Consider the following 144,179-nt stretch of genomic DNA (forward strand, 5'->3'; position numbering starts at 1 on the left):
ATTGTTGCACGTTAGGTTCATCTTTGTTTAAGTCTGTCAATGGTAGTTTGAGCTAATAGGAGTTTGGTTCTTAATAATACAGATTTCAGTGAAGTTTTACCAACATTTTTAGTGTAGGCTTAACTTCTAAATTGGGATTTCCTCATCGATAGAGTAATTTCTTTTTTTTTTTTTAGGGGTTGGCACATTCAGATTCTTTATGCTATTTATAAAAATTAAAAGGTCGTTCTTTGTTTGTCCCCAGTGTCTATATCAAATTGAGAGTCCGGGGAATGTTTATTTGTGGTAACAATAAAGCATCTTCAGAAGGGTGAGTATTACTTGCACATAGTGTACTATAACTACTCTCACTTTAGATGATTAAAATGTAAATATTTAAGATCTACCGAGGCTTTCAGGGAGCATGCTTCCAGTCTTTTAGGAGATACAATGCAAAAGTTTTATTCAGCATGTTGAGGATTCTTAACTTTAAGAGCTAGTGTTTTATTAGGTACTGTCTTTAAAGGTATTACGTAAAAAATGTTGCATTTCATGTTATAGAGTTTCTTTTGCTCTGTCCTACATGAGGAAAGAAACAATTGAAGTTAAACAACCTGTGGGGAAATCTAGGACAGTAGCATGTTCCATGAGATGCTAACAGATATTTTTGTCTGGAGCTTCGGAAGAATTCAAGATACTAATTTAGAACAAATTTGGGGATTTTTTTTTTTTAAAGAGTTTTTAAAAATATGTAATTTCACCCTGAAAAGTGATGTTGAAAATCTGCACTTTCAAAAGTTCATAAATTGTCTTTGCTCAGTTTAAAATAAAGTAAAGCATTACTGTGAAAATGTAGGCCAGAGAATTGAAATTCAAGCCAAATTTTCTTTTTCTTGTTGTTTTTTTTCCTTTCTTGCTAGAAAGAATGTTGAAGTGTGGTGGGTTTACTAAAGATATGCATTCAGATTTTTGTTTGTTCTGTATCATTTCAACAGTCATAGGTGGAATATCCTGCACTTCTGCTTGTCTACAAATAAACTTTTGCTTAGGGAGAAGGGAATTGTGCATTACTGAATGCATAACTGTGAGTGCAAGCTAACAGCCACTTTAAAGCAGCTCATGTCAGAACAGTCTGCATCTAGTGCACTCTCACCAATGTTCCCAGAAAAGTTGGTGCACTCTAAAATTCCTCTCAAGTCATATGTTCACAAGAAGATTCAGCTTTTTCAGCTCTAAATATCCTGAATACATTTCAGTAAGTTTGTAGCTATAATGTTAAAATCAAACAACAATTTTCGATGACAGGACTATATTCATGTTACTTAGCAAGGCAAGTTATTTTCAAAAATGGTTGCGAAACTGAAAGGAGGTTATGCTTGTTTAATGTTTGCTTTACATTGGTATTGGAGCAAAAGGGTATGGGAAAACTCTGGTGTTGACTGTAATGTGAAAGCTCTGTAAGCCTACAGTTAGTGCTTATAAATGTCTTTTAGCAGACTTGAGAAGTATCTGTGAACTTAAGTGGGAATAAAGTTTTCCCTAGCACTGATGCTGAAAATCTTGGGAAGAGGACCTGACCCTTGCTAAGCAAGTTAAGTTTGCTGAGTCAAATAGGTCACCTACCAGAACTACCTATCCAAAGAAAATGTTATAGTCAGAATATGTATTCTAAATAGAAATATAAAGTATTGCTAGTAAACTTAGAGGCAACTCTTAAGAAGACCGAAAAGTATAATTTGCATGTAATATTGACAAATTAAGTTTCTTTTAATTAAAAACAAAACAAAACAAAACGGAAGTCTTAAATATATAGCTAGATATTTAACCACAGGCTTGTAGATTGTTTGTCAAAAAAACCAAAATTGGCAGAGAAGATGTCTGTTACATTCCTGATTTGTTCAGAAAAAATTATAAACAAACAAAATCCCTCCAGATTTATGTGGGTCACACCCTTATTTTAGGAAACTTGTCTCCCTGGCTGATGCCTGCATATGGGTATTTTCAGTAATTTTGCCTGTGCTCAGTTTGTGAAAAAGACTCTTATCTTGTGTTGATATATAATGTATCCTATGCTTACTTTCTAATACTAAAATCAGTGCTGTTTTCAAGGTGAGAAGGCCGTTTGGACATCTAGATAGGTACTGTGCATACTCTGAATGCTTTGGGTAAAAATAACAATGTAACAATGTGAGTGGTTCAGCACAGTAATGTCATTTGCTTTAAAATGTGTTGTAGTACTTCCAAAGCTTGCTGATTTTGATATTTACAATTTCATTAATAAACGAGGTAAAACTGATGCCTTAATGTGTGCAAATAATGGCTTTCTTGGTATACAGTTGCAGAACTTCTTCAGAATTCCCTGGTAGTTTGTTTGTTGTTTTTTTTAATATATATATGTATATGGTGCCTGCTTAAGTGATATTGCATGTGCAATTTGCAAGCAAAGAAATACAGATTGCAGCCCACATCCTGGGCTTTCTAAAACGTGAACCAAGAAGAAATATTTGCAAGAGAGTATTATTTCTTTATGCTTTTAATTTATTTTTTTGGTCGAAAACTAGGCCTATTTCTCTTATCAGTTTGTGTTGTATTTGGCTGCAGCAAAAGTGGTATGGAATAGCTATTGAACTGTGTAATTGTTGTGTGGCAGTGTTTTTCCAGTATGGAGTATGGGTTGCTTTTGTGTGTGTGGATTTAGCTGAAGAACCTGTGGGTATTTTATAATTTTAAGAGTAAAAAAAAAAGGTGTGTCCACAAAACAAGTTTGGGTGGAATAGTCAGTGCACTTCAAATTCACACCCTAAATTATTTTGCCTGTAGAGGCAAGTCTTAAATGTTCCAGGAAAGTGTTACTTTTTCTGCCAGATTTATCCAGGATAACAAAAAGCTAACTTTTAAGAGGTGGAGCTATTAGGCAGCAGTGGCTATTTGAAATGTGTGTCAGAGTCATGTAACTCATTAAGTGTCTGTGAATGAGTGCAAAGGGAGAAATTTGGAGGTATGAATTTAAACAACTCAAAGGTGAAGTTCAAGTTTTATGCATAAAACTTTCTTCAGACAAATAACTGGGCTTCATCATATGTAAGAAATGTGGAATGTGACTTATTAGAAACATGGTCAAAATCAGGCTTGAAACCTCGTTACTGTTCTGCTGTTTGGATTTTTAAAATGTTTTATTTGTTTTTTTGATCCAAATAATCTCACTCATGCATGCATATATAGTTTAAAAGTATTTATACTTGCAGATAGCTAAGTAAAAAGTAAATAGTCGCATTACTCTGTGCAGTGTTTTGCTGATGTTGCCCAGACTGAACTGTTGATCTGATTTCAGTCAGTGCCAATTTTGATTTGATCTTTAATATAAAATACTTGGTTGTGATCTGCCTGTTCTCTATATCCCCCTTTCTCCACCCAAGTGGATGAATACTTGCACTTATTTTCATTTCTAAACCAGTATTTTCCTAGAAGTATCAAATGTTGAAGTTCTGGAAGAAAGTAGTAGTACAGGGACTAAAGGTAATCATTCTTTGAAATGGTCACTTTTACTTCTTACACAGTATGCACATCACAAAGATGTAGGGATACAGAGGAAGAACTTAATTTTTGAAGGGAAGAATTCCTTTGAAAGTTGTAGGCTGGCATATATAGACTGAACACTCCAGTAAGGATTTATATATTTCTTTTAAGGGCTTTTGGGAAACATATTACACTATTTTTTTTTGTTTTGTTCCACTCTTATATTTGTTTAAGAAAATTTATTTGCAGTCTGATTAATTTTATTGAAATCTTATTTTGTTACTAGCAGACATTAAGTGTTTAGTTTTCTTTACTGAAGAGAATGAAACTGATAAGTACCCATATAGTTGTTTCTTGATGACTGAGTGTTCTAAATGAAGGACTCCCACAAAATGAGAATGTCAAAACAAAGTCAGTGAACCATTGGGAAAAAAATCATCAAAGTGATGCCCTCTCTTCTTTATGGTTGGTAGGAAATATGAAATATGAGCATTTTGTCTAGAACAGGTTTGTTGAATCTTACTCAGGTTCTTCATGTGTGATCAACCTATAGCTAGTGAATTTTTTAAAATGGTTGGGGCATTCCATCAAGATCAGATGAGTGCTCTTTTTTTTTCTTTTTTCTTTACATTTTTAAATCAGATTGAGTAAAATTATTTTAGATATTAAGAGCCACAGGTAATTTCTACTGCAATTTCTGATGTCCTTCTGGGAGGTCTGAGTTACTTACAAACTCTTGAGTTGTAAAGTTTTTAGTGTGCTGGCAGATAGGGTAAGGGATGTTGAGTATCTCATAGCTTGGAACAACAAAAATTCTAACATAAAACCAACAAGAAGAATTAAGATTCCTTGTGTTTTTCCAGGAACAAAAAGGGAGTGAAGGAACGTTTTCTTCTCTAAGCTGCTTGACTCTTCATTCCTCCCTCTCTTTGCTCCTTGTACTTGGTAAAGAGTTGGAATTTCTAGTGTCTGCTTCATCAGCTTTCTTTGGTAGCAGACACTCCTGAAAAGACTGTTCAAGCAACAGTGTTTATCTATGTGAATGAACTGTCAGGGGAGAAAGGAAGAAATAATGCTGTGCAAGGAAAATTATTTTTATTTATTTAAGAAATCAAATGGGGAGCATAATTGAAGGAAATGTGAGTTCTCTGAGCCCCAGAGTTGACTTGTTTCCCACCTGTCTTGTGTGTCAGTAACTGAACTGCTTTAGTTTACTGTGTGGTGTGAGCATTTCAAAGAATTGGTGGTAAGAGTTTGAGCACATCCAGAACTTGACCTGTAGGCTTAGACATTTAGAACTCCTATAAGAAGTGAATGTTTTAAGACTGTATTTTACAGTGTTTTTAGGTGGTAACAATGTGGCTGGGTTCTCACTTTTCTTCAGTTAAAAGCTGCAATATATTTTCATCCAGAGGACTTCCTCCCTTCTGCCAGTACAGAAATGCTCATGCTGTCAGGAGGGAAGTGACCGCACAGGTGCAGGAACAGATGACAAGTTACAGTGCTTCTTTTTGTAGCAATGCGAGTGTAAAGTAGGAATGATGTCTGAAAGTCAAAGCTTGCTATTCCTCCATACAGTTTTTGTCTGATATGTTTGGGCAATAATGGGAAACTGTTTTTGAGAGATTCATTTAGCTGTTGAAAATGGACTAGAAACATCTAACTGATGAAGGAAGGTAGATGTGATCAAGGCAAGCAGAAGTCAGGTGTGAGGAGACAGGGACTTGTACCAAATCTGGAAATTAAACTGAAGATTAAAGTTCCTAATATTTAAGACAGCATGCTCTTGAAATCTCTAGGGGTACAATGCAGGATTGTGAGCAGTGAGTCTTCTGAATTGTGATTAGCTGCAAGGGCAGTGCTTGGGTAGGGATCAGCTTCTATCTGTTGGTACATCAGTGTCTGCAGTCCTGAGGGCTATTTCTCCCTAGCAATTGTTTTTAGTTTTCATTACTTCCTTATTTCATTTGTTATAAAAGCCAGGGCACTTGCAATACTTGATGAATCCACATATAACTTGGTTATCTGTAAGCCATGTCATATTTTATTTATGCTTACCATTTGCATTGGAAGTTACTGCAGAGGAAGTAACTCTGCAAAACATACTGCAAAAGGATGCATTAGTCTTGTTATCCCAGGAAAGCTAAAAATTCAGCCATTTGGAGGAAATTCTGATTACAGTGGTTAGCTTAGATACAAGGTATTACCTATGTTATAATAATTTAGTGAATACCCCAACTAGTTTTAGTTTGGGGAATAATACTGCAAATAAAAATGTAGTCAGTAGAGTTAATAATTTAATTTGGTATTAGTGCTACTACATTTAAGTAGCTTGGTTGAATTAATTATGTTATGAAACTGTACTCATAGGTTGCTGGTAGCCATTACTACAGCTGTAAGATAAAATGGTGTGTGCAAATATTTTGTTAAATATGGACATCCTGATCAAGGTTGCATGTGATGACCAAGTGTGAATTTGCCAGAAAAAAACATGATTTCATTATTTTAATTGGTTTTTTAGCCACTTCTGTAAGAAGCTGACATTCTGACTCAAAAGATAGAGAGAGACATCTTGGGTGATATCCACAAGTATCAAGTGGGAGCTATTGGCTTAAGGAGCTGATAGCATAGTAGTGGGAAGGAGCGTGTGAGCTAATTAGATGATGGATTTGTTAAAGGAGGCTAACATAAATGTTTCTACTGATCAGATCAGTGAATACACACCAAACTTAAGAGTTCAGTCTGACTAAGCTCTTAAACATTTTAGTTCTCAAGTTGTTACTCCTTTAATAAGTGTTTTCCTGCAGCTGATTGAAATACCAATAATTTTAGAATGCAGTGGTGATGTTTTCATTGTCTGAACTATTAAACTAAGTTTTAAAAGACAAGCAAATACCATAGCAGAATTTTTTAAGATGTCATTGTCCTTGGTTTTGAGATGGTGGGCCCAGATCAGAATTGTGTTGACTCATAGAATAGTTTAAATTGGTAGGTACATCTAGAGTTGTCTGATGCAGTCTCACCCTCTGGCAAGGCCAGCACTAAAATTGTCTTCTACAGGCCACTTTTTAAATGTTCAAAATAGTGGAAATTCTAGTACCTATAATGCACAACTATGCTAGACTGCGCTCACTGTGAAGAATTTTCTCCCTATATTGAAATGAAGTCCCTTGCTGAGTCCTGTCTGGTGTCTCTTTTACTTCCATTTAGCAAAGATTAGCTTGTCTCAGCAAAAGGACTAGAATAGTACTCAACTTCTATGATTGGCTGGGTTTAGCTCTGATTTGTGTAAGAAAGCATGTTGTTCAGGGAATTAATTCTTTTCTGTATTGGTTGAAATTCTTGAAGTGACTCATTCTGTTTTGATAAGGCCTGAAACAGGCAAAAAAATGAGGTATGTTTTAGAGAGTCTATGGGAGTTTGGGAGCCTGCATGTATATTCTTGAATAATTTTGTTAAGAATAAATAGCATATACCTTGAAGCCTTATACTTGTACTAATAATAAGAAATGGAAATAACCATTGATATGAGTATATACAGTTGTGAATAGCAGTAGTGGGATGTATGAGGCACAACTGAATTTAACAAACTCGTGCTATCTTTTTGGCAACTGATGTAGACAAGTTATAAATGGTTGCTACTGGTTTTTTTGCTACTCTGTACATCTTTGCAGAGCAATCTTTAGTTTCTCTAGAAATAGCAGGAAACATGCTTTTCAAAAGTTACTTGTGCAGGATTGTCACATTAAATGGTAGTGCGAAGCCTTGTAAGGAAAAAAATTGCACAATGCAAATATGTTTTACGTGGTGTGGAAGGTAAGTGGTCTAGTCTAAGGCCAGCAGATGATATATTGTAAGTTTGCTGACCCTGACAGAGAGGGAGGGGCTTTGATCCTTTCTCTTGATCCTCATTGCACAATTCCTCTTCTTTCCTGACAGTTTGTGTGGTTATCAGGCCAACATTAGTGATTTTGGCTTTTTGTTCCAATTAGGAAAGTACTTCTTTTGAGTGCAGAAGAGTGATTTGGTGTAACTTATCACCTTAATCAAATTTATCATATTTGGCATGTAAATTCTGTCTGCAGCACTGAAGTAAGCAGACAATAAAGAGAGGGAAATATATGCCATTTTAAGATCTTAATTCCTTTCTCAGTCCTGTTTGAGGAGTACATTAGGATGGTCCTCAGCTTCTAAAAGCAGTTAAGTGAATGTGCTGCTCAGTTTTGGTTAAACTGAAATGTTGTTTTTCAGAGTTAAATTCTGCTAGGTGACTGTTACTCCTACACTGGTAACCACTGATTAAATCAAGGAGAAGAGTGCACTGGCCTTGAATTTGGCAACTCTGTTCCAACGGAGGCAAAAGTTTTAAGTTGTTGGAACATTAAAAAAACCCCACAACCTTTTGAAGGGATTCTACTAACTGAAATGTATTCTAGTGTTGCAAATCGTAATTGCAAGTAACTATCACAATAATAGCAGCTCAATTGTGATGAGACTCCTCATAATAAAAGCATGCGCATTTATAGCAGAAGACCTGCTCCCATATTACCTGGAAATCCTGCAGCTGTCATCAGTTTTTATTGGTGCAAAGGGTGAAGGTAACATTTCTTGAATGTCGTTATCTGCACTGCAATTGAAACACAGGCCTTTAGTTCTACTCGCAAGCCATGTTTTTTCTGTCAACTTGAGGGGGACAAAGAGAAAGTATTCTGAGATTGGGGCATTTGCTTTCACGCAGTTTTTTCCAAACGCCTCACTGTGATGTTATGACACTGGTATACTTGAAACAGCTGATGCTTCTCCTCCTTATATCAAGCTTTTAAAAATGAATAGTTTCCTCTTTGACATTCATTAAAAATGAATAGCTTGTGTAACAGCTTCCATCACTTCAGGAAACAAGAACTTTCTTGCAGAAGAAGATCATTGGAGTTATCATGAGTGCTTCATTAAGCTGTCAGCATTTTTCTGCCTGAAGACTGCCCCAGCTGGCATGGATTGCTTAGTAAATTTTTCCTGTTTCTGGTTGTTATCTACATTTATTTTATTAGCATTGTTATTACTATTTTTCTGTGTTGGTAAAACTGTCGGAGAGGCTACCTGGCTTGACAGACACTTCTGTTGAAGCCTAAACTGTTGCCATCTCCAATTTCAGTTCTTTGCCTCGTGTTCATTGGCCAGCCTTGCCTTCTCTTCACTTGTGTTGATTCAAGAAATGATGTGGCTGCTGAACAAACCAGCTTGTGGAGCTGATTTTGTTGGGAAATTGTATTTAAAACCTAAGCGTGTTTATATTCTGGGCTTTTCAGACAGATTAGTTTTTTTCCAGACCTAGTTTGATTAACAGTCATAAGCACTTAAGCTGTCGCAGTTGAGAGGGCTGAGTAGAGGTGGAAGTGTCCAGGAGCCACTGATACAGCAGACCAATGGTGTCTTTTCCAAGGAAAACTGACACCAAATAGCATTTGAGGAAGGTAGTTGAACTGTTGGTAGCATTTGATGCAAGTTCTCTGTAAAGTTAAACATCCTTCAATGATATAGAGCTTCAACATATGGAATAACAACATGATGTGAATTTTAAAGCACAGATAAATATTTTTCGGTATTTCTTTATTACAAAAAGGTTAAAATGTAAATTTAAAATAGCAAATTTCAACAATAGTGGCAAAAAACACACTACAGTTTACTCCCATCTATTTCTCTATGACTAATATTTCAAAAGAGTAAATTTGCTGTAGTTGGTTTTTGTGTTAAAATATTATTAATGCATTATGCTAATCTTTTTTATGTTGTATTTCAGAGCTATAGATTTTTGTTAGGCTGTCAGGTGCCTAACAATCTGACAGTGGCCTTGGGAATGTTTTTTTCCCATGGAAATAAGCACGTGTTATTTTATATAGATAAGTCTGAAGGAAAACCATGTTTTGTTTTGCTTTAGAAAATACAGAGAGTAGAGTAGCAAGCAACTACAGAATTTCTGAGCTTGTTTGTTGTGTTTTTTTTTCTTTTCAATTATTCTTACTTAGCCCAAGAGTAATATTGCTTCTTGACCATAATTTTTTCATTAATCCCTCTGCTATTAACAAGAGTATAAATGAAGAGAACAGATCTGGCAGATTATAGTATTAATTCATAATTAACTTTCAAGTCAGTTATTTTGAAACCTGGCAATATGTATATATGTTCTACTCATAGCTTATTTTCAAGTGCCTGGTAATTGCAATGAGTCTTTCTGGAAACTGCTTACCTGGAAAGGTTTAGGATACCTTCATAGACAGTACTGTCTTATTTTGCATTTAGGGTGCATGAAGTAAAATACTGAAAGTAAATTTTCTAAAGTAATAAACAATTTCCTAAGTAATAACATTTAGTTTAACATAGCTGAAAATACTTGTAACATTAAATATCACTTGAAGTTTTTTTATTTTGAGGTGGTTTTGGAAAGGTAACAAATATAGGCCTAAACTTCCAATGCATTGATTTTTAATACTTGAAATATATTATCTTTTTGGGGTTTTTCTCTAGTAAGTATTGAGGGTTTTGCAGGCTTGTGGAAAATTCTTCTTAATCCCTTCCCTTGCTAGAATTCTTGGTTTTCAGTTGAACATGAAAGTTCTCCTAAGGTCTGCTGCCCAAGTAAAAATTTTTTTTAGTTTGTGGAAAAGCATAGAAAGGTGTGGTGGTTGCTTTTTGGTTGTTTTTTGTTTTGTTTTGTTTTTTTAAACTAAACCCCAGGGTTTGTAGATGCTTGGGGAATGATTAAATGATTGTTGCAGATTGAGTTTAATAATTTCTCCATTAGTTAGATTGCATGTGCTCTGGCTGATACATTTATGCTGTCTGAATCAGGTAACAGCTTACATTTAAAGAGCACGCCAGCCACTCCAGAGAGCTGATGGATAAAATCAGGGCCTGTTTGTAGTGTGATTTGCATGTACTAATTTTTTTCTTCACTGTTGGTCTGAATTTGTAACAATTCCTTCCTGCTTTATAGTTGTGCACAGGAAGCCAGAGTTGTTGATGAGATCATCAGACTGATCGGTGTTTCAGCAAGCAAACAAACACAGAAGTGAGCTTTCATTTATAGTCAGTCAGTTTAATCCCTTTTATCATGCATCCCTTTGAGAAGAGTGGCTGCAGCCCAGTGGGCAGTGTTGGGGTGAGTCAGGAAGGGTAGCATGATTTTGAGGTGTCATAACTACCCAAGAAATTACTTGGGTGAGGACTTTCATGGTGCAGTACTGAATCTAAGTAAATTCCTGGTATCTGAAGTGATAGTTTGCAAAGCCAGCTCAGGGGTGTGCTTTGAGCTTACCAGTGCATCCAATCTAGAGAACCTCGTTTAAGTATCTCACTGTTGACAGGGCTGTGGGTTTGTTAATGTAAGGTGGAAGGCATTGAGAAGCAGTCTGCTGTAGTTCAGTTGAGCAGGCCTGTCTAGCTAAATTCTTTCCTTTAGAGCTTGAGATTCTGAGAAGCTAATGTGGAAGTATTCACATTTGGCTTTATGAAGGGTAGAACAAGTACTTCCCCCTACCCTGCCCCTGCCCGATCTGATTTATTTTATTCCTTCTTTCCTCTTTCATAAAGCTAAGCAACAAACATGATTTTTTTGGTTGTTGTTCAGTTTTCATCAGGTTGCATTTGAAGTTTCTCTGTTGGGGTTTACATTATCCCTTATTTTAACCACCCCTCCGACCACACTTAAACTATTGTTTAAGAGTGCTCTTCAGTGCAGTATTTTATCAGTGTATGCATATATGTAAATTACATTAATAACCTTTTGAATATAGATTAAGTCACAAAAAAGAACTGAGAAACTATACTGTACACAGTATGTTTTAATAAATCCAAACAAATCCTGAGTAGAGGGAAGATAATGTAATATTGTTACAGTTTAAAATACTGTATAATGTTAAGCACAATTACAAACTAATAGTATTCTTTTCAAAGGGCAGACCCTCTCATTTTCCTCATGTTTTCCAATTTGAAAATTTGCATTACTTTTTTTTTTCTCCTGAAATTTCATAGGGTAGCCAGAGAAGCTTAAATATAGTCCTTTGACAGCAGTGTGACTGTTTAAATAGATTGTCTAATTTAGGTAATTATCTATATGCTTGTCTGTCACTGATGGACACTGACAAAATGATTGGAGGAAAATAGGATCTTGGATTTAAATAAGGCTATTTCTATGTTCTATAGGCAAAACAGGAGGAGCAATTTGTGCTGAAATTTTTCTACTCTTCTTTGTATTTCATTGTGAATTCTAGATGTTTTATACATGCTTTGGTTGCTGAAATTACTGGCTGATATAAGCATATAGGCACGAAGTGTCTTTAAAACATTGTAAAGAATGCAGATCTTTTATTTAGCTTCAATATGAAATGCTTGGCAGAGTTTATTCAAAATGCAAATATACGTGCTCTTGGAAGCTACCATTTTTATGGTTTATATTTGCAACTATGCAAACATGAGTAGAAATTGAAAATAATAGCTTTGTGCTTGTTTCTATTGTGAGATTGCTTTAAAATCAGTGTTTAGGTGGGTTCAGTATGTGTCATTTCTTAATAAGATAATTCAAATTTCTTATTGGTCAAAACCTTTCCTGTATTTGATGGTGGTTTCTTTAGAATTATATTGATCCTCTCATTTGTATGTAATGTCTAGTCCAGTACGTATACTGTGGAATCTCTATAGTTCAGAGAATTAGGTAGCAGTAAATTGAAAGTACTGGAAAAAATATGGCTTGTGAGAGAGTTGGAGAGCAGAGTGTAGAAATGCTCAGAGTGGGGTCAATTCAGTTCTGCATCGCTGTGGTCCAGCAGGGCTGGCTGGGTTAGGTGCAGCTTTAGACTCAAGGTATTAAGCCCTTTTTGTTTGCCGCATCACAGAATCCTCTGGGTTGGAAAGGACCTCTGAGATCATAAAGTCCAACCCTTAATCCACTACTACTGTGGTTACCAGACCATGGCACTGAGTGCCATGTCAGTCTCTTCTTAAAAACCTCCAGGAACAGAGAATCCACCAGCTCCCTGGGCAGCCCATTCCAATATGATCACCCTCTCTGTAAAGAATTTCTTCCTAATATCTAAACTAAACCTCCCCTGGCAGAGCTTGAGACCATGAGTGTGTGGTCTCCATGTTTAAGTGTGGCACATGCAGCTCCTTGCTTGCTGTGGCATCTGATCTCTGTACAGTCTGCAATGAGATGTTCTGTCTGGCTATGGCTGTCACAGGTTGACAGTATGGGATATCTTGCAGCATTTCCCAGTGTTCCCTTTTTGCAAAGAAGGTGCAGGCAGTTACTGCAAGGTTTATCTCCTTGGTGTGATGGCAGGTAAGATTCTGCATGGGACTCAATCTGCACATTGGTGGACTAGCTTTCTTGAGAAACAGTGTAGCTGCTTTAGAGTCATGCTTTTCATATCATATGTTTTGGATGTGAGATAATATGCTAATGAATAACAGAGTTCACTGCCGCATAGTTTCTTTCCTTTGGATAAAAGTTCTCTCTGTAAAGAGAGAACTCTGTAAAGTTCTCTCTGTAAAACAGAGAGAAAAGGATTCTAAAACAACAGAAACAACTAGCAAGATTCATAAGGGGGGGGGGAAATGGGAACAGAGAAGAGGAACATAGCCTGAGGGCTTTCAGAGTCGTTGCACTAAGATAGTCCAGTGTCATGTTTAAATTCATTAAATGGAAACTCCTTAACATTATGCTGTCTTCTTCAGGCCCATCTGTCTAAGTTTATCTTAGCTTGTGCCACCAGTGCTGCACAAAGGAGTATTCTGAAATTTTGTATGTAAAGTTGACCAGTTCTTCAAACTGATCTTAAAATTCACCTAGCTGCAAATTCCATGCAACATAATTTAATGAAAATTTAGAGGCTTTTTTCTTGTTCAACAGAGTGAAAGCTGTAGTTAGTGACAGCTCAGAGTACTTCTGGATGTGAACAACAGAAATGGTAGAAGAAAGTGATTTGGGAAAGGTTTTTCTTGCACATAGGTACTAGTGCAAGTGGAGAAATAGTAGGCTTGAGACAGTATCCACAGTCCTGAGTTTGCCCTGTAAATGGAGCTTATATCGATGATTCCCTGAAGTCTTCTAATTCCTTAAATTACTTTTCCTCTCAAGGATGAAAGTGGTGTCCAGTCTAGGAGTTCATCTTTGTTTAATTTTTTGCTACCCCAGCCCTTACACAGGATGGGATTGTCTTTGTGAATCTTCTTAACCCAGTTTCTCAGATTTAGTTTCTAAAATGTATAGTTGGTGAGGCAACAGTAGACATTCTAACTGTCATAAGAAATTGTCAGTGGCATTTGACTGTAGTTGTACTATGAACATGATAGATCAATTTTACTGTATGAATTAACTCTCTTCACTATGAATATACTCTGCCCTGCCACCCACTTCGTTTTGCTTTGTTTTTTTCCCCTCAATATTTTTCTCCCGAGATTAGGGGCAGGAAATTAATTATTTCTTACCATATTACATGTGTTAACAATGCTGTAATTCTACTTCAGTGATGTTCAACTGTCCAGAAACATACAAATATAGCTCACTTGGTCTGAAAAACTGCTGATCAAAATCAGAATTGATTAATAATTTTTCAGGGATTTTCAAAATTTTACAAACCTGCATTTGGGACACTTTTCTATAACCTATACACACATATGCTTCCTCAGTGCTTTTTCTCTTTATATGCACTTTCCACTTAAGAGGCTATTTCTAATTTGTTTATATGTTTGATTTAATCGACTATGTTTCTTGCTGCACATGAACCTTATTACTTTGTCTAGAAGAACTTTTTCTAGCTATAGCTTGTCATGAACAACAGTGCATTGTTTGCTTTGAACATAAAATTGTTGCAATTCAAGCTGCCCCAGGTAGCAGCTTAAAACTACTGAAAGAGTAGTGTATTCTTGTAAATCCCATATTTTTCACATGAATTGACCTGAGTGTGAGGAAGTTAGACTTTTTAGAAACACACCTTCTTGTGAAGTGTTTTTTCTCACCATTTTAATCCAACATATAAAAAATATGTTAATTAGTGAAAAACTGAAAAGAATGGCTTTATTTATTCAAAGGTTATGTATTTCAGGTCTTAAAAAAAGTTCTTGTTTGTGGTATATTCAGGTGTCTGTATTTCAGTTGTATGAAAGAAATATGGGAATTAATTTTTTTGTTGTTTTGAATCTAATTATATTATTTCCATATAGATCTGTTTCTGAGCAGGGCTTGTCTGGCAATGTAATTTTAAATATGTAAAAATTTTTTTAAGCCAGAGCAATTTGTTATTCTCCAAGAAACTATCATAAGAAGAGCTGTGTTTAATGCAGTATTAGCCTAAGTAAACACAATCTGTTTTGGTTTTATGGGATATGCTGTATCACTATTATCAGCTGAGCTTTCATTTATCTTTTCAGTTCTTGACTGAAAAGACATTGACTTCTTCAATGTCTGTTGGTTGAACCTTAACTGATGTAAGGCAGGTGGATTCCACTTGCTGCCTTTAGGTATGGAAGGAGAGCAAATATGTGTGACTCTTTCTTCAAGATTTACATTCCCCTGATGGTTCTCCATTCTCTTTCTCTGTCCAGTCAGGTATTTCAGGCATTATACGAAACTTTTTTATGTGCTTTACATCTTTTTCTTCGGAGGAAACTTGATAGAATGGTTTCGGTTAGAAGGGACCTTAAAGATCTAGTTCTATCCCCCTGCATGGGCAAGGACACCTCCAGGTTGCTCCAGTAGCCTTCATATGTGGCCTTTAACACTTCCAGAGATGGAGCATCCACAACCTCCCTGGGTAACCTGTTACAGTATCTCACCACCTTCACACTAAGTGTCTAATGTAAATATACCCTCCTCCAGCTTAAAACCACTCTCCCTTGTCCTGTCACCACACAGTCTTATAAAAAGTCTGTCCCCATCTTTCCTGTAGGCCCCATTCAGGTACTGGAAGGCTGCTCTAAGGTGTTCCCAGAGCCTTCTCTTCTGCAGTCTGGACAACCCAAACTGTCTCAGCCTGTCCTTATAGGAAAGGAGCTCCAACCCTATGATCATCTTTGTGGCCTTCTTCTGGACTTGCTCCAGTGTTCCATCTCCTTCCTATGTAGATGTCTCCAGAACTGGGCACTGGGCACTCCAGGTGGGATCACATGAGAGCGGAGTGGAGGGGAAGAATCATTTCCCTTGACCTGCTGCTACACTACTTGGATGCAGCCCAGGGTATGGTTGGCTTTCTGGGCTGGGAGCACACCTTGCTGGCTCAGGTGGAGCTTCTCATTAACCAATACTCCGGAGTTCTTTTCCTTAGAACCATTCTCAGTCCATTAACAACCCAGCCTATAATTGTGCTTTGGATTGCTCTTACCATTGTGCAGGACCTTGACCTTGGCCTGTTGAACTTAATACAGTTTGCACAGGCCCATGTCTCAAGCCTGTCAGGGTCACATTTTCCATGTGCCTTAGCAGAGCCTTCAGAAAGATCTGCTCCATAATCTTGCCAGGCACAGTGGTGAGACTGACTGGCCTCTAGTTCCCCAGGTCTTTCTTTTTTCCATTTCTGAAAATGGGAGTTATGTTTCCCCTTTTTCCAGTCAGTGGGAACTTCACCACACTGCCAAGACTTTTCAAATAAGATGGAAAATGTCATTGCAATTTCATCTGCCAGTGTCCTCGGGAGCTTTAGATAGATCTTCTCCCGTCCCACAGATTTGTGAACTTTGAGGTTCTTTAGATTGTCTCAAACCTGCTCGTCTTATACAGTGGATGGATCTTCCTTCTCCCAGTCCCTGCTTTTGCCTTCTGCAGCTTGGGTGGTGTGGTGAGAGCCCTTGTCAGTGAAGACTGAGGTAAAAAAGTCATTAAGTACCTCAAGCCTTCTCCATTTCCTTCTCCTTCTTCCTGATGCATCTGTAGAAGCTTTTCTTATTACCTTCGATGTTCCTGTAGAGATTTAATTCGATCAGGGCTTTAGCTTTCCTAACCTGATCCCTAGCTGCTTGGACAACTTCTTTGCAGTTCTCCCAGGCTACCCATTCCTTCTCCCACCCTCTGAAGGCATTATTTTTACATCTAAGAGTGTCCACAAGAGTGGACAAGTGTCCTTTTTCATGTTTGTAGGTCTTCTGTCATTCTTCCCTGCCTTTTCATGATTTGAGTTGAAAATTCTGCCTTTTGTTTATCGATTCATTTTCATTCTAAATCGAAAAAAACCCAGCAATTTTTCTTGCAAAGTATGATTTAATGTCATGCATAAAAATGGATGTCAGGCTCTCATAGACTGTTATCTTTTGTTCAGTGTAAACGGAGGTGTAGTAGTAAGAATAAATGACTTGGATAAATCTGCACTTTTGACTGCAAAGGAAGCTATGGTGAGGACTGGGGAGGTACCACTGTGCATGCAAAGATACTTCTGTTCATGTTTGCCTACCTTGATAGGAAGGCATTGTTTCTGTTCAAATATGTTATGCTTGTTTGAGAAGTATTAACCTTGGGTAACTAGACTTTTCAGCCTTTCAGTCTACAGTTGTTATTGAGAATGTTGTTTTGAGCTATTCAGTGAAATATTGTAGGTAGTTCTAGCACAACTGTTGAGAGGAAGCCAGTCTTCAGTGTAGTGGTTTTGTTTCAGGTGCTGTAAAAATTGTCACTGACAGCATAATGACAGCAAATGTCCTTGATTTTGGAAAATCCTGAGCAGATTGTCATATTCTAGCTACCCATCTACATTATAATGTAAAAATACAGCTTCTCTGCTAATGGTCCTGTAACATAAAAATGAATGGTACTAGGATAGTGATCAGTAAAATGAAATCAGCGTCCACTGATTCCCAAGCTGGATGAGAGCCCTTGACAGTGACGACTGAGGTTAAAAAGTCATTAGGTACCTCAGCCTTCTCCAGCTGGACAGTTTGTTTTTTTTCTTGAATACTAAAGAAAAGAGCAAGGTCTCTTATTCTGGCTGTTTCAAAACTACTTGTGTCTGAATTTCTAGAAGTTTCTGACACTTGAGCTAGCTGTGTAGTAGAACCGTCCTTGGGCAACATCTCTGCGCTTGGAATCAACTCCAGAAGCCTATTCTAGGAGTTGGTACCTTCTCAATAGAAGAGGACTGCCATTGAAAGAAGGGACAAGTCTGTCTGCCATGAACTGTCCAGAAGTTAATTTACTGGACTGCTCGCAAGGATTTCAATGTGTATCTTTTTAGTAGGAATCTTAATTTGTTCTGCTTCACCCCTTTAAATTGGCTAGTCATCACTTGGTATAGAGGCATTAGAAGTGCCTAAAGCAAATGTGAACAGTCCCACTGATTTGTAATTAAAGTTACCTTTTTTCTGGTGTCTACCCCCTATGTATGTTTTAATTTTTTTGGTCATTGGCTCAGGATGGTATTGCAGGTCCCTGATTGAAAGAAATTAAAGGAATTAGATATGAAAGGCATGAACGGAGTATCTCTATCATATCTGACTTCCTTTATAAGCAGTGGTATCAGATTTGGTACTATTAATATGACATTATCTCTTGTAGGATAATCATGGGTCAAACCGGAAAAAAATCTGAGAAGGGACCAATTTGTTGGCGAAAACGTGTGAAATCAGAATATATGAGACTGAGGCAGCTTAAGAGGTTCCGACGTGCAGATGAAGTAAAGGTATGTTGACTTTTGGTTCTGTTGTTTAAAACATGATGCAAAAACTGATTTTCTTCTGAAGTATCAGTTGTTTTACAGTTAACACTTGCAATAAATTTCATTAAATACCTAAATAACATACTGAAAACTTGTCTAAACTCTATAACAAATGTATCATACCTGTTTAAGATACAAAATTGAATTGGGCATGCTGTGTATTAGAAGAGCAAGTATGGCAACTTCTTTAGTCACATGCGCATTCTAATTCCATTTGGAAATTAATAGCATGCCAAAACTTGGAGTCTGTAAACATGAGAAAATGATTTGAGTCAAATAAATGGAAAAGTGAACTACGCTGACCCTCACTAACTACAAAATTTGTGTGTTTGAGGGTTTTTTTTCAATCCTGTCTGGCTTTGTTTACTTATTTATTTAAGTGTTATAATGCCTTAATGTGCTAGTAGGTGAACTTGAAGTCTTTGATTTATTTGTAATCTTTACACTTTTTATTAATTTCTAGAGTATGTTTAATTCCAATCGTCAGAAGATACTGGAAAGAACTGAAATCTTAAATCAAGAATGGAAGCAGCGTAGGATACAGCCTGTTCACATCATGACTTCTGTGAGCTCATTGCGCGGGACCAGGGAGGTTGGTTAACATGAGTTGTGGTAATTCCACTTACAAGGTCATTAGCATGTTTTTGTTTTATTACTGGGAAGTTGGCTGTTTCTGTTTTGGTTTTGTTTTGTTTTGACATGACTTGGCAGCTAAGTATTTTTTGTACTGGTCTCTTAAAGAATTTATCTATCATGTAATTTAGTCATGTATATGACTTTTGGAAAGCAATAAACTGTAGCAGGCTACCTACCTTTGAGCAGCACATAAAAATGAAACTTTTTTATTTCTGGTAATACTTGGATCATACCTCAGCATCCTTTAATGAAACGGGTTTGGCTCACTGATACTGGGAGTTCAGTTTTGCTCCTGTTGGAACTGACACCCAGTGGAACAAATTAATAGTTACTTTGGTTCTTACCAAGTTAAACCACAAGTTGTGAAGATACCCACTTGATAAAGTTGTCTTTTCATTAATTGGAGTAATATAACCACAGAAGCTCTTAAATGAGTTAGTTCAGTTGATGCTCAAGCAGACTAGACACTAAATTTGTGAAAAAAAGATGCCATGATCATGATGCAATTTGAGCAACTAAACAGGCTTTCATTATGCTAGCTTGAACAGTGCTTAAGCCTCCTCCAACTTTCTCTATTCAGCCCAGGTTAATTTATTTTCTTTCTCAATTGCTCTTTAGGCACTTCTCTAAACTAGGCCCATTTGATGATGTGTAACAACTTTTCAGTAGGATGAGAATGACAAGACTTCACCATGAATAGATGAAAACAGCCAAAGCAAAAACCTTTCCCTTAAAGGAAATCTGTCAGATCTTCCTTTTCCTAAAATTTTAGTGTGTTTTAGAGGTGCATTTGTGTGCATTCAGGTTCAAATGCAAACATACAAGAAACTTTGCCCAAGTAGTTTCTTTTGTGCATGTGTGAATATGCAGTTAGTTGTGTACAGCTCTATGCCTATTATATGACACTGTAGGGTCAGAACTTGTGATAATAATTTACACATGTACATATCCAATTTTAACTTTTTTTTTTGGTTAGTACAAGTTCATTCCTCACCATAACTCTGTTTTTTCTAATTTATATTAGCTTGATGCAGTATTCTTATGTTGATTTCCTGCCTTAATTGATTTCCTGCCTGAATTGATAAAGCACACTAATTACTGCATTCAAATCTAGTCTCTGTCCTATGAATCAGAACCACAATGATTAATTTAAGATTGCCATAATTTATAATGACAGGAGTGAGAAAAATAAGTAATGTGGGGTTTAAAAGATGACCTTAAGATCTTTTTTTTTTTTTTTTTTTTTCTTCTTAATACACTGGATTTCTTTAGAGTTACACAGGGTTACACAGGGTTAGAAGCTTAATGACCTGAGGGGAAAGGTTTTGTGAGACCTTTTGTGTGTTTGGTGAAGACTGCAGGGTGTTGCTGGTGGCAGAGGTTTTCTTCAACAGCTACTCCTGTCAACGTCAACCAGAGACTGTAATGTGTCTGATGCAAGCCTAATAAATGTTAAACTGAGTTCCATACCAGAATAGCAGGGCAACATATCTGAGACTTAGCACCGAACACTTTGAGTCACTTTGACATAGCTCATTTGTCAGCCTGAGACTTCTAGTTCCAGAGATAAAAATTACTTTTTTATTTTTATATTTTTCTTTAAAAATACACAAAAAATGCTAGATAGCTACTAGCTAGAAAATTAAACAATAAATGGGAATAAAGCACTAAAATTAGACAGTGTCTTGAGTATTTATATACACAGCAGAAATCTAATTTAATTTGCTACAAATAAAAAAGAAAATAAATAAATCTGGCTTGTGTCGTTCTGCTGGGGTACTGTCTCTGTATGCTGTTTGTTACATTACTTTGTGTATTTCTTTAGAAATGTGAAGCTCTGTTCATCTTTCCCTTCTGGAAAGGAGAAAGATCTTTTGTCTCCACTTCCTTTTTTCCTTTCAGGTAGCTATGATAGCTGTTCTAAACTTTGTTTTAACTACCTTCCTTAGCTTTGTATGTTCCTGTCTGCTTTTGTTTATAACTTTTTTTCAGAATTCCTCATACTGCTGTCCAAGTATTTGAGAAAAGAGAAAAGTTCATTTGTGTCTGTTAACTGTTGAATAGATGGAAGAATACTCTAGAAGCTGTCTGTGTTTTTATGGCATGTTCATCCTTTGGAGGCTACAGAAACATCTGAATCTAAAAAAGAAAAAAAAATAAAATTACGTAGCTGAAAAACTCATTAACTCATTGATATATCCAGAGCTGGATATTAATAGTTAATTTTCATTTTTCTGTTGTAAGCATAATCAAAGGCTTGAGGATAGGATAAACAGACAATGATGGGGAAACTTGGCAGGAATTTGCAAGACACATAGAGAATTTATTTCCAGAAGATGTCTTACTGGCATTACAGTAAAAAATTATTTTCTTAACATAAAAACTACATGATTTCTGCAGTGTATTGCTCTGGAGCCAGGGGAATTCTGTTGCTTCTCTGGTGGTTTCAGTAAATACTCTAACATCAGTGTAGCAGCAAGAGTATAAAATCTGCTTTGAGATACCAAACGTGATTTGTAATGAAGGTTAAACACTATTAGTAAATACTATCACAACCATTTGTTAAATGGAAAAAACATCATGATCTATTAGTAAAGGTATTGACTTAGAAGTCATTCTTTTGTGTTTTTTCCTACTAAAAATTTTTACTATTATGCCCTAAAAATCCTCAAAGGCTGATACGGCCAATTCACTTTGAATTTTGTACATTGTAAAAAGTGTTCTTCTGTGACTTTTTTTAAAATTTTTGTTTCTGATGTTGCTCTGTTAAGTGTAACTTGAACTTCTTATTTCAGTGCTCTGTTACCAGTGACATAGATTTTCCAAAACAAGTTATCCCACTGAAGACTCTCAATGCTGTTGCTTCTGTGCCTATAATGTATTCTTGGTCTCCTCTTCAACAGAATTTTATGGTAAGTTTAAGCAAATGCTGGAAGTAGAAATGTATGAAGAAAAGGAAGGTGTTAATTTTAGGAACAAACCAGAAAAAACCTGCTGCCAGTAACCTCCTTACCTTTTTGATATTGGTTATAATCAGTTATAATCAGAAGTTATAATCAGAAGTAGGCTCCCCCAAATAAAATACAAAAAATAACTTCGATTGCAAACTAAACCTCTGTCTTCAATGAACTCAAGTATCCTAAAACCTTGTAGTAAAGAGAATCTAAGTTTGTTTATTTCAGGTGACCAATTGTCACACATGCCATTTAACAAATGGGGATTTATTTGAAAGCATATAATTACTGTAATGGCAAATGTTTTCTGAGGGAAATGACAGTTGACCAACATACCTGTAGCAGAGTATTAATTCTTATGGCATAAAGAGAACTTAATCCTGAAATAGTCTCCCCATGTAATGGTCATTCTTCTATTGGAAATTGGAATAGCCTTTTCTTCTTATTAATTTCACTTTATGCAGAAGCCATAATGTCAGACTTTTCTTGTAGATTAGGTATTTGACTTATTTGAACAGCTTAGCTTGCTACAAGCCTTTGTCACATCATTTGGTACCCGATTGCATTTGCAATCTGGCTATTATGGTAATAATCATAGCCAAATGATGTAAGTAACCAGTTTGTGTAAGTAATCAGTATGAGTGCAGAGTTCTTCCACACATTTTTTTACTTGCTTTTAATTCACCAGTGTGGAATCGTGATCAGCAGGATTTCCTTAACATGTATTTCCTTAACAATAGAAGGTCCTTCTGTTGTATTGGAAGACACAGCTTAGTATCAAGGTCCATAAATTGTAGTGAGAAAATGTGGGAGTATTAATACTATTAGTCTATATGCAGACACCAAAAAATTGTGGAGCTTACAGTAAGTTGTGAGGCATGTTTCTGTGCTTACTGTTTAGACAACTTGAGTCCTTTTGTTTAATATTTCTGACCTCTGGCAAAACAATGAAGAGGTGTTTTCCATTGCACATTACTGTGGAAAAGAACAAAGGGAGAATAGATTTATGAAATGCAAGCATCCCAAAGCTTGGTAGCATACTGTGTTTCAGTAGTAGAAGCTTTTGTGGAAACTCAGTGTTGAGTTTAGTTTTAAGAGTTAGTGTCAGTATTGTGAGCAAATCACTGTTGAGCAAAGACGAGGGTTTTGTTTTATGTATCTAGTTAATTAGTGAAATCAGTTAGTTAGTTGTGATAGCGAGACACTTGTTGATAGTGAAAATAGCAAAGCAGAAATGGTGCAAATTGTGCAAACACAATTTAAAATTGTTTGATTGTAAATGTTGTTACTAGGTAGAGGATGAAACAGTTTTACATAACATTCCTTATATGGGAGATGAAGTACTTGACCAGGATGGTACCTTTATTGAAGAACTGATCAAGAACTATGATGGAAAAGTGCATGGAGACAGAGGTGAGCCCGAACACTCAGGTATACTAATCACTTATTTCTGCATACATAATTGTTTTCAGTGTTGCTTGTTAAGGCTTAAGGCTTGATTCAGTAGTATCTTTAGATGCTAGCAGTATCTGGTAGTATCTCTAGATGATTGATGTCACTTGTATCTCTAGAATCTCTACACTGTATAAACATTGGTTGTGACAGACTTCCTTATTTTAAATATATTGTTTTGCGTCTTTATAAGGCTGAAAAATGTTAAAGTGGTACTATGGAGATATTAAACACATTAACTTTTTCTCTAGACCATACAGCGATTCATCATAATGCCTAGGTGCAACCTGAAGTTCTTGGTATTCAATTTTATGCTCACAGCTTTGGAATATAAATGTCCCTGTGTGTGTCTCACTTAGCAGAAAGTGGCAGGAATATGCAAAACTGGTAACAACAACACTTGCAAGTGTAATTTGGTAGAATAACTTCTGGCGGGCTTTTTCTTTTTAATAAGGAAATATTAGCTATTTAAAAATCTCTGTTCTATGAGTCAACTTAAAGAATAAAGTTGTATCCTACTGTTGGTATGCTATATATGTAAGTAATCTTAGTCGCAGTTCATCTCCTATTCTGTGTTGGAGCTGGACTACATGCAATGTCATCAGTCTTTTAGTTTGCTGAAGTCTCAGTGAAGTAGCAACCTTTCACTTGCTGTATGTGCTCACTCAGAGCTGACTTATGCAAGCCTGAACTTCACAGTCATCAAGGTTTCTCTGATTACTCTTGTTTGCCCCTTCACAGAAACATTATCCACCCACACTCCCCACCCCACAAATTAACCCTGAGAAAAAGAACTACATTTTTGAGTTCATTGTATGACACTCATGAAGGTTAAGCCTGTGATTCAATAACAAAGCTATTCAATCCTATGTCAGTCTTATTAGTGTCCTGAAGATAGCTGGTGCCTTTATATTTCATGAAAAACATGAAATGTTTCATGAGGTTTTGACTTTGGATATTTTCACAGATTTACTGATTGCTGACATCTGTCTGAGAGAACTGATTATGTCATAATAGCAACATTACTAGTAAATGTCTTTGATTATTGATTTAATTTATTATTAGATGAGTCTAGCTTTAACATTAATCTTGTTTCACTTTCCTGAATTACGAGTTTATGTTGGCAGTTAGTGTTATTATGGACCTTCAAAAGGATGTCTCAAAAGCAGAAAGATGGGTCTTTAGTTTCCCAGTAACTATAATTCTTTTGTGACTCTAATTAAATGTAAATGCTATGGGGAATCTGTAACCCAGGGGCATGCCCATGTAATTCTGTAATTGCAGTTTGGTGAGAGAATTTTCCACTAAAAATTGTGCTAAGAATTCAGTTTAAAACTTTCAAATGAAGTACCTGCCTGTATTTATTGTCTAGATAGGAATAAAACTATTAGTTTCCTTCAAATTAGAGTTTGAAACCCAGCCCCTGTCCAGGTTAAAAAGGATGGTGATAAACACTAGAGTTCCCACACAGTTCATGGTTATTTTAAAAAAAATTATAGCAGTATTTGTCAACAGTAACAATAGTTTTCCTCTCTGCAGAAACACCTTACCTGAATTTCACAGTGGAATATAAGATAACAAGGAGATGCATGCAGCATCCTTCTGTTTGGAATTATTTGTATATAACTATTCATTTTTTATCAGCTTGCTAGTGGGGTCTGTAGTGAGGAACTGGGTGCTACAGAACTACCAATCAGAAATCTCTCAGGAGATTCCCTAGCATAGCTAGGAATAGCTTTATAGACATTAATTTCTAGGCTGGCTTAACTCAGCCGTGTTTGAATAAGGATTCTGGCATAAAATCTCTTAAATAGTTTAGTGATTGAGTAATTTTTAAAAATTTTATTTTATTCAAAGGAAGGGAAATTTATTTATATCGACTTGTATGAAGGAAGTCAGGAAAATAAATTTTTCAACAAGTTTCCTTCCCAGTTGTCAGTCTAAGAAATAAATACTGAATATTTTTCTCTCTTCTCAGTTCATACATTGAAACTAAGAGGGAAAATACAAATTTTTTTTCATAAATTACTGCATTTGCTATAATTTAATTGAAATTCAGGGAGGACTGAAAATATATATAGAAAATATTTCGTAAACACCTTGTGCTTTTCTGTTCACTTCCAATTTTGCTGAATTTCAGAATGTGGATTTATCAATGATGAAATATTTGTTGAGCTGGTCAATGCACTTGGTCAGTATAGTGATGATGAAGATGATGATGATGGAGATGACAATCCTGATGAAAGAGATGACAAGCAAAAAGATCGGGAAGGTAACAGGATAGGTATGTCTGTTAGCAGACTTAAAAAATAAACAAAAATTATTTTTATTTAATCACTAAATAAATTTGTTCAAACTCTTCTACCTGATAGTTTTTAGCTCCATAGTAGCATCATTTTCCTCATTCCCTTTGCCATTTAGTTCAGGAGTTGTACAGAGAACACTACACAAGGTACTTTTGCCAGTTTTTGTTCATGGGCATAAATGAGACAGTCAAATGAAGCAACAGTAATCTGGATATCTGTCTATTAAATGTTTTTATGCTCCTCAGAAAATGAAATATTGTCCTATTGTAGGCAGAGTTCTGAATTGCCATCTCCATCTGCTGGTGAAATAGTGGTTTATCCAAATTTTACTAATAGACTTAGAAGGAAAGATGACAATGAAGTTTAAGTTGTCTGTGAATTAGAAAGAATACTTTTTTTTTTCTAAAAATTTAGATTTTCATGAAGTCTCCCTTTCTTTCAATACCTCCTTGAAAGTAGCAAATGAGCGGAAATATTTTTTCTGTTTTTCCAAAGTTTTTGCTTATTTGACAGACAAAGAAAGCCACCCACCCCGGAGATTTCCTGCTGACAAGATATTTGAAGCCATTTCCTCAATGTTTCCAGACAAGGGTACAGCAGAAGAATTAAAAGAGAAGTAAGAAAGTATTTCTTGGGATACATTGCTATGTTGCTTCATGAAATTAAGATTTCTTGGCTTCATTAAATATATGTTGATTAGGAATGGTCTTTACAGATGGGCTCTGTGGCAGTTGTATAACTTCTGCAAGTGATGCTTGAAGGGAATTGGCTGTTCCCACCAAGTCAAAGGAAACAGAAGTGTTTATTAGCCTGCCTTTCAAACTGTTAAAGTGGATGCTTGCATGTGTTTAATAATCTTTGTTATTTTTTTGAAGTGGTAAAATAAAAGTTGCTGTTTAAAAAAAAACTTTCCTTTTTGGAGTTAGTGAGTGATACTGAGTAATTTATAAAAGGAGATTATAGTCCAGAAAAAAAAATGCATTATTTCCTAGCCAATTTATTATTTGTATTAATGAGTATGAAATTAATAACATGTTGTGTCACTGATAGATTGACCTTTCCAGCTGGCATATACTTCTTTAATTTTTAATTCTTTTTGTCCCTTGAAATGCAAAGTGTTGCTGCAGGAAAAATAAAAAAACTGGGTTTGTTTTTTTTTCCCTTTAATTTATTATAATGAATAAATAACTTCTATTTCTTTATTTTAAGATACAAAGAACTCACTGAGCAGCAGCTTCCTGGAGCTCTTCCTCCTGAATGCACACCAAACATAGATGGACCAAATGCTAAGTCTGTTCAGAGGGAGCAAAGCCTGCACTCTTTTCACACACTCTTCTGTAGACGCTGTTTTAAATATGATTGCTTCTTGCATCGTAAGTACAATTATGATTGTTGTATACCTCTTGTATACCTCTTATTTTTTTGCATGTCAGAATACTTAAAAGTACCTTAAAATGCAGTACCAAAGGAAGGAAAGAGAAGAAAAAACCAAAAGCAGCAATGGCTAAGGTTGACAAAAACAGCTTGACCATGTTGATGGCATCATTTTGCAGTGAGAACTGTAGTTAAAAAACCCGAGTGCTCCTGTTTGGGGTAGTTTGTTATTCCTTCACATAGAATTTCTAATTGGATTGGCCTTTGACATTACTTCTCTTACAGTCCTTAAGAAAACTACATTGGTTTTTACTACTGTTTCTGTGGTAGACAGTTTGTATATGGAGAATGGAACATATTTCTCCATTAAAATATCTTACTATTCATCAGACTCGCTTCACTTTCCAGCTAGGAGAATGAACATCCTTTAACAGTTCTTGAGTCTTTTATTCTCTCAGGTTACTTTCTAGCCAGTTTACTTGTACCTGGTGATTTGATGAAGAATTGTTTCCGACAGTTGAATTTTAGAAATTGCGACATTCTTCCCACTGAATCGCTTTTCATGTTGTCCCTTTCTTTTGAGGGAAGGATTTAATAAGAGCATTACCAATGATGTTTCCATTTGCAAAGTGTGAAGAATAAGAGAAATTCTGAAGTGCTATTTGAGACAATTCTGTCTCTGAGAACAGAGTCAAATGTAAAGGGTCGTATATGAAGTGGTTTCAACTTTTAGTACAAGTTGAAACTTGTATTACAATGTCCTCTCTTTCAAATTTATTTTCTCTTTTAACTGTTTATTTGCATGTTCCACTGTGAGTATGCATGCATGTTAATTTGGAAATCCTTGTGCTTTGTCAGTAGTTTCTGATTGTACTTAAAACTTAATGCTTTGCATAGTGCTGCTGCTTTTTTAGTATGCTTTGGTTGCCTTTCAGTTTGAGGAAGAACTGAAGTTGTTCTCAGATGGGCGTAGAGAGGGAAGCTTTTCTTTTTTCCTAGTTTCCTTAATATTTGTGGCTTTTGAACTTAGGTCTGTTGGTTACTCTCTCCTTGTGTTCTACTGGCAGACCTTGCTTGAAAATAGAAAAAGAACCTCTTCTGAATGATAAAGAAAAATGAGTTTCTGGACATGTAGATGCTGCCTTGTTCAGCCAGCTTCAGTAGTGTTTTGTGGAGCTGTAGTTTTTTTTTACAAATATCTTAGTTGCCTGGATGAATCGTTCCAAGAAGATGTATGTGCAGCCTTAGTCTGTAAGACAGGGAAGAGTGAAGCTGTATGCTGCCTCTTGGCAAATCCATTTGTCTGGCAGTGGTTTTAGTTTTTGACACTCTCAGTGGTCTAGCAGGAAGACTGAGTAGTTTTGCTTCTTCAGAAGAATTTTGTTTTTTAAGTCAACAAGAAAGCATTGTCCAGACAAACTTTTTTTAGTAGCACCCCAGAAAATTTTGGGTATGTCTGCAGCAGTGGTTCTAGCCTGCTTTTCTCACATATATTTGATTACTTATGTAGCTTGTATGGATTTAACTTTTGTAGTAATTTTTTGCAGATTGTCAGAAGTAGAATTGAGAGGATTCACAGACCATGTTTTGGTAACTGCTAATCTGGGGAGCCTGGTATTACCAGTCCACAGTTTTGAGGCACCAGCTCTGTGAGTCTTTTCTTTTTAGAGCTGTGAAGGATAGGTTCATAGTGTTCATTTTGATGTATTCTTTAGTGCCATATTCAGCCAATTACAAAGTCCAGAGTCATGTCACTGATCAGCTGAAAGAACTTGGTTCTCTCATTAGCAACATCCTTTAAACCAAAAGCATTGTGCCTCTGTGCCCTCTCTCTCTGTGTTAATAACCTTCAGATGAGAAACAAGATATTTATGCTAAAAGATTACCTAAGGTCTTTTTGCTGATTTTTTTAAGTTCCTTAAGCCAGTATTCTTTCCAAAGTGGTGTATGTCCACGGCTTTATTATAAACCAGGCCTTGTACTTTAAAAGGCCCAAACTTTAAATCGTCTCTTCTGGTTTTCAAGGGCATAGCAGAATGAAGGAAGAGTAGCATTTAACACTGTGGAGGCATTCAGGAGGTACCTTGTGTCTATATGGAGCATGAAATTACTGGTTATTGATAATCTGTTCCATGGCAGTTTATGCATTACCCATTGACTATGTAGCCTCCAGACTGGACACTCAATGTAATAAACCAGTCCTTCTGTCACTATTCCTTGGAGACATATCCAAATCCCACTTCTGTGCTGCTTTGTGTCCATTGTTTTCTTCTGCTTTTGTCTGTCCTAACACCAAAGGATAAGGATTGTTTTCTATCTGTCTATGTGTCTGTCTAGAGATAGGAATTTATCAGTTTCAAAACTGAGTTGGTTGTATGAACTCTTTGATTTCTCTGGAATTTTAACTGTTGGTCAAACTCCACCAGATGCATTGCTGAGAACGAATTAGAAAGATTACTCTGGTTATTGGAATGCTGCAGCAGAAATTTTCAGTGTCTCTACAATTTAACTTTTAAAATAAAAGTCAGTGACATTTCTAGCAACCCTAATCAGGTGCCCTTATATTCTATCTCATGCACTTGCCAAGCACTGGAGGATTATGCGCTGGCTTCTGCAGATGACATTTTTGATTGATTACTTGGGTAACAAGGTGGGCTACAGTGATCAGATTTGTACTTCAAAAGGCAGAAATCTCTAGAAAGGCATAGAAAATTTTAAAAATACAGGAATTCTGTTATGTCTGGTTTTGATTTTGTAATTCCCCCTCTAAGATTCAATTTTTGTTAAGATTAGCCTTATTTTATGGAATTTCAAATCTTTGTTCTAGAACATTTGAGTCAAATACTGGGAAAGCTATTCAATTTTTAACATGTCAAGTCCCCTTGACGAGCTGGCAATCCCTTTATGTGCAGGTGATGACATTACTGAAAAAAGTTGTATACCGACTTCATTTGCTGACAGCAAGGAGTTATGCCTAAATATCTGGACTAACAAAGAATTTAGAAGAAGGAAAAACGTCAGGTAGGGAGAATTTCCCAAATAGCTTTACTGTAAAGCAAACGTACGTTTCAGGCTAAACTGTTGCCTGTGTACTTTCACAATATGAAAACATGAGAATTGAGTCTGTGAGGAATGAGACAGGTCATAAATCTCATAAGATGAAAAACATTCTTGGTGAATCAGTTTTAGAATGACTTTTGTCAAGAAATTATGGAAAAAGTATGGAGCTGAGGTATTTAGGAAATTCTGCAAAGTTTTTTTTTTTTAATTTACTTTTTGTATTGGCAAGATTGATAATACAGCTATACAAATAGTTTTATTGTTGTCTTCAGTCTTTTATTGGTAACAAGCCTCCCAAAAAACCTCACAGCCACAGTGGTAGATTCTGGTTATAGTTGTCAATACTATATTATTTCAGGTGTTTTTGAAAGAGTGGAATACAAGATACAATTCTAATATTACACATATAGTGTATTTCTGAGGTTTTCTTGGTTTAAAAAGTCACAACTTTATTTTTATTTTTTCCCACTGTATTACCAACTAAACATTTTTTCATTGTCTAAAGAAAAATACTTTTTTTAAAAAATAAACACTCCTCCTAGGACCTTGCACAAATAACTTTTGAGAGAAAAGTTTGCATCTGCAAATAACATGTAGAAAGAATAGTTTTCATTTCTGCACATAGCTGCAGTCTGATATGGATCATAGCTTGCAAATGTTTTACTATTCTTTTGCATTGTTTCAAGTTTATTTTCCTTGTGGTATGAAGAGAGGGTATAAATTATGTGGAAAAAAAAAATCTGAAGGAATGTAATGGTATATAGTATGCAAATTTGAAGATGCGTTGTTGAAAAATATTTAGGTTTCCCCCCCCCCACTTTTGGGTGGGGAGCTCCTACCATTTTTTGTTAGAAGCTGGGAAAAGGTGAAATAATTTTATATTAGATTGCAAGGTTTCTTTGTTATTTAACATATTTTACAGAATGTACGAACACTTGAAGGGTATGTGAAACATATAAGAAGTGTTATTCCATGTAAAGGCTTTTAACTGGAATGTGGGGGATGAAAGAATGCCAGTAGCAACCGTATGCATAAATGACATTCCTATACCTGCTTGCAAATAATTTTTACCTATCTATATATCCATATGTGAAAAAGCGACACTTTTCTGTTTCTAGATCTATAAAATCTAATGTATTTTTCTGGAGAAAGTCATGCAATACTTAGTGATATTTTAGTATTGTTTATAACTTTTTAAGAAAGCCTTGGAAGAAAACATTGCTCCCCTGAGGTTCCCATGTGTTCCTCTCATTAATACAGGAATAACATTATAGAATTTATTACTCAGTTTCCAGTGTCCCATCCCTTATGAGAAGGGAGCATGAAGTGGTGGTTCCAAGATGTATTTTTTTCACCAAAGAAGCTGTCTAACATGCTCTTCAGCACTGATCACCCTTCCTGCCTGGGCCATATAAGTGCTTATGGAGCTACTCTGCAAATCATTGACATGAGGTCTGCTTTTAAAAACTTGGTGAAGACAGATGTGAGCTCTGCCCACATTCCTTAAGAGGGAAGAAACTAAATTTTTAAAGCTTAGTCTTGAAAGCATAGTGGACTCTCATAAAGGAAGCCTTGTGCACAATCTAGAAATATGTATAGAAAATCCTATGGTGGTGGCTTATTGAAGGATAAGGATACGTGTGTAGTGTTGGTACAGAACAACCCTTATGTAAAAGAGGAAAGGAATTCATCTTTCATTTGGAACATTAGCACTTTGTATTCACTGGGTATAAAAATCTAACTAAGTTACAGTTGCCTGATGCAGCTGTGGTAAAACTGCAGCATAAGTGCTTTTACAGTTCTTGGGAATAATGCATTTTCAGACAGGCATCTTCTGTAGGCCTAATCATGGAGGATTAGGAAGCAGAGAGCACTGAGTAGTGTGTGGTGGAATTTTTGGTTGCTTTTTTTTTTTTTTTTTTTTTTTTAACTTGATTACTTTCTCCATTTTTGTTTCTTGCAGTTGTGTATGCTGCTGTTAGCACATTTAGGGGAAAAAATGTATTTATTGATACCTATCATTTATACATAAAAACAAACAAACAAAAATATTCCTTGAGCACGGACAATTTTTTAAAAAAAGACAATTGCAAAAAACTTAGTGGTAGTTCAGAAAGCTCCTAATATAGTTTAGAAACATTTGTATATGAGTTCTGGTCAGTCTAGCTACTGGTTTTCCAGGCTACAGTGAAGTAAGGGATATGGTAGAGTTCCTAAGACTTCTAGCAAAAATCAGTTTCTGTGAAAACGTCCTGCTGGGAGGCAGGGGTTGCATGGGGAGAAAACTGGTAGAGATGAGCTCTAGCAAAGGGAATAAATAGGTAGGAAACGTGGCCATCGTGTTATAAAAGTGCTTCTGTTGCATCTGTAAATGTAGCCAATTCTGTTTCATGACTGAGTTCTGCAACTTATACAGCGTCCATCAGCTTTGCATGAGCAGACACTTCTCTGCAAGTTGCATACAACTGGCTGTTCTGAATCCATAGAGACTGTGAGATGCTAACTTGTTTTCACCCTTCAGCTTGTCAGCTTACTTCCTGTCAGCTTAGTTGGAGTGCTGATAACAAATAGAGCAATAGTGCTTATTATGTGTCCTCAGTAATAAATGTGTGTGTGTTCATTACCTTCTCAAAAGTGTGTGGGGTTAGATTTTTTGACAAGATAGAAACTGAACTCTTGAATCTTATGGATTAGAGGTGATAATGTATTACTAGGAGAAGTCCTGAATAATACTGTTTAACATAGTAATGGACGTAAAATCTGTTCTCTTTGTTGGGAAGGGAGACATAGCAAGTCTTCCTCAATACATGAAACAAATGTGATGATTTTCTTCACTGATGTAAATGGGCATATACAAAACTTAGCCATGTACTTTGTGTATTTAAGTGGTAAGTCAATGTCACTTGTTGGGTGTTACTTTGTTGTGGTTTTTTCCACTTGCTATAATTTTTATTCTGGTATAAGTAAAGACTTGGTAAACTTTGTGTTTTGGATACTATTTGGTGTTAGATCTTTAAACATGTTTCTTATATTAAAACTTACAAATATTCATTTTATTCAACAGCATTCCATGCAACTCCTAATACTTATAAACGAAAGAATACAGAAACAGCATTAGATAATAAACCCTGTGGACCACACTGTTATCAACATCTGGTAAGATAATTTCATATGCTAGAATTCACTAAGTGCTAGTGCTAGCTAGCTAAATTTAGTGCCAAGGACATGTGGGATCTGTGAGGGGCACTTCCAGTCATGTATGTTATCTTCAGTTTCTGCCAAGGAGTTAATTTCCAATCTGCAAATGAAAGTCTAAAAAGGAATAATTTTTAGCTCTATTAGATGTAGCCTGAGATATATATAGGGAAGAAAGACTATTACCTCCTAATAATGTGTTGCTGCTGTCCTGTCTGGTTGAAGAACTGAGTTTTACAGACTTAGCTCTCTCATAAGCTATATCACAACTAAAAGCTGTTTTAGTTTGCCAAAGGTAGATTCCATCTAGAATTCATGCTCTTAACAAACACCAGGAAGATTAAATATTTATTAATATAATTTTAAATCTCTCATAATCTCTTAAATTTTTTTCTATGGCATGTATCCAGTCTAAAAACTTTCTACACAATTAGATATCCCTTTTTAATAGAAAAAGAATTACTGGTGATTGTATTTTAAAGTGTAGAACACATGCTGTTTAAGCTCTGTATATGAGAAGAGTTCTTATATTTTGAAGGGTATTTTCTGTGGGAAATTCTAATTTTTTTCTATTATCTAGGAAAATAGAAATTTACTACTGAATTATTTTTCACTTGGCAGCCAAAATGAACTGGAACTGAAATACTGACATAAGCACTTTGTAAATGAAGGTTATTTGTTTTTCATGATGGCATCAAAAGTATTTATTTTCATGGTTAGAGTACATTTAACAGAAAATTGTGTTCATGATAGTTTGTAGACGGATGCAAAGTTACACAGTATGCAAGTAGAATGCATTTTGCCCTGATCCCTGCCCGGAGATGAAAACTCTTTAATTTTTCCCCTTAAAATTACAACATTTTGTGTTCAGGAAGGTGCAAAGGAGTTTGCAGCTGCATTGACTGCAGAGCGTATAAAGACACCGCCAAAGCGCCCGGGTGGCCGCCGAAGGGGAAGGCTTCCAAATAACACCAGCAGACCTAGCACACCAACAATAAATGTGTTGGAATCTAAAGACACAGACAGTGATAGAGAAGCTGGAACTGAAACTGGAGGAGAAAACAATGATAAAGAAGAAGAAGAAAAGAAAGATGAAACATCCAGTTCCTCTGGTGAGACTAGAGAGTGCTTCTTTATTCAATAACCTGCAGTGCTTGAGAGGATTGAAAAAACCCAAGTCCAGCCATGAGATCCTAGAAACCTGTGTATTTGCTATATATGAAACTGAGTGAAAATAGAGAATAACAATGAGTTTAATCAAATAGTTCTATATAAGAAAATTTCCTTCTTTGGAAATTGTCTCTATTTACGTATAGTGGTGAGATTGTGTGGTGAGATTATTTTCAATAGCTATTGCTACCTAATTTTTAACTTCTTTAAGAGGTATGTGAAAAGTGCGGTTTTGTTGTGGCACTTAAATTAAGAAACAACAAAATCCTGGAGTATTTTTAACTACAGCTAATAATTTAACAGTTTTAAGGGCTGTGTAGAATTTTTTAAAAGTAAGCCTTACGTTGACCCTTACTCTCAATTATGTGTTGCAGAAGCAAATTCTAGGTGTCAAACACCAATAAAGATGAAGCCAAATATTGAACCTCCGGAGAATGTGGAATGGAGTGGTGCAGAAGCCTCAATGTTTAGAGTTCTTATTGGCACCTACTATGACAACTTCTGTGCAATTGCCAGACTGATTGGGACCAAGACATGCAGGCAGGTAAGAAAGGAAGCTACTTAGGAAGGATCATAAGAGTTTTACTTTTAAAACTGAAGTATAGAAATACTAGTATTAATTACTAAAAGAGAAAATTAATTCATTTTCTTAGTTTCCCCAAGAATGCTATGATCCAGAATTCATGCCACAAGTATGTAAAAGTTAGTTTTAAAACTGTTTTTAAATTAAATTTACAGGAGATTTAAATTAGGCTATCTGTTCTTAAATGACAAAAATAACCCACTTTAAATATATTGAAAAGACACTATGACTGGATATAACCTCTAAGTTGTTGGTTGGAGGAAATCATACTAACTTAGAAAATGAGCAACTTTCTACTAGTGAGAGATTTATCGTGGATGTATTATGGTATCTCTTGTTAGGTGTATGAGTTTAGAGTAAAGGAATCTAGTATTATTGCTCCAGTCCCTGCTGAAGATGTTGATACTCCTCCCAGAAAGAAGAAAAGGAAACACAGGTAAATCTGTTACTAAATAACCTTAGCATAACAATAAATTTGAGATACAGGGGATTAGAACAGAAAGTATTTTGGAGGAAAAATCATGCATATCTTTTGCTTCCGACTACAAAATTTGCAGCAATTAAAAAAAAAAGATGTTTTGGTTTCAGACAAAAGTCTTAGTGCATTAGCAAGAATAACCTTCCACTTCCCCTTTCCCTTCTTTTTATTCTCTGTAACAGTCAGATTCTTATTCTTGCAGATGTATTGCTGAAAGTAGTCAAGCTAAGTTTAGATTGTAAATACTCTACTTAGGACATTCAAGATAACTGAGTTATAATTGTGTTTGCAGCAATTAATATTAAATTTACATGTATTATAGTATTCAATAGTGGTTATATGTTATTTTGTAAATTAAAAATCATGGGGTTTTTACAGTGTATCCAACATAAGATTCAAATGATCAGTAAGCAAAATAGCAAACTAGTACAATTGCTTTTTTTGCAAGAGAGACTGTTACTTCGTATCATCCCAATACCAAGTTCATTATCAACTGGAACTAAAGAACCAGGTTAACAAGTTACTAATTGAATTGAAGCTGCAATGAAGAACTGAATCAAGGTTTTTGCTGGAGTGACAAGGGCCATCTGAAACAATTTCTGTTGAAATTGTCAAGTGGTGACTATTGTCTGCCACTGAAATGTGTTTTTCTTTGAGAATCCTGAAGTTTGAAAAGTACGACTCCATGATTATTTTTATTCCCAGGAATAAGAATATAGGAGATAAAAAGCTGACTGAAAATTGGTAGGCATTAAGTGCATTTTTTTCCACAAAGTTTCCTGTTACTCCCTGTACTCATTTTCTTCCAGGTTTATTCTTTCAGTTCTTCTCCCATAAATTCTTGCTTCTGTTTTATATTGTTAAAGTGTATTATTTCTGGGCTTAGTGAAATTCCTGGTACTGGCTTGAAGACAGTATTGACGTGAAGTAGAATGTTTCTACTCTGAATCAGACTTTATAGAATGGTTTGGATTGGAAGGGACCTTAAAGATAATCTAAGTGCCTAATCCCCTCTGCACGGCAGAGACCCCTCCCACTAGATCAGGTTGCTTAATGCCCCATCCAACCTGGCCTTGAACTCTTCTAAGGGGAGGGCACCCACAACCTTCCTAGGCAGAAGGAAGCTACAGGTGAGTAAGAAGAGATCTGGCACAAGGTAGGGTCAGAGCAGTGGAAGTGGAAAGAATACCTCAGCACTACTAACTCTAACTAGGATACTTACCAGGCTGCTGACTATATATATTTTTGGAGTAAAGAAACTGAGCCATAATTTGGCAGACTAGGCAGATTACATGTTTCACATTCCTGCATTTAAGTCCCAAATCCTGTTCTTGTTCTAGTACAAAATAACATAATGGGTTTTGTCTCACTCGCAGTACTTAGTCATTTCAAGAAATGAGCTTCTCAGATTATCAAGGGAGACTTCAGAAAAGCTCTGACCAAGAAACAACCAAGCATAAAGGCAGCTGATGTGGCCTAGAGAAGGATTCAGTGAACATTGGAAGAGATTCTATTCTCAACAAAAACAATTAATTGGTTGCATGCTCTTGGCACAGTTTAAGTTTTGAGGAATTTGGTGTGCTTGGCTGTTAAGATTTGGAATTATTATCCATAGTGCAAGTTTGGAATGTGCAGCTGGGAAGTAGCTTGTTTTCAGATTAATGCAAATTGCTGTAAAAATGGTGCCACTACACCTGTTTCAAAAAGTAACTAAAAGACTCAAATGTATTTTGAAGCTGAAATGGATTGTATGGTTAGCAGGGTGGCATTGTCATGGAGGTGTAAGCCTCCCTTTGTTTTCTTTTTTTTTTCTCAAATAAATAAGAGCATGTACCATTACATGGGGTTCTTTTATGTGCAGTAGTCTTAAAAAGGAAAACATTTTAGCTTCCCTACGTATTTGGGCACAACTAGCAATTGGAAAACCATCAAAGTCTGTTCCTCTGTTTCTTACAACTCTTTAGAGTTTACTCATTTGTAAAGTAACTCCAGTCCTAGAGCCAGGGAAGGCCCTTCTGCCCTATTTGCACTTTTTTATTGCAAGGCACTAACTTGTTTGCAGGCTTTCTGAATGTACATGTGGTAGACAGCTGTGGAGCAAAAGCAGCATTCACCAAAGAGAAAAGCAGCAGCAGCAGAAGGCTGCTTTTAATGTCCTCTTGTAGCTGTTTTGATAGATCTTCTTGCAGGACTTTACCTGTTTCCCATGCAATATTGGTGCCCATATCAGCATACTGAGCAAACAGTTCGCAAGAGTACGCCTCCCTTAGATAGTAAGAGAAATTATCTCCATACTTTGAGTTTCATTTTTGTTAGATAATCATAATAAGACTGATCAATTGGAGGAGAAGACATTTATTTAGTTGTTTTTTTGGCAAGCCAATGTCATAGCTTGTCCTCTGTATCAGAGATTAATCTGGCAGTTTGTGAAAAATGCTATGCTGAAGAGTAAGTACTTTGCATGCAAAGCAACAGAAAAATCTGAGTCAGGAAAGAATTCATAAAAGTGTGAGCATATGTTGAAGGCTGAGTACTTCAGAACTGTTCATTCTCCTACATGTATTTTTGTCTTCCATTAACGGGAGTTGACCTGTATTTGTTTTAACCAATCAGCACTCCTTGCTCTGAATTTGTAAGGATTTTTTAATTGATTATGTGTATATAATGTATATATATATGTACTGCTGCTGCTTGATTATTTTTGCCTTTCTTCCCTCTCATCCCCTATTTGGATGTGAGTTTACTGAGTAAACTTTATTTGAAAGTATTTTTGTTTTCTTCTGTACTTTCTCATTTTCCTCTTCCTGTCCTACCTTTTGCTGGAGTGCTGTTCACTAGTTATGTTTGAATAGCTTATGTGGTTCTGCATAGAGTTCAGGGTACCTTCCTATAGAGATGTAAAGTCTCACTGTTACCAGGCAAAAGGTGCAGCTGAGGCACCTTATGTGTTAAGGTGTTCTTATGTGCCACCTGGTCGGAAGACTGAGTCTTTGAGGGGTGGGAAGGTTGCGGATAAGCTATGATTTGGGAGACTGAGAAGAAGTCTGAGTGGTGCTGGAAAATTGAGCACTGCAAAGACTTAACTACAAATATGGATATAATTGGCATGCACTTTAAATTTTCAGTGCTATTTCTGGTCGCAGGGTATCCCTGCATGGAGTAAGAAATGCTAGTGCAGCTTCTTCCAAAGAATGCATGCCAACTGTGCCTGATTAGCTGGTATTGGTGCCTCCTAAAAACACTGGCAAAATCTAGTAGGTTGTTAGCAGAGAAGAAAAAAAAATTGACAGCTTCTGTCATAATACTTCTGGAAAAACTTATTTTCTAAGCTGGCTGTCTGGCAGATGTCAGCAACAAATCTACCTGCTTGTATGGAAATGTGCCACTGAGTTGCCAATTTGCCTTTTTTAATGAATAGTTGACTCCCAAGTGCCTTCTCAACTTTTTGTCTTTTCCTTTCCTTTGTGTATTGGTGCATGGGACCAGATCTTGCCTTTTGTTTCTGGTTGACATAGCAGATTACAGGGCCAAGAAATAAATGAATCCACTTTTAGAATGGTAATAATTCAGGCTTCAGCTTTGTGCCATAAGCAATGGAACTTGCAGTACTTCCTGGTAATTTTTGAAATTTACAAGCTAAAAAGTGTACTGTTTGATTGCTCTAATCAACCCTCCAGCCAAATTGTTCATTGTTGGCAGCTTAATTCATGTTGTCTTAGGTGATTGCCCATAATTTTTTCTTGCACTATACGTATCCAGCTCTCTTCTTGCTAAATTCCTACCCTCCTGTGGCACCAATCTTTGTTACAAGAAGATGCCTTTGCAGTTATGACTGCCATATTTATTTTTCTGTCCATTTTGTGTTGTTAGTGTTAATGCTCAGTTTATGGTGGCAGTCTTTGTCATGTTCTGGTGAACTTATCCATACAGTGTATACTTGACTTTGTCACAGAAACCAAAAACTCTCAGGTGGTAACTCATCAGTAAGTAGCATTTTGCTTTTAAGGTATTAGTATAGTGCTTACCTAAAAAACCCGAACAAACCAACAACCCCATGAAATGGTGTTACAAGAAGTCTGTCCACAGGAAGCTTTTAATGATTTAGTATGCTAGTAGATCCCTATTGTCTTGGGCTGAGAGACAAGCTTTTTTGAAAGAATTGTTCAAAAGTACAGTGTACGTTACATTGCCATATACCAGCCAGACAAAACAAGCAGTTTGTGCATTAGAATAATTTAAGTCAAAATTGTACTACTTTCAATTATATGGGAACTGTTTTCTTATAAAGAGTCAATGTCTCATAATTCATAAATACATTCTGATAGTCTTTTTTTCTAAAGATACTCTTAAAAGGAATGTCATCTGTTTATTACAGTGCTTGGTAATGCTGATAGTCTTCAGGTTTGTTACCTCCCCTCGACTTCAGTTACTTGGACAAGTCTGTATCTGTGAATTTCTAGCTTGTCTGGGTTCCTTCAAATGCTTGTAAGAAGGTTGGCTGTCAGGCATTTAATATTAAGTCAAATGGTAAAATATTGCTTTGAAATAGCAAAAAGTTACTTTGAAATAGCAATTGCATCAAAAGTCTTGTTTACTTAAAGCTGTTGTGTGTTGGGGGATGAGGGGAGTAGCACACCATGCAGTTAAAGTAGAAAAAAAGTAGTAGCTAAAAAGTCCTATTCAAGAAGTTACTGGAGGAGATACTTCAGAGTACAAACATCTGAGTGTTGCATTCACTGAAAGGCAGAATAGCTTTTTAAGTGTTCTGTGCTGCAGCTTTTTGAGTTTGTAAGTATTTGGGACTGGTAAGTAAGAGGTTGCTACATGCAGCTAGCAGTGACTAAATGTTTCTCCAGTATTCTGAAATTGGATTGAAAATTATCTGAATTTTTTATGTTCATTCACTGAAATTCATGAGCCAACTAAAATGCGTGGAATTTTAGAAGAACTGCATTTTTTTCAATCATTAAAATTTTTTTCTCCTTTAATTTTAAGGTTACTGAAATTGAAGTCTGATTTTCCTTTTGGTACCTAAGGTCCAGACAGATATTTTTGCTCTTTAATGTCTGTCACAGCTATTAATGGAATAGAAGACATTTCCTGTCCAAAGAATAGCCAGTCTAAAATGGATGCAAAATAGAAGGGGCAATTGTAACTTGCAAGAACTTCGAAGTATAGTGAGTTATCTTATGATAACCAAGATCATGTTATTCTTAAAAAAAAACCCAACCAAATCAACACACAAATCATTACATAACCACTTCTTGCAAAGGGGGTGCTTAGGCTAATAGAGAAAGAGAACCCTGAAACAAAAGCTTAAAGACATAAGAGAAAGGCAAATAGAGTTTGAATCAGAAGGTAAAAGGCTTATCACAGTACCACCAGTCAAAACAACTGGAGAAAGTCCAACCAGAAATACTGAAGTTGTATCAGTGTGGCTTTGCCACACTGAGATGTCATAGGATGTTGTCATCATGTCATCTCCTGTTGTCATAGACTTGGAGCAGCAGATGAAGAGTCTTACCTGGCTGTGATCTGTAGGACACTGCCAGTGTGGTGCTGGGGCTGAGCAGAGCGAAGCACACAGCTGGCTGAACTTCACTCCCCTAGTTACCCCTGTCTTCCCCGTATCTGCAGATCTCTGTCTTTCATTCTGCTGCTGCTTCTGCCTGCTAGAAGCAGCTCCAGCAGCCTCCTTTTTACAAGTTTTCCTTCAAGGCCACCCAAATAAGCATCTCTCTATCCTGGGCTGGGTGGGGGCTGCTCATGTGTACAATCTTGGGACTGAAGGAATGGTGTGGGGAGGGGGAGGGAGCAACCTGCAGAGCATTGATCTTGTCAGCTCGAAGAGGCTGGATAGGGTTGTACTGCTGCAACCACTTCTGACTTGTGCTCATGTCAGAAAATGATGTTCATGTTACCAGAAAATTTCCCATTTTAAGTCCAGTGTGAATGCAAGGTGCAGCTACCTTTCCCAGCCCACTGCAGGAGGAGTTCCTGTCAACCTTCTTGTGTTTGTTTTGTGTTTTTGCAGGTTGTGGGCTGCTCATTGCAGAAAGATACAGCTGAAAAAGGGTTAGCATCTTTCCATTCAATTTATGTCCTGAACTTTTAAGATCCTATTATTGCTTTTTTAGCCTTTGGGTTTTTTTTGTGTGTGTGTGGGGGGTGTTGTTTTTTGTTTTGTTTTGTTTTGTTTGATGTTAGGACATTATATACATTCCATGGGTATTATGGAGGAATAATTTTATTATTTTTTAAAAAAAAAAAGCTCTTACTACCAGTATTGTAGGGACAAAAGGTGTATTGTTTGGTTTAGGTAACTAGAAGAGCTCTGTATAATTTGATAAAAAGGGAGGGAGACCGAATTTACAATTTTTTTCCTTATGTCTTCATTGAAACACCGATAAAAATTGTATTAGCAATAGGAACTGCATTAAAAAGTGGCATTTGTGGTTTTTTTTTTTTTTTTAATTATTTTAGAAATAGTTATCTGAAAGTTTTGTTGAGAGTGGCTGGGACTTCTAGCAACATAAAAACCAGATCAGTTCGTGACTGTCTTCTGTTGCTGATCGCTAACTTGAGCATTTTGACAAATGCATGTGAACCCAAAACAAGCTCAGGTGTATTAACACCAAATATAATTTAAATAATACAAAATTCTCCTTGCTGTTCTGTAGGTAAAACTTAAGCCTTGTATCCAATAGTCCCTCCTTGCTAGTGTTGTCTGTATTGGAAAACTGACTTGGGAAAGCACAGTGGTATAATGACCAGTGTCACGGTTTAACACTGGCCCGGCAATTAAACCGAATAACAGACGCTCTCTATTAATCTCTCTCTCCTTGATAGAGAAAGGAGAGAGAATAAGGGAGAGAGACTTATGGGTTGGAAACTAAACTACACAACTTTAATGAACAGTAATGATAAATAGGTAAAATTACTAAATATATACAAATATACAGGAAAATGGATACCACATTCCTCCCCCCTCTCCCCCAATAACTCTCACGTCACCACCGAGGCTGTAGGGCAGCCCTGGGAAAGTCCAGGCTGGACTCCTGGAGTCGGCAGCAGTCGGGAACCGGAGGCAGGAACACACAGATATGGGCTGGCACGGATCAGGACCACAGGCAGATGAATGGACAGGATCCTTCCAGGATGCCGGGTGAAGGAAGGGAAGCAGGAAATCAGGAAAAGATCTGGCTCGGCCCTCATGATGCCTCAAATTTATACTGAGTGTGACGTATATGGGATGGAATACTCTGTTTGGTCAATTCTGGCATCTATCTTGTCTGTTCCTCCCCAAAGGAGGGCTCAAGTGGGGCCTCTGTATCCTCCTGGACGGTAAAATGTTTTCCTCAGAGCTGAGCAGTGTCCTTGGCTCTGCATACCAGTCTCTAGCAGTAACTATAAACATCAAGTGTTATCAATCCTAGAAGCACACACTGTCTGAGAAACTTGCTGTTAATTTCAGCAAATGCAACTACTTACAAGAGACTTAGCTAAAAGTAAAAGTACAAAACAGAAAAATCACCTTTATCCTGGCCCAATCCAGGACAACCAGGTATTAGTTTGGCTGTGTGTCCCTGTGGAAGTTGACTGTTGCTACAGAGTAAAATTTACTTTGGGTATTTGAGCAAATTTACTTCGCTGAATAGTACCAGTGTTACTTTAGAACATGTTCACACAGGGAATTATACCACTGTAGCTTTGTTTTTCAGTTTTCCAAAGTAAAGTTTTCAGCTCTGAATAGTCAAGGAAGCTGAGTACTGGGAAGAAAGAACTGCATTAAGAACCAGGCAACTAATGGTGCCAAACACCTAACTAATGTTACGGTTCTGGTTTGCTGTCTTTTGTAGGTTTGAGGCTTTTTTGTTAATTTTGGGGGATTTCTTAATTAAAAAAGGGACTACAAGGGAATTTCTACTTTAAAGAGTGAATTGAACTGTATATTATTTCTTTGCACCTTTCAACTTTACATGATGTTGCTATTTTTATTCAGATGGGTCATCGAATCATGTTTACAACTATCAGCCGTGTGATCATCCACGTCAGCCTTGTGATAGCTCATGCCCGTGTGTAATTGCTCAAAACTTCTGTGAGAAGTTTTGTCAGTGCAGCTCAGAATGTAAGTGAAACATTTAAAAGCTACCTATACATTTCTTTGACTGTCCCAGCATCTAACTCTGCTGTATGGACAGACAATGGTGTTTGGAAGAATAGCAAATTGTGTTAAAAGATGTGAAAAGGGAGCACATGTTCAGTTTTGTGGGGTTTTTTTTTTTTTTGGCCCTCCTAATTAGTCATTAAGTCAGAATCAGACTTAAGAATTCAAATTGAGGAAGATTAAAAGTAAAATCAGGGAGGGAAAGAATTTTGAGTAGTTTGGAATGTTCTATATAGATTATCAATGGCTATGTTTTTTTTTTTTTAATACTTTGATATGCTGTATCATGCACTGTCTCAATGTGATAATGTACTTTTTTCATACTTGTCCTTTTTATTTTCCATATATTTCTTTGTAGGCCAAAACAGGTTTCCTGGATGTCGTTGTAAAGCACAATGCAACACTAAGCAGTGCCCATGTTACCTTGCTGTACGTGAATGTGATCCTGACCTCTGTTTAACATGTGGAGCAGCTGACCACTGGGACAGCAAAAATGTTTCTTGCAAGAACTGCAGCATTCAGAGAGGATCAAAAAAAGTATGTAAAGCAACATGCCATTGCCTTGGCTTTGAGATGATATTTATATTTTCATGCTAGACAATGGAATTTCTTTGCCTTCATGCTGTCAGAGAGGAATAGAAAAGGGGGGGGAAGGGGGAAGGTAGGTGTTGCTTATGTTACCTTCCTTATGTGCTGCTGTTAAACTCCCTGTACATTTCATGGAATCAAAGAATGCTTTTGGTTGGAAAGGATATTTAAGATCATCTAGTTCCAACCCCCTGCATGGACAGGGACACCTCCCACTAGACCAGGTTTCTCCAAGACCCATCCAATGTGGTCTTGAACACTTTCAGGGATGAGGCATTCACAGATTCTCTGGTCAACCTGTTCCAGTATCTCACCACAAAGTAAGGAATTTATTCCTAATGTGTGACCTAGATCTACCCTTTTCCAGTTGAAAGCCATTCCCCCTCATCAAGACCACTACACACCCATGTAAAAAGTCCCTCCCCAGCATTCCTGTAGCCCCCCAGAACCTCCTCCTATCTGGCCTGAACAATCCCAACTCTCTCAGCCTGTCTTCATAGGAGAGGTGCTCCAACCCTCTGATCATCTTTGTGCATCTTCTTTGGACTTGTGCCAAGAGCTCCATGTTCTTCCTGTGCTGGGGGCTCCAGAACTGGATACAGTACTTCAGGAGGGGGTCTCACAAGAGGGGGGTAGAGGGGAAGAATCATCTCCCTTGACCTCTGGCTTCACTTTTTTTGTTGCAGCACAGGACACGGTTGGCTTTCTGGGCTGATGGTGCTGGCTCACGTGGAGCTTCTCATTAACCAATACCCCCAAATTCTTTTCCTCAGAACCATTCTCAATCCATTATCCACCCAGCCTATAATTGTGCTTGAGATTGCTTTTACCCTTGTGCAGGACCTTGACCTGTTGAACTCCATGCAGTTTGCCCAAGCCCACCTCTCAAGCATGTCAAGTCTGGATGGCATCTCTTCCCTCCAGCATGTGAACCACGCCACACAGCTTAATGTCATCAGCAAACTGTCTGAGGGTGCACTCAATCCCACTGTCCATAACTCTCACAGAGATGTTAAACAGCACCAGTCCCAGTTCCCTTGGGAACACGACTTCTCTCTGGTCTACATTTGAAGACAGTTGGTACTTTTGGGCACGTACCATCTAGTTAGTGTTTTCTGTGGTAGAGTCTCTTTTTTTCCCCATTCATGTTTCCCTTTTAATTTGCAAATAGGCTGCTGTTTTAAAGCAATACCTCATCAACCCTGCCCTAGATCAGCAAAAGGAAATTTGGATCAGATGTAGACACTAGCTATTTCTATTTATATTGGAGTGGTTTGTGAAGGATTCTCTTCCATGAGATGGACCCTGCATTGGAGCAGGGGAAGCATGTGAGAAGTCCTTCCCCTGAGGAGGAAAGAGTGGCATAAAAAACATTTGGATTTTCTCCTTGCCAATATATCTGTCACGGTTTTAACCAGTAAGTAAGTGACAGATACTCTGTTATTCCCCACTACCCTCTCAAGGGAAGATGGAGGCAATAATGGAGAAAGACCTTAATGAAGTAGTAATAGCAAATTAAAAATGTATATACAAATATGGAAATATGGAACTTACCATTCTCTGTTGGTAATTGCTTCCCAACTGGAAATGCCCCACACTGGACTAGGCAGCATATGGGGGTGCCCAAGTCCAGGGTCTCACCAACAGTTCACAACCAAGCTGGTCCTACTTGGGAAGGCAGGGGAGCTGTCTTGGTGAATGATGTCCTCATCTGGTGAGGAAATGAGGAGAAGCAGCAGAGAGGCCTCAAGCCAACCAACACAACAGCCAGAGCCATTTGGAGCCATTTTATACTGAGCACCACAGGAACAAATACTGATTGGTCCATTTGGGTCCCCTGACCCATCCTCTCCTCCCCATAAGCTCAGCTGCTCCTCATTATACCTGCCCCATCAACAGGCTGGCAGGTGCTGTGGTGGCCCTGGCAGGGTTTTTCTGTCCTCGTCGTCTCAAACCAAGACAACAGTCTATGGAAGTTATCTTGAAATCTGACTCTGCTCTTCCAAATCAGTCAGTCAAGGTTTATTTCTCCTCCCCAGCACCTTCTCACAAACTAGTTCAGTCAAATGCTAGTACTGGGCCTCCTTCTGCATACCTTTCTAGTTTGAAGTCCTTGGTGTATATGTCTTTATCTAATAACCTCATTTCAAGGTTGAACTTAAATTTTTATTGGTTTTCAAGTATTTTGTGTGGGGTTTGGTTTGGTTTTGGTTTTTCCCCCCATGTACAACTTTCGATCAAAAACTGAAAATTTACTGTGCTTTTTATAATTGAAAGAATCCACTTTTTGTCTTCTCTCCTGGAGTCCCAGCATACATTTCATTATCTGATATAGTTAAAAACAAAACAAAAGCCTCAAAACAAAAAGGAAATCCAAGCTAGACATGTCTTAAGTCTTCTGCTTTTTCTCTCCCACAGCACTTGCTATTGGCACCTTCAGATGTGGCAGGTTGGGGCATTTTCATCAAAGATCCTGTACAGAAGAATGAATTCATCTCTGAATACTGTGGTGAGGTAAGGATGGAGAACACTGGTTATGAGCTTAATTGGTGAAGTTGTGTGATGGCTAGGGAGCAAGAGATTGTCTCTGACTTGGTATAATGTGTGTATAATATACAGCTACTGCTGTCAGAGGCTCTGAACCTAAGAGGAGGTAGATGGGGTTGAAATGTCAAAAAAAAAAAATAGTCATAGGTTCTCATGAGAATGAGAGACTGAAATGTCATCTTTATCTTAGATGTAATCTCAATTCCAGTGTCTGGAATTTTGTGCAAAATCATCTTATGTACTACTAAAATTCAGTAAGTGCTTACACTAAATTATATTCTGAATAAAACCCTGAAGCAAGTATGCAGTCTTGATTTTGAGATGAGAAGCAATCTTGCTTTCCTTCTGTTCTGAAAAAATTTACTTACGATAAATGTAAAACATAGTTGATAAATGCAGTTACTTCATGTTCGGGAGTATTTTCAGTCCGAGAGAATAAAAACCTTCTTTTCTTTCATAATGTCTGGATTTGTTTGACCTTAAGCTGCTATGGTTACAAAAGAAAGAAGGAAGAGGTGTTCTCTTTTACAAGTACTATTCCTTTCAGATTATTTCTCAAGATGAGGCAGACAGAAGAGGAAAAGTATATGACAAATACATGTGCAGCTTTCTGTTTAACTTGAATAATGGTATGTAAGTACTAATCACAACCCTTGCAGTGTAAATAACACACGTATGCTTGTAATTTTGTTCAGCCCTTTCTTTTGCAGGCAGGGGGTAACTTTGAGAATTTTTTTTCTTCTGCACATCTTTTCTTAGCAATGTTTGGATTCCTAATATTGAGAACTAGTGCTTTTTTTTATTTTCCCCTAGATGTTAGTCAACTAAATATTAGCAATGGAGCCTATTGCACAAGCCCAACTATACAAGATGAGCTGAGTAGGATTTCCTGGAGTTGAAGTTATGTGCAAGCATAATGTAAACTAGCCTAAAGAATTTAAAAGGCTTGCTATGAAATATGTGAAATAATTTTCCTGTTACTTAAATTAGCATTAAATTATGTTGGTAGTTTTGTGCCAGGGAAAGAAAAAGCCACACAAGTATGTGGCATGTGGCTACTGCCACCTGAAGAGGAAAATGTAGACTGCACTGTGTCAAGTTTGAAATACTAGGATATATTTGAAAGGAGAAAAAAGTTACTATATGTTTATGTTGACTCAGCATGTTAACGGAGCTCGTCCTTGTGGGATAAAGGTAGAGAAGCTTCAAATAGCGTGAGGCTGCACGGGTGGGAAGCTGAGCAGTTATCTTCTACCTGCTAAAATCCAAGCACATGTGGTACTAAATAAAAAAAAAAATTGTAGATGACCTATCCATCATTTCTGGGTTTTTCCCCACCCCCTTCTAGATTTTGTGGTTGATGCAACACGCAAGGGCAACAAAATTAGATTTGCAAACCATTCAGTAAACCCCAACTGCTATGCAAAAGGTAAGTTTTACATTTCCTTGCTTTTATTTGTGAAATGTTGTGGGATACTTATTTAGAATATACAGTTTATCAGTATTTGTGTTCACATAAGTTTTAAAATTTCTTTTGAACAGTTATGATGGTTAATGGTGATCACAGAATAGGAATATTTGCTAAAAGAGCCATTCAGACTGGTGAAGAACTGTTCTTTGACTACAGGTTGGTAGATGGATTTTTGTAATTTCTTCCTACCATAAACTGGATTAGCTTTTCACTATTTATGTCCAGCTCATAATTAATTACTCTGCCTCCCTTCTTACAACCTCCAGTGTCAAGCAGCTGAGCAGTCCCCTTGCATTTTTTTAATTTTTATTTTTAAACCAGACACCATAGTAAGACTGACATAAGCAAAGCAGCTTGTGAAAAGCCTCGGAGACTTGGAACAGCAAAGTGTACAGAGAAGAAAGTTTAGTGAGAAATGGGGACAGACCTACACAACTCTGCCAGGCAGGGCTGCTTATTAAACTTTACCTGGTAGGGGTGTCTGGGTGCCAGTATGAGTTGTCTCTCCCATCATTCAGAAAGAGGCAAGAAGCATTCTTCTGTTATTACAGAGAAGTGCTTGCCATACTCTGGAATTATCTCACTTGTAGAAAACTAAGTTGTCTTGTGATGATACTAAGTCAACTTTAAGAAATGCATTTCCTTTCTACTAGGTAAAAATGACCTTTAGCATTGTGAATTAAGGTGAGAAAGTGCAGAATGTTATTAGCATTTTGTTTCCTATCGGTGAAACTTCTCTAAAAGCAGATTCTTGAGTGGCCAGTGTTGCTCTGCAGCTGCAAATTCACACAAGGAAAAAAGGCCCCAAATGATGAAGCAAGGGAAACCATGCAGGCTGTGGGGCTGTGCTGTTATGTTATGGTTGTGTTGTTTGTTTTTTTATTTCAGATATAGCCAAGCTGATGCCCTTAAGTATGTGGGTATTGAAAGAGAAATGGAAATCCCTTAACACCAGCTACCTCTGCTTTTAAAAAAAAAAAAACAAAAAAACAGCTGCCTTATCTTCAGGAATTACTAGTACTGTGGGCAATTTTAGCAAAAATGAAAACGATGCAATTTGAAATTCTGTAATTGCAAAGTACTGTAACAGTAATTTATAGTAACAAATAAAAAAAACAAAAACCAAACCAACAAAAAAAAACCACCCAACATAAATCCCCCAACTTTTTATTGCCTTCTCACCAGCTGCAAAGTGTTTTGTACCTATGAACTTTTGCAATAATGTGGTATGGTACATTTTTCAACCTTTTTGAATAAAGGATACTTGAACTTCTTCAGTTTTACTGGAAATGTGTTGAAATGTTTTACCAGGCAGTTAAGGAAGCAATGTGCATGCTTGCTTCCAGCTCCATACTTGTCTGCTTCTGTTACTTCATCTCTCACATAAAATTAACGTGAAGACGTGAACAGGGTCAGAGGCATCAGTCAGGCTGACTGAGGAACAGCAGCAGCCACAACCTAAGTACAACAGTCCTGGTCCAGCAGTTTTCATGCACTCTTAGCATGAACATTGACGTTCTCTAGAAAGTGATGGCTGCAATTTAGAAACTCCTTTAGTTATTCCTACAGCAAACCTCTTGTTCACAACAGCAGCTGCACTTCATTTTTTTTTCCAAGTTTTTCCTCTACTTTTGCTAAGTCTCATCAGTCCTTGTGACTTAATAACCACTCTGTCCATTAGCAGAAGATGCATTTAATGGGAAGGTAAAAGGCTACCTCTCCCAAAGAAAAAATAAACAAACCCAAACCAAAAAAGCCAAAACACCCCCCCAATCCCTCCCCCACCCACCCAACACACAAAAATCCACACATAAAACCAAACCAAGAAAGCCAACAACAGAACAGCTGGGAGCTCTGGGGAAAAATTGGGGGGAAAGAGTTGCTTTTATCTGCCTGTTGGCTGCTCCAGGGTTGCCATTAAGCTATGAATCTCCTCACCTCTGTTCACTCAGTATGGAAGTAACACTGATGAGGACACATTTGTATCACTTGATAAGGGAATAAGCTGGAATGCTGAACTGCAGCTTCTCTGAAGCAGCAGACTGAATAATGAACGCAACATTAATGACACATACATCTGCTGCATCTCCTGGTTAGCTGCAAGCAACCATTATTTTACTTACCTGTACAGTTACTATCTCTTACAATTAATTTTTTACAACTTTTTATCTAACATTGTTAATTGCAGCTAGCTTCTTGTAGGGGCTACTATATGTTTATGTGTGAGCACTGGAGATTCACTGCTAGATTCAACACCCTGCTCTAGTCAAAACAGCTGCTGGGGGGAAGACAGGCACAAGGAGACATTAACTGCAAACCTGATTTCAAAAACCTGTGTCATGAGTGACTCTGTTCCTCCTCCAGGAGTGGCTCCAACTCACTGGCCCTGCTGAGCAAGAGCTAAAGCAGCACTAAAGCTTCCTCAGGTAAATGTTGCATTTGGCTGCCAGATGCCATATGCTGTGCTGCATACCTCTCATTTTACTCAGGAGACAAAAAGTTTAAAAAGTCAAAAAGTGGTTTCTTTCTGTTTGGGTAAAACATAGCTCTTTTTAAAGCTAGAGCAACAGAAGCTGGGTTTTATGAAAGAGCTCTGAAAGAGGGTATACAGAACAATCCTGCTTAAACCAGCACCTAGCTTATGGCTCAGGTTTGAGAGGCAGCTGAGGGAAGGTTATGTGCAGAAGATCAGAAATAAAACAGAATTCAGGGTGCTGGTTCATCACCATCCCACTCTTCTGTCCTGCTACAAAACTCTGGTAGCACAGAACTTTCTGAAAAAGGTTTACAAAAAACCAGCATCATCATAAAAAACAAAAACCAAACCAAAACCAAACAAAAAAAGCAAACAGAAAAACAAACCAAAGAAAACATCCCAAGCACTGTTCTTCTTCTTCTATTTTCAAATAATTCTTTTTGAAATCTGTAAGATGCTTCTACTACCCATGCCGGCAGTCTTCAGTGCAATAAAAGTTATTTCAGAATAGGAACAGCAAACATACAAAATCCCAAGGTGGGATGAGACTTTTCCCCTGTTTTCCAAACTGGTATGGATCACATCTAATCTCCATAACTTTTTTTCTTTTTTAACCCAGACATTTTTGTAGGTCGCAGCTCAATTGTAACCATGAAAAATTAGTTTCCCACAGAGAAAAACAGTATCAACACAAAACCCCCTTTTCTTTATACCATTAAATCCACTCAACAAATCAAATTATAAGTGGGAAAACAGACTTGGCTGCAGAATTTAGTTTTTTTTCACTATCAAGAACAGAAACTATGTATTAGCAAAACTAAGATCTGCAAGTATGGTCCTGAGACAAGCATTTTGCTTATAACATGTGGAAAGCTGGTATTATTTCACATGTATATAAAGAACACAAAACATTGTAAGAAGAATGGAATATAGCCTGGTCAATCAATATATGTGTAGTAACACTAAAACATTTTAATTCCCATCATGGGTTGCATTTAATGGGAATTAATCTTTGGGAACACACTCAAGTTTCTGTTCTAGTCAAAGAAATGGGCATCCTAAACCTTATTTATTCATGACAGCAAGTGCGATGCATTTTATAGCATATTGAACAATATTATAACCAGCTACAACTTCAGATGACCAAGTACTGCCACATATATCCTAAGTATTTTCTATTCTGCATAACTTGTGACATCACATTTTTCTTTCCAAAGCACTGACATTTCTTCTTAAGAGAGAAATAACATGCACACTCGATAGATGACAATTTCCTCAGAGAACAAGATGTGCTTAAGTCACTAGAAATCAGGGAAGAGGAGGAAAAGCAAAAAAAAAATATTCTGTAGCTTTCATTACCATTATACCTTTTATTTACATTTAGAAAGATAAGTCATGAAACTTAAAACAATAAAACCAAATGCAACTTGTACAGAAATCTTTTAATTTTTTGTTCGTTTGTTGTTTTTTATCACACATTAAAAAATGAAACACACTATACAAATGGTTTTTCATAGCAGATTACACATTCAGACTCCATTCAGACTCGCTCTCAAAGTGCTGCCAACATTTATAAGTGCTGCCTGTGATGGCAGCTGTTTATCATATAGCCAATGTATTGATTTAAATGCAGTAGCATGCAACCCTTAAAGGAGAAGGGTTTGATTCCTTTCTGTTCTTAAATTAGGTTAAATGGCATTGGTGTCCATATTTACATACTTGAAATGTATCAATCCTGAGCAGTTCTGATGTAAATCTGAGACTGGCTGATGGGAGTCCTGGTCTCAGTTATTAAAAAGGGAGGTCCAAATGGCAGCAGGGTGGCTGCTATGAAGTTCTGTTGCTTTCATTCTTTCCATCACATACCTATTTTGTCGAGTGTCACACAGTCAAGTAATTGCTAATAAAAATGTTAAGCCAAGTAACTGTAGGTGTCCTTCTCACCATCTACACGTTCCAAATACTCCTTCTCTATCAGAATGTCGATGCATTTCTGTGGGAGAAACGAATGTCAGTGGTGGAACACTGGCAGGAAAGCTCTTTGGGGCTGATACAAACTGAACTATTTTGGCCACTGGGCCATGCCAAGTAGATGCTAATCCTCTAAGCTGAATTGTGCTTCTTTGATGTCATTCCATGGGAGAGATACCAACCATCAGTATGCTGAGCAACTTCATAGTAAGACGACAGAGTTAATCGAAGATGCAGAGTGCTTACTATAGTGTTACTAAAGGTAGCAGCTGCAGTAAGTAACTGCCTGCTTTGTGACTTGACAGAGTGCATCTTCCAGCACTGCTGTCACTTTACAACTGCCCTTCACTGCCTGTTTTTTGCTCCACCTACCCCTTAGCTGTAGACATAAAAACCATTGGTGGGACCACTAAACAAACTGATGGGGAAGCTTATAAAATACAATGCCCCAACATTTTTATTCTGGAAGAGATGAGCAAACTGTTCTACTGAGCTGGCCCACAGGCAAGTGGTACTGCCACCACCTGGAAGAGCAGAAACAGGAGGTAAGCCTGGAGCAGAGGTTGCTGTAAAGCTGTCACTGGTGTGAAAAGATGCAATGAAGCTGCTATTGTACCACTGCTAACAATACAAAACATGCATACTACCATATGAGAAATACAATATTTACTTTAAAAATATTTCCTACCTATTTACAACTCAAAAAACCCATCCTTAGCCCTTCCATCCTCTTCCTTCCCCCTTTTAATTCAGAAGCATGTATTTTTAATCAATATATATCCTCACCACCTCCCGGAATACAGTGCAGAAATGAGGTTCTTGCATACCTTAATTACTGGAACTCGTGGCTTGAACCTTGAAGACAGCTGTGTTAGTACTTCTCCAAGCAGTTGCTGGTGTTTTAAAACTTTCCTCATTTTCATGATTCTCACAATAGCAGCCTGAACAGCAAAGTCAGAAAGACATGCTTAAAAGCAAATTACTTTAGTTTCTGCATAAAGGCATTTTACTTCCTACCTGATCTGTGCTAGCACACATGCACCATCACAGCAAACCTGAGCACCAGAGGGGAAGAAGCATGCCTACAAGTATCAACTACACACAGAGACTTTAAGAACTCAGATTCTCCATAGCATACAGACATCCTAAATCTTTTTTGATACGTGATTTGCAAGAACTGTTCTGCTTCTGGTCAGTCCTAACTATAGCACCAACTGATAGGTAGAGCAAGGTGAAAACCGGTGGATGGATGGCTGAACATGAGCCAACAGTGTGCCCAGGGCTAACAGCATCCTGGTCTGTATCAAAAAGTGTGTCCAGCAGGAGTAGGGAAGTGATTGTGCCCCTGTACTAAAGCCCTGGTGAGGCCACAGCTTTGAGTATTGTGTTCAGTTCTGGGCACCACAACATAAGAAAGATGTTAAGGTCCTCAAGTGTGTCCAGAGAAGAGCTATGAGGCTGGTGAGGGGTTTGGAGGACATGTCATATGAGAAACGACTGAGGGAACTGGGGTTATTTAGTCTGAAGAAGACAAGTCTCAGAGTGAGATCTTACTGCTCTCTATAACTACCTGAAGGGAAGTTGTAGAGAGGCTGGTGTTGGTCTCTTCTCCCCAGTAACTAGTGATAGGATGAGAGGAAATGGGTTTAAGTTGTGTCAGGGGAGGTTTAAGTTGGATATTTGGTAAAATTTCTTTACTGAAAGACTGGCAAGGCACTGGAATTGGCTGCCCAGGGAGGTGATGGAGTTTCCATCCCTGGAGATGTCCAAGAACTGTTTAGATGTGGCACTTCAGGATACGGTTTGGTGGTTGTGGTAGCTGTATTACAGTTGGATTTGTTAATCTTGAACATCTTTTCCAACCTTAATGATTCTACGCATACTTAAATAACAGAAAGCCTTCTTTGTATGTTTTAACTTTACTGTGACACTCTAAGTAGTATATTTGTATTTCCTTCACCTTTGCTTTTCAAGTGGATTCCAAATGAACTGAAAAAAACACATGGTTAAGTTTATACTAGATAGGTTTTACTATCAGAGGTCTGGTGAATGTGTGCATCCATAGAACCCAAGCACTCATCAACAGGATGTTCATGTGCAGAACAATGTCCTTTCATACCTTTCTACATTTTCTATTGCATACTCCAATCACCTTTAACATTACTGTAAAAACGTCTGTTCTAACACAGTGCACTACAACAGCATTGTGTCTTTTAATAAAAATTAAGAATATCCCACAGTAAGTTTCATTAAAGGCTAACAAAGCTGTAATTCTAAATTTATAGCATGGTAGCATTCTGCAATACAAGTCACCTGAATCAGTAGTTTCCTATCTTCCTCTATATTTTTGTGTGTAGTTTCTTGCTCCTGCTTCTGTTCAGTCTTCATTGGCACATTGATGTTTACCCTTAATTTTTTACTGTAAAGAAAAAAACATAAGTTAATAAAGCAATTAGCCTGTTTAAAAAACAAACAGCAAAAAGAAAAATCAAGACAGAACTGCAAAACAGAAACCATGCTACTACAATTACTTTACAAAAAGAGACTTTGTCTAAATCAGCCAAGAATCAAGGAACAAAAAGGATATTTTAAAAATAAAACCAGGCCTTGACAGACTTCATGACAAAAAGTCAAATAGCTGAAATCTTACCCATTCTCCCTACTAGCCAACCCCTCCTTTAGAAGTGATACATGCTGGATCTTTATTTGAGTTGGAACTTGAACCCTGGAGCTTTCAACCCAGGTATATTAGGTTTTATTCATATTCTGAAAGCAGAGCAGGAGAAGGCTAACGTTGATGTATGCTGCTTAAGTTTTTACTTACTTTTTATAACCAAGATACAGTTTTATTAAGGTATCTGGTTTTAACTCCACTTCATCAACATTAGCATTTTCATCTTCCAAAACCTACAAAAAATAAATTAAATAAAATGAATATTCATTAAATACTTTTGCTGAATGTTAGGCAGGTCAGAAAAAAAGCAAGAGTACTTACAAGCAATTTTGATTTCAACAGTATCTGTAGAACTTGTGCCAAGATATCCTACAAAATTACAGAAAAAATTAGTGTAGGCATCACCTATCTCTGACCAAAAACACTTCAACAAGAATACACAAATGTACAGTAAGAACTGGTGCAGAACAATCCAAAATGAGTGTTAAAAAAAAGGCAGTAAAAATGCAGTTCACATAAATAAAATGTAATAAAATGTAAACTAAATGTAGTAATTTCTTTATTTGCAATTTATTGTGGGCAAGTAACACAAAATTCTTGAGGAATATTAATTCCAAACTACAAAACTTTCCAGTTGCTGTTTTAGAAGCTATTCTGCGAGCCAGTTTGCAAGTGCTAGAAATCATTTTTCTGCAAACCATGCAAATGTAGATACCATGGCAAGCTTAAACCTCAGAAACAAGTCCCTTCTGCTTTCTGATTAGCAAGTTTTTCTTTTCTTGCTTACACAGGAATTGGTTTTGGTTACTGCTGCTGGTCAGTCTCCCAGATGGCTATGCTATTGTTAGTGTTCTGTGCAGGACAGCAAAGCTGCTATTTTATCACAGGGGAAATATTCTGGGTTTCATGCAGTTAGTTTCCAGCTGTATAGAGTTTTATTCTGGTCTAACCATAATTTATTTAATCCAACTAAATATTTATTTCATATATATAGGCAAATAAGTGTACCTAAAAAAGGCAAATCCATAAAACTTCTGGGTTTGCTGTAAACTATCATCATCAGTAACTTTCTAGATAAGCTTTTCTCAAAGTGAAGATCTTACTGACTACGAATTGCCTAACTTCCCAGTATTCCTATCAGCCTTGATTCAGACCTACTAGTAAAAGATACAGATGCCAAATAAACTGTAGGCCATAAAGTCTACTTGGGAAAAAAAAAAAAAAAAGAAAAAAACCTTTTCCACAAGAAAGAGACAAAAAAGAGACAGATTTCACTGTGTTCATGTATATAACCCTTGAGATGTAAAGAACTGATGCGCAGATCAGTCATTTAGGGAAAAATACTGTTTTTCCTAGAATGTTGTCTTTTAATATTAAAATGTACATAATGAAATACTGAAAAATCAGCAGGAAGCTAGACATAAACACACCAGATCCATCAGAAGACTAGGCAGTTATGACTACAGGAGAACAAACCAGAAAAGTAAGTTGACCAAGAATGGAGCACATCTGTCTCCTTCAGGATAAGACCAACCCTGGCTTCAAGCATGTCTAATTTCAGTTTCTTATGATAGCAGGAAGAGCCCTGAAGACCAAAAGACTTGTTCACTGGAGTGTGATAAAATGTACAAAGTGTCTACCATTTTTATTTGGGTACTGTCAGTCAGCTGCTGCACAGTATAGGCATCTTCTGTGTTGTACTGCAGTAAAATCGCCATCTGGAATGTGGATGCCTAACAGATTGAAAAAAAGAGAATGAAGGGGGGGAGGGGGAAAACCAGAAAATGAGAATGAACAAGCATACTTTCTGAATTGGAACAGCTCAGAATTCACCAGTTAAACACATACAGTAGAATATTTGGACAACAGAGAATAGCCCAGCTAGTGCTAATTGTTTCACAGTACAAAAAAACCTGATGTTACTTAGACAATCAGAACTCTACCCTCCAGCATTATCTAAACATAAGCCCTAAGATTATGGCCATTTAACTAGCTGCAGACACTTAATCAAATCTTCTATTATAGTGTCAAAGCCACACCTTTCTACTTGCTAATGTAATTCCAAATTATTTTCCTACATCATTCTCTGATTCTTAATCTTCATTAAAACCTACACCGACTACTGAATTCATCCTCACAACCCTCCCAACTCCAGCAGAACAATGAAATCAAGTTTATAAACAGGTCAGCTATCAGTGGTGTATTCACATCTATTACTAAAGGGTTAACATACGTTTATTTTCAGAGTCTGCAATTACATTTTTATTTCTCACTGTTGTGAACGCTCCTGCTCTACTTTTTAAGAGAAGGCAGACAAGAAAGTGAAAGACACACCAGAACTTAGGCAAAGAGGTTGAAATTGCCTCACACAATGCAGTTCAACACCTGTTTAAACCACAAGTAATGTATTTCCTTTTCAAGTCAGTTTTCTTTCAAACACAGAACTTCAGTATCAGTACAGTAAATAAACATATTATAAAGGTTCTCTTAAACATATTAGCATATTCTATTAAACACCAACAACCACCTGGGTAAGGCTAACATTTATCTTCACTTCAGTAATACACAGATCTGCAGCTATTAGGTCTTGCATCTGTGCTTTGCTTAAAAAAAAGCAGCACTATTCACAGGAATAAGGCTAACGAATGCATGTGAACATCACAAATAATAGCTAAAGCAGTATACATGGTTAAGTAGTAGCACTGTGTGTATACACGAGTGTGCACACAAGTCCCCCAGTTAAGGAACTAAATGATTTTAAATATTTGTGATTCATCATTACACACATAAAAATTCTGGCATACAAATAAAATACCATTCGAGTCATAAAATACCATTTGTGCAAGCATAGGTATTCACATGAATTCCTCTACTTCAACAGCTACCCCCTTCATCATTTTAAACATGCTTATCTGCACAATGGTCCTTTAAAGTCAGGAAAAGCAATTATCTCCAAATGAAAAGTAAAAGAGACCAATCAGCCCATCCGGAAAACAAGAGCAGAGAGAACAGTGGAGCAGAGAAAGAGATGTCTTTTAAGTGATCAGCTGCATCCAGTCTTATGAATGCAAACATCACCAAATGTTTCTGTAGGATGATGCTATTCTTACCTGTAACGTGTATCTATTTTTGAAGCAGTTGGTAACCAGTTCTCCTTTGGACAGCTGATACAACCACGTTAATTTTCTTCCACTATGTCGACTGGCATAAAATGCAGTAAATCTCTGATAGCTCCGTTCTAGCTGTATAAAAACAGCAACACTAAGTAAGAAAATTTATTCTTGGGGTAAATGCCCTTCCTTGATCACGCTGTGGCACCAATAAAGGAGAATCAAATCAGATCACTGGTGGAAAATTTTCCTCTGTTACAAGCTGCTCCTTTGAAATGTCATTAACAATACCAACCTAAACAAAAATTTAAGTTTCTGCTTCCTGTCATGATACAATTAAGCAATGGGTTGGACTTGATGATCTCTGAGGTCCCTTCCAACCCAGCCAATTCTATGATTTCTTTTAGCCACCTTCATCCTCCAGGTAACAGCAGTTACACTTCTTTCTCATATTAAGTATCCATGTCTTGTCTGTTCTGGATAAGCACTCAAAAACTAAATTTAAAATATTACTTAATTAACTAAATAACAAATTAACTAAAAACTTAACCTGAAAACTAACAACTAGAAAACTAATTATTATCTAAATACTTGAACTGGACAGAGTCCAAGCAAGGGCATAAATGTATACATGGAAAAATAGACTATCAAAGATTTGCTTCAGTTACTTGTTGAACATTCTGACAAAAGATTCACTAACCCGTGTCTCTTCATGGGAGAAAACAGTTCTGTATTTCACCAAGTCCCCTCCTACCACCTCACTCACTTATTTTGCTCCAAATACCCTCCAGCCAAATAGATAAACACAAGAGACACTTCCACTCCTCACAAAAAAAACAAACGAACAAACAGGAGGAGACACCAGACTTGCAAGCCAATTTTTCACATGATCATTCCAACACTGGGATGAACCAAGTGCCAGCGCCTCACCTCAGATGGCAGAGCAAACGTGCACGACTGCTGGAATGGCCACGATCCAGAACTCAGCACTTGGATGCTGAAATCCACTGGAAGAGAGATGAAGAGTCTGAGTTGCATTATGCTGCTTGTTTGCAGTATTGCTTCAAACACACAGTCCCAGTTCTAACACAAACAAGAAATGGTCCTGCCTTTTGCTCAAACTAACACAATCTAAAATTATTAAGCAGTACTTTTTATTCAGATCATAAAGCAAAGCAATTCATCTAAGATGCTGCTGTATCTGGAGAGCTCTAGATTTACTGTGACAGTCAATTTTCTTTCATTTGTACAAGTTATTATCTTGTTTCTACCCCTAAAACAAATTTCTCTTAACATGCAAGTGTAAAAGTTGTAAGCCTTTATGTGTAACTAAAATTCCACAGTACACAACAGTAAGAAGAGACATTTGGCATTTATACTTGCAAGGCATTTGGGGCAAGTCAGTATAAAAAAAAAAGTAAAATGTAAGCACAACAATAGACAACTGTAAATGTAACTGAAAAATAATTATCAATTCTTTCATTTTAATGTGCTTCAATGAAAAGAATGTAACTTTATAAAAAAGTGGCTAACAATCTAAACCACATCCTCTTTTTCTTTATACTTTTAAACGAGTATGAACTTAAGCCATGTTGTGCTCAAAATAAGAGCTGTTGGAAGAAAAACATCTTTCCAACAAAAAAATAAAAACCACCCCAAAACCAAAAAGCCAACAGAATTTTCCTTTATTTAATTACATACCTAAACATGAGCTGCAAAATCAGGAGGAAGCTACCCATAACAGAAAATACAAATTGCTATTAGAAGATGAATTACAGACCTAAAGGACTAATTTAAAATCCTACTTATCTTGGATAAAATAGTACTGACTCTAACTGCTGGGAGTATGATGTCTAAATCAAGTATTTTCCTCATAGTTAGAAGAGGAAGCTGAAGTACTCAACAGTAACTTAGGTAAACATATTACTTACAATCTAAGGGTTCTGAATTGGTCAGGTGCTTTTTGAATTGCTCATTCAAGTCCTTGCTGACACCAATATCTTGGAACATCCGCTGCAGCTTGGAGGTATACTCAAAACCACAAGCTTGCTGTATTTCAGAAGCACAGATATGTCAGCAAGACACATTTTCAACATTGGAAAATGAGAATAACAAAGTATTAGAGCTTGTTTTTTTAAAAAGAAGATGTAGAAACTTCAGCATTTTCCTTACTCAAGATACTGATCCCAACTAGTTGTGTTAACTGTAATAAATGTTTGAAGAAAATTTTGCTTAAAACTGAAGCAACACAGACAATGAAACAGACTACTAAAAGTGTATCAGATCATATTTTGCCTGACCCTGAATAAACAACAATTAATGAAATTAAGCTACTTCTCAGCAGTCATTCCCTTGGATAATTATATCCATGTCAATCATTTGGGTAAGAATAATTAAGCTTAACTACCTGAAATACTCTGGACAGACATGCACAAGCTGATGTTGAAAAAAAAACCCAAAACAAAAAAGACCTAGTTTGTGTATTTTTCTATTCTATATAAAAGAATGAAATGAAAGGACATGCATCAATGCTTTCCAAGGCACACCTGAACTATGGTAGGACATGGGACAGCCAAATACTCACTTTTAGTTTAGAGATCATGCTTGCCTCAGCATCATCACTAGCGCTGTTCTGATGTACAAGCCTTTTTGCCAGCATTTTAGCATAAAATTTTTGGAATACATCTTTATCCTCAATGTACTTGAAGACAACCATCTGGAAAAAAAAGGAGAATTTGTAAAAAAATTGAAAAAAAAAATTAAAAAAAAAATAAATCAAGCATTTGTCTCAAAAAAGCTGTAGCAGTAGCTATTTCATTTGCACTAAAATTTTAAGGACAGGATTTTTTGTTTTTTGGAGAGTGGGAGTGATGGTGTTTATTTGCCTTAAATGTGGACAGTATTTTAAAGACAAACTGTATATTCTATATCTACCGACTATGTAGAGTGCTTATATGCAATTATATATAAATATACTGTAGAATTTATATATTTGTGTATATAAAAATGAAGTAAAAGTATACACTCAATTTAGCCATTCCTAAATCTGCTGTAAAGGGCTTTTTTTAAATTTTAATTAAAAAAAAAATAGATACAACCAACAAGCTACACAGAGATTAAGTTTATTAACAAAAAGATGAAATATTAAGGTTCAGTATTTCAAAGTTTACACAGAAAGGAATGTATTTGTATATATCTTACCACTTGATTGAGTGTATCTTCCAATTCTGCTTCTTCTGGATTCTTTGAGCTGCAATTAAAGAAGTGTATTTTTAGTGAGGTCCAAAACTGCTGAATTAATACAACATATGGATGTATATGGAAATTCCATAAACAAAGGAACACAGATCAAAGACTCTTTAGAGAGAAAACAGTGTAATGAAATGAACACTATTCCACATGTAAGCAATTCTGAAGTATGGGATTTTTAAGCAACAGGCTGATTCCTGGATCATGAATTGTTAGGGGTTTCCTGAGAGCCTGTTACTTCTCAGGACTTAGGGGCTTAAACATTTATCTCTCTTTTCTGTCCTTTTTTTCTGCTGCTAAATGCTATCTTCATTTCTTATCTTACTGCAGTGAAAAGAAAAAAGCTCAAAAAGCTGGGTCCTGACTGGGTGAGAGCTCAGGTGGCATCACATTGTTTTCCTCCACATCATGCTTGTCCATCAGACACACCACTAAGTCTAACGTGCAGAAGGCTCCTATTTATAAAGGACAAAATAAAAGCTTTGCTAAAGGAAGGAGGGGATGGGGAAGGGAAAAGTATTCCATTTAAAAACGAACAGAAACAACACACAAAAAACCAAAAAAACCCCTCAAAACAAAAAACCAACAACCACCACCACAAAAAAAAAAACCCAAAAAACAAACAACAAAAAACCAAACCCAAACAAACTAACTTAGTTTCCTATAAGGAAAGAAAGTGTTTAGATCTTGTATTACTTCCCTCTTCATCTAATCATTCATATTATCTTTAGGAATGGTCCTATAGGTATTTTTTAATTTAAAGTTGTGTATAATTATTTTTTCTTTAAACATTAATTTCTGTTTCTGAAGATGCAATACAAAACTTCATATACTAAAACCTTTCAAATAAATGTAGACCTGAAATAATCATCTCTCTCTGATGACATACCTTTTCTTCAGTAAAGAGTCACAGTATCGTGCCAGTAGCTCTGGAGATTTACTGGATGATTGAGCCATTTTTGTCACTGCATTATTATTTATAAATCGACCACAAGCCTATAAATCACAAAAGATAGTGAAATTTTGGGACACAACACACTTGAAGGAGTAAAAAAAAAAAAAAAAGTTCACTGTTTGCCACTACCTATACTCACTTTGTCTAATGCAGCCACAAAGCCAGCATCATTGTTGAATGCAGACATGACTAAAGCATTGTATTTCTTATGGACATCCAACACTGTCTGTACATACATTTTTGGATCCTGCAATGAGGAGAGATTATTTTTACAACCTGTTGACTTTCTGCTTTCTACTTCCTCCAAAACAGAACCACTCAGAAAATCTACAAAGTATTAGAAATATTTTAAAGGTATCTAGACTAGTTTAGGTCCAACACTTACTTACATTAGCATAAGCTTTCACTTACAGTAACCACAGTGCAGAATGTACTACAGTGTATGAGTACAAAAGAGGACAAAACCACTTTACTCAGCTGTTTCAAACATTTTCAAGGACATTTTCAAAGACACAAGCTGAATTCAAGTAAGACCCCAGAGAGCTGGACAATCATAAAATGCCAGTTGCTATAGAAGAAACCCTTGAAAATCCTCTCTGATGTAGTAACACATGTATTGCACATAGGTACAACAGTACAGAGAGCTCCATCATTCATGATAGCTTTTAAAAATTATCCACTCAATGCTTAGTGGCAGCCCAATGCCAGTAAGCATTAAGCAATTACAGACTGAGTCCTGTGTGCAACTACTGAGTTCTGCATTTCAGTAAAGGTGGAGTCAAAGTAGGAACATGAAAAGGCAACTAAAACACCACGCAGATAGGGCAGCTGTCTACAGAGTAAAAAGCCTGTCTTTTCTTTGCAAATCACAACTCTGAAAGGGCACATGACCAAGGCTGACAAAATCAGTAGAATGACAGAAAAAAGTGAACCATCACCAAAATTGTGTGGTTAAACAACCACAGTGTTGCACAAGATCTGACCTGCTCCTTATACTGTCACTTCTCCAATGATTTCAGTTCTCTTCCTTTTATTTCTGATGCTTTTCCATATAGAAAAGCCATTCACAAAAAAAACCTAAAACCAAGAGAAACTTCCTCCAAACAGACCCATCCAAGTCAGTAGTATTTAAGATGATGAAATAAAACACAGTCCATTGGACTGTGCTTCTTTAAGCTGGGATTTCAGATGTATCCATAAGTGTAGGACGCTGCACTTGCACAGTGAGCTTTCCCTAAAGCTTCAGGTTCACCCCAACAGAGAGCAATAACTCAGAATGGAAAGCTCAAAAAGAAAAACAAAGAAACTCAAGTTCCTAGTAACACAGTCATGTGATTTGTTTTAATCAGACTATCAACATTTGATAATTGCCCAGTCCTCAAAAATCTGAATTAGTGAGATGAAAAACATAAGCTAACTGGAAATGATATGAGGAAGCATTCACCCTTCTCTAATAGAAAACTAGCAGGAACTACACACAGACTTATTTTGACATGATACTTGCATTTAGAGCAGCTTCTCCACATTTTTCAATTGCAGCTAGACCCTGATTATGAATGTGAGTTTCCAAAAGTTTTTTCAGCTCTCCAAGGCCATCCTGGATTCGAGATACAAGGTTATACATGCGTCCCAAGTCTGGAAAAAAAAACACAACCCAAAACATCTTCCATTTGTACAATCTATGACTCCAATTTGGAGCTAAACATCATTCATTAACAAAAATGTGTTTTTGTAACACAGGTGCTCCTGTAAAAAGCCAGGGAAAAAACATAGCAAAAATTATAAGTGTAGCAGAATTTCAAATTAAATTGGAAAGGTTAAAGAGAAAACAACTTCTTAAATACTAAGATCTGTTTTACCTTCACAATGCCACAAAAAACTCAAGAAGAAAAAGAAACTTAAATTACAGAAGTATATTAACTACTGATTTCTAGTTTTCATAATTTAAAGAGGTGCAATGATTTTAAAAAATGGAGTTAAAGCACTCTTATTTAGATGAAGTTTTGAAGCATTACCATGAATTTGGACTGTCATTACTGCTGCCCATGCCAAGAGTACAACATTCTACAGCTGACCACTGTCTTTAATAATCCTATTCTGAACAAGTCTCAGAGATCTAACACCACTTGTAGCCTTTTGTATATTTACACTTCTACTTGGGGCATCATCAGTGGTAACAGCTGGAAATTTAAGGCAAAAATTTGAAGTATTGATAAAACCTTAGCAGATACACTGAAACATAAACCAAATCTCCTCCAATAAAGCACTACCAGTATAGTCGGCTTTTTAAGAAAACATGATTGCCAGTTTAAATAATTGTATCTCAAGGAAAGAAAAGATTCTGAAAAGTATTTGGAACAAAACCAAAGATAAAAATAAATATGACAATTTCGCATATATTAAAGCTTCATACTAAAATCTCACCGATTTTCAGCCAAGGCTTTCCGAAATTAATTAGTAATTTTCACAGTCTCTTACTAAAGAGGGTTTTTTAATTAATTTTCAACAGGGCTGATACTTTGTACTTCATGAGTGCAGAACTCTTTTTTAACAAAAAGGAAAAAACCCACAAACTTTAATAAGGCTGGCCACACTTCTTTTGATGCAGCCCAGGACATGGTTGGCTTTCTGGGCTGCGAGCACCTTGCTGGTCACGTGGAGCTTCTTGTTAACCCACACCCCCAGCAAACCCTTCTCCTTAGTGCTGTTCTCAATCCATTCTCTGCCCATCCTTGTCTCTGACAAAGATGTTAAACAGCAATGGTCCCAATATCAGCCCTGAGAAATGGCACTCATCACTTGCCTCCATTCAGACATCTAGCTATTGACTCTGAGTATGACCAACCAGCCTTATCCACCAAGTGGTCCATCCATCACACAGCCTTCCAATAAAGAGACCAGGACATTGTGCAAGACAGTGGCTAACACTTTACACAAGTCCAAGTAGCTCACATCAGCTGCTATTCCCTTGTTCACCAATCCTGTGACTCTATCATAAAAGGCCACTAAATTTGTCAGGCATGATTTGCTCCTGATGAGCCATGTTGCTTACCAAATACCACCTTCACATTTTCCATGTGCCTTAGCAGAACCTTCAGAAGGATCTACTCCATAATCTTGCCAAGCAGAGGTGAGACTGACTGGTCCATAGTTCCCTAAGTCTTCCTTTTTTCCCTTTCTGAAAATGGGGATTATGTTTCCCCTTTTCCAGTCAGTGGGAACTTCACCACACTGCCAAGCCTTCTCAAATATAATAAAAATGGCATTGCAACTTCATCTGCCAGTGCTCTCAGGAGCTGTGGATGGATCTTGTCAGGTCCCACAGATTTGTGAACTTTCAGATTCTTTAGATGGTCTCAAACCTGGTCATATTCGACAATGGGTGGATCCTACTTCTCCCGGTCCCTACCTTTGCCTTCTGTAACTTGGATTATGTGGACAGAGCCCTTGCTGGGCTCAGAGCCAAAAAAGTCATTAAGTACCTCAGCCTTCTCCATATCCCTCATGATCAGGTCTCCTGCTTCCTTCTGGAGAGGGTTCGCTTTTTCCCTAGTCTTCATTTCATCACTGATTCATCTGTAGAACTGTTTCTTATTACCTTTGATGTTCCAGTAGAGATTTAATTCTATCTGGGCTTTAGCTTATGCTAGGACAACTTCTCTGTATCCCTCCCAGGCTGTCTGTTCTTGCTTCCACCCTCTGTAGACTTTCTACATCTAAGAGTATGCAGGAGCTCTTTGTTCACCTATGTAAGCCTCCTGGCATTCTTGTCCACCTTCCTCTTTGTTGGGACACACTGGCAATCCTTGAATACTGACCAGCTTTCTTCATGCTGGTGCTTTGCTGTAGTGTCCCTCCACTTAAGACTCAATTTCACAGCTGAAATTGCCTTATCAAGTAATAATTTCCACCCTTTCTTGATGCTCTATATACAGTTTTATGTATTTTATGTCCTGTATTTTAGAACCTCCTTATTTGCTTCTATTTAACATTTCCTATATATACTTGTAGACAATTTGGATTTTAAAATTCTCACTGCTGGCTCAGATCCATGGATTAAAGTGTTAGCTGGTAAGACTGTTATTTGTCTCGCAACTTTTTCTTTCAAGCTTCAGCTTGAGAGCCTGAGTGCTCTCAAAGCTCCTCCAGACATACTAAGAGAAACCAAAATAAGTAGCACTGTTTTGCCTTAATACCTGGAATCAGAATAGGCTTCTTGAAGGCAATATCCTCAGCCACCCCAATTTAGTTAAAAGTTGCTTGTCAATCAGGTTAATTTCTGTCTTCTCTCTAATTCTTGAACAAATCACATTTAGCTATCACCAGAATTTACATTACTCAAATCATCAGGGATGAGCTGAAAGTCTAAAACCAATATTTGAATTTCCTTACCTTCATTTTTGTCAGCATCCAACAAATTCTGGAACTCTGTGTGAAATATTTCCAGGTGTTTTTCAATAAGTACTTGCTCACATTTTCGTGCTAACTCATCTTGGGTGCTCTCATGTAGATACACCTGAACTCTACGCTGTTCTTCCAGGAGGCGAGCTTCAGCCTACAGAACAAAGAGATTATCAAGAAACCTGTATGGAAAGCAGCATAGAAATCCAGCAGCAGAAACCAGATTACTATTTTGTAAACTCATCCAGAAAACAACAAAAACAAATAAGCATAAAAAAGCAAACCTCTCACTAATGCAATGTTACAATCAACCCACTTAAGATGTTATTTTCTGGGAATCTATGTTTATGTTGACAATAGCAGATACTGTTAAAATGGGTAGAAAGTAAAAGCAAGATTGTTTTCCCATTGCTTCAGAACAAGAAGTTAACAGACAGAAACTTCTGCTGTCAGAAAGAAAGCTGCTTAAAGGAGGTGCTGGCAGTTTTAGCATCAGCAAGCTTTCCAACTACACAGGTAGTTTTAAGATAAACATGAATGCATTTCATGCCTCTACAAAACTAAAAGGCAGAAAACTACAATATAGTATGCCCATGATAATTTTATTTGAATGTTTTCAGCTGCATTCTTACACAGAGAAGCCTCCTGATCATCCACTGTCATTTAAATTATACTACCATTTAATTTGGCATATTAAACGCTACATACATGTACCTTCCTAGCAAGCCAATATTTTAAATTTCACTCAAAGAAGAGTACCTATGCCAAAATGTAAAATTAAAGTTGTATAAACAAGTTTTCTACTGTATTTGCAAAAATGTTAAAGGTTTGCTTTACAAGTCACCTCTAATTACAGCACAATAGTAGGATTAAAGTGCCTATATCCCCTTGTCACTCATTCCAAATTATTTAAATTAATAAATTCACCAAGAAAAGCAAATGAAATTGATGCATTTTCCTAGTATTTTGGAATATCAACTATGCATGAAACACCATGCATGGACAACACCAAAAAAACCCCCTGACTTTAAGTTCACTGTGTCATACACAGACAGCTTTAAATAATCTCTGCCACCGCTACATTCGCTCATTTCAGTACTAATTTTGCACTTGGCTCTTGAGAAATAATCCTGAATTACCCTCTCCTAGAGTTAAACTAGTCCAGGTTAAAATATGGGAAAGAAAATCAAGTTTGGGACAGGATATAAGCTCATGCTTCAGAGTGCTTGCCAGTTTCTTACCAGTAAGAAATAACAATCAGCTTCCTTAATGACAGCAAATTGCAGCAAATCTTTCTGATTAGCATTGAAAACTGGAACCAGACTAGAAGAACTACTTATGTCTAATCACTTCTGTATTTCTGCAGTTCAGGAAACTCTGCCACTTCTAATGCTGCTTCTAAAATTCCCTTAGACCTCCACTTTTAATGTTAACAGTCAACTCTCACCTTGAGCTCCTTTCTGAAAATAAACACTTGTTCTGACTTCAAATTTGTTTATACTCTCTCATTTTTTGTGCTCTTATAATTACCTTTCCCTTTTAAAGTCATATTTCAAAACCAAATAATTAGTTCACACAATAGTATCTTTGACTGGTTTAAATACAAAGGTCCAAAGTTACAGCTTGAGACTTGATTTCAAGGGAGTCTTAAGAAATACTGACCTTTTTACCTACAGCACATCAAGCCATGACAGCTTTACTCATGAGTTCTGGCCTGAGAAGAAAAATTTACAGTCCTTCTAAATTCAAGAACTCTGCCCTGTGTAACTACATACACATTTCCTAATTCTAATTAAGATTTCACAGAGTATTGTACAAGCAACAAACATAATTTTACTATATCATGCTAATATCTAATCTTAGGCTGGTGTGCACTAAGGTGCTCCAACATGTTGGTTGTTTCTTATTTAGCAATGTTATTTATCCCCAGTTAGAAGTCAATGTACAGTTCTTCAGTGAGAAAGTCACGAAAGCATATTAATAGCAGATTTCTTTGTAGTATGAACTTCCAACTGGCTACTTTTAAAGCCATCTTACTGCTAGTACAGTGCTGGGAAACTTCCAGTCGTTTGCATCAGTCTCATTTCAGGTGTTTCATAACAGAAAAGAACTCTAATTCTAGCAATGCATGAGCAGTAATTATGGGGAGTACCACTCTGCGTGGCATGCGGGATTACAATACTGAAACAACAACAACAACAAAAAATTAAGCTCACAAAACTGCCTTGTCACCTTTAGGTAAAAAAATGTTAAGAATTTCTTATGCTTAATGAAAGCACAAATGATGCACAAATCTATCTGAATTCTAAACTAATAATTCTGCAGACTTGCATGACCTCTTGATCTCTTCAGTAGAGCATGCAAACTAGAGAGACCAGACAGTTTGTTCCAGTGAATTAGCTAAGTGTCAATTCATGTTTCCACTTTCTGTTAGGTAACATCCCTCTGTTTGTATCATTTTGCAAGCCCTGATTATATTTACTGTAGTCTAATACACATTTTCATCAGTTAAAAACCAGGAAATGAGTAATGAAAACAGTTTCTTGTTCAGTCTGATTTCAATTTATGCACATAAACTGTAAGGAGATGCCTAGAGAGACCAAATACCTCGTATATCTACAAATATATCTAGCATGTGACTTTAAGCAAAGAGTTTAGTCTACACACTGTCTTGCTGAAGATTTCCAGAGTCTTCTGGTAGTTTTGTTAAGTGTTTTCAGCTTCAAAATCAGCCTCAAGCAAATCCAGTTGCTCTTTTTGTGGATTTTTGAAGTCTTGAAGATTGGGATACTAGTAAGTTTTTCCTACTTGCCACTAATCTGTACTTCTTAAAACAGCAATGACCTCCAGATAGCTTTTTACTCTTCTGTACCAAGAAAGCCTGGATGACCCTTCTGGGATCCCCCAAACCAGAAACTATATAAGATTAAAATCTGGCCTCTGCTGATCAGAAGTACTGGGTAAGGTTCATTACATTAACATATTCTGTGATAATTAAAGCTAATTAATGAAGTACTGCCTTGGCCTGCTGGTTCAGGAAGCAATTTCAATAAATGGGCCAACACAGTTTCTTGCACAGGAACAATAAATTTATAAAGCAAAATGATTCTTCTGGTGTCTTAAAGTTTAACAAAATCTGAATTTATTTTAACATTCTCTTTTGTTCTGCCCATTAAGAAAGTTTCAGACTTTCATTGTACTTACGAAATACACTAAGGAAACAAATTTCAGACAGATAAACAGAGAAGCAAATCATTACAGGGAAAAAGAGCTAATCGTTCCTGTAAAATAATCAGTATTTTAAGAAACTGATAATAAAAGCCAAGAATTTATATTACTTTTAAAATATCTGTATCAAGAAGATAATCACAAACCTTATTAAATAACTTACTTTCTTCATGTACTCTGTGACTGGGTTCTGTTGCAAGAATTCAGTACTTTCTCGGGTATAAAATCTCTCTGTGTCAGCAAGAAATTGAGATTCAAACGATTCTTTATAGACAGTTAGTGTAGGGCCTTTTGCAAATGCATCATCTTCATTAAGCCCAAGCTCCACTGAAAAAAGATAAAATTGTCAATTGTCTTATGTGGTCTTTTGGTAATGAACATGTATCCTTATTCTAATTTACAGGAACTGTGACAGCATCTGCAGCACTTTTACAAACTTTTAAAAGTATATATATTTGTTTTGCATTTTAAAAATAAGTAGTACAGAACCTTCCTTATATAAACCTAATTTTTTGCTACCTTACTAAGCGGGTGACAGAATGTGGAAAACTTTGACATCTCAATAGCTAGTCTGAATCCCCCTTCCATTTTCTACTCAAGTTCCAGATTATATGCATATGGTTTTTTATTAATCAATCTGCTCAATAATCTACATGGCAAAACTCTGAATTTCATGCAAATGGGGAAAACCCATCACATTCCACTTTAAAAACCACTATACTTTACTCCTTCTAGATTTAGCTTCCAAATAATTGATTTGTAAACAATGAACTTGCTACTGGTTGTACATTCGAGATTTACAAATATGGTATCATTAACTGCATCAAATGTCTCTACAGGCATGAAGTTAAGCAAACTAACAGCATTTATTTTAATGACAATTTAACAGCAAAAATCTTTAATGGACATCCAAGGAGGTGGGATACTACTTCTGGGCTCTGACAGAGGATAAATACTTATTCATTTTTAAGAGAACAATAAAACCTTAAAGAAATCTCACCATAAGATTGTACAACTCCACTGATCAGCCTTGTATTGATAGTTTCACCATTTCTTTCCTTTTCAATCAATTTCAACACAGCATTTGTAACCTTAGAAAACGGGGATTAAAATTATGTCACGTACAGAGAAAGCAGCTGATGGGTCAAATCACAGTATTTAATCATAAGTGTATTCCTATATTCAAGACAAGTGAAGCCCCTTAAGAACAAAACACCTGAAGGTATAACATCCTTACAGACAGAGTATGCTACACCTTTTAAATTTTACAAGGGCACTGCAGTCCAATTAGCAGTGAGCTATAAAAGGATATGCAAGTGCTTGGTGGTTTTTTATTCTATTAAGTGTGAAATCAACATACATAAATACAATATTTTATAGTGATGGTATGTCTGGTTTTCCATTGTGCTGATGCACTAATTAACCCCTAACTAATTAATCCTGCACATCCCAGGCATCAGAATAGATTTCAAAATTCACAGTAACATTAAAAGGACCAAAATCCCAGACCTGTTCTTACACAATCTTGACTCTCAAATCAGCCTGTATTTCTGCCTGACTTAGAGCCAGCTGAAGTTGTTACTTCGTATTTTAAATAAGTCTCCTTAGATTTTTTTTTTAAAAAGAAAGAAAAAAAACCAACAAAAAAACCAAGGGCCCTCTCAGCAAAGAGATAACAGAACAGTCAAGGTTCAACTACACACACAAAGACTCATTCCTCCAAAGCACTTATCTTGTTAACATCCCAAGGTGAAACAGGAGGATCCCTTTTATTTTCTGGATCTGTTTCCCCATCCCCCATCCTCCAAATTCTCCTTGGAATGGTTATTAACAATACATAAAGTTACCCCTAACAAAGAAATCCTGTAGCTGTAACATACATACCTAAGTATACATGCACGAACACATACCTGCTTATTTAATGGCCTGAACAAGCAGTCTCTCCAGGTTACCAAGGCAAGCTGAAAACAAAAAAGGAGAGATAAAAGATAGAATAACACTCATATACACTCATATACATACAGGAAAACTCCTTAAGGATAGCTGATTTAATATGCTATATAACCAGAATTTTAAATTTACTATGTGCTTTATTACTAAGTCTACCAAAGATGTCCCCTTTTCTGAGCGATCCACTGCCAACTCTGAAAACTATCAAATCTCTACTAATTGCTTTCACAACAAACTTCTTTTTTTGGCAATTTTCAGGCGGACACAGTCCCCTTGCATAAGGCTAGTGAAGTTAAAAGCAAGAGAAGTAAGGATACTAACTGTATTTCTACAGTATGCAAAGTTATATTAATGAATGGTAAAATAACATGACTTTCCTAATGCTTCACTAGCAAGCACAATAATTATCCTTCATATGAAAAAAACATTCTTTTAGTTATCTGAGCTACAGCACTTCTGCTGTGTTCTTCTCTTGTTTATATTATTTTTCATTACAAAAAATGATCAAAATCGTGTATCAATCTTTCAGAACTGTACAAAATAACTTACAAAATAGAAGTTAATGAATGTTAGCAGCTTGGATACTAAAATAATTGTAGAGATGTACTGATGTCAAAAGAAAAAAAATGCACAATTTACTTCTGCATTCTGTATTTGAAATACTTGCTTGAGTCCTAAGAGGAATGACAAGACCATGCTGACGCATAGATACAGATAAAAGTATAACTAGCAAATATTCAGAAATGGATAACCTTTGACAGTCTATTACTGGTAGTCCCAACACATACAAGACAGACTGAACATCTTACATGTTTATACTCATGGAATTGCTACAGATACACTTGGGTCGCAACATGGAAAGAGGCAAGATTTCCACTATTCTTCAAAAACTTCTATGAACTTCCCAGAAGTTTCAAGAAGTGATCTGCAGGATAATAATGCAAACAAGACATATGGAATGGATTAATTACTCACTTCAAAAAGCTACTTACTGAATATATTTCATATATTCCTTTACGACCTTCATCGCACTCACGACGAACCCAATGTCGATTGAGGTAGGCACATATCCCATTCAACACTTTGCTTGAAAATCTATAATCTTCCCACTGTTGAGTGTAGAATTTCAGCACACTCTCATCCATCAAATCTTCACCATCCTGAAATAACAGTTCGCAAGCATTGTTAGGTGATTTTACTGTGTAACAGATCTATGTATTTATAGGAAGCCTACTGCTAAATGCATTTACTTCTACATTAACAAAGTGTAAGGCCAGTATGAGATTTAGAAATTAAAATGATAGTTAAAAAATGTGCAGCATAGACAAAATTCCACAAGATATGCCTTTCCCTCCTGTAGCAAAGATCAAGAGGAGACCTGATTAGAAGGAGGCAGCAATAATGATTAATGTGCTTGGTAGAACATGTCAATGCAATGGTAATGCATTCAATCACCTCCAGAATATATACCACCCACTCCCACTGCTGCTACTTGGAAAGCTAAAACAAGTTGATTATGGATGGTTTTTTCTCTAGGACCCTGTCAGTTATTAAGTGAAGCCCTGTGTTCCTGGAAAGGGGCAAATCATCATATTTGTTACATATTGGTTGGTGTTACAGAAAAAAAAAACCAAACAAGAAATGATAGTTGTAAAATATGGACACTGAAGTATCTTTCCAAACTGGACCACTGCAGCTTGAATGGGGGTGCACTCTGGGTAATACCTCAGACATCTTTACACAGCTTACACAGTAGACTTATTAGGATACCAAGAATTATTTTATTATTGCTCAAAACTAAAATCTGAAAAGTTAAAAGATCGGTTCTTTCAAGAAATAACTAGGAACTATTCTCTTACAAAGCAGTCCAATAACCAGCTTTATTGGAAGGTCATTTATGTGATTAAAATTAATGGTTACCATCAGACATTTTCAACATTACAGGAGACCATTTTTTCAGCATTACTAATATGCTGGTTAATTGGTTAGAAAATCTAGCTAGTCTTGTTCCAAGATACAAGACAGTAAGATGGTACATAACTTCGATAAAACACAGAAACCAGTTGGGCTTGAAGAGAAAAAGCAGTTCACAGACACACCCAGGGACTAATCTATGCCCTAGGTAAAGACTACAAAACATTCTAATGGCTACCGGAGAAAAACCAATTTCAAGATCATTGAATTTACTTCAAGCAGCTGCAAACACCTCTAGCTTTGTTGCTACAAGCTTCTTACAACCCAGCTCATATTTACTACTAACAAGAGAGATGATCTAATGTCCCATCTTACCTTAAGGAGATTTGTCAAGTAGTTCTTCAGAAATTCTTTTAGCCGTTTGTACAATTCCAAGCCAACAAACTGAGCACCCCCAGGTGTCTGGCCCTTTTTTGATTTAGAAGGAGGTACTCCAGCCCCCCGTGCTTGATTAGACTGGTGTACACTTGTACAGTAGTTATAAACATGACTGACAAAAAAGTTAAGGAATAAGTATGTGCCAGCATGAGACATTACAAATACAATGAAAAACAATATTTTAATTTCAGCAAGCTTTTTTATATGACTGTAAGTTACTTAAACATAAGACATTACAAGATAGATTAGCCCATACAATATCAAACCAAAGCTGAGAAAATGAGGTAATTTTCAGCAGAATTATCTTTATCAGAGTGCCGAATGTGCTGCAAATATTGACACCAACATTAAATTTAAGTAACCCTTACTTAAGAGAACAAAGCAGTGGAACTGGCTGATAAGATTATTTTCAAGGGTTAAATGAAATTTATTTGATGTATTTGCCTTATAAAAATACACAATTTTTCATTTGAAACTGAAGACATTTCAACACTAGACTCAAGCAACGTTCAGTGATTGAAAACAGAGGGTATTTCTGCATTCTCTCAAAAAAAATCCTTTATAAAAGGTTCAGCCACTTAATGCTGGCAAACAGAGGAGAAACCTGAAAAGCAGTAATTCTGAAATACACTCACTTAAAAGCACAGCATGAGATTCACTGAAACCCATTTTAAGCTAAAAGTATAATCCTGACATTTAAGTATGTGGTAGCAATAATTTTTCCTCTTATACTAATACAGTCTGGAAGACTTTCTGTATGTTAAAGTAATATATTAGAAAACAGAATGTTATCTCAAAATGTTAAAATATCCAAAACTCTTCTAAAGTAATAAGAAGAAGTCACATTGCTCAAAACATGTCAAGAACCCTGAAACAAACTGCACTACACAAACAAGGTAAATAAACTAGCTCAAATTTAGCCTCATGAGGATTAAGTTTTGACAACAAAAATTCCCCTAATGACTCACCCAGCAAACAATTAGCCACCAGGCACCAAGTTACTGAGCACTCACATTCATACCTTTTGAGTCAACATCTCTTGTTACAGAAAATCAAACTAAGTAACCTAGAAGGTCTAATTTATTTTTAACTTGTGTTTTAACTAATGGGTCAAGCTCTAACCATTAGACAGGCTTTCTCCAGAGTATGCTGCATATTAGGAAGTTAACACATTGCTGAGGTCTACCCTTCTGAGATTCTTCCCTTCAGAAAGGCCAGCACAATTCAATGGAACACACAATTAAATACCAGGGGAACTAGAAATGCAAAATATATATTACAGTCATTAAGAACAGATTTGCTTCTAGTTTAAACAGTAAAGCTCAAGCAGAAAAATCTCTTAAAAGTATCTAGTTAACTCCCTTGAAAACATCATAGACAAATCATATCCTTAAACTGGGTTGAAGGATCAAATTATCCTGCGTGACACCATGAACAAGGCTCATGGTCTTTGTGTCAAAACTGAAAGGAAAGCCTGCTCAGAAAGTCACTGAATTGTGTCTGAAAGAGTAAGGCTTCTTGGCTTTCTGCATATTAACTCTTTTTTAAAACACAGCTTACATTTATTTTTTATCTGTTGTGCCATTAGGTGTCAAAATTAGATTTCCCTATTACATCAACACCTAGCACAAAACCTTTATTTGTACTTAGCAACTGAACTTTCATCAGTATCTCATCTCCACCAGTCATTTATTTCCTGTACATTAATGACTTCTTCCAGCTCCCAGTCATTTATGTGTTTATTTGACTTTCCAAGTACTGTTGCTACTTTTACCATCTACACTTCAATTTCAGAATTCCAGTTCCAGTGCCACAAAATGGCACAAAGCCCAACAATTTTCTCTAGATACAAAACTTTCTTTTCACCAACAAGAAAAGATGGGCTTATCTCACAGTTTAACTTTAAAATAGTAAATATAAGGTCCTCTGAACTGTGTATGGGAAGTCTTTCCATCACAATACAAGAAACAGGGCTAATTCATAAATACCCAGGTGGCAGTCTTGACTCCTCCTTCCCCAAACTCCATCCCAACTGGCTTTGAGCATAACTAAAAAATAAAAAGATTGTCCAGGCAATGTGTAATTCTTGTAGTTTTTGTGAATACTGACTGATGACAATACTCATTCTGTTCTTCTGCAAGAATAATAACAACAGCCTTCAGAAAAATAGAAGACCCAGATTAGAAGACATAAACCTTCTTCTAACCCCATGCATCTTACTATTACTAAAGAAGGATTCCTTGTAAAATAAGCACTGAGAAAAACTGAGACCTTTCATCCATGCCTGACAGTAATCTGAGCTCAGAGCTGGAGTAAAAATACACCAGTAATGCCCATCTTTACTTGCTACCACTGGCTTGAGTCTTGCTAGCCAAAGTGTCCAATACAGCATTTTGAAATGCTCTAGTTTAGATTTTCTGTGCAACTAAACTGAAGTTAGTTTGCCTGTGCAGAAGGCAGTTTGTAAATAGAGACCATCAAGAAAAACTGCAATAGTTTCTGAGGTCTATAAAGCATATACCCTTACATCCCCAATATTTTTTTTTTTGTACAGAAAAAGCATAATAATCTTTTCAAGGAAAAAAACCAACATGAAAGGCTGCCTGGTAAAAAAAGATTCACATCATCAGAAAAATAAAAGGTTCTTATAGCTTTAAAATAAATCCACTGATCTAAAATCCTACTAAAATACAGGAATTCTGGTGAACGTCAGACACGACACCAGTCCAAGACAAGGACTGCAATAGAAGACACTACAAACAACCTTGGCAAGAGAAGGGCTTCATGGCTTTGCTTGGGCAACAGGGGCTGTTGGTGCTGAATCTATCAACAGGCAAAAAAATGTCCAATGTCTTTATACATACTATTCTACAAACAGACAGTTTACTCTGAGTCATTTGGTATTTTTAAAATGTAAGCATACTACAATTTAAATAAAGTTTAATACAATCTTTTCCTTTACCATTTCTTAAAATTTGAGGAAAGAAATAACCCATCTTATAAAACAGATTTCAGTCACTTTCTATGATGTATAATTACTTACATTGAATCCAATGGATAACCATTAGCTACCACTTTTTTAAAACAAGTCAATGAAACTGAATCACAATAAGCAATTTCAGAAACAAGGAAAGGAGTTTTTTCATAAAATAATACTGTGTCTAAGAATCTGATTAAGATACATAAAACAGTAAAAAAATCCTTTTTTTCTCTCCACTGAAGAGTTTAAATACAAATGCATGTAAATTCCAATTCATCCTCTCACACCATGAGGCCTGAGAAAAATAAACTGCAGACTCACCATACTATTAGTTTAAAAACAGGAATCACCTTCTGCCAGAAAAAACTAGCACAAGAAGTACGAATATTTTATCACTGTGAAACAGAATTTAAGAAGAGGTGGCCATAAAGACAAGCCACTTACAGCAATATGAGTCATCTGAGTAAGAATAATTGTTGCTGGTCTTCCCCTAACAATTCAAAACAGAAGCCTGCAACCTGCTACATACCAGCACAGTTCTCTTGGACCTCATGAAGAGAGACTCTGCACACATTGATACTATAAATTTCACTGTGAACTCTTTTTACTTTATGTGAAAAGAGTTACTTCTGAGTAACTCTTGAGTAAGATTTCTTGGTTCTTATCTTCATTATTCTCAGAATGAAGGAATAAACCCATCAATACTAAAGAGCCTCTCTCCAGGATGACTCAGACAGACTGGAAAGGTGGGTTAGCAGGAACTTCATGAAGTTCATTATGGAGAAGTGCAAGGTCTTGCACCTGTGAACACATACCCCAGGACTGCAGATCAGACTGGGATCCACTTGGCTAGGGAGCAGCCTTGTGGAAAAGGACCTGGGGGTCTTGGTGGATAACAGGCTCGGCACGAGCAAACTGTGTGCTGCAGCAGCAAAGAAAGCCAACAGGATGCTTGCACTAACAGAAAAAAGTTTGCTATGGCCTTTCAAATTGCACTGCAGCACACACTTAAAAGGAATGAACACAACCACCTTTTAGCATCTTGTAACAACTCCCAAAATGGGGAGATGCTGGAAAATTTCAGTACCTCTCTGCTGCAAGGTAGGAATCCAAGAGAACTAAATTGGGCGCATTCTCACTTCAGCTGGAAAATCACAAAACCAACTCAAGAGTAAAGCACTATGAGGGTGGTAAGAGAAACATCTTCCAGGTAACTGGACATTGTTACCAATAAGACCTGCACCACAATGCCAGCAGAGACTAACATATAAAGGAAAAATAATTTCTGTTTTCTTTTAGTGCATTGTGAAAATTAACAGAATCACCTAAAAAAATCTGCTCTGCTAAATATAATAGTATTCAAACCTGAAATTCAAAGGTAGCTGTTTTCCAGTCAACAGAATGTTCCTGCTTATTTACCAGTAAGATTAAACAGAAAAGGATAATCTTTAAAATAAAAATATATTCTTAAAAACCACTAAAACTGTTAAGAAGACATTTGTAGTCCAGAAAAGTACACAGCTCTCTCTTGTCTACTAACAGTGAAAGTACTAAATGGCTTAGGCATTAGGATACGTGTAGAGTTCCATGTATCTGGATTTTGCCATACTTTGTCTGGTGTAAACTTGCTGAATCCCAGCTCTTAGGTCATCCCATATCTGGTCAAGACCAATCTGTTTAAGTCCATGTGGGTTCTGACTCCTATTAGATGACATTTTGTAATTCTTTGAAAGTCTTCCAGTGCAGTTAGCTTGAGATCTGGTTATTCCTCCATTAGAATCACAAGTCAATTAACATTCTAAACTCAATTACAGCGACTCAGCGAGATAACTTTTACACAGTGACGTTTCCCAGGAAGGTAGTCTGCAAAAGGAAAAGAAAATATACACATTATGTGACAGTCCAAATTCATTCACACTAGAGGAAAAGATACAAAACTAATTATTTCACTGAAACATTTTCACTCATACAGATGAGAAATTCATTATGAGGTCTGGAAGACCAGCACCAAGGAACTTAATTTTGCAATTGAGCAATTTACTACAATGTGACTGTTAGCACCCAGATCTGTCCAAAGGTACTTAGGTCACTGCTGCTGAAAACAGAAAACTAATGTTAATAAGAAAACACAACAGTAAAAATCTTTCCAAGCAGCAGACACTATCCTACTAAGAAGTGTCTCCTCCCTATGCAACGGTAAAACTCCAGTTTTGACCTCTGAGCAGCAGAAAAGATACTAACTTTCAGGATATACACTGTCATTGGAAATTTGTCACAGCCACTTATAGGCTACAGCGTGTTCCACTCCCAGTTTCACACTGTTTTAAAGATGAAATATTCTGTTATAACCTCCCTGTCCCCCACCCTAATTATCTGTAGGACTTTTGCCTCCTCTCATTGACCCTAAAAAGACCAACTGAGATGGAGACATTTCTTCAGTTACTTTAGTCAATGACCTCTGTCTTACTGCAGTAACACAGAAGTTACCACTCCTCATAGTCCTTTACTATTCATCATTCATAAGCATTTCAATCTCAAAACAACTCAGAAGCATTTTCATTATGTTAATCTGAGCAACAAGTACTCTCTCATTTCAATCAGACAAACTGTTTCTGCAGCTGATTTTTCTTTTTACACAAACAACAGTTACCTAGAAGATTAAGTGGAAAATCAGGAGTTTAATCTCTGTGTACCTTATAAAACACACACTTTGAAATTTAATCTTGCCATTCTGTTTCTGCAATTATAGCAAACTGGTTATTAAAAGCATATGGGAACAATATATCACCATGCTGAAGTATAAAACAGATCATACATTTTTAGTATTTAACTACTTTCATTTCTGGAAATTGAATGTGCTGCAGTACTAGTAACAATGAACTTTCACAGCTGAGCAATGGAAGCCAGAAAGAACAAAGGTCCACGAGTGGCCATTTGCCTCTACCACAGGAACCACTCTCTGCACGTTAACACACCCATGATCTTGGACTATGGTCCTAAGTCAGCATACAATACAAATGCAAGAAAATCAATTCAGTGTCTACAATCCAGGAGAGAAGAAACTTCTTTGTTCCTTAGACTGAGTACTACCTGAACTCTCCACACAAGCAACAGAAGGCATGGTTACAAAACTACAACTCTACCACAACTGCAATCTGTGCAAAAAGTAATTGATCATTACTCACTTACAAATCTTCAAAAAGCAGGCAGCCTAAAACTAGAGTGTGAAACTAACACAAAAAAAACCCTAACTGTATAAATGTTCATAACTGCCAGCTACCAGAAAGCAACACAACCATTGCAATAGCTCATGACTGGGCGAAGGTCCTTTACCAGGCAGCTCAGGGACAGAAGTGACAGCCAGCTTTACTCAGATGCCTTTCCAGGTGTCAGCAAGAGGAAGTCACCCTTCCATTGCAAGTCTGTGGTAAGCAGCTGCCCAGCAGATCTGTCTCCCCTTCTGTGACAATGGAAGTACTTAACTTTCTTCTCTAAGCATCTCCTAGTTTTTATGCACATCTAGGAATACTACCTTTTCCTACATTGTTTAAACTCAAGGTGTTCCTCATTCACACTGCACTAATTTTCCTTCCAATCCCACTAAACTAACCTCTATATCTAGGCCAGGATGCAGCCATCAAAAACAATACCATGAGGAAGCTTTATTTTTACTTTTTTCTCATGCAGTCCACTAAATAGATAATATTTTCTTTATAAGGAATATATTGCACTGCATTTGACAACCTTACCTCACTATCCTTTGGATAGCTTCCAATTTTAATTTCTTAATTACAGACATAAATACAGGATGACAGCATCATGTCACTAACTTTCCAGACTCAAGTTAATTACTAGTAAACACAATTGAGAAATGAAGCAATAGATTAATAATGTTATAAACTGCTACTACTTTTGCTTGCAGATAAAAAGGAAATGAAATTACCTTAACAGGAGTAAAATTTCACAACATAAAAATAACACAAAAACGAATTTATGATAGCAAGCATTTGTACTTGGTGGTTAAACTAAGCCATGGTGTTACATGAATAGATGGGGGGAGGGTAAAAAAGGCTTTGTTACTCAGCACAGTTGTTATCTGCAAACACCCATTCAAAAGATGAAGTTCTGTTTCACAAGAAAAGCGTAATTTGATTTTTCAAAATTATTTTTATGGTTCATGCACAGAAAACCCTCTCCTAGACAAACAATTCTGGAAGGTCAAATCTGGTCCACAGTAGTTACACAACATCTCTTTCCCCAAAGTCCTAACTACTAAAAAGACAGAAAAGAGACTTCAGAAGCCTAAGACTTCAGAGTGCTTGGGCTGTGCACAACTGCCAACAGAAAGGTGCCCTCCTGAGAACCATTAATTGCTACGGGTGAATTAAAACCTCAGCATTAAGTCATAACCTTTACATCAATATAATCTCTCACTTTCCCAAGTGCTGCTGGCAGGACTACGTACAAGTCATTCTTGAACTGATTATCACTGTGGTTTCTTGCCCAAACAGATGAAACTTAGTGATAGTAGCCAGTCCTTCAAAGGTAGCCCTTTCCTCATGACAAGAGGAGGACCTGGAGACAGAGACAACTATAATCAATCCTTTTCTCTGAAGGACTTGTGAAACCTATGAAAGGATCTTGGCCAGCATGAAGGTGAGATGCTTAACACCTGGCTGCTTCAGTGCTGGGATGGTAGGGCTGGTACAGTTTACCTAAATAGAGAGAATTGAGTCAGACAGTAAGACAAATTTCAATAACAACCTAATAACTACCTGTGCCAAAGGCACAGAGTAGATCATATTCCTTACCACACACCCGCCTCTTGAGAGGCTTGCTAAAAACCACTCTGGAAGCAATGGTGGTGGAACTTTCAAAAACTGGGACGAACGTTTAGCACAAGCTACCTGCCTAGTTTATATCAGGGATCAAGCCAGCCCTGCCCAGACAGTGTTCTTACACACAGTAGATGGGAATAAAGTCCCTGATGTATACAAATGGAACCTACTGGGAAAAATCAGTGGACTTCTTCACCCCTCGGCAAAGGCAAATCTATCCATAGGTTGGCTCTGCTCAAGGCTTTGGAAACACCTGGTGGGTAACACAGGAGTATGGTAAGGTCCAGCATGTGCCAAAAACTTTAGCCAAAAAAACCTCAAGCACACGGTAAAGAATTAGGGGTAGATTGTCCTGGTTTGAGAGGAACAGGACAGAAAAACCCTGCCTGGGACACCACCAGGAACTGTGCCTGTTAATATGGCAGCTATAATGAGGAGCAGCTGAGCCTATGGGAGGTATGGCCTCCATGGTCATGTGACCTAAATGAACCAATCACATTATATCTTCTCATGGTGCTTAGTATAAAGATAGCCCTCTTGGGGGGCTTCTCTGGCTGGTGTGCTAGCTGGGTTGCTGCTGCTGCTCCTCCTCATTGTTTCCTCACTGGAGAAGGACAACATTAGCCTAGATGGGCCACCTGCTACCTACTCACGGTTTTTCAATCTTAAAGTCTCTCTCCCTTATTCCCTCCTTCCCTCTAGGAGGGAAGCAGGAATAACAGAGAGCATTTTCACTGCCCAGCCACTGTCCAAACCATGACATTAATGTATCTTCTCTTACCAAAAATGGATAGTTTCACATATAAACCACTGTAAATTATACAACCTACAAACCCTTAAGATTCCTCTTGAAGTCATGCAAACACACACTTTTTGAAATGAAAAGTACAGAGCTGCAAACAATATGCCCCTTGAACAATATACCTCTCCACTGCCACTTAATCTAAGACAATCTACATGATTAAGCAGATAGAAGCACCTTTCACCTTATAAATTTTAAAGGCAAAGAAGTAAAAGATATTTCTTGGAAAAAAATAGTAGGTTTAAAAATTATCTCTCGAATCTTATAGAACCCAAGTTCCATTCTAGCACACATTTATGTTTGGTGGAATGGAGAGAGTCAAGACAAATAATTCTGGTGGTCCCTATAGCCACTTGTACTCACAATTTATGATACCAAAGACACTTTTTATATCCATGTGTCATGGCTTAGCAGTTTGGGCAGACCAAAAACAAAAGGGCAGAATTAGTCTCTATTCCCACCCCCCCACACTGATAGGAAAGATAAGAGGGCAATAAAGACTGGAGACTTGAATCTGGAAATTGACAACAGCTGGAGACAGATTTACTTGCACAAGGGCAAGGCAATAACATAAGAGACAAAGTAACAAAAATACAAATACATAGATACAACCTGGTCCCATTGGAAGCAGGGATAGGTGGCTGAGGGCCCCTTGCAGCAGGGCCAACTCAGGGGGGATCCACGGCTCTTCCCAGCACCTGCCAGGTTTGGACTCTGAAGAGCAAGTGGAGAGCTGGTGGTAAAGGAGTGCAGGGGAACAGCAGCACAGCCAGGAGATATCAGAAATAGAGAAGAGGAGCTGCCGATCTGCCTGACCTTTATAGAATGTGGGCAGGAAATGGGAGGGAGTGGAGTCCTCTGTGTGCTGCCACCCTGAGTCTGAAAGCCCTCCTTTAGTTCCTCGAATTCAAACGATGATACCATGTACCTGCAAACTAATTACTTTGTGTTTATCTGACTTCACTTGAGGTTACTATTATGACCTAAAAAATATAATGTAACATAGCTTAGTTGAGTCATGGTCCTTCATGCAACATTTTATAGCACCAGCACTTCTGTGCTGAAGTATTTTAGGTCATTAAACATACAGACTATAAACTAGGCAGATAGTTTACCCTTATAAAGTAACCATAGGGCAAGACTACAAGCAAGCCTAACACCCTTAAACCCTTCACATGCTACAGGTGTGTAACTAATAAAAACCTGCAGATTCTGTCAATTGCAGACATTTCCACTGATCTGCAGCAAAATGAAGCCACAACTACTCTAACATAGTTATTCAATAAATCATATTAGTACCATATTATTAATAAGCCAATAAATCATATTAGTACCAGAAGAGAAATATTATAATATTAAAAAGGAGAAAATATCAAATATCTTAAAAATTATGCAAATGAGAATGTTCACATCTATTACAATTTTACTACTACAAAATACTGAGTTATATGTAGTGGGAAAAGTTTTAGCACATCTTTTCAACTGATTAAATTCAGTTCATCCCATTATGAGAAACAGGCAGATGTATACATGCACACACTCCACCTTTTCAAAAGACATCTGGGTGGTAAAAACATTCTGTGCAACATTTTTTAAAAACAAAGTCATTTCTAAGCAAAGACAGGTCAATCTACCAGCAGTGTAACACCAAGTTGTGTAAAATTGGTGTTAGGTTTGAGCACTTCCTACTTCACCTCCCTGAGGTAAAGCTCTTTATTCAGGGTTTCTGTGTTCTTTCCATACCCCCACTATGTTCTACCACTCAGATCAGTGATATCTGAAGCATTAAAAGGGGTACACCCCTACATTTATTCAAATACCAGTGACAGAGTTGCCAGCTAAAAAAAATCTTTTTTCCTGGATGTGTTCTTCACAGCTAGAAAGACACCAAAATTCACCTTCATTTTCAAACTTAAACAATAAACAGAAGGAACTTGGAACTGCAGTTTTTACACCTTTCTTTTTTAAGGATAATGTTACAGTAATGCAATAGCTTACACAAAACAAAAAACCCACAGTATTTGTGCTGCCTAATAAATAGACTACCAAGGTTTGCTGATGTATCCATATAAGCAAACTCTCCCTTTGCAGCTTACGTAAACTTTTGTCAGTATTAACAGCCCTGCCAACACGAAGTTTCCTGCTAATCTTACAGCATCAACATGACTTTTGATAATAATGTAAGGGACTATATCCTTAACACTACCATATGGGTAAAACTTTCCAGGTTTTGTTTGGCCATCTTTAAGACAGGTCACATTTTTCTGTTCAAGTAATCCTGCTGTACAACATTTTTAGACTGCTCCTAAACTGAACATGTACTTTATAACTATAAATACATAACTATATATAAGGTCTCAGATTTACCTGTGACACAGAAGGACACAGACCTTACAGTGTTTTTTAACTGGGATACCATTGATAAGCTTCATATCTTCTTAAAACACTGATTATGCTCAGTTATTAAACTTTGGAAAAAAAGATGACTGCAGACCAGAAAAAGAGCAGCACTGAGTGCAAAAAGAATCAAGTCAAGATACAAGTGAACTGAAGAGAAGGAAGAAAGGCTTACACAAGACCAAGTGCCTTGAGTATTCCTGCTCTCTAGCTCTAAACCATGCATAGACACAAGCTGAATTAAAAACCAAACAAAACCCATAAAAGCCTCAACAACAAGACCCAACAACAAAAGCAAATACAAAGAAGCCTGGAAGAACAACATACATGAAGGGTGATTTACATGAAGGGTGATTTCTTGAATCAGCCAGGAAGATGCAGGATAAAGGTGGCACTGGGGGAGTCACTGTGCATCACAACATACACTTTCATACTGATATCTGTTAGGAATTTTCACCTGTAATAATGTTTCCATACAAAGTTTTGCCATGCTCTTGGAAGGTGGTGATTCCTATCAGTAACTTTTAAAAGTACTAACATTATTAACAAGCATAAACCAATTCTGGCTGGAATCTCTCCCCAATAGCTTGCTAATTTTACAGCAGCTTTCACCTTGATACTTCTGCAAGAGCTCAACTGATCAAGGCAACAGAGCTCACCACCTCAATTTATCACTAAAGGCTATGGTCACACCAACTCATCTTGCAGACTGTCTGACATGTTCAAACCACAGGGGTATGGCTTAAATACTGAAGCTTCCTCCTATATTCTCCTATAATCACCTTCATGCTAATGTTTCATTCAGAAGCTGTCAGCATTTCAACTATTACATAGTAAAAACAGACTAAAAGTAAGTACTCTTGCAGTTCCATTCATTTCCTGCTTATGACAAAATCACTACCCTGTGAAAGATAACCTATTTGCTTTTATTAAAATCAGGTGTACAGTAACTATACAGATATGTCTGCTAGCGAACTGGATTCCTGCTATGGTATGGTAATGGTACAAACACTGTTACAATGAACCATACAACTTCTATGTATTTCATTCCAGATGCCTAAATATTGACAAGGTGTAACTAGTCACTTCCACAGCCAGCAATAAAAAGAACTATAACTTTCTCATTAAAGTCCAGAAAGGGATCCATACATGATTTTTCTCATTCAGTTACAAAATGAGAACTGTAGCAGTCCTAACTCATAACAAAGACTTTATACCTCACAAGAAGTTAGTTCCGCGTAACTTCAATGTAATTTTCAGCAATTTTTAAATCATTTTAACCTCTAATGACTGCAACAGGCATGCCTGGTACAGAAACAGAACAGTTTAGTTAAATGTTTTAAAAGTTCAAATTGATGCACATCCCTAACAGACACACTTAAATGCTGCTTCTTGTTGATTTAACAATTGTAACAGTAAGTTTTAAAGCTAAGCCTGCATTAGAATATAATAAAAATCATTATTTAAGTATATATAGAGATACTACTATTAGTGGTGGTACTCCAGCAAAGTCACAATTACATAGTTAAAAACTTTTCCAAAGCTATCTCTGAAAAAAAAAGGTAACACAACAGTGTTTTCTTACAAAATTGCAGGAATCTTAGAGAAGTATTTTCAATTGTACAATGGAAAGTTTCTCCTTTGGCTACCCAGAAGCAAGCAGAACGTTTGCTGAAGACATTATTACTATGATAAACAAGATGGAAAGACTAGCAACTAACAAAGCAAGAACTGTTTCTAACAACTGTCTTTTTTCCCTTTAATTCAGTACTCTGAATTTTAGATAAAACTTCCAGATGACAGTCTCAACTACTGAGACTAGAGGAGCTTCCAAATTTACATGTGAAATTAAGTTTAAATTACAGAGTAAACAGGGTGAACTAAGGCCACAACATCAAGTTATTGCCCAGCCTTAAACACACAGAGCAGCAAAAAGCAAAGTCACACCAGATGTAAATTAGAAATACAAACAAGAAGCTTTAGAAGAGTTCAGCTATGGCTGTAACTGCATTCCTAGTAGCAAAAATACTTGTACCTCCCTGCTTTTATATTTAAAAAAATAACTTTTGTCTACCTAATTTATTAATGAATTTAGCAACAAAATCACCCCTATCTCCATGAAAATGGGATAAGCATATGTGTCTTCAAAAGATCAGTACCTGACATTACAGCAGAGTAAGAAAGCTGCCCATGCTGCAAAAACATTTGATCACCATGCTATACATGAAAAAAATGTTTCCACATCTCCCTTACAGGAATACTAAGTTTGAGACGCGAAGCAACATTAAGTAGAGCAAACCAAATGAAATACAAAGATAAGGGACATTTTTATCACCTATATGTACTTCTAAAGAACAACAGAAATCAACAATATTGATACTCAAATCTAGTGCATGACTAAAAACACCTCAGAGGAAATGTATTTGATTCTCTAATTCTTAGCACAAGAGTCAAGAAATGCCTTGTACCCACTAGGCTCCAAATCCGGAAGAAAAGGAAAATACATAACTTTTACCCGAGTTTTGGGAAGAACATCAAACTTATACAGTTTATTCAAGAATCGTATATGGTTTCGGTTGGAAAAGACCATGAAGATATCTAGTTCCAATATCCTGTCATTGGAAGGTACATTTTTCACCAGATAAAGTGTCTCAAAGGCCCATTCAACCTGGCTTTAAACACCTCCAGGAAAGGGGCATCCACAACTTCTTGGGGCAACCTGGTGCAGTGTCTCAGCAACATGACAGTAAAGAAAACATTCAATCTGAATCTACCCTCTTCCAGTTTAAAACCATTGCCTCTTGTCCTATCACCACATGCCCTGGTAAACAGTCTCTTACCATCTTTCTTATAAGCCCCTTTCAAGTATTGAAAGGCCTTAATAAGGTTGTGTGGAGTTTTCTTTTCTCCAGGATGAATAAACCCAAGTCTCTCAGCCTTTCTTCTAGCCCTCTGATAATTTCTGTGATCCTTTTCTGGATCTACTCTAAGAGGTCCATGTCTGTCCTGTGCTGGGTAGCCCAGAGATGGACGCAGTGCTCCGGGTGTGGTCTCATGAAAGGAGAACAGAGAGGGAGAATCACCTCCCTTCACCTGCTGGTTATGATTCTTTTTGCAAGGGCAGGATACAATGGGCAAAGGAGGTAGGACAATCTTGAGGCTACAGAGCAAGAGAGCTCACCTTTGGAAAAAACTGACATATTACACTATACCAGTTTCCTGAAGTGGAAAATGAAATTATTATTTTCCTATTTTCACAGTAGCTTTCAATCTTTTTTTTTTTTTTCCAAGGTTCACAGATTAAGAGCATTTTAAAAATATTATACTAAGTAAAGGGGAATATAATTGATATTTGGTTTATTTAAAAGTATTTGATTTTGACCTGTATTATTTATATGAGGTGGGGTAGCAACATGCAACAGTTCACTGTTGCAGCATCAGGATCTGTGGGCAAAAAGCAAAGTACTCACTGGGGCACACATTTCCTAAATCAGTGATTTTATCAGCAGTTGTACTGCAACGATTCCCTGATTTAACATCACATAGTACCCATGCTGGATAACACATGTATGTAAATCTGACAATGTTCCATCTCTGTGGTTAAGTTAAAGGTTAGAAGTTACAGCACTCTATAAAGGCAATCAGCTCAGGGCAACTTTATAACCACGAGTCATTTAGTCTGTAACAGGACTGAACTGCTGAACTGTAGAAACAACAGTAGTCAAACTGTAATTCTTCCACTACAAAATCTGGAACTCCTACAATAAAACAGGAAGCAAACTCAACAGTTCTCTATACGTTTCCAACAGCTACAGTTTTTCTTGCATTTTCATTAGTGGTTCATTAGTGAAAATTCTCCTTCAGCAAGTAAGGGAAATTCAATGGTCTTCATGACAATTGAGAGGAGGGGAAAAAAAAAAAAAAAAGAAGAAAAAAAAAAGTTTAAGGTTGCACTCTGTATAGATTACAACTTTTACCTAGGCCTTTAAAAATTGCTTCCAATAAACAGTTATTTACATGAAGATCATCTTGAAAAATATACTATTTAAAAAAATTTTTACTAGCTTACTCTTGCAAAAAACAACGCTAGCACTTAAGTATCCTGTTTAAAGCAAGTTCATGCATTCCTAAAGCACATGTACAACTTCCAAGACCAAATTTTCCACACTCTTTATTCCAGCTCTGTGCAGCTGGAAGACTGTACCGACTTGCAGGCTTCTGGGACTGCCTAAGCATGTCCTTCTGGCGTGCTAATCCAAGTGGAACACCACCCTGTTTCCCTCCTTACGCACACAAGCAGACCCTGTCGGACAGCACAGGAAGTACAGCGGCAGAACCATGCTGCCGAACTGCTGCACTTCACAGTCGACCCAGAGACCTTACAGTTTAATCTGAGTCTGCCCCTGGCAAATTATAAAATCCTGCTTGAAAAGCGCAGTACACATGACACTGGTATCCACCTGTAACACAACTCCATCACTTCACAATCATGACACAAATTTTTTATGCTAGGAGTAGTGTAGGTCTCCTCTCTAAAGCTGATGGTTTTAAAACTTAAAAACAACAACAAAAAAAATAAAACAAAATTCAATGCCAGGAGGGAAGACCCCAGTTATACCTAATTCACGCAGCCATTCACACCCAGGATGTGACTCATCATTAATCTTGGCCCTACAGAAATAATTGTGAAACACAACATGTGAAAAGCAGTGCTCTGAGATCTTAGCATAAACTTGTAAGGAATCACTTTTTAAGCTAAGTATCCAAGATAACTTTCTCAGAACATGCAGTATTGTTTTCACAACAACACAGCTAGAATGTAAGACCTTGCACCAAGACTAAGTATAAGCTAAATTCAAAAAAGCCACCCCCAAATCCCTATCCAAATTAGGGTGTGCATCAATTTAGTTTAAATTAATTTGAATTATTTAAAGTAATCTGTTTTTTCACACACCAACAGTCTAAGCAACAGGCCTAAGTTATATGGCAAGTTCAAACCAGTGTAAAAAGGACTAAGGTGGAAGAGGAACCATTGAGTTAAACCAGCACAACTATTTTGTCAGCCAAGAAGCAGGAGACAATATGCCTAAGTAACAATATGCCTACACTAAGAAACTCTTCTCCACACAATCCTTGGACAGGCAATGGAAAATTTCTTCCACAGGGGTAATTCAGATCAGAAGCCTTTTTCAGTTGCTCTGAGGTGTTGTCAAGTTCCTAGGATCTGCATCAGCTGAGAAAATAAGCTGTTAATGCTAGGCACCAAACCTGGATTCTAGAGTCAGGTGTATAAATTACTACCCAAACCAAGTATGTTCTCCGTGCCTCCATGGGACAGTAACGTCCAGTGTTTTAATTGCATATCAAATACATGGTGATGATATGATTGACTGTGAAAACTAACCAATCTCAAGAACCAAGGCAACTAAGAAAGACACAAAATAAAAAGTTGGACAATCAATACTGAGTAATAAGAGAAGTCACCAAGCAGAGGGAAAGGACTTCTTCCTAGTAGTCACCAGGAGAGGAAAAAAGTGTCAATGCAACACAGACACCTAACTATCAATACACACCACGACCACAGTTTACTGTGAGCATCCCTGGAGTAAAAACTACACACCATGGTACCTATGGAGTACCATAACGCTTCCCCAAAGCAGATGCATCCCAAACACTCTTCGTATAAACTAAGTATTGAGTTGCAATATGGTAGTACAAACAATATATGGGCTACTTTAAGTTACACGGCCACTAGGTATTTCTGGACCTCATGGACCATTCCTTCTAGTCCTGACAAAAGGATTTCCAAGAGAGACTTTCCCCCCTCCCCCCCCCTAGGCTAGCATTAGTGTATTAGGGGGGAGGTATATGATTATATATGAATACATATACTGGGGTTAAGGCTGTCAAGGAGGTCAGTAACAAAAAAAATGAAAACAAACTAAAACAGGTAAGTAATCTGTGTCCTCCTAGCGCTAACTGCCAAGTATACATAGGGTTAAATTCCTTTCTTCTCAAAGACACAGCTGAAGGATTTAAATACAAAGAAGGGGAGACAGTATGTGAGTCTACAAAGGAAAGAAAAGAGTATTAGGTGAGATCACAAGGAAGGTTTTAATGAGAGGAACACAAGATCAGATGGAAAAAAACCCCCCAAAACAAAAAAAACCAATATCATGAAGGAAATAGTTATTGGGAGGAAAAAAAATGACAGGGGAGAGGTAACAGCATGATAAGGATGGTAAGGGACTTTAACTTGAAAAGGAAATAAGAAGAATGGGAAAAGAATCCCCATAAGGACACAGCTTTCAGTGGCTAAGTTACCAGGGAACAAACGAGGTGATTATTTTAAACGACAGAATCTACAGGACTAGTCATCTGGATGGAGGCAATAAATGCACAAGCACACAGATAAAAGGTTACAGAGGGCACCTTTTCTGGTAAGGCCACAGCAGTAGGTGGCATCAAGACGAAGCCTGGTGCACAGTCCTTGACAATGAGAAAAGCTTAGAGAAGGTGACAAGGAGGAGCTCTGGGAAATATCCCCCCAGCAGCTACGATGGTGCTGGGAACACCAGGCCATTTCTCTAGGTACAATTAAAGAGCTGCTAGACATACTTAATTGTCACTAGGGTTCTGCGGATGGCTGAGATACGAGCAGGTAAAAGGAGGAGCCACAGAGGATAAGAGGGCCAGAAGGCAGGTGAACACCCAAAACCAGTCCCTAGTGAGGTTATAGACGAAAGGTCATGGTGAGAAGACAGCAGAGGCCTGAGACAAGCAGGGCCCAGGATGTCTGGGGTGGGGAGTGCCGAGGCCAACGGGGACAGCGATGGCGCGGGAGGACGGGCCCGAGGGGCCGGGGTCTAAGAGCCCGCGGAACGTAAGAGAAAGGAAGGGGCAGCAACCGAGGTGGCCCCAGCCACGCTGGGACATATTCGATCCGGCACAGGCCGGGAGAGAGAGAGCGGTCAGGCCGGCCTGCCGGTAAATTCGGCGGGGCCAGGGCAGCCGCCGAGGCGGGTTCCCGGCGCCCCAACGGGGGCGATACGATGCAAATTTCAGTGCGCAGTTCCTGGCGTTCCCTCTCCGACCCGACCCGAGGCTTCTCGGGCCGGATCTGCGAGCGGGCCAGACAACAGCCTCCCTCTCTCCGGTGCCAGGTGCGCGCCCGGGAGAAAAAAGGCGAGCGGACGGGCAGGCCGGGCCCGGCCTCCCCTTCCCCCGCTCCCGCTCCCCACGGCGTGACTCAGTGCCGGGCCCCGCTCCACCATGCCCGCACGGCCTCGGCCCAGTAGGGCCACCTCCTCCGGAGCCGGGCCCGGACCGGCCTCACTGCGACACAACACCGCGGCCTCCCCCCACTCACCAGCATCGCGCGTCCCGCAGAGTCAGGCCGCGTCCGCCCGCCCCTTCCGCCTCCGCCAGGCCCGGATCTGCCGCCACCTCCCTCCCTCCCTCCCGCGCGGCCGGGAGAACGTGGAAGCACCGCCCCTTCACGCCCGCCCCTCGCCACTCCGGCCCACGGCGGCTGAAGGCTACTCGGTCAGCGGGGAGGTGCCGGGGGGGTCTTCCTACTGCCTGCTCCCTCCCCTTCTCAGAAGGCGGGCGAGGGGTGCTGAGCAAGGGGGGCCAGAGAGAGAGGAGGGAAGGAAGGGGAGCGGGGCGGCAGTGCCTCGGGGTCTCTCAGTGCCTGCAGAGCCGGGGGAGCTCCGGGTGAGCTGAGAGCGGCCGCTTGCTCCCCCGAAGACACGAGCTGGCGCAGATCGGGGCTTTGCCCAGCCGCACTGGGGCTACCGAGGGCTCTGGCCGCCCACTCCCAAGACAGGGTTACCGGGGCTGGGCTCCCTGTCACGGAGCCTGCCTGCTGGGAAGTCAGTGGCAAGAGTGACGGCCGGGCGACTGTCATCGCCTCTGCTGCCCGGTCCCTACCCTGCCCGAGAGGTCATCGCTTCGACAGCCCCCGCACCCTCCGCGGGTTCAGTCCAAGGCTAGAAGAGCCGTCAGATGCGTTGTAGGATGGCACTATTACCCGTGATAAGAATTTCCTCCATCCATAACTAGGAAGCCGCTTTTGTATTTCTGAGAAACACGGCTTTGTAGCGAGTCCCCGACGTGCTGAGCCGCAGGATACGCCACCGCGGAACCCAAGAGGATGGTACGGCTGTGTCGAGCAAGTGTTAAACCGAGCTGCGAGGCTCTCCTCTGAATTATTCACATCAAGGGTTATTACCTCGCGGTGAACATTACACTGAAAACTTTGATGGTGGTTGAAGTGATGCCACAAATATTTCTGTACCTGTGAATTTCAATAAGAAAACAGCTTGGAAAACAATATTGCAGAGAGAAGAGTAGGGTAGAAACTGAAAAGAAAGGCAGTTTTCTTGCTCAGCTGTGTCCTGGTTGGAAGATGTATGAAGGTATTTGGTCTGACTTGTTTGGGGAGAAGCAGCCAGTTACACAAACATGTTTGCAGCCTATGAACAAGTTGAACAAATTTAAGCAGAAATACCCAGTGTAGGTAATTAATTTATTCTGATAAAATACAAACTAAATAGCATGTTGGCATCACTTTTATGAGATGGGCAGTTGATTTTTCTTTGTACCAGTATGAAATAAATAATACAAAAATCATACCAGATTTAAGACTTCTAAGAAAAGCACTGCTTTGAGTCACTTCTGCTTTATTTATTCTGGCAGACTGTGGAGTTGTATCGCTAGAGCTGTGCTGCTAAGGAAAAGAACAAGATTTCCCTGTCCTTGGTTTTGTGCTCTGCAGCATGCTCTCACGAACCATGCTGATTTTCCCTGCCAAGATGAATTCAGATTGATCTGAATTATACTTTAATACATTTAAAGCAACTCAGATACGGTTATAAAAAGTTATTATCCTCTACATTGGTGTAAAGAATTCAACCCAGAAAATTCAATAGCTTTATAGGAAGGGAAAGAGAAACAGGGAAGCAATAGGTAGAAGAAACAGAAGAATGTCTCACTTGCATTCAGGTTCCACCAGCTGTACACCATATTTGAAAACTGTCCTTCTCAAAGCTAATGATCCTTAGTCACGTAAGTGCTTGAAAAAATATTTCCCTGTATGATAATGCCTTACTACAGCATAGCCGACTGAAATGGACACAAGCAAAGTCATTGACACAGCTCTTCTAATGAAATTGCTGTCTTAAGCACGTGAGAAGCCCCATCCTCTAGAGGAACCGGTTTGATGTATAGGAGGGACACTGTCTCAGTCAACTGGATGTCATGTCATTGTAATGCGTATATTAATTTTGCCCATGTAGACATACTTTGCAAATACCATTCCTAGGTGTGACTAAATTTCTGGCTTGCTAACATATGTGAGTTGTCCTAGAGGAGAGTTTGTGTTAGTCATGCTCAGTGCTGCATCAGCACGGGCAGTTCTGCATGGTGTATTAAAAGACTGGGGAGAGTTAGGGCAAGCAAAACAATCCATGGGATAAAGGAACCATATCCAAAGGAGGGTAGACTGATCATAAAAAATAAGGGCTGATCTTTCAATCTTGGAAAGTAAGTTTTGGCTGTATTTTATAGCAGTTTTATTTACGCAGAGGTAAAGCCACCATTGTTTTAAAATATTAAAATAAGGTCATGATAGATCCATGGATAGGCAAGTAAAGTGGAAGGGAAATGACAGTAAGGGAAGAAAATAGAGGTCGAAGGAAGGTCTGAATTAGCAGCATCCTTCCCTAAGACTGGGGTTTTTTTGCTTTTGTGATTAACTGCAACAAAAGCTTGAGCTCTTGACAGTTCAGAGTGTTGAAATATTGATAGTTATTTCATTATTTTCCCTAGGGCTACATTATGATATGTGTACAATTTAAAGAGGCATGACACAGTTTTCTGATTTTATTCATGCTGCTGATTGTTTGGTTGGCACTGAAAATTCAGGCCTTAAAAATTCCTCATTAGATGATTAGACATAGCACATAGCATGGCTAATTCATACATCTGTTGAAAGACTTCCAATAGCAGGATAAGTGGTCACAGAGAGAAAAGGGAATTGAATGCCAAAATAAATATTACTAAATTAATCATAGCAGGATGACATTTTAGATTGTCCAATGGAATTGATGTGCTTCACATGAAAGGAGAAAATCCTCCCCTAAACTGAGGCAGCCCAAATTTCCAGGACAGACATGAAAGAAATCCACTCAGTTTCTACTGAAGTGAGATTTCAGTGCTGCTGAGAAGTACCTGGTTTTAAAACAATAAAATAGTTAATAAAAAATTGCAGGTCTTGCACTTGTTGCATCAGCAGTGAATCAAGACACATCAAGCAAGAAAACTGTCATGACAGCGTTTGCTGCTGATGTAACTAGGAAGCTCCCTTGGCGAAGAGGAAAAGCCTGAGTCATTGAAAGACAAGGGGTGCAGTGGCTTCTAGTTTATTAGTACTGTAAGAGGCTGGATGGATGGGAAGGAATTAATTCCATGCTAGTTGTGTCTGCCATGACTGTCTGAAAACAATGATTGTATTACCTCCTCAGTATGTCCAGGAGTACAGGCTAAGGCTAGGTGATAACCAGATTTTTGCCACATTTCCTGTCAGGTGCTGTTGTGCTTCCATTGAACTCAGGCTTGCAAAATAAACAAAACAGAGAGAAGAAATATAGCGAAAGTGTTTAACGAAACAAGGTGAAAAGTTGCTTTTTGGAATTTACTGACTGTAAGATATTCAAAAGAAGAGAATGGTCAAACACCACATGATGTTTTCTAACATAAACTACAGCCAGCTTGAACATAAACAAATATTTCTTTGATTATGATACTGACACAAAAGGAAAAACAAACAAACAAAAAACCCCCAATAAACCACTCCGTTTTAGACTCCATCTTGTAAAAAATACCTCTGAAGAACTAGATAAAGAAAATTCCTGTATGACAGTAGCTAGCCTGTAAGCAAAGTTCTCTAAGATGCCAAGATTGTTACTACTTTTTATAGAGAATGTACCATGAGAAGACAGATAACAGCAGAGAGGTCACTGCTAAACTTGTATTTATCTTAAAGGTTAAAAACTATGCTACAGAGATTCCTGATTGTATCCATTCTTTTTAATCAGTGGTAAGGTATTTAATATTTTGAAATCCTTCAGATGCTCCGTGGGCTCACAAAAGGAGAATGACTTCTGGAAGCTGCAGTTGAAGACCTCTTCCAAAACTATTCTAGACAGCAAAATTTGTACTGCAGCTTACACTGGATAATATGCTTCTCACTAACCAATAAACTTATTTGATTCATTATAGCAGGGTTTTAAAGTTACATTACAAAATGCAACTAAATGTATCTCCCAAATATTTTCAGTCCTCAATGAATTAATATATGAAGTAAAAGCCTGATTTGCACATCTGATTTTATTCAAAGGTATGAGAACTTTAACTAGTATTATTTTCATCTAGGTTACTTTGTCCAGTTTTGTAAGTATGCAAACAAACAGTGAAAGTGATGAAGGGAGACTGCTATTTACTTTCTCCCAGGAAAATTCTTCAAATGCTGTGACAACTAAGAAAATGTAAATACTATTTGTTTGAGGCAATAATAAAGCAGAGCTAAAAAAAAAAAAAGTTGTTATTGGATAATTTGCCCTTTAGAATACATCTAGATACAGAAAATCACTGAATACATACAGCTTTAATAAATTATCTTGCACTTTGAAAGATCTGGGAAAATGGTACTCTGAGGGAACAACCTGTGAAACTAAAATTAATTCATTAAATAGAATCTCCTGAATTTGAAAGTGATTATAAGGATAAAGACTAGGTGGAGAAGGGAAAGAGGAGATTTAGCAAGCACCAGTATTGAGAGCAGACTCAGCACTAAGCCAATGATATGGACTTCATTGTGAGTTGGATGTGGGACTGGAGCATTCCCATCTCACTTGGCAGTCCTAGTGGATAGGGCACTGCAACTCTCCTTCCTAGCCTGATAAATCTCCTGATAAACATGCAAAAAGAATTGGAGTGGTGTTTCCTAAAGTCAGAGTGTTTTTTTGTTGTTTTGTTTTCTCACAACAATGTGCTGGATAGGTAGAGACTGATTAATACAGCCAGGTTTTTGATGATGTGAAAGTGAGGCTGCTAGCATCTGCTTTTAACTCTATGGGTTAAACCAGTCATATTGAGTACAGCACACTTTCTTCACTGTTCTTCCTTGAGAACTGATGAAGGCTCCTCAGAAGTTTAATAGACTGTAGCAGGAGGAGCCTTTCTTGCTCCTGAGGCTCGACGAGCTGCTGACCTCTCCATTGCCTCACACAGGAATGAGCTGAGCTTCCCTCTGTGGGTGTGTGCCCCACCTTTATCGGTCCCCTGGTAATAGGGGGCCTGTCCCAATCAGGCACAGGTGGACTCACACCCACTCTTTGGCAACTCGAGGCACCTGGTTTATCTTGTTTCTCTACATTTCCCCCCCTCCTTTTTTTTTTTCTTACCCCGGTTTGCCCTAGCTTACAAACATTTTAACATTGATTACAGGATACAAACATTTTAACACAGGATACACTTATAGCTTACGGGATTTAACCCTAGCTTACAAACATACAAACATACAACACTGATTACAGGATTTTTACAAACATTTAAACATTTTACACTTATAGCTTAAGGGATTTAACCCTAGCTTCTAAGACTGACACAACACTGAACATTACACTTAAACATACAAACATACACTTATAGCTTACGGGATTTAACCCTAGCTTACGCAACACTGCTACTGATTACAGGATTTTTAGGCAAACCATTCAATATCAGCCCAGGCACTTTTCACAAAGTCTCTGCCTTTCCGACTTGAGTTGTTCTTCTCCCTCCTGTTTCTGCTCTTCTCTTGGCTTCCCTCTGCTCAGGGGTTTCCGAAGAGAGAATCCTTATCTTGGCTTCCCTCTGCTCAGGGGTTTCCAAAGAGCTTGCTGGTTCCTCATGGGATTACGGGATTTAACCCTTCCTCATGGGATTCCATACCATGGGATTCCATCCTCCTTGCTTCCCTCTGCTCAGGGGTTTCCAAAGAGAGAATCCTTATCTTGGCTTCCCTCTGCTCAGGGGTTTCCAATCCAAAGAGCTTGCTGGTCATCAGGGAGAGTGTTAGCCCAGGCACTTTTTTCAAATCAGGGAGAATGTTCCTGTTGCCAGCTCCTTACACTGCTGCTTCTTTAGATGTCTGTATGTTGCCCACATTCTCCACCAAATGTAGCAGGACAAATCTTTCTTCAGGGATCGGTGCCTCAAGGTCTGAGTAGGTGTAGCAGTATAGACTTGAGAGTTGTGCTCTAAGTCTATCACTCACATAGTGGAACTAGCAAGATCGGACCGTGGCTCGATGAGCTACCAGCCTCTCTTGTGACTAGCCCAAGAGTGAGCTACCCGGTGGGTGTGAGCCTCACCTTTTATTGGCCCCCTGGTCTTGCACATGCTCAATAGGGGGCCTGCCCTGATTGGGCACAGGTGGATTTGATACCGGCTCACACCCACTTCTCGGTAATCAGAGGCGTCTGATTGCTTTGTTCCCCTACAATAGACTTACTCTCAAATCCATTTTTTGGAACCCCTGGAATTCTTTGTATTGTACATGAATACGATGGATTTAAACTGAAGTTACTATAAATATGGTGTGCACATCTCACACACTTAAAATCTATATATTTTGAGAATTGTATATGTGAGAATGCCTGAGTGAAAATTATGAGGTTCTGATTAATGGAATCAATCAAACTTCTCACAGACTTCTAGGGAAGTTGTATGATGTATGTTAGGTGTATGCTTCAATAAAGGTTTTTCTAACTGCAAGTCAAAACAATGTGTTTAAAAATTCTTTTGCAACCTGGTGAAGAGGCATGGAATTTTCTGGATACTCTGCATTTATATAGTGGATAAGGACCCCTTAGTGCATGTTTTTTTAATTTTTCATAGCCAGAAGACTGGGTGCTCAGTCATATATCCTCAAGTCTCAGTGGCAGATACCTTTTCCAAAAATCTGGGAGACTGAGAGGCCAGCTTTCAGTGGTTTTGTGTGCCAGAAGCACATACTACAAGAGATTTTCTATGCATCTCATACATTTTTGTAAACTGGATTATCAGCAATATTCTTCAACTTCCAGGATGCAGTTTAAAATGTTTTCCTCCTGGTTTTTTCCTTAAAAAGATATCTTTAAGCTTTCTTTTGTGTCTGGTGTTATCAAAAGTACCACTGGAAGCCAATGAAGATTGTTGTCTTAACCCTGTGAAACCAGACAAAGCTTTGCCTGTTATCTAACCAAACAGCCTTCTCAGAAGTTTTAGTCTCTGTGGGTCTCCCAAGGGTTTTATATTTGAATCTGGCATTAACCAATTCAAGGCAGAATGCCTTGTATTACCTCTTTTTTATTAAATTCACACTAAGAATTTTCTGAGAGAAGGTCTGTGTGAATAATTGTTTTCAGAAATTGTTACAGATCATGGCAAATTTTCGTATTTTTTCTAGCTGAAATAATTCTATATACTCTTTTTTTATTTCCTTCTGTCCCCCTTTCCCTCCTAAATCTTCGGTTCATTGGACACAAAGCATTTCATTTGACCTGAAATGGAAGCTTATGTACAAGTACTAGAAACTGAGTTATGTTTTCTTCTCTATCAGAGTGAGAGCATTGTCTTAGGTCTTTTTCTTTCTCTGAGAGGACCTATAAATTGGCTCACTTAGCAGGAAAATGCTCATCTCATGTAGTCCTGGCTTTGGTTGTATTAGTATGAGCCTTTTTGTGCTTTGCAGAAGTGAAAAAGAGTGAGAAGCTATTATGTTGTTCAGCTGGGAGGTGGGACCTGCTTCCTGCAGGGTCAAGGTTGCTAATAATTTCAGATTACAAACTACAGTTTGCTTTGCTTTTTTTCATCTAATAATTTCCCAAAACAATCAAGGACTGTTGTGAGGGCTAAGAGAAAGAGCAGTGTTATGAAGGCCAACATAAGGAACACACACCAACTGCAATCTTTATTATTCTTATATGTTACCAGAACCACAAAATATCCTCCCCTTTTGTCTTTCATTTTCCTTTCCTGATGTAGCCACAGAGTCTCAAAACAAGCAAAACTGAGATTAAGTGCTTGAGTGGTATCAAGTACTTTAGTGCTGGTTTGGTGGTCTTTATGAGTAGCATCAAGGCTGCCAATTTTTGGTCACTTTGACAGCATAGGCTTAAAGAAAGCAATTCAATCACTGCTAGTAATGTTCCTGTATGACACTGTATTGCAGTAATAATACTTTTATCTGGTAAAGGTTGTATGGCTGTATTGAACATTTACTGATTTTTGTGTTAGATCCATTTTCCTCAAAGTTTTGGACACGAATGTTTGGTTAATCAGTCTAGGGTTCACTGTCACGGATGTTTGCACAAACTAACAGGGAAATCATGTGCTTCCAAATTCAAAGCCTCCCCAAAGACACCAGTGTATTCTTAATGCTCTATTGCTTCTTGTACTGTGAATGTTTACCATAAAGTAAAAGCAGAGATCATGTTGTTTTTCATAAAGGCAACCAGTGTTTGTGTGTGGAAAACGGGCAGTGCCAGGTTCATATACTGAATAAAAAGGCATTCTAAGAATACTGCACAAATGTGGTAACCTTTAGTGAACTTGCTGCACTTTTTATAGCCACTCACCAATGTTAATACTGTCAAGCACTCTTGTTAGCTGTATCACAAAGAATGGCACCAGCCAGTAGCTCTCCTCATGACTTAGGAAATTTGCTCTTCTCTACCACATGCCTGTCACCTGAACAACTGATTGCTTCAAGGGTTTGTAGCAGACTGAATGACTGAATTCTTCCTGTAGTCTTTTGGTGGGAGATCAGAGATGGAGGCAATATTTGTATCCCAACTTCTCACCGGCATGACAGGTAAAAACAGTGTATTAGAAGAATCACAAAGGGGATGATTTGTAGTAATGTTATGCATTAACTGCTTACATCAGTGCATGGCATCAATGTAACAGGGATGTTGGCAGGAATGGTAAGAAGAGAGGTTGGTTGTATGTCCAGGAAAACAGATGATACCCAAAGAGTTCTCTGAAATGTAGTCTATGGTGCAGAGACCTCTGCAAGTCTCTGATTTTTATGTAAGTGGTGTGACTTCATGGGTAACTATGACAGTGACAGGAGCTGTAGCAGCTGCTGGGGTGTCACAGATTGTGAAGACTGCTCTTTTTGTGGAGAGAGCATTGGTATGGGACTGACATTTGGGCCCATGAATGGACATGCCAGCCAGTGCCAAATTGACACTGGTCCTTCACCCAGCAGAACAAAGCTTGTCAGCACTGCCCTTTATCAAGCACTCAATGTGCTCTCTAAATGAGATTTCACTACATCTTTTCTCCTGGCTCACAAGGTCACTATTCCTTTATCTTTTGTTTCTAAAGCCCACCCTTCCCTTTTGATACCAACCCAGGACATAGCTTGAATTGACAGTGAGCTGTCCCTTCACAGCTTCTCCTGTTTTCTGCCTTTGCTTATGTACAGCTCTTGCAAGAGCATTGCAGTTCCTCCCTTTGCCCTACCAGCAGCTCTAACTGGTGTCCTCAGCTCCATTGGACATAACAGTGCTGCTGTGATATGAAGAATTATTTGCACTAGCCCAGGAGATAGGTATCAATATAGGCATACAGATATAGGCATAGGTATAAACATAGGTGTAGGTACAGGTAGGGGTGAATGAGTGTGTGTGTGTGTGTGTACAAATTTTTCCTGGCTGATCCTAAGAGGTGATTCCACTTGCTTTATACCAGGAGTGGGCAGAGGCAATAGCATTTTATTCAGTGTGAATAATGGTGTTTGCCTGAAAGAACTGCATGTTCAGACAGACACAAACATTTCCTCATTTCAGATAGGAACCCAGCTGGGGATGTCTTTAGCTGCCTTCAGCAACATCTCCAGTAGCAAAAATGTTGGTTTTCCTTTTACCATAATGGACCACTCGAGAAGCCTTATGGGAGGAAGACCAACAGTCCCTCTGCATTTCAGGGATGCAAGCAATCTTGTTGGGGTGATTTGTTGTCAGTGTCTCAATGCCTACTCTGTATACAGTACCCTTTCCTTCAATGATATTTAGCTGAGGTTTTATAAATTGATCAGCACAACAGAGCCAGTTAATTGTTTTCCTTAGTGCTGCAGGGAAAACCTGCTCAGTCAATGTGGCTTAAAGCAAACTGGGACTCAAGTGATTTATTGGTCTGTCAATAATGTGAAAAGAAGCAGCAATCAGTGAAGTGTTGCATTCCAGATGAGTAGTAGTAATACAACAGGTAGACCCCTGAACAAGACCCTAAATTTAGTAAACACTTGGAAATTCCTAAACACTCCCTGTAACAAACACAAAAGAAATTTCTGAAGCCTATCCACAGGAAAGGCAAACATTTTGCTGGTGAAAACTCACCTGTACCATTAGGGACCTTTCTCATTCCTCAAGTTGAAGACAGAAAAATTCCAGCTGGGATGATGGCAATCAAACACTAAGCAGATGATTAGGGGCATGGAGGGCCTACAGAAGGTGTTGGCCAAAAAGAGCAAAACTTGGCAGAGGGCTGCCATGACTTTCAAGATATGAAGGGTAAAGAGGAAAGGACGAAAAGAGCTCTTGAAGTACAAGTATAAAAATGTTCAACAAAACACAATAATTTGGGACTTCTTTCCTAGTGGACAAATTCACCATAAACAGGGTGCATTGATAAGGAATGATAAGGAAATCCTGCATGCTCTCTGCATCCTTGCAAAGTTTGAGCAGAGGAAAACAAAAGTTTATCTTTCACTTCTGCCATCCTGACAACCAGATGAATGGATTTTTTTTATAGCTAGGAGACCTATCTTGTTGGCTAATAACAACAACCTCCACACTATTGTGAGAAAAAAGTAGTAGACTTACACTCCATAGAGCAAGTAGTCAGTTTTAGTCAGTTTTCCCCTAATTCTCTAGTGTTTTTTCATAGTAACAGATGAAAAAACCCAGATAGTAACAGATAATGTGCAGGTTTTTTCTTAAAAAAAGATACTAATTTACAATTAAATTATGAAGGAATTAAAATTGTTGTTTGTAAAATAAACCAAGTATATAGTGTTGTTTGTTACTTGTTACTATGGTTTGCATTTTTTGTTGAAAATGTGATCCCTCTAAAAAAAAAAAAAGCATCTTTGTAAGATTATTCTTATGACTTTATGACTTTATTCATGGCTTTATGATAAGTGTAATCCTTGTCTGGAATATTCTTATAGCTGTGCCCTTTTCTCTTTAGCTCTGAGTGTTGCTAGTGGAAAGTGCAAACTTCTATAAGCAGATTCTTACAGTAGCTCATGCTGGATTGAAATGACTTGAACAGCAGGAACATCATGGCAGTTACAAGTAAATAGTTATGTTAACACTGTTATTTTTACAAGATGCTCAGAAGGGATAATCTAAGAACTTTTCAGTGATAATTTTGTGTAAGTCTCTTCATAGTGCATCCATGTTATAGGGAGATACTCTTTTTGGAAGTGAAACTGCAAGAGGCCCTGAAAGTCTAGGTACCCTATTTTGTGTATCTAAAGATGAAAGCAAATATACCAGGAATTTTACCAAAGCTTAGTTATGTTCCAACCCCCTCTTGCTTTAAACGGAAGTTAGATATGCAAGTGCTGTTAAAAATGCTAGCTACAGTCTGCAAGTTGAAATAGATAAATTCCTTTAAAAAAACAAACCAAAAGCAATCAACCAACCAACCAAAAAAAAAACCAAAAAACAAAACCCCCAAAAACCCAAAACTGCAGGAGCTGAATCCCTGTCTTATTTCCTTACTAGCTCTATTGGATTTACACTGGAAAAAAAAAAAGTAAAAGTAGAGAAACCTTCACCTTAAAGAACATTTGGAAAAGTGCAGTGTCAGAGAGGACATGTATTATGTTCATTAACGAGCAATGCACTGGTACATGGAGGCAGTGCTGCATTTGCTGTGATTTACTAATGGAAAATTATTAGAATAACCTATCAGCTATGAGGATAAACCTGCTACCTATTCTGGGGTGCTTGTTTTTTCTGGCAGAAGTATTTTGTATTGACTAAATTAGCCCAAGCAGAGCAGATGCTGGGGATGCTATCATGTCTAGACAATGCAGGGTGAGCTGTTATTCTCAGCCTAGCACTGTGGCCATAAATAGGATTCTGGCAAAGGATAAATCAAGCCTGAGCACTCAGCTCCAGTGCTACATGGCAGCAGGGCCAGCTCAGGGATGAGTGATTTGATTGCAGCTCCAGGCCCTGGCAGGATTTAGTCTGTGTGTAAACATCATGGGTTTGATTTGGCTCCCTCTCTTTGGAATATTACAAATAGATGTAATAGTTAACACGGCATTATCAAGATCCTAAAGATATGCATATTTCAAACAATTTTTCATTAGCATTTGTGTGCCTATGAAGGCATGCTACATCTTACTGAGAAGTCCGCATCTGTCTTTTTCAGGACAGATGCTCAGACTGATGTATTCTTGGCTGTTTCTATGTAGATAACATTTGAATGAGTTCATGTCCTAAAATCCCTTCTTCTCCACTTCCCTCCTCTGCCCCTGCACTGCCTCCTCATGCCCAGCTGCTGCTTTTGCTTCACATTGGGCATGGTGCTGTGTCCTCAGTTGCAAAAGGGGAGCCAAATCACCATTTTTAATGATGTGGAACAAACCACAGGCATTAGCTTAGACTGTCTTGGAATTCCTGTGCCCCACTGCAATACTTCAGACATTGTCAGTGTTTTATGTCCATCTACGTGTTAGCTTTTTCAGGTGCACAGTTTCTAGTTCCAGTCTCTCTAGAGCAGAAAATATTGTGTTTGACATCTGTGGTGAGTGACAATCTGTTACAGGCGACAGACAGTCTGGTATACACATCTATTTTATTACATCTGGGAATTTCCTCAAGTGAAAGAGCCTTCTTTTTGGCAGAATGATTGCCGTCCTTCAGGTGTCTCTAGATGTATCACTGGTCTTTTCAACTCCCCAACTCTTATGGAGTATGTTGTAACTAGCTTTGAAGCTGATCCTAAAGGAAATAAAAAGCACAACAATTTAATGCTTAAGTGATTGTAGTAAATGCAACATTAAATAATCAATTTTCAGCTATCGTTTTCATAGAAATGTTTTTTTAAAGAATTCAATGAAACTATAATGTCAGTCTCCCCGAGTAATAATTGTTAGGATATAAACATGTCTTCTCAGACTTCTAAAAAATAAGTAAAACCTGAGAAAAACCCCAACCCCTAAAATCTCTATTAAAAAAAGACATTTTTAACTTTACCACACAAATACTTTGAAATATAGAAATATATTTGTATAGCAAATAGTATATGTTATTCATCCAGTCTATTACAGAAGTTAGGGAAATCCAGTCCTTGATGTGCTGAGTGCATCAGAAGGTGCTAAAAGAAATTAGAATGCCTCTATTTGAGTACAACAGAAGCTCTTGCCAGTCACGCTGTGTGTGATAGATTTATAGAATGGTTCAGGTTGGAAGGGACTTTCAGAGGTCATCTGGTTCCAACTTCTCTGCAGTGAGCAGGAACATCTTCAACTAGATCAGGTTACTCAGAGCCTCATCCAACCTGGCCTTGAGTATTTCCAGAGATACAGCTTCTACTGCCTCTCTAGGCAACCTGTTCCAGTGTTTCACCACACTCATTGTTGAAGATTTCTTTCTAATATCTAGTCTAAATCTACCCTCTGAAGTTTAAAACTTACAATTTTAAAAGAGTTTAAAACTCTTGTCCTATTGCAACAGGCTAAAGAGTTGCTAACATGGCTAAAAAGTTTGTTCCTGTCTTTCTTATAGGCCATATTGAAGGGCTGCAATAAAGACTCACCGGAGCCTTCTCTCAAAGCCAAACAACCCAAGCTCTCTCAGCCTGTCTTCATAAGAGAGGTGTTCTAACCCTCTGATAATTTTTCTGGCTTTCCTCTGGACCTTCTCCAACAGACCCGTTTTTTTTCTTCCGGCTCCAGAACTGGACAAAGTATTCAAGGTGGGGTGTCCCGAGAGTAGAATAGAGGGGGAAAATCAACTCCCTCAATCTGCTGGTCACACTTCTTTTGATGTAGCCCAGGATACAGTTGGCTTTCTAGGTTACGAGCACACATTGTCAGGTCCTGTCCAGCTTTTCATCTACCACTGTGCCCAAGTCCTTTTCCAGAGTGCTGCTCTCAATCCCTTCATCCCCCATCCTGTATCGATACTGGGGCAATCCCTTGCAGTTAGCCTTGTTGAACTTCATGAGGTTCACATGGGCCTGGTTCTTGAGCTTGTCCCCCTGGATAGCACATCACAGAGCCCTCAGATCCTTAAGTTTCTTTCCAGGTGCTATAGAAATTGCTGTGGATCAGAAAATAATTAATTAAAAAAACCCTGCAAAACCTTTTGATATGTTGATTTTACTATTATCTTAATAGGGTTTTTGGAATGTAAAATTTTGACATATTTTAAAACCAAAGCTGAAAAAACCAGAAGACATTCATGTAGCCTGAATATCATTAGCTGTTTGTCATAAATACCTTGAAGTGTGGGTAGATCCTCTATGTTGCACATCGGAGTACCAGCAGTCTTCTTTCTTTGTCTCAGTTTCCAGAAACCAACACAAGAAGGGAAGCAGCTGCAAATGTTCTGGTGAAAAGAACTAAACATTTCCTGTTGTCATGGAGATAGGAGTGAAGTCACTACACTTAAAATGCTGTCAAAAAGTGTACCTTGTTAAAAAAATAATGAGCAAGTGCTCTGTTAAAGTGGCACAGTTCAGGGAGGAATAATTTCCAATCTCCATACTTTTTGGTTGTCATTCTTTTTTAGCCATAATTTTAAAGACAGTAAGAAGTGGAAGTAGTTACCTTGGGTATGCTTCCAGCCAGCCCCTGTATGAAGAAGGTACCATCTGCTTCAGTGGGAATATTTTGTTCTGAAACTTTTTGACTGTGGCCAGGACCAGCTCCACAAATGTCCTTTCACTTTCTCCTCCTGTAGTAAATTCTATCTGGAGATCTGTCCCCTACAACTCTTAGGCAGCTATAAATGTCTTTTTTTGACCAACATAAGTTCATATTCCATCCTATCTGGAAAAAACTTCCTTTAATTTTGTACAACTTAAGATGTGGGTATTGGTTATCCAGAATCATTCTGTATATCAATTCTCAATAATAGCTTCAAGTAAAATTGATATAAAAACAACTTTCAGTAGCACTATTGACACAAGAATCTTAGGATGCTGTGTAAAATAAAAACAAGCTATTTATAATAGGAAAAAGAAGAAGGGAAAAAGTTTCCTACAGTACAATTATTTTCTGTTCTAAACATAGGACAAGATAATGGTATTTTTCGCATAGAAACCCAGATGTGCACATGTGTATTTATTCATGACAAATTTTTTCAAAGTATTTTTCCATCCATATGTTGCAAAAGAATAGAAGACAAAAGAACAGAAAGACAATCAGCAGCAAAAGGCAAACATAGGCTGACTTCCAGCTCTTTCTTCTAATAGCCAGCTGTCCATAAGGTGCAAATAACGTGTCTTCATTTTGCAGTATGCTCATCTACAGTGGAAAGTAGCAGAGTTTGTTGTTTAATTCCTTTAGGATCTACTCAGTGTAAACATAGTGTGGCTCTACGGAGTGTAAGTCTACCACTTTTTTCCCAGAATAGTGTGGAGGTAATTGTTACTAGCCAACAAGATAGAGAGCCATGCTGGTGGCTTTAACTCAGTGCCTTTTGGCTTGCTTGAAAAAATGCACATGACGATACAATGCTTTTAATTATGAATAACTTAGTCTCACAGGAAACACTAGTTAATTTATTTTATTTTAAAAATATTAGACATTAATAAAGCCATATGAAAAAGTCTGCTACCCTTTCCTAAAATATATGTGTTGTGACCAACTTGCAGTCTCCATGCCTGAGCACCTATCTTCTTGACTCTTTGACTTGCCTTGGGATCCTATGCATTAGGTAACAAACTTGCTCTTACTCATAGTAACCTGGCTGCTGATCCTCACATCTTCCATCATTCTTCCATCCAGGCCTTCTTTTCCATCCCAGACTGTGGCCTGCTTACTAGCTTTCAGTGCTATGTAATATTTTGTTGCAGCCTTACACAAAGCACTGACAGAGGTAAAGACCAGGAGTCTCCTACAGTTGGCTCCTACCATGGTCCCCTTGCAACATGTCACCTGTGTATCCATCTCCATTAGGACAAATCAAGAGTCAGCTACACCATTGATTTGCTTGGGATTAATGGCCCGATGAAGTCAGACACAACAATCCCTACAATGAGGAGACCGGAAGGATGTCTTTCAGACATAGAACAAGCAAGTAGATCTCTCATTTCCTTAGGATAGCTGAAAGTCACCAGAAGGTACATGTTGTGATAAGCATGCAGCAGCTTAATCTTTGTGTATGCAGGATAGTGGTTGAGAGTTTGTCTGTAATTTTTAGATGGTTCAGAGAATGATTCACTCCCTCATGAAGTCCCTCCCTTGTGTACTCCCTTCTGTGACTCAGACATTGCAACTGCATCCATAAATAATGGTGACCTGCTCTGTGCTGTTGCAAATCGGGCATGCAAAATATCAAATGATCCCCTCAGAAGATATTAACTGAGTGGCACAGGATTTCTCTCCCCAGTTTTGTGTGTTGTGGGTGCAAGCAGAAAAAGCCAAAGCCCAAACAACCCACCTCATAAGCTTCCACAGATTTCTGTACAGGCAAATGCTGGGTTTTTGTAAACTGTCAACTTCCCAAAAAGCTCTTGTAGCTTTGTGACAAACTAAAGAGTTTGGCTTTAGGGCACATCCTCAGGTGGAAGAAGGGAAAAAAAACCCACCTCCTCAAAAGAGTGAAGGAGTTTGGAAAGCAAGGGAGTTTTGACTGATCTTCTGCAAGCCATTCACCAGCCTCGAGTTAATGCACCAGTGTACGTGTAAGGGATAAAGGTAATGTGGGCATGTTTTCCTTGGTGTGTGTGTGTGTTGGGGTGAAGCTCTGAATCTGGCTGAGTGCAGGTAGTCATAGATGACCATTTCCAGTAACTGGGCTGGGGTCTCCAGATTACTGAATGTACTGACAGATTTGTCTGTGCCAGGGTGCTACCATCTGGGGGATGTGCGTGTTAGAAGTCTGGGATGGGGGTGAAAACTCTTCTGGCAGACATTTGCATGCGTTCCTTGTATAAATGGGTAGCTTCCCTTCATTAGAGGAGTTCTTGGAAAAAATTAAGTCTAAGCCATCACCTGAGGGAAAACAATGGGCCCGAGAAAATTGGTCAAACCCTTCTGCATTGGTAAAACACATAATATTGTTACAATCACAGGCAAAACTTAAAATTGGCAAAGGTAAATCTGTCATTTGTGCAGTACTAGGTGCTGCAGTATTGGCCGCACTGGAGGAGGTAATTGCCCTCCAGAGAAGAAGTTGCAACTCTTAAGACTGTAGATGTAAAAGCCCTCAATACCACCTTGAAAGAGACCGACTCTCTCCAAAGAAGGTAGAGACATAAGTCTGACCACGAGGAGGTTTTGTTCTCCACAAGGGATTAGCAGCCCTCAAAGCAACACATGTTGAAGCCCTTAAGATGACCCAGGAAAGGGTTGCCACTTTCCGAAGGGAGACTGAGGCTGCTCAGGAGGAGCTTAGAGAAATGGTAGCCCTTCAAACCACTCATGCAGAATTTCTCCTAAAGGTAGTTAGCCCTCTCCACAAGGAGGCAGAGGCTGGCAAGTTTGCTCAGCAAGAGGCTGCATTTCTTCTCAGGGAACAGAAGTCAGGAAACAAGTGTACAATCAGTAAAGCCAAGGAAGTGCCAGATCGTGCCCCAATAGGAGAATTAAAAGAGTCAAAATTGACTGTCCTCTAGCTTGCATCTTCTTAAGACTGAGTATGCATGTGAGAACGAACATCCATGTGTAAATACCTCTCCCCAGTATCGGCCACCGAGATCTAGTTTGTGGCTAGAGGATCTCTGAAAGGGAGTTCCCTGGGAGATCACAGACAGACAACCAAGTCAGTCCTTACAAAAAATTGTAAACCACTGGCCGGTGCTCCTGGGTCCTTGAAAAACCTTGTAAAAGATGAATTGGCAAATGAGCCCTATGATCTGAACTTTCTCCTGCACAAGACACTTATAACAGGATCATTGAACATTTAACTTCGTTGGATATCAGATCCCTGAAGAAAAGCAACCACCCTCAAGCCAAGAAGTTAAAATTCTGGGAATCTGGAAAGGGAGAATGTGTTGTTTTCCCCTGCAATTTTTAAATTCTCTAATCTAGATCAAAAGGCCTGTGAATCAGTGCTTTGCAAAGTGCTTTGCCAACAGCCTGTCACTGTTCTGGCAAAAGCATATCCAAAAAAAAAAAAAAAAGGGTGTCTACCAGCAGGGTGTCTTCTCACCCCATCCCAACTTACTGTTTTATTCTGTCCCTCTCATTTTACATTAAGTCATTGGCCAGATCCAAACCCTCACTGGGAGAGATACTCCCTTGTACTTGCTCTTGGAAGACTTAACCTTGTTATGCTGTTTCACAGGGTGAAACAGACAATATGCTCCTTTGTGTTTTCTTCCAGATCCCTGATACTGAAAGGAGAATGCAGTGTGGAGCTCTTGGAGGGACAACAACATCTCCTCTGATTTTTTCAGGATTTTTGAAAAAAAATCAGACTGACTTTAGTTAATCATGCCAGTGAGTGCTGGTGGTGGTTAACAGCTCCACTCCTATACCACTTTCTGCCCTCCTGGCTCCACACCCAAATACTCTGCACGGAAAGAAGCTTTGGGGAAGATTGCTGCACACAAACACTCCAGGACTCTTTGTTTATTGCTCAAGTCAACAAACTTTTATCTATATACTTACCAGGTTTTCTAGGGGTTGATACATGCAGGAGTAGCAGAGAGGATGGTGTGTCTCAAAAAGGGAGCAGACCTGGACACAAGTGGATATCCACCTTTCAGTGCCATGTTATTTGGGCCGGCAGGATGGAGATAAGGTACTTACTTATGTTCTACAAATTAATGGAAAGACAGACAGCATCTAGGTATCAGTTCTTTGACAACATTTTAGAAACTAGATTAAAGCCAAAGTCATAATGGTTCAATAACATTACATGACATTTCCAGTATGACTAGCATTTAGTTTTCAACAGTTCCTAATCTGAGTGACTGTATGATACCTATTTTGCCAACAGAAGAAGCAACTTTATAGACTAGAGGACTTGTGTCCTGATTTAACACACAATGACCCAAACTTTCCACTTAGGGGAATATCAAACTTTTTAAGAGCTTACTTTAGTCTATATTCCTCAGACAGCTTTCAAAGAGTTCCTTTTTTTTACTGGAGATGTCTGACAGCAACTTCCTACTTATATATGGGTGTAGACTATGTCACACATGTAGCTCATGATATTGTACCATTATAGTTACAACAGGAGATGGCTAACAACTGCTTAAGAAATCCTAGGGCCAGCTGAAAAGTCACACAGAGCCCAGCTTGAACCTTTCTGTAAAGGGTCCAGCACACAGAAAGCCACTCTGGTGTCTTTAACTTAAACTTACAGTGATTTAACTTAAAATCTTATATTTTACTAGATGCATTTATACATATTTCAATTTGTTATTTGCAGACAGGGAAGACCATCTTTAGTTAAGCACCTTGGAAACCCCAGTAGCACTTTTCCCAGCCAAGAGAATTTGAGAAGAGTTGTCTTGTAAAAAGCTTCAGAGTCTTGAGTAGCCAAGGAAGAATAATGGAGATATAGAGGCAATTTATAATCTTTTTGCTTGACTACATCCTGCTACTTGAACAGTATGCCAAGCAGCAATTCATTCCCTCTCACATCCATGCTTTCAGGCAGCCAGGCTCTTGGATGGTGTAGATGTACAATCATACAAGATTCACCAGTGCCAGTTAAAGCTTTCCTTGAAACAATAAACATAGAACCAACCTGTTAAGGAGGAAAACAAATCCTTTTTGATATTGTTGAGAAATTTTCCCTGAAGCCAGTCTTTCATCTTTGATTTAGTCCCAAGAACGAATTAAAATGGTCTGAGATACCCTAAGTCCTCATACCATAAAATCAGCTTCACAGAGGATGTCGTTTTGCTGTGCTGACACATGCAACTTTTTCTCGTGAGCAGTAGATGGCACTCTTTAGATTGACTTGCTTAATTTATATTAATAGATACACACACAAAAATATTCTCAGCAAAATATATAAATTATATAAAATATATAAAGCTGAGAGATATTCTTATGTGAAGAGCAGAGTAAGGAAAAAGTCTAGTCTTAAGGATTTTGTAATTTCACTGCTCTATTTCAAATGTTTCCATCCCTCTTCTTTAACTGTATAGTATAAATAGGTGTCTGATCTCCATCTTGCCCTCTAACAGCACCTTTAAAGCCTGCTAAATGACCTACACAGATGAACATCCAGTGCCAATGTGAGAGCTAGCCTTTCTCAGACTTCTTCTCAGATGTGTTCCCAATACAGTAATTGGGATGATAAATTTTCTCCTGTCATTTTTTTAGTTGGGACAGCACAAGCTCACACAAGGTTTGTCTTCACCAAGTCTGACCCTCTGCTTGGTCACTGCTGTCCTGTCTTGTATTTTATCTTCCTTCTCTGGTCTCTCCAATGAGCTCCACAGAGGCCTTCGTAGGATGCTTTGCTTTGCTTAGGTTCAGGGACAATCAAAAATTCAGTCCTTTTCACCCATACTGGAGGTCTGCATTTGTTCCACCTTGAAAAATTTGTTGTTGAATTCACACTGCAGCTGGGAAAATAAACCATATTTTGCTTTTGCTTGGCTTTCTTGGTTTTGTTTGGGTTTTTAAGTTTTAATTTCTGAAATTACTTTTCAAGAGCTTTTCTAGACCCATAGCAAACTGGAAGGGCTGCCATCTCCACCTGTGGGACTTGTGAAACCTGCTGCTCTTCCTGCTGCAAAGAGGTTGCAGTGCCCTGGCTGGTGCATGGTTGTCCAATTTTCCAGACCTTCCTGGGCTGCAACAAGCTTGACAAAGACTCTTTTAGGACCTTAGAAAAAAAATCTTTGAACCATCCCTGATGCTATTGTCTTACTGTTCCTCCATGAAGGCTACCTGTCCACATCTGTGTTACCTCTCCCTGCACCTGGCAGCCCAGCAGGTCCCTCTGTGCAGCTTACACCACACAACTGCTGTGTGGTGTAAATCACCAAAAAAACCATGGTGATTCAGATAGAAGCTGGTAGGATAAGTCAGCCTCCTTTCAAACAGGAAAGGAGGGGGGCTGGGACCTCCCCCCCCCTCCTTCCAACTCTGGGGCTGAGATCTCCAGATTCATACTTGTGGTCTATTGCTAAGCCACTGTTAGACCTGGGATCTCTCCCACCCAGCTGCATGGCATCTCCTGAAGCTGGTGATTCAGCTGAAGTCTGGAGGCCATAATCAGCTGGGGACTCGGTAGTCCCGGTTCTGGGAAGCATTCCATCTGCTCCAGGTTGGTGGAATTTGTTATTGTCAGAGTGTTGCAGTCTAGGCTCACCTTCCCTCTCTGTTTGGGCTTCTTGAGAAAGGGTCCGAAACCTGGGGAAGCGCTGCCGGTCCCCCAGGGTCCCCTTCTCAGAAAATCCAAGCTGCTGCTGAAAAGGGGAGCAGGGAGGGGTGGTACAGACATGACCTGGCAAGTTTCAAAAAGCACAGCCTCTGTCTGTCTGTCATACATGTCATAGCATGACTATTCATGGATACTCATAGATAGGGAAGTCATAAATAAAAGAATGATCCTTTTGTAAAAATGCAACGTAGGACCAAGTTGCAAATCTTGTTAGAAAAGGACAGGTAGTATCAGTCAGAAGTCAATTCACAAAGGACTGCAGATTTATCTGGGGACTGGGACTATGAACTTTGTGCCCAGTGTATTACCATAAAATTCAGTCATTTTTATGGGCATGTACAGAGATGTAATTGAGACCATGCAGAGCACAAATGGACCTGAGAAATTTATTTTGCATGTGTGCTTTAGGATATGATGGGTTTATTTCATTAGAAAACAGAGTTAAAGAAAAATACTCCATTTTGTTGCTAGCTGTAAATTAAATAGCATAGCAATGTACTGTTTTGAGTTTGCAGATGACACCAAGCTGAGTGGTGCTGTGGATAAAGCAGAGGGACAGGATGTTATACAGAAGGACCTGGACAAAATGGAGAAGTGGGCCCAGGTGAACCTCATGAGGCAGGGTCCTACACCTGAACAATCTGCACTATCAGTACAGGGTTGGGAATGACGTTTTAGAAAGCAGTCCTGCAGAAAAGGGCTTGGGGGTGCTGGTGAATGAAAAGATGGACATGAGCCAACAGTGTGCACTTGCAATCCAGAATGCCAATCACAACCTGAGCTGCATCAAAAGAAGCATGATCAAGAGAGGTGATTATGCCATTTTGTCCTGGTAACACCTCACCTGGGGTACTGTGTCCAGCTCTAGAGCCCTCAACACAGGGATAGGACAAGGGGAAATGGTTTTAAATTAGAGAAGAGAAGATTTAGGGTGGACGTTAAGAAAAAGTTCTTTACCATGTGGGCTGTGGGAAGAGGTTGCTCAAGAAGGTAGCTGAGGCTTCATCCCTGGAGATATTCTAGGTAAGGCTTGATGAGGTTCTGAGCAACCTGATATAGTTGACCTGTCCCTGCTTACTGCAGAGGGGTTGGACTAGATGAGTTTTAGAGGTCCCTTCCAACCAATGCATTCTATGATTCTATGACTGGAGGAGGCACCATTTGGTCTACACAAACAAACGGCAACTAGGGATGAAAAAGATAACTAAACATATAAAAAGACTTCTTACCCAAGCATTTCTTAAACTGCATATGTCTGGCACTCAAACGGCACTTCTAAGGAAGTGTCACAAGTATACTGCACTATGTACTTACCTCATTATTGTTGTCCATAGGCACCTGGTTTAGGGCGCAACAAACAGGCTACAGCATGAGATGCACCTTTGATCTGACCTACCTGGGAGTCCTCCTACATTGCTCATAGGCTGAAGGCAGCTCTGAGATTCAGTTCATAAACCAGAGGGATGTCCTTCCTTCAAATGCCCAAGCAGACCTTCTTTTTCTCTTGCTGAGTTTCAGGGAAGGGCTCACATTGTGACACGGGGAAGTTGTCTGCAGTAAGCAGCCAGTTGAAGTCTTTCACTAGAAGAAAAAAGGCAACCTTGCACAAAGAGGCAGCAAGGACCCAGCACTCCTTGAGTAAAGAAACAGTTTTCTTTCTTGCCATGTGTCTTCAGTACCCATGGTGTCAGCTATGCTGTGCACAGAGGAAGAGTTGGCAGGGGCAGCAGCCGTCCTGGTCCGTCCTCTAGGACAAAGCTGTTGCTAGCTTGCAATGAGGGCCAGACAAGAAGGTGCCTGCAAGACCAGTGACTAGGATCTCTCTCCTCTTAGCACTAAACCTCTTAAGAAATATTAGTCACTATTCAAATGCAAGTGGTATGTCCGAGGCAGCAATGGATACACTCCACCTGAGAAGGACAGATGTGTACAGGATATTTGGGAAAGAGCTGCACAACTGCAGCCTGTGGTATACCAGTTCTTCCTCTGAAAGGGCCTGATGCTTCTCTAGATCTTTTCACCAGCAAATAAAAACCAGTTGGATGTGCAATGGCAATATGATTTTGAATTCTTACTATTAATGTATTTGATCAAATCCTCTTTGAAAAATACCCAGCCAGTCAGTGGTGCTATCAGACACATTTTTTCCCCCTAATAATATTGGATCTAAACTATTCAGAAAACAGATTAACCTGTTCCCTCCCTGGAGTCACCTACCCACACAGTTTGTAGAGCTTTCTTATAGTTAAATGAAGATTTCAAACATTCAAAAGCAACAGTACACACACACACACACACACAAAAATCCCAAAAGAGTCTTCATCTGGCAAGGCTCTTTTAATGTTGTACTTTTACCAAACCACAGTACATACTTCAAATAAGGCCTAACAGATTATACTCTTTATAAATTTACAAACAGTTTATGCTCCTTAAAGAGATATTACTTTTGTCAGTCTTGTGTATTTCAATGAATTATATGTTTATTCAAGCATAACATAGCAAATGTAGCCATAAATCTGTAGACTAAATGTCTATAACAGAGGAATCTCAGACACAATATACTTTCAGATTAGAATTAGTTTTTTTTAAATATAGACATTTTTGTTTAAATAGGGTAACCATAGTATCTTGGTTATGCTTCCCATGGGAAAATTGTGCTCAAGAATGAAACTTGTGGACTAGAATAACTGCAGACAAGGCATTGGTTCACCCAACAGGAAACTGGGCCAGCTTTGTAGACACATAACCCTGGGATTTGGTTTTCAACCTGTCTTGGAGGGAAGGTGTGGAAGGCCCTGGTACCTTCCTGGGTATAGACTGCTCCAGAGCAGCAGGAATGAGATTGATAGGAAAGCACAAGTGCATTTCTACCTCTGACCAAGAACTCAGATTTCTGAGATCTGTCTGTCTGGTAGAGGTGCATTACTCAGACATGGCAAATCGAGTGAGTATTTGAAAAGAAAAAACAAACAAACAAACAAAAAAACCAAACACAAAATTACTGCCTCAGTAGCAGTTTTGACACTGCTATGTTTATGAATCTACATCTGAACCCTCATTCATTTCCTAGTCTCTGCTGACCTGTTTTCCTGCTCATAAGCCATGGCCCAGCTCTTGCTTAGCTTGCTAGCTTGCCAAGCAAAGATAGAGAAATAGGAGCATCTCACTGAACTGTGAAAACTCCAACAGCTTGCTAAAGAAGCTGTGTTTTGAGGTCCTTACACTGATCAGCATGCTCATTTATACAAGGTTTCTGAAGTAATATGGCACCAATGGCTTCAATCCATCTATCAAAGACTGAGAAATAACTTCTTGCTTGAGTCCAACGTGTCCCTGCCAGAGAACCAATGAGAAAATAATAATAAAAAAGACACCAAAACAAAACTCAAATCAAAACCCATGCAAATTATAGCTGAATAATAGAAATCAAAATCCAAGCCCGCACCCCAAGCTCCCTTGCAGCACAGACAACTGGTTGCTTTCTAAAGGCTTCAGAACCAGCCACTGTAGCTCCTCAGTAACAAGAGTTTGCCAATCATTACCATGCACAAAGTAAAGGCCACGTATAAAACATCTCCATAAAAATATCTGTTTATCTCTATATCTCTATTTATGTATATCAGTAAGAAGCTTCAGACTAAGCACAGCCCAAGCACTGTGTAGTGTGTGTGTATAAAATCTTCATAATCCCCACGAAAGGAAGCACTTTGTTAAGGTTGGCATCCATATGTGGGATTAAGTCAGTACAGATAATTTCCAGCAGGCTTCTGCTAATCAGCATGAGTCATATGGGGTAGTAGGGTTGTCAAGGAGCTGAAGACTTTCAGGAATATTGTATGGAATCATTCTGTTGTATCAGAGGAACTCCCAGACTCAGGCTGCTCAATCCATGGCACAGTTCACTAAGGCTGAAGATATTCTATGTGATGTCTGGCAGCCCACTTAAACCACTGGTCTTAAACCACTGAAGAGCAGAGCAAAAGAAAAGATTCTCCTTACCAGTGTATAAATGAGATCATACATTGCATTGCATATGCAAAGCAGACAGGTGGAAAGTCTGATACCTCTTGGGAAAATTTGAACCAAGCTAAAAAAAGGAGTATACTTAATGGAATGAGGTGCAGCTGCCTCTTTTTTGGATGCTTTTTGCCATAGAGTGCTGTTATTTTGGAACAAATGCAAACAAGTTATAAAATAATGTTGCAGATGGCAGAAAACAAAATTCTTCTTTCAGTCACTGTTAAAAACAGATAAAAAACAACTGCAAAAGCTACAGACAACAGGAAGTAATCCACCGGCATGCAATTCTTCCAATACAATATTCACATTTTAGGAAGGTTAGAGGCTTTGTCTTGGCCCATGTATCAAGTGTTGTTGGGAAGCAGCTGAAAAACAATTGTGAAAAGTGATGCATTTGTCAGTGAGTGAGAAGATTTCTAAACTAAAGAGAAGGGGAAAAAACTCAGAACTATCATCCACTTTTTTAAATGCCTGCCTTGAAGTGGTGAGTAAGGGGGTTTAGAAAGAAGGAGACATTGGATGTGTACAGAGATCTTACTCCTATAGCAGGAGCTGTGTAACAAGAGGGACATTATGTTGTGTTTCAGGGTGTGCATTTCAGGGAATTTCATTTTGTTCCATCATCCTGCTGCAGTAGTTTAGATTTCAGGGATAAAGTTTTTGTCAGTGGAAGCTGAACAAGAAAAAGCAGAGACATTGATTTCAGAACAGAAAAAAATTACAGCTAACTGCCAATACTGTGCCCAGTGTTTTATGATGGCAAACACTAGATTTACTTTTAATCATTTATCCAACAGAGATTTTTAAGACAAAGCAACACAGAACTTTTGGGTCAGCTTGTGAATGTTTTCTTGACTGTGCAAAGGTCAGACTTCAGTGACATAGGAACCATAACTGTGCATATGTAGAGTTTAGATAGCAAACAGGTAATGGCTACCTTGTTTTTATTCAGCCAAGTTTATCTGTTTTATATACCCTCATATGGATTAAAAAGTCCTATTCAGGCTTCAGGTGTTGCTCCACTGCTAACCAAAACCGTGACTAAATAATAGGAAAGCTGTTAGGCTGGAAATTTTCCAGATGAAGCATGCTTCCACCTGAGGTGAATAACTTAGTTATTACTTTCTGGCTAACTCACAAGTTAAACATGCTCTGGTGACTCTTTCAGTCTGTCTTAAATAAGAGGCTGCTGATAGCTTGCAGCCCTGAAAACTGAGTCAGTGGGAAAAAAAAATATACCTGGACAGGATGATGCATAATCTCATCTAGGCTCCCTTTCCCACAAAAGAAAGGACTAAAAGGTCTTTAAAGGCTTCTTTCCAACCTGGGCTGTTCTGTGGTTTTGTTGGATGAGGGAAAGGGGACAACAGAAAGGAACAGGTGGCAACATATCTGAGAATTGTTTTCTAAGCAAGGACAGCGAGTCAGGTAGAAGAAGAGCTTGGGCAGGTGATTCTTGCTCTCACCAGCAGCCTGGTGCAGCTTGCTTCACTTTCATGTTTTCAGCTGTATTCTTGCAACAGTCAGTTTTAAACAATGTGAAGGATGTGAGAAGCTCAGATACATTGGCAAAAAATGCAATGCACACATGGTGGTATATGATAGATACTCACTCAAATGGTTTCTGATTTATTATGATTCCAGTAATCTACTTGCCTTTATATGGGTTTTCAATAAATATGATTTTCTTATAGCTGCCTTTTGCTAGAATCCAGAATGATTAATATTATCAGTATAAATATCTATAAAAGTGCTAACAATTAATATGGTGATAATACATCCTTGGAGACTACAGAATTAATGCTATGAAATAAAGAAGTAACAATTTGCTATTCTCTATTACCCTATTACATACCAGGCAAGAACATTAATCTATGAGAAAATAATAAATACACACCTATTTGGTTGCTGTTTAATCCAGATGTTTTTTATGAATGAAATAATAGTAGTGGTGACATAAGTAGACATTATTGGAAGCTGCTGCATCACAGAAGTAGTGGGATGCATTGAATTTGTTACTTGATTCTATATACACTTCCAGAGTGTTCCTTACGCCCTTTTTGCAGAAGCCATTCTGGTTGTACTTGGTATCATGTGGGATATGTGCTTACCTTTACTGATATGATGTTTTTAAAGAGAAAACTAGTAAAAAGAAACATCTGTCTGTGAGAGAACGAGCTTTTCTTTTTTTACATGAAATCACTTTTTAGAAAAAAAATTATAGTGAGCCATGAATTGGCTACTGTTCTTCCTGGTTCTTGTTTTTGATATAATCAATATTTTTAACACAGTGCTTCAAGAATAAGTCTGATTATGTGTGAAAATCAGAGTCTAAAAGGGTGTTAAAAGAACTCTGTTACAAAATGTAAAATAACACTTTCCTAACCTGAACTCATGTGAGGCTCCCCATGTGCTTTTACTATGGGCCAAAGTCCATCTCCAAAATTGCACTTAATTTCAAGATTGATTTTACTAGCACAAGGATATGAAGCAAGGTTGGCATCTTATCCACTCTATACTCAAGTTATAGCAGTAATTACCCAAGAGCTGTAGACATCCCGTCCTGAGTAAATTTAGATTTCAGAGGTGCAGATACACACCCACACAGTTCTGGCTGCACTGAAATAAACATGGTGACAGCAAGAAGCAAAGAACTCTTTTCTGTGTTGCAGCATACAAATATCAGAAAGGTTTTAAACTTGAACCTTCTTCCCCATCTTTGTTCTAGAGCTTTCCTACACAATTAAAAAATATTCTTGTAGAAAGCGCGACTCGCTTTCTAGCAGTTAAAACACTCAGTACAAATGAACAGTCAAACCATTATCATAAGGTGTCACAACGGGATTTTGCCAATACTGTATTCCACAAAGGAAGTTAAGGTCTTGGACAGGACCAGGGCTTTTGGTTGGTGGTTAAGGCAATTTACACTGTAGACAGAGCAATAGTTTGGGTCAAGCACAGTCCCTCTGATTTGAGCGGCTGTTGCACTGAAGCTTCTTTGCCTACACTGCACACTCTCCTTCAAGTGTACTTAACATAGTTCTTTTATAAAATTCTTCTCATCATAAAATGTTTTAAAGTCTGATAAGGTAGAACACACATGTCTGCTGAGCTGGGTATACATTCATGATAATTTTAATAATATGCCTTTCTTTTTCACAAAGGAAAAGACAGAGCTATGGTAGGAAAGGAAGGCCCACACTCAGCCACATGTTGTCTGTAACTCTTGTGTAGCTTACAAAGACATTGAGCCTGAAATAACAAACATTAGAATTTATGGCAGACATTCCTGCTATCTTAAAAGTGACCAGAAAGGGAAAAAAAAGCCTCAAAAAGGCAGTAATTTAATTTCTACCAAAATTCTATACTCAGACCCTCAGCCCATCTCAACAAGTGCAGAATCTTTGTAACAGGAAATTAGTTCTGCCTGATACAGGAGGAACATATTTGCACTTCAGTAAACCTTCCCCGTATTTGTTTTTTAAATCTGTTTTTTAATACAGTTTTAGTGAAATGGGGACACTCATAGAAGATATTATGTGCACACAACCAGTGTCCTTCTTTCATTCTTATTTACATAATACTGGTATTTTCATAAGGCAAGGTTTCTGGTGTTTTGTTTTTCTCTTTTTTTTTTTTTTTTGTCCAGGATGGATAATGAAATCTGATTAGAAGAAATCAGGTTCTGCTTTTCAAAAACAGCACACTTTTAGGATCACTGTGGTTACTGGAAGAAAAAAATTGTTCGAGGGAGAAATCATATTAAAAATGCATTGCTTGTCAAACTGAGATAGCTTCACATTTCAACAGATATCCTGGAAATTAGATGCATTTGCCATTAAAGACCATTGTTTTACTTAAAATGGAATTATTTACTAGATGCTTAAAGTGAATTTATGATGGCCATCCTTTCACAAACATCAATGCTACCTAGAGCATGATCTTAACATGCTGCAATAGCTTTGAGGAGAAAACTGCTAGAATAGATATAAAAGGTATAGGTCTTTATGAGAAGAAAAAAAAAAGAAATTGCTCCAGTGCCCATTAAAGATACATTCTCCCATTTAATACTTCTGAGTTTTCTATCAGAAAATAGACATACAATGTCTTAAAGACTTGACCCAAACCCACCAGACTGGATTGCAGATTTCCCCTTGAGGCAGGGTTGACATTCAAGATTTTACATAATTTTCCACCATTTTTGCTCTTTGGAGTTCCATGACTCATTACCTGGTGGTATGGATGTTATGAATGATAATTTGAAATATTGCCTGTATTATTTCACTAGCACTGAGAGCCCTAGTCTCCAGCCCAATTTTTCTCTCCCCACTGCTGGCAGCTATTTTGCTATTGATTCCTGTGGAACTGGGAATAAGCCTTTTAGCAACACAAACTGGGAGACTTTGGTTTTCCAACATGTACAGGAAGCTAAATTTTCCTGCACAGTTTAAATTGATGAAACAGTTAAAAAGAAGTGATATAAGGCTGGTTCTTTTAATATTCTTTGGGGAAAGTAAAGTTTTATAAAAGCAAGATCCACTCTCCCCTCCAACAGACTTTCCCCACTACTGGCACATGGATAGTAACAAACAACATGGGGTTTTGGAATAAGAGTGTGTGCAGCAAACCATGGATGTTGCTTCAGCTTTCAATAGGCTCTTCTCTAAGGAAGAAATCCTTAGAATATACATTGTGTTAGCAAAATATACAGTCTACTTCTATGAGCCTGCTGCTGCTTCACTGATAGACTGCTGAATGACCGCTGTCTGTAATTTAACATATGCCATTCTCAGAAATTGAATACAAAGAAAACAGGCAGAAATTCACCTATTGTCACTAAATGCCTATACAGAGATCAGTTGCTATCCTAGAATATCATGTCTAAGGTCCAGTTTAAGAAAAAAGAATAATTCTAATAATTTAAATGTTTTTAGTTACGAAAGTGACTAACATTTCATGTCAGCATGAAAATGATGACAAGACTGAGAATTACCAGTGTTGTAACACATCACATAAAAACGTCCATGATGTCATTTGAAAAATGCAGATACTTGCAACTTGATTTCAGAAATTTAAAACCTGATTCTCAGATTTAAGACATGGATTCACAACTATTGCTTGTGTACTGGTCTAAGGCTATTTTCCAGAAAATTATTCATACTTTTGTGGCAGATTAGCTGTTCATCTTTTAGAAAATCAATTAATAGATTTCACAGGCCCCACTACTATAACGTACAGACATAGTCTTCCTAGGTTCACCAAGGACTCAGGAACAGAGACCAAGCCATCTTTGCCCTCTTGTGACACACTGAGGCATTTGGCAAATTTGCGTGGTGACTGCAAAGTTTGTATCTCCAACATGAAGCAGCAGAAGCTCTGGTCTTCCAGGATACATAGGTCTGATCTTCTTCCCAGACATTAAATTCAGATTATTAAGTAACTTTTTGCTGCAAACAAAATCTCAATCTATGCAAATGATGCTATATTCGGTTCTCTTGGTAACATGAAGTTGCAGGCAAGGATGTTTTCCAGAGTGGACTAAAACACCATTAAAATGAAATTAAATATAAAATAATATAGAAAATACATTTTTGAACCCTGCAGTGAACTGTCATTGCTATGTATATTGCTGAACAGTTAGTGGTGCAGGCTAGATCCATCCCTTGATAATACTCTCTGAAGGATGGAGACTTAACACACGCAATTAAGCAAGAATAAGGAGTCATCTCCTTGATTAAACACTAAAGAGAGAAGTTAATATCAAAGACAAAGCAAAAGACTGCAGAGCACAAGAGTGACAGAGGTCATTTTTGTGCCTACTTGCCACATAATATTACCTGAGAAACAGTATTTTTTTTTTAAATCTGGCAGCTTTTTGTACGCTAATTCCAAATACAGAAGAAATCAATGGTCTTGATTTACTCTGCTATCCACATTTACTGAATCCAGAATAGGACTTCAGGCTGTGCCCTTAAAAGCTAAACTATCTGACCTTGTCTGTTTGACAAATTGTGCTTATAAGTTTCTTGTCTCAAAAGATTCCAGTATTCCCACTCTGTGAAGGGTTTTTTTGTTTGTTTTTTCATTTTAAAGCATTGACTAGAGTATTGAAATATACAACCAAAAAAAATACAGTAAAAGATACCAGCGCTCCTCAATGTACTACATTGCAGACTTTGGTGAAAAAAAATGCTTTTCTGTACAAAAAATGGATTAAATCTGTTCATATTAAACCCAGCAGTATCAAAGATAAAGCAAATCTAGAACTATGATATTTTTAAAGGGAAATTCTTGGGATTGTTCCCGTTCTTTTAGCACACATCAAATGCCGGCAATACATTAATTCCTGTCTTCTGTTCCACTGCAAAAATTGCCAATTAAGACCTTAAATTCCTATCAAATCAGACCACTAGAGAACCATACTCCTCTCCTGAGGGCAAGCTAAAGCTGTTATAGCCATCAAAGGATATTAGTTCTTCAAGCTGCCCTCTTGTCTTTCCTACAGGCTGCTTGCCTGCTTCTCAGGCAACATGTACAACTTATCCCCTGGTCTGAGAGGGGACAAGGCGTGCAATACTGCACTTGGAATTGGCTTTGCCATGCTAAAAATACCTTACAAAGACAAGCAAAATAACTCAGGTAAATTACTGCGTGGGCCCTGATCACGCAGGGCCTCACGTGCCCTACTCTGGGCAGTTCCCAAGCCTCCCTGGCTTCACCTCCAGCAGAGGCTGTCCCTGCAAAGAGACTGAAACAAAATAAATTTGAAGAGTAAACCAGTATGCAGAGCTGGGAAAAAAGCATTATGTGAAGCCCATCTGTTCAAATGCATTGACTAGAGCTGTACTAATATTTCTGTTACAGCCTATGAAAAAAGAAAAAGAAGCAAAGTCTGGCTCTAATTTCCTACTACAATGCTTATACCTAAGTATAGTATATAGCAACATGCCACAGGCAGAGCTGAGTTTAAACTGGCATGTGCTTCAGATCACCAGTGCCACAGCCAAGGACGCAGGAAAAGACTAAGTCTACAGACTAACGTAGCATCATTATCCCCTGGAGACCAACAAATTAATACTAATAACCTCCCCAAATCTTCCTGTGCTTTATGATCATCCTCTCTGGTAGCAGTTGTAGTTATAGCAGTATTTTTACAATGCTAATGAGAATTGCATGAAATCAACCAAGTGCTTGGGTCAAACAGATGGATCCTGCCAGGGCTGGCACAGATGGATGACACACTGAAAAACAGGGGAGTATGATTTGCATTAATGCTCACCGCCCTGTCCCACCCTCAGCCCTTAACCCCTGGTTCAACATCAGCAAAATAAGCCTGATACAGTCGAGGTGCAGGGCTGAGGACAGCCTGTAAGAAAGTGTCCAACAGTGAAGGAATACACTGGGAAGAAAGGTCTGCCACATGTTCTCAGGACAAAATACCCATGTTTTAAAGAACTTTTTTAAAATGTAAAAAAAACAGCCCCATTTCTTCTTTCACAGCTATCCAGAACACCTCTAAACATACAGAGAAATGCACAGGTATTACTGGAAATTTTAACCAATGCTATAGCTGCAAAACTGCTCTTTCTTGTAGTTATTTGGATACAGAAAGGGCAATTTGCTGTAAATAAATATTAAAAAGTATTTTTTCTTAAATGCTTGAGATACTCTTCTTTTTTCCTCCAGTCTCAGTGGTGGTTTCCTGTCACCTAGTCCTCCAGTTGTGCTGATCTTCTTACAATACATGTGCTCGAGTGTCCAATGCAGTGTCCTCTCCCCACTGCAAGAGTCATCCCAGTCCCACCTTGGCCCAGCTCATATCCCACCCTAAGACCCCATTCCTGCGGGCTTAGATAAGCCATTCCTTCTTGCTCTCATCGATGGTCTCCGTGAAGTTGGGGTCATTGTTCATGATGGCGGCGTCGGCACTCTCGGCTGACTCTGCCCCTTTGGCCTCGTTGGTGTGGTAGGTGCCCTTGTGGCGGAACATGTAGCGGATCAGGAACACCAAGGTGCAGAGGATGGTGAAGATCACCACTGCGATGACACCTACACAGAGGTGGAAAGAAAAGATGCCGGTAGCAAGGAGAAAACCTACAGATTTTGACAGAAGAAAAGGATACTGCAGCTCCTCTGAGCTGAGCTGAAGCTACCCGGGCAGTTAAACATCACTATTGTGGCTTGATTCCATTATTCTAGTATTCTGATATAGTTTTCACTATATAGTTTTCACACCAGGCACTGAGAGGAGACACGAATTTCTATTTTACTTTGGTCAGGTGTAGTTTTCCCATGGTCAGCTCTTAGCAAATAACTTGAATATGCTGCCAATTGCAACTCAGCCACCACAGTCATCCTGCAAAGTATCTTTCAGAAGTAGATGGGTTTCCTACCTCCAATAATGGCAGAGTTTCTGTTAACTCCATCTCCTATAGCTTGACCATTGTAGGGAAAATCAGCACTGGCTGTAAATAGGAAATTAAACATTCATGTTATAATCACAGAAAATATCACAACAGTAGTTTAGAAATACAGTCAACATCCTCAGATATAATCGAAAGAAAATTGTGAACCCTAGATACTTACCTAAAGAAGAAGAAGAAGAAAAAAAATCTTTCACTATTACCTTATTTAATTCCTCAGAACTTCTTGCTTCCTCCTCTTTGCAAAAATAAAATCAAAGTAAAAGAGGTACTTCTGGTAAGCACTGCTGTTAATACAGGAGGTAATTTTTTTACTCTACTAACATAAATTCAGCAAAAAACAAACAAAATCCTCATCTTTCAAATGTGTATGATTATATATAGTATTATAGAGATTTTTTTTTTTTTGCCTTTGTCACTGCTATCCATAAAAAGGCTTCAGAAATTTCCAGAGGTTTCTGACTGCCAGGGGGTACAGCTGTAAGGTCTTGTAAAGGAAAAGTGCCATCCCTTTTGCTCCCACAGACCCTAAGGTGAGCCAACAGCTGAATTTTCCGTGGGTCATGTGCCAGCACCTTTGCTACATTTTGGCCACTGCTGAAAGTGCTTTGCAGATGAGAGCTCTGAGCTGGAGGACCTGAGGCATGGCAGAGAGGTCAGCATGGGGGAGAAGGGATCCTACAGCAGAGAGATGGAGAGCAAACATTGTCATCAGGTGTATCAAGCTCATCTTCCAACAATCTAAAAAAAGAGACTCCCTGCAGCAGAGCTGGATGAATGAATCGATTCTGGTTCAAAGCAGCATTTGGATAGTTAACTTAGTTTTAATCCCCAGAAAATATCACACAGGCTTTTCAAGGACAATCTCACCTTCTCTTTGCGGTCTGATATAGCAACCAGGTGAGTAGTTGCAACCATCCCCTTTTTTTGCCACTGTAGTATGTTGTAAAGACCAGCTCCTAAAATGTTTTAAACGACTTGTCAGATAACATCAGTGTTTGCTACCTAATGACTTTGCATGTTTCATGCAAATCTAAATCACGCTAGTATAATAACCAGCTCACATAACTATAATATGTAGATGAAGTACGAGGTGAGTTGCTGATGGAGAAGTCTTTGCATTCATTTCTCTACCACAACTCAGAACACATCCTTCCTGTTCGGAGTCTTCCATTGTTACTTGTCACACTTCCAGTGTGACACTAATTGTAACCACAAGTCTCAACAAGCTCTTTCGCACCTCCTGGTACTTGAGCCTTGAAAGCTTTAAATCATGACTCACACACAGCAAATATGTGCCATAAAGTTTCAGCTACTCCAATGTTGTTAGCTTGCAAAGCGTCTCTGGACAGCTTGCTGGTTGTGAATGTAATGTGAGGTACAAGTGTGGAGGATACTGTGGGAGTTTTAGTCTACATACCGTACTAATTGTTAGCTGAAAGCATGAACAGGGCTGTTCAGTTTTCCTTTAGCACCTGGTCTACAAAGATTGCTTTCAAGCAGCTGATTTGATTACTGTAATGGAAAAGTTATCAAAATTCTGAATCTTCCGTTGGTTTCTCAGAGCAGTCAGGGTGTCACTTCTGTGACTCAAAACATTAAGAATTTAGCAAGAGCTTTTTAATCTGTCCTGGAATCTGTTAATTAGTAGCCGAAAGATGTGCTGCCAGTTCCCTGAAATCTTCTGGTTATGAAGTTGTAGCACTGAGACATTAGTTTGCTGTTAGGACACACCAAAGCCATTTCTTTAAAACCTACAGCTAATGTACAAATGGATTGAATTGTACTAAGTTCATCTGTGGGTTACAAACTTAACCACAATCTTTTCTTTGCACCATGTCTTCACACAGCAGGCCATTTTATTTGCATTATCCTAAAGCTAAATTATGTAAAAGTATCCAACACACTTTACTTTCTCTTTCTTCCATGGGCTGGTGTTTACAGTGCCATAGGTTCAATAAGCACAGAGTAAATCTACAGAGTCCTTTGTTATTAGTCTCAGGGTAAATGAGGTTAAAGGAACTTTGCAGCACCTAAAAGGGTAATTTCAGTCTAACTGCAAGCAAAATCTATGTTTTCTCCATAATTTTAATAACATCTGAAATACCAGATGGCCACAAATGATGGTTAGAAGACCTACCATCATCTACCATGCATGGTCATTGTCACAGCCAGCTGCAATACAGCAATACTCACCGAATGCAACAGGGAGATCAGACTGTATAAACAGACCATAATTAGGACCAAATGTTAAGGATGATAGATGTGGTTGATTTAACAGTGAATGATAATTTTGTTTCATTATAGTACACATTATTTTGCATCTGCCTTTTTTTAGAAGAAGCATTTTGAATCAATTGGATCAGGTGACAACAGGCTATGTAAACTCCCCAGTGATTAAGTTATTGATTGAAATAAAACAGTAAGAGAACAAAATAAAAGCAAAGATGTGAACTATAATTCCTTCTTCCTGTATCTATTTTGAAGCCAAGCATTCAATAATTGAACTTACAAAGAGAACAGACAGGTAAGTGACTGGATCTCATGTCAACACTCTCCAAATCCTAAAGTATCCATGAGTGGAGAGTGTTGACAGGAGATCCAGTCACTTAGCTATTTCTCCACAGGATCGTAACATTGAGGAAAGCAAAATCAAGCGCTCTGGCTGTGTTTTGCCAAATTATATCAACTTTGCTGGTAAGATGAGACTCTACTGCTACACAATTAAAGTCTACTCCTTATTACATACTCTAAGTAGAGAAACAAATTGTTCCACTCTTGATAGCAAGTACTAATGTTCAGTCAGTTGTGCTCCCCTTCCTGGCTTACAAGGAAGGTAACAAGTCCTGGCACACTTAACATGTGCACAAAACTGGTGGAATATGGAGGGCTGCCTTGATATTATAAAAGAGTCCTGAGAGCTAGCGAAAAGCAGGGTCCCATGCTGCACAGCAAGGCCAACCAAAGATAGTAATGAGACAAGGCCTGCTGCCAGGAAAATAAAGATTAGGCGAGGCTCATTGCTAGAAAAGATAGTAAGGAATTTGGAGGACACCTGGTCTGAACAAAGGGATTATGTATTCTATCAACTTTTGGCTTTACCCAGGATGTTCCAGTGTGGGAAAGTGATGTAACCCATGTCTGTAGCTAGGAAAACCATGGTCTTTGTTTATTGTATCTTAGTATTAAACTTGCTTACTGGCAGACAAAAGCTTCCCAAACTTTACATGCTATGTTAATGTAAGAAAAAAACCAAAACACAAAACCCAACCACCTTATTGATCATTTGAGAGGGAATCTGGCATAATTCTCTGATTGCAGTTCAGTTAACGAATCCCGTTTGCTATGTTTGAAAGAGAAAGAGCATCATCTCAATTCCTGCAACTGCTTTCACAGCTATTTCAATTTTGTTACCACCTAGAAGATTAAATTCAAATGTTTTGGGCTGCATCATGAACAAAAGCAGTGAACTTCTGCCATCCCTCCTGCTTGATTCCCTTGCTCCTTGCAGGAAGTCCAGAGAAGTGACCCCGCTCCCCTTCTGTCCCTTACAGGAGAGAATGAGTAATGCATCAGACATCACCATTGATTTTACCCCCTGCCTTGATGTTGCATTCACTGATTTGTACAGAAAAGAACATTTTTAGGGTTAAGTTGCAGCTCTCCAGCATGTAACGCCTTTGAACTTTCCCTCCCCCTGAGCTGTCTGTAGTAAGCCCTTTGCAGAGGCCCAGCCTATTTAACATCACCCATTTCCATAGCCACATACATACCACTGCACATCTGACACAGACTCTCTTCAGGTTTTGCCACTCTGCCCTTTGCTATGTGTCTACCAGTGGTGAAAGACTGGGAGGGCAACCCAATATATGGTATCTGATTTGGGAAAGTGACCTTCACCAGTGTCATCAGTAATAGAATCAATACATTCTCTTAGTTCAGAAATCGACTTTTGTCTTTCACATATGGCCAGTATTGCATCCTCCCACTCTCTTCTACCATGCACTTGTTTAGAGGGATGAATTTGTAACAGAAAGGATTTTTTTCATACAGTGTTTTTGCAAGACATGATCAATATAGATTTCAGAGAATTCTTAAAAGGAAGGCCTTTCATGGACCACAACAATAAAAAGCTTCTAGGGTTTAAATACATACACACAATTTGGAAGAACATTGCAAATGTAGCATTTAAAACTGCTCCATTCAATTCTAAATATGTTGAAGCTAATATGGGTTAAGTTAAAGCCAGTGCTAAATACTCTAGATGCTAAATCCTCTAGTCTGTTCCAACTCAGAATAAATACATCTTGCAGCTACATTGTGCCATAGTAGCTGAAAGATGCTAAGGCAGGGTTTGCCAACTGTTGTATCTATCTTACTTTTTCCTGTATCTCTTGCTTTTACTAAGTTCAGGATTGGAAAGTTTAGCAAGCTGGAGCACTTTTAACCTCAAATGAAGAGGTACATACATGTAGTGGGTTTCTTTTATCCTTGTTATATAAATAAGAAAAGTTTGGAAGTGAAACTTAGCAAACTACAGAATCTTTACCTTGGATAAAACCACAAGCAAACTGAACAACTTCACCTGAAAAATACATATCTTCATATTTAAAGTACAAGGCATTTTAGATGTGGGGGTTTATTTTAGAAAACTAGTAATCTGTTTGGGCTTTTGTTTGCTTGTCTACAATAAGCAAGGTGTCAGTTATCACTGACATGTATCTTAGCTAATTTGAACTGAGGTATTAAAAATCTCCTGGATATTAGTTTTGCTTTTATATATATATGTATATATACTATATGCATATGTATATATACACACACACATATATAAATTTTTTATGTATATATATATATACATTTATTTATTTATATATATATATATACAGGAACAGGTATTAAAATGCATGCTAATATAGTTAAAAGTATGCCATTATAACTCTTATTTTGAAATGTGTATCAGACACGTAATTCACTGGGTTTAGACAAAATTTAAAGGAAGGACTTGTAATTTTAAAATAATATGGTCACAGATCACATATCTTTTTGCCTCCTTTCTACAGTCCTTTTGGTTTAACCTAGGCAAATTTGAATGTCTGACATGAAATGGGTTCAAGTTGCTTCAGGGATCGTAGGAAAAATTTTCTCACCAAAAGAGTAGTGAAGCATTAGAAAAGTTTGCTCAGGGAAGTGGTCAAGTTGCTATCTGTGGGAGTATTCAAAAAATGTGTAGACTTGGTGCTTCAGGAGATGATTTAGTGGTTACAATGATGTACAACTGATCTGATGACCTTGAAAGTCCCTTCCAACCATGATGATTCTATGATTCTATGAACTGAGACAATACAAAAGAGAGGAAAATACAGGAAGGGAACTATATTGACCTGTTGGCTGTGATTATTGACTTTTAAGTCACTTCAAAGTCAGATTCTAGAAAAGCATGAACTTGTCATATTCCTGCACTTCACCAGCATCAAGAAAGGATTACCATAGCCATGAGAAAAGAGTAGGAATTGTAAGGATATTCACAAACTGAACAAGATAATGGTTAAAGATTATGTCCTATCAGTATCAAAAAAAATGCCATCCAGAGGTGTGAAGAAATAGAAGTGGAACTTTTACAATAAAAAAGAAATATAAAAAGAAAATACTGTAGATGTGATCATTACATTTGTGTTCTGGTGTATGTCTCCTATTTAGATGCTTATCTTTTATCCCCTCCTACAACACGTAGTAGTATGTGGCAAGGAAAAACATGAACTTCCTCTTTTAACACAAAGAGCTATTGCATCCGCAAGAATGGACCTATTAATTTCAGAGAAGAAGGGAATATTAATTTGTAAAAAAAACCCTATAAATAGGAGACTGCATGTTATTTTACAGGGAAAAGACACACTGAAACCTTACACTTGCATAGCAGTAAGGAGGGAAGGGCAGCTTTTTAGACCATGGTGCTACTTGTAATAGATGTTACAGACCCTCAACCGTGGGATATCTCCTTCCCTTAAAAACGTCTGTCTTATTTCTCTACTGAAGAGCTGAAAGGAAATGTTGCAAGGAGTTGTTTGACGTCGAACAAAAAATCCAAAATCCAAAGGTAGGAAATTGTCACATAGTTCTAAGGAATGACACACACACCTGTGCCCTTTTATATAAGAACTGTTAGATGCATCCCCAAACACAACAGGCAAAGACTAATTAGTATCAAATCATTATAGACCCAGTTTCACCTCTAGATTTTTTATTTTTATACCACTGCAAATCCGTCAACTTTGCCACTAATTTACACCACTACAAATGAAATCAGAATGAGGGGAAAAAAACCCAAAACAAAAATCAATGTATACACAACCCTAAGAGGTCAGATTTTTTTTTTTTTTTAATTATTTATCTGACACAAAAAAAAGAATAGAAAACTTCATAATTTTAGGTACAAGGTATACTTTCAAAATCTTTCAAAAAGGAGGATGATATTGTTGGGAATCAGAAAATTGTTTTGCTTTCCAGCATTTTCAGAATGAGATGAATGAAATCATGACTAATGGAATTCCCACTAAATGTGGCTTAAGCTTAGACATTCTAGAAAACAAATTCAAGACTTTACATAGTACATTTAAGACTACAAATTAGATTTGTTTGGTATGAACCTAATATACTCTGTATATTATACACTAATATACTAATTATTAGTACTAATATATTTTGGATGAGACTAAAATATACTCACTTATGTGGCATATTGCATTAAGAATTACTGTACCTAATTGTACTTAGAAAACATTTTGCTGATTTATGTGCCCAATACTACAGTGAAAGTGATTGTTGCAGCACCTGGGTCAAAACTCAAGATCAAACAGTGCAAGACTTACAGAAAAGTAAAATAAAGCAGAATATTAAAAAAAGGCAAGGAAATATACTTTAGCTGTGTTTAAGCAGTGAGAAATCTGTCATTGCAGACTGACATTTCCTACTGTGACTGTAGCCCTACAATCCAGTTTCATAGAATCATTAGAATTGCTGGGTTGGAAGGGACCTCAGAGATCATCAAGTCCAACCCTGAAGCCCTTTCTTTTGATTCTTCTTTACAGAGGGGCTCTCTGAACTGCTCTGCTGAGCTCCCATGGCACACACCCCAGCTTACCTGAGTCTAAGTGCCAGGGGTCAGTAGCAGCTGACATTGGTGGGATGGTGAGTGGAGATGCTCCACAGTTGGATTCTACCAGTTCTCCTTGGATGTGGACATGAGAGGAGGCATTGGTAGGTCTCAGAGCTGCCTTGAGTGGAGCAATCTGGTTGAACTGTACTCTTGATAGGCAGCCAGTGAATCCTGGGGTGTTGTATTTATATATATCTTGATCGATCTTCCCGATTTCTGTGGGAAATTAATGAAGAAGAAAAACAAAGATTCATCAAAACAATTCACTACTTTGGTAAACATGGTCTGAACTCTTGATTCCCAGAGCTCATTTCCCACCTCTCTCTCAGGAGGCTGAGACTGTGTCACCCCCTGCCAGGTTTCTTTACGTTTCATTACAGATGAAGAACCTTCAGGCCATATGTGAGTTGGTTTCACTGCTATGCTATCATTAAAATGAAGGCATGAAGGTAGTCATCAGAGAAAAGGCTGAGGAAAAAAAAAAAATTCCCCACGAAGAGCTGGCAAAAGAGAAGGTAAGAGAGAGGACAGTCTTTGCAAGAGTCTCTTATCCCAGATCAAGCTTCTATTGCAACATTGCAAGAGATTACCCCTTCCTTCACCCTGGCCTGTTGCCCTCCGTTACTTCTAGGTAGGCACGCTTCTCTCACCAGGGACCGTGTTCCTTCTACCAGGGGACCATGAATTCTTTGGCATGAGGGGGAAACTACCCTCTTCAAGCCTCCTTCCTTCCCCTGATAGCAGTGAGAAATGGCAGAAATGCATTCAACCCCTGTGGCAGGCTGAGGAGCAGAGTGCATGGTCCCACATTCTCTGACACCAGACCTGGATCATTCTTAGAGCATGCCACAACTCTGAGTCTGCCAGCTTGATGTGTTAGAAGGGTGATTAACATTTCAGAGCCTCACTGTAGTGTCTAATATAATATCTATAAGGAAGTGTGAAACTTGGCTTCATTCCTTCTATGGTAGAACAGCTTAAATACAAATGACAACATAGCAGGATTGTGTCTGTGCTTTACTAAAGGGTACTGCTCCAGAGAGACACTGAAATGCTTCAAACTGCCTTTTTTTGGGTCAGTGAGGACAGGAGTTAATGTCAGGCCTTGAAACCAAACTCAAAGTCAATGATGAGGTTCATCCCATCCAGAAAATTCTAAGTGACGTCCTGCAGCTCTTTTCAAGGCTGCAGCCTGGTAAGGTAATTGAGCTCTGGTTTTAGTGTGGTATAAAGCACTGCATACCTCCACCATTTAGAGAACTATAACAGCAGACACTTAAAGCAACAGCTTTCAGTCTTTGGCTTAAAAAAACCCCTTTGTGGCATAGTTTCCTTAGAGAATTTATTTTTGCAGACTGAAAACTCACTGACCACCTCTTGAGACGTGCTGTTTCAGAAGATGCATGTTTCAGTTGCAGCATCAGTTTTTTTATCAGTGTTGCCAAAACAAAGGCCACTTTTTAATGAATGGTCCAAATACTTTCCACGGAGGCTGGAAATGATTGGATCAGGTAAAAATGTTAGGGAATCTGAGCTGGCCTGGGAGATGCACTGCTCAAATCCAGCCCCTGACAGAGGAGGGGGCTGTTATGGGGACAGTAAATCACTGGATGTGAAATGTACTCCTATCAGAGTCTCATTACTGCAGAAGATAATAAGGCTCATGCTGACTGCAGATTCTTAGGCAATAAAGGGACTATGAAGAATGCTACAATATCCAGGCGTTATTTGGCAGCAGCCTGGTTTCGCAATCCCATAAATGAAGATGGTTTGAGACCAGTAAGGCTGGATTTTATTCTGCTGTTCTGTTCTGAATGGCATAGTCACTGAATGTTTCAAGATTTAACACTAGATGGCATGATTTCCTGGAATTTTCCAGAAAAGTAGGACCAGCAATAACAGCGCACACCTCTCATTACAAGAAATGAGTATCACTCTTCACATTTTTGCTGTTGACTCCCTGATAACCTTGAATGAGTCCCGTGCATATATATATATATATGCCAAATTCTCATTCCCCCTTTAGAAGGATATACAGTGTTCTCCCTAGCCTCTAATTGGAATCTCTCTCACTTGGAGGTGTTCTGAAATCTAAGTTAAAAAAAAAAAAAGAGGCACGGGCATTGCTTTTAAATCTGAAAGGCAAACCAAAATGGGCTCTTTGAACACCTCCCACACACTTTTTATGAGTTTGGGAAGGCCACCAATGGCATACATTGTAAGTCTGTACGGCAAATTTCCGGATTGCTAGAAAACCAAAGCTTTCCCAAGGATAATGGAACAATGATAAATCAGGGAAAAGAGAAAGATTTACCAAGTTTCTGGAGACTCTTTGTTACCAAGGAATGATACCCAGCATGCAGACACCAGCTGGAAATTTTGATTTTGGCGGAAGTCTTAAAATGGCTCCCAAGAAGGGTTCAGTAGGGGTTAGAACCTCAATGGCAATGACAAGTCAGCTCTGTGCCAGTGGGACCAAAAACTTCCACAGGTTTTGGGGAAGAGACCCGCCTGTGCATTATCCTTTTTAATTAATTGTGAGTGACAACATAAGCATTTTATACATTTTGTGTAGTGTTTTATTTCTCCTCTTAGGCAACTTTATCATTCTCCCTGGGTACCAGAGACAAAAAGCTCAGCCTGTTGTTTAAAGCAAGAATCATAAATGTAGGGAGAGCTAAAAAGAAAAGTCACCCACCTAGAACTTATTGAACAGAGATTAAGTGTATAGAACAGGACACAAATATTCTGCACTCAGGCTACACCACGTACCTTGACTGCAAAGCTTCTGAGGGATACCTGTAATCTTTTGATTGACAAGCAAAGGGCTCAGCACACACTGATGTGACCCAAGTTGCAGGAAAGAGCAATTCTGAAGGCGAAACTGCACAAGAACTATCTGATAGTTAACACGTGATGCTTGGAAAGGGATCATGGCTTAAAAGCAACAGCAGGAGAGCCACCAGGTGTTAAACCCCACAACAAAGAAATAAACATTACACCTTACTGAGGGGAAGAAGATTATAGGGGAGGAGAAAAAAAGAATACAGCTGAAATTCCCTTTAAAAAGAGAAAACAAAGCACAAATCTAAGGTACTGACAATATAACTAATTTTATCTTCACTATGAAAACACTTGCTATCACAGACAGAATAGCCCAAGGATTAGCTGGGACACTAATTTCAGCAGGTTTTTATAACATTATGAGCATAATTTATGCTCATAATAACTAATCTGGGGCAGCAGCTTTCAGTGCCTTTATATCTTATGGAAATTGGCTGCAATACAACTCAACAAATGCTTTCGGGCCAGAGAATAAATAATTGAATAAGATTCTTGGCAATCTGTGGTCAAAGGTAACGTGTCTTGGCCAAACACCTAACACAAGCATTCAGTTAAAGTGTGCTCTTGGTAAAACTACATTAAAATAACATAGCTGCAGTATGATCATTACTTTGCAGTTTAATGGGTACTCTTCTATGGCTATCTGCTTCAAATACCTTAACAAAACTGCTGTTCATCAAAGAATAGGTAGGATGAAACTCCCTCTCCCTCCTTTGCTTATCTTACTCTTTCACTTGGAGATGATGAAAAAATAGAATAGCCATTTCAAGATGCTATGGTATGCAATTAAAACTGGAAAATACGATCTTTCAGTATTTTATTTATTTATTATATTTTATTATATTATCTTTATTTATTATTTATTTTTATTTATTTAGTATACTATGCATGTCTAACATTAGTTTTCTGTATTCTAAAAAGTTGGGTTATTTTAATAAAAAGCTAAGGCTTTTCAATCTGTTAACACTTTTAGGAATGTTAGTATCACAAAGATAAACCTCATCAGTCTCACATAACTGTTGTTACTTACTTAATTTAAAAGAAATCCATAGCTATTGCATCTCCAGTGTTTCAATGTAATGGAACTGACATTTTTCAGAAGATAAGCATACGGCCACATTATGATTAAGCAATGACCTTCCCTTTAAGTAGTAGCAATTTTAATTCAGTTTTCAAAAGCCTGAAAATAGCAAGCAAATGAAAGGCAGAATGCCAGCAAGTATGAGAAAGCTATACCTCAGTAGGTAATTTTCTTCCAAAATTTTTGTTTCTTTGCTTTAACTTCTCTGAATTTTATCTTTTCCTGGAGCCAAAACCCCCGTCTTCTTGTATATACAACGTCAAACTAGCTGTACTACTGAAAAAAACACTGTTTATTTTAACAACTGGAAAAATACTTCAAGACAGTGCAGGGGAAAGAAGAATATTTTTTAGAAGCAATATCTCCTATGCTTTTTTTCCAGGACTATGTGCTTCACAATTTGAAGCTAAGCAATTTATAATTGAATAGTTTCTGTCTCAACATCAATGACGAGGCTCATCCATCCAAAAAACCACTAAATGCTAAAGGCATCTCTTCTTTGCTACAAATAGCATACGGAAAAATACTCTCTTGCAATTTCTCTGCTGGAACATACTTACGGTCAATAAAATGACTCCGGAAAAGAACTGCACCATGTCAAATTATCATTAAAATTTAACAGCAACCCTGGATAGGTCTGTGAGTTACCTAGTTTGCTGTTCTGTCTTAAAAAAAAAAAAAAAAAAAGGTGAGTCACAGTACTTGGTTCAGAAGAATTGGAAAAGCATGGAATTGTAAAGCATTTCAGACAGGAAGGTTGCATCTTGCTTCTTATATTTGTCTACAAGCAAAACTGTCTTCAATTAATCTGTCCAGCCTTTTGGGAAAGAGTTACTGCTTCTGGCCTCTGCAGCATCCCATGCCAGTGAGTTCCAGTGCTGCACTGTTCACTCTGGAACAAATTACCTCCTGCAGCTCTTCTTAAGGCTGCAGTCTGGTAAGGTAACTGAGTTTCTGGTTTTAGCGTTGTATCAAGCACTGCATACCTCCGCCATTTAGAGAACTGTAACATCAGGACACAGGCAGACCGACTAAAGCAACAGCTTTCAATATTTGGCTTTAAAAAAAAGCCTTTGTGCACTTTTGTTTTGTCTACTACAGTAGGCAAACAGTAGACCACAATTCCATAAAGAATGAAATGTAAAAGCATTCCATCATGATCTGGAAGCCAAAAATGCTCCCTCATTCAATGAATACACTGGGGATGAAAGAAATAGGTGTGGTTTGGTGCCAGCCAACAACTCTCACTCCGTGAGAACAGAGTAAGGAAGCACACTTCTTTTCCAGTCAATCTCACAGGTTTAACAAGCACAGTTTAACCAAACCTCTTTAACTTTTCAGATCAGATACAGAGTATTACATGTCAGTAATGCACTTCTAATGTGTATGTGTGTATATATATGTATATATTTCTATGGTTTGGCCTTTCTCAGTCTTCTTCAGTAGGTAAAGATAAGAGAAACTGACAAAAAGGCAGAGCATGGTGTTGGAGGGATGATGGAAGAACAGGAACAGACAACATGCAGTGACTATTTCTGTTACTGCCTTTGCTTTAGGTAGCATTAGATATTTGCATCTACTGTTCTCCTATCTATTGTCTAATGCTAACAGCTAATGAGCTAGATCTAAATCTAACAAGTATTGCATTAGATGGTGTAAACAGAACACTTCCAGTTGAGCTGATTAAGAAAACGTGTGCTACCATCCTGATTTATCATTATTATTACATCCAAGCATGGAGCAGTATTTCGAGTAGGATCTGAGGGAACAATGCCACAATGGCATATTGCAGCATAATGGCTTTGATAAGAAGCTGTAGCAAGTGCTCCCCCACAAATACTGAAATTCAGCTTTAGGTGTTTCTTATCTCAAAGCTAAACGATTTCTTGGGAGGGACAGGGAAACCTCCGACCAAGATGAAGAGAAATAAATATTAAAAACAAAATCTTACAGCATGTCCTTATGCTTGCTCTAGCATATAAATACATAAAAACAGTACATCAAGTTAGTTCAAGATGCTACACTGACATGAAACACTGTTCCTTCCTTTTTTCTTAAGCCTTGGTACTAGAAAAAACACCTGGGTGTTACAACCGATGGATCAGGAAGAAGACATATCTAACAGGACTGCTAATTAACTTGCTTCTTTTACAATCAGTTTGTATATATATGTAAAAAAAAACAAACAAAACCAAAAACTTACAGCTGGGTGGCAGCATCAGCGTCGGAAGATACAACTCAGACTGCCCTTCGTCCTTTTGAGATGTCCTTCTCTTTTCCCACCAGCCCCTGGGTTACAGCGAACGTCACGTAGTGATGAAGCATAGAAGAAAAGGTCGGGGAACCCCAAACACCTTGGAGCACCCAGACACCCCAGATGCCTAGCAACACGCACCGCAGCTTTGATTTGGTAGAAGATGCACGCCCATCGATTTCAGCAGCAGCATCGTTTGCAAGGGGTGGCGGCGGTGCTTTCCCCGCCCCAGGCACGCCGGCGGCGGCAGGCAAGCTCCCTGCACACCCAGAGACGCTGCAGAGACTCCTCCTTCCAGCCTCTGGAGGCTGAGACCTATTTGGCTGAGACCTGCCGACAAGTCATCACACGAGTGCTTCCAAGCCCCGTCTGGGGTGCCCCGGTGGGAGCAGCCTCGTGGGCTGCCGTGCCCCCCTGCAAGCAGGGAAATCTTCCCCCTTCCTCTCCGCACCGAAACCAGGCTCCTCCCTGCCGTGTCTCCGGACCTGTCCTCCGGGCTCTCGGGGCTGCCGGGCGGGGCAGAGGCGGCAGCGGGGCCCCTCAGGGCAGGGCTGGAAGGCGCGGAAGGGGCGGAAAACGCGGAATGGTGCCGCGCGGCACCTTCCCCCAGGTGTCTGCTCCTCGGGAAGTGGAGGCGGGAATACACGGGATGGATCAAGAGTGAGAGACGGCGGGCGGGAGCTGATAGCAGCCCCCGAGAGGTGTATTCCCTTAGGGGGCTCCGGGGTGGCCCCGGGGTCCCAGGCGCGGCTGGAGCTGGACCAGAGCCCTCGGTTAGAGACGCAAGCAGCCCGCAATGACTTTTTTCTGGGTTGTTTGGTTTCTTTTTCTTCCCACAATACAACATACAGTGCATTGTTTTCGGCTGTGTTTTAAGAGCTGTCCCTTTCTTTCCCTTCACAGTCTTATTTCTGTTTTACAAGGCAGTATTTTCTCTGTTGTTTGCCTTGCTCTATTCCCCCTGCTTCCCCCACCGCACCAGTTTCTCAGCCTCCTCCAAAGAATTACCTGATTAGACTAGCTAGGAAAGTTCCGTCTCTAGCTGGACTCAAACAACTACTCAAAAAAGTTAAACTTATTTGCAGGGCTGAGGTGTTGAGTCAGTAACATCACACAGTGGCAGTGCCGTCATAAATGAAACATCACTAAGAGCTGACATCTCAAAGGAAACAGAACTGCTCTGGCAATTAGTCCACTATAGCAGTGGACACACTACAATTTTGTTCAGCATCCAACCTCCCTAGTTCAGGGTGGTGAGGTGGAACACATCCAGTTTCCAGTGACTCAAAAAAAAAAAAAAAAAAAAAAAAAAAAAATCAGTGTGTGCTGACTACAAAAGTGACTTAGAAAGTACCTAACAACAGTTCTTTCTCTTGCTAACAAAGCATCATAAACACTTTTAATTTCCTATTTAAGGAAGATCAACACATGAAATGATATAAAGGCAAAAGTATTTTCAAAAAGTCAAATTGCTTTTTCACTTCAAATATCAGCATGCGGTTCATGGGTTACTGTCTTATACTACTAAACAGAAAAAAACATTTACAATTTTCTGGATTAATATTTATTGCACTTCAAGCAACCACTCTCCTGTACCAAGCTTTTAGAGGAAAGAATATCGATGACTTCTATCTCTGAAAAGGGGAAAAGGTCTCCTTAGAAAGTGCAAATGTCAGGGAAGTGATTGATTCCTGAATCTAGTAACCCTGGAAATTCAAGAATCATGCAAATAGTGGAAATACTAAGCAGTGGAAAGCTGAATGACCTAAAAGTGAGGCCAAGGAAGTTTAAGATGCATCTGCATTGCTTTTCGAGTTCAGCTGGGGAGCTGGCTGGGAGGCTTCAGCTCTAGGAAATAATGATTAATTCCATATAAGGGAAGGAAAGCTTATAGATTAGTGTTCTTATAGGGGAGAGGGGGGGTTGTCACAGACTTCCAAGGACCCTTGCTGGTGGACCTCACTGTGAGAAGAGTGAAGCAGAGTGATGAAAGACAGGTATGCCAGAGGAGGATGCACTGGGACAAGAAGATTAATTGCATAAATAAAGCTATTATATCAAAGATAAAGTAACTTCACAGTGGCAGATACTATTTAAAGTAACTTCAACATGTATTCATAGATGCAATGATCCCAATGATTTCCTTGTATTTCCTACACCTGACAACTGGAGAGTAATGGATCTGCACAAAAATGGTGTTAAAGGGTCTCTCACCTGTGTAAGGTTTTCTCCTTACATTTGCCAGACAATCATGTATCTGTGTGCACTTCAGTCTAGCTGAGAAGGTGAGCATAACCCTTAGGTATAGCTTTATCATTATTTCCTAACCAAAAGGGACATGTACAGCAAGTGTCCTGGTGCAATCAACAAACATCATTGGCCCGTGTTCACAGCTTCCAGTATCCTCTTAAAATAAATAACCAGATATAAAATGAAATCTTACCTATAACTTTTCCTAGGAATAGTGCTTTTGGGGAATTGAACTGAATATCAGATGCTGTTGGCAGGCTGTAACTTGTTGGAGGATAGTGATCAACCTGGAGGAAGAGAAAAGAAGTGACTGAGCATTTTGGACAAGCCTGCCTTCTTAAGAGTGCTATTGAATAACATCATTTGTGCCTCCACTTACACCTCTGTATGATACGCTTTGCTTTCATATTGCTAAAGGGGAAATAGCTAATACCCTCCTTCCATATGTGCTCTTTTCCAAGGCCTAAAAAAATACCTATATCGGACATTTTTTTGGTTCTAATTGCTCTAGAATACCTTCAGCTTTTTCTTGTGGCTTTGCAATATAATTGTTAAAAATAGGTGTCCATTTTCAAAGTAAATGTTTAGAACAAACGTCATTCCTCCCTAATGTACCTGAGAATGCTAATTGTTTATGCAGAACATACCTGCAAATGAAAAATCAGTTTAAAAGATGTTTCACAGTGAGCATTTACGTGCACAAATACAGAATATCAAATCCTTCCAGTGGTGGTATGGTGGAAATCCCTTTTTTGTACTTAGTGTTCAGGATGTGGAAAGGCTGTTTGACAATGGATTAAAAAGACAGTCACTATCTTAGCTATGTAAAGCTATAGGGTTTTCCCCTTCAATACTGGTTCTCCGCACGACTGCTTTCTCCCTGTATAGTACACCAGCTTTGAGGTAGCTTAAAAGCTTAAAGCTTTGAGCAGCTTTAAGCTGCTCTGTAGTAGATCCCAGAATATCTAACATCATTCCATCACCCAAACCTTAGATTTTTGGACTTCAGGTAATCAAACACACTACGTATGCTAAGAATCTCTTCTGATTTCACAGTGGGAAAACCCTTCAGTGAATCAAAGAACACTGCAAATTTAACCTTGTTCTGCCAGCTAAAATTATCCCAACTTCATATTCCCTGACAAAAACACATAACTGCACACATATTTAAAAAAAAACAACAACAAAAATTGCGCTACAACTATCATCCCAAAATAAGGTATTTCCTCAAATATATCAAAGTGGTGTAGTTGCACATCTCTGAGACGAGGTGGTGCCAGGTTGTCCTGGTTTGGGCCAGGATAAAGGTGATTTTCTGTCTTGTACTTTTGCTTTCAGCTAAGGCTCTGTAAGTAGTTGCACTTGCTGAAATTAACAGCAAGTTTCTCAGACAGTGTCTGCTTCTAGGACTGATAACACTCAATGTTTATAGCTTGCTAGAGGACTGGTGTTGAGAGCCAAGGACACTGCTCAGCTCTGAGGAACATTTACCCTCCAGAAGGAATAAAGTCCCACCTGCAGCCCTCCCTTGGGGAGGAATGGACAAGACAGATGCCAGAATTGACCAAACAGAGTATTCCATCCCATATACGTCACATACTCAGTATAAATTTGAGGCATCATGAAGAACAAGCCATGCTTCCAGCTTCCCTTGCTTCTCTGCCTTTCCTATTCTTCCTTCATTTCCCTGTTCCTTCGGCACCTCAGGATTCCATCCGTTCCTCTGCCTGGGTCCTGATCCGTGCCAGCCATATCTGTGTGTTCCTGCCTCCAGTTCCCAACTGCTGCCGACTCCAGGAGTCCAGCCTGGACTTTCCCAGGGCTGCCCTGCAGCCTCGTGGTGATGTGAGAGTTATTGGGGGAAAGGGAGAATGAACGTGGTATCCATTTCCCTGTATATTGTATATTTGTACATATTTAGTAATTTTTCCTATTTATCATTACTTTTCATTAAAGTTG

At 38.3% G+C, this 144,179-nt stretch overlaps 3 protein-coding genes across 3 annotated transcripts in view; 1 reads left to right on the plus strand and 2 right to left on the minus strand.

Annotated features, from left to right (window-relative positions):
• The first annotated feature begins 236 nt into the window (after positions 1-236).
• On the plus strand, positions 237-49,297 carry EZH2 (enhancer of zeste 2 polycomb repressive complex 2 subunit). The gene is made up of 20 exons (XM_008504387.2): positions 237-310; positions 18,029-18,152; positions 18,652-18,780; positions 21,620-21,736; positions 23,071-23,191; positions 25,371-25,514; positions 26,050-26,152; positions 26,746-26,909; positions 33,035-33,126; positions 34,037-34,277; positions 34,710-34,879; positions 35,260-35,354; positions 41,431-41,471; positions 43,399-43,524; positions 43,922-44,100; positions 46,570-46,665; positions 47,246-47,327; positions 48,047-48,127; positions 48,241-48,325; positions 49,058-49,297. The coding sequence occupies exons 1-20, from the start codon at positions 273-275 to the stop codon at positions 49,116-49,118; spliced, it is 2,289 nt and encodes a 762-aa protein (XP_008502609.2). The 5' UTR covers positions 237-272; the 3' UTR covers positions 49,119-49,297.
• A 2,698-nt stretch (positions 49,298-51,995) lies between these two features.
• CUL1 (cullin 1) lies at positions 51,996-93,037 on the minus strand. The gene is made up of 22 exons (XM_030445648.1): positions 92,922-93,037; positions 79,091-79,378; positions 74,473-74,647; positions 73,176-73,343; positions 72,144-72,194; positions 71,234-71,324; positions 70,397-70,560; positions 66,997-67,159; positions 64,109-64,239; positions 62,744-62,851; positions 62,539-62,645; positions 61,602-61,650; positions 60,985-61,116; positions 60,332-60,449; positions 59,331-59,407; positions 58,401-58,532; positions 56,931-57,023; positions 55,612-55,659; positions 55,441-55,523; positions 54,930-55,035; positions 53,444-53,557; positions 51,996-52,638 (listed from the first exon to the last, which is right to left on the minus strand). Exons 2-22 carry the CDS (start codon positions 79,228-79,230, stop codon positions 52,558-52,560), a joined length of 2,331 nt encoding a protein of 776 aa, XP_030301508.1. The 5' UTR covers positions 79,231-79,378; positions 92,922-93,037; the 3' UTR covers positions 51,996-52,557.
• A 33,024-nt stretch (positions 93,038-126,061) lies between these two features.
• CNTNAP2 (contactin associated protein like 2) overlaps positions 126,062-144,179 on the minus strand; it is an 816,026-nt gene continuing 797,908 nt past the window's right edge. The window contains exons 21-24 of the mRNA XM_030444894.1: positions 142,414-142,507; positions 133,777-134,007; positions 126,606-126,677; positions 126,062-126,261 (exon numbers count right to left, since the gene is read on the minus strand). Of these exons, the coding sequence (XP_030300754.1) occupies positions 126,062-126,261; positions 126,606-126,677; positions 133,777-134,007; positions 142,414-142,507 (597 nt within the window). The remainder of the gene's footprint in view (positions 126,262-126,605; positions 126,678-133,776; positions 134,008-142,413; positions 142,508-144,179) is intronic.

Source organism: Calypte anna, chromosome 2 (assembly GCF_003957555.1).
Source record: "Calypte anna isolate BGI_N300 chromosome 2, bCalAnn1_v1.p, whole genome shotgun sequence".
Lineage (NCBI taxonomy): Eukaryota > Metazoa > Chordata > Aves > Apodiformes > Trochilidae > Calypte > Calypte anna.

Coding starts and splice junctions, on each gene's coding strand:
- EZH2 (XM_008504387.2), top strand. CDS start 273: ATGTTTATTTGTGGTAACAATAAAGCATCTTCAGAAGG. Junction 311..18,028: donor AATAAAGCATCTTCAGAAGG/GTGAGTATTACT, acceptor TATCTCTTGTAG/GATAATCATGGGTCAAACCG. Junction 46,666..47,245: donor TCTCTGAATACTGTGGTGAG/GTAAGGATGGAG, acceptor TATTCCTTTCAG/ATTATTTCTCAAGATGAGGC.
- CUL1 (XM_030445648.1), bottom strand. CDS start 79,230: ATGTCATCTAATAGGAGTCAGAACCCACATGGACTTAAACAGATTGGT. Junction 74,648..79,090: donor AGATACATGGAACTCTACAC/GTATCCTAATGC, acceptor CTTTTTTGTCAG/TCATGTTTATAACTACTGTA. Junction 53,558..54,929: donor ATAGGAAACTACTGATTCAG/GTGACTTGTATT, acceptor TTTGCTGTTCAG/GCTGCTATTGTGAGAATCAT.